This window comes from Hemicordylus capensis, chromosome 6, assembly GCF_027244095.1.
Source record: "Hemicordylus capensis ecotype Gifberg chromosome 6, rHemCap1.1.pri, whole genome shotgun sequence".
Taxonomy (NCBI): Eukaryota; Metazoa; Chordata; class Lepidosauria; order Squamata; family Cordylidae; genus Hemicordylus; species Hemicordylus capensis.
Window position 1 is genome coordinate 33,023,450 of NC_069662.1, and position 108,791 is coordinate 33,132,240.

Sequence of the window (108,791 nt, forward strand, 5' to 3'; positions counted from 1 at the left end):
CGCTGTCTTACCCAGCTCTTCCTCCTACCTTCTCCTTCATCCTACCTAGTTGTTTGCTCATGCACAACCAAAAATTGGGAGCACACCCAGCTCCCAAAACTGGGTTGGACACTTGTCCTACCCAGTTTTCGATTGTGTTAAGTGCCCTATCTATCTATCTATCTATCTATCTATTCGATTTATATACTGCCCTTCCAAAATGGCTCAGGGCAGTTTACAACAGAATAAAAACAATTAAAGCCAGTTAACAATTAAAATCAAAACTATAAACGCAGAATAAACCCAATTAAACATTCAAACAGCTAAAAACCCTGGAAAACCATGGCAAACTTTTAAAACAATTTAAACAGTTTACAGCAGTTTAAAAACCTTGGATGGCCAGGCCAAACAGGGCTCTCCTGAAAGACAGTAATGGACTCAAATTACGGATTTCTGCCAGGAGTGCATTCCATAGCCCAGGAGTAGTTACAGAGAAGGCCTGCCTCTGAGTCACCACCAGATGAACCGGTGGTAACTGGAGACGGACCTCCTCAGATGACCTTAACGTTACTCTTATCTAGACTTACAAAATATCAGTGCATCTGAAAGGTTCAACGAACTCTGCTCTACTGCTGGTTCAGCATTAAAGGCACATTTTGATAATCTCCCCTTCTTCAGGAAGCACTCTGCACTATTGAAAATACATCTCTGAGAGCCATTCAGCCTTCAGAGTCGTATTTTTGGGCAAGGTGCAAGAATTGTGCAAGTGCTATTATATAATAGTGATCCATTATTAGCACAACTGTGTTTAAATAATTTTTGCACCTTGTGCAAAAGCACTCATAGGAAGATAGGAAGCTGCCATATACTGAGTCAGACCATTGGTCCATCTGGCTCAGTATTGTCTTTACAGACTGGCAGTGGCTTCTCTAAGGTTTCAGGCATAAGTCTCTTTCAGCCATGTCTTTGAGATGCTGCCAGGGAGGGTACTTGGAATCTTCTGCTCTTCCCACAGTGGCTTCATCCCTTGGGGGGAATATCTTACAGTGCTCACACTTCTAGTCTCCCATTCATATGCAACCAGGGCAGACCCTGCTTAGCTAAGGGGACAAGTCATGCTTGCTACCACAAGACCAGCTCTCCTCTCCTTCTGCACAACTGCACAAATTCTCTGTTGAAAGGCTGACAGAACTATGCATGGAATTTCAGCCACAGAGGAATATAATTGCTATGTGCAGTGTGAAATAGGATTGTGTCCTATTTATCACCTAAGAGGTGTGTTTGTGCGCACATGTGAATGCATGGTTGCTTGCTCCTGGAGTCCTGCTCATATTTGGAGCCCTCCTTTTAAAAAAAAAAAAACCAGCTTGGATCCACTAGCTGGATTAATTTTTTCCAGTTTGGCTCCATTTTTCACTTTGGCTCATCTCTATTTGCTTGGGGACCTATTAATATATGTGTTTATTAACATTTCAGACTGTTATATGCTTTTCACATATGGGTTTCAAAGTGGTCTAGAATGAATAAAAATCATAAAAGAAGAATACATATAATCCAATGTAGAAAAATCAGCATGTATTGGGTTTCAATTAATTTTTATATCCCACTTGTTTGCAAGCTCGTTGTTTTTTAACAGGGGAAGAAGAAGAAGAAGAAGAAGAGGAGGAGGAGGAGGAGGAGGAGGAGGAGGCATCTTGAAAGAGCAGTTGCTACCAGTACCAGAAGTAAGTGTGCATATACTGGAGAAAAAGACAGGGAATGTTATCTAAGAGTTGCCTTAAAAGAGAGGCAAATATTGGGATTCATATACAGAAGTATGTCCTTCTGTAACTAAAAAGCATTTTATCTTTGGTTCCCTTTGTCATCTCATGAGCAGGATTTCATTGGGTATGAAAACCTTACAGAGCTAGGGTACAGCTATGGACAAGCTCACTATGGACAAGTTCAAAAGATACCAGCCCAGTACACCCATCAGGATATTCTCCTGGTGCATCTCTTGATTTCTTGTGGGAGCCATTAATTTGAATGCCCCCAAACATGTGCACATTTCATAGTGTCATATATATTATAAACCGTTTGAAACCCTTTTTCATAGCCCCCTTCACTTCCTTGTTTCTTAGGCTGTATATGAGAGGATTGACCATCGGGGTCAAAACAGTGTAGAAGAGAGAGAAAACCTTTTTCACATGTCTTAGGTTCTTGGACCGTGGTAGCATATAGACAAGCATCAGAGCTCCATAATACAAACCAACCACAATGAGGTGAGAAGAACATGTAGAGAAGGCCTTTTGTCTCCCAGTAATGGATGGGATTCTGAGGACTGAAAGTATGATGAAAACATAAGATGCCACAGTGAGGACAAAGGGAGGGAGGGTGAATACACAGGAAAATATGAAAGATGACCATTCCAGAAAATAGGTGTCACTGCAGGAAACATATCTTATGTCAGGAATAACATCACAAAAAAAGTGGTCAATTTCATTAGAGCCACAAAAGGATAACCATGACATTGTCAAAGTTAAGCTTGTGCTAACCAGAAGTCCACTTACCCAAGAGACAGCTGCTAATTGGAAACTCAGCCAGCCATTCATAAGAGTAGCATAATGGAGTGGCTTACATACTGCTAAATACCTGTCATAAGACATCATAGCTAGGAGATAGCATTCAGCACCTTCCAGGCAAGCAAACATGAAAAACTGGGTGAAACAGGCTTTTAGAGATATACTTTTTTCCCCAGTCAAGAGACTTGAGAGCATCTTTGGCAGAATGGTTGAGCTGCAGCAAGATTCCAAGAAGGATAGGTTCCCTAGGAAGAAGTACATGGGGGTGTGGAGGTGTCTATCAGCAGCAACTAGTACAATGATGAGTAGATTTCCAGCCATGGATAACAAGTAGATCACTAAGAACAGAAGAAAAAGAAAGATCTGCAGCTTAGGGAGATCTCCAAATCCCAAAAGGATGAATTCAGAGATAGTTTGATTTTGCCACATATTCTTTGCATAGTTCTGCATCTAGAGCGGGGGAAAGCACACAAACAGTGTAACTAATTAGTTTATATTTTGAAGTCAACAGCCAGAGTCCCATATGCAAATATACCTGATCAGTTTGAGGAGTATAGCTATCTGACGTGCTTCAGCTGGGAGCAGTTTTTGAGAGTATTTGTATGAGAATGTTCTATGGTACATCGGCCAGACACAGTACAAAGGCTACAAATATGTCTCATGAGTGAGAGGTGGGGGAAGTGGAACTGGATCTCCTCATGGTGAGAAAAGCCTGTGTGTGATCCACTATATATAGTTAAGCCCCAAATATGTGGGTGGAGGGACAGGTATAACAGGTGCATCCAAATTACCCCTCCATAAATTTGCTGTATAAATGGAGAGTAAACATGTACATACAAATGGCGAGTAACTATGTACACTGCTAGAGAGGTAAGATTAGATAGTCTGCAAATGTGATAAACAAACAAATAACTAAAAAAATAAAATGGGACTAAAGTTTGTTAAGTGTCCCAGACAAAATACACCAAAACCATTTAGAACCCAAACTCAAATTGTTCAGAAAAGGTTAGCTTTTCATGACAATGGAAAACCAGTACCATAATCCAATTATTCCTATCTAGAGGAGGCATGATTATTGCTGCTATTAGACCTTGTTAGTGCCAATCTGTTTATGGAATTTTCTTATTTCCAAATAGCATTCCACTGCTTTTCTACTGGAGTCACTGAAGCTGCTTCAACATACTGAGTTTTGCCAATACTCACCAGTGTGGCACAGTGGAAATTGACTCTATGTTGTACATTACAAGTGTTCTGTTATGTACCCAGATGTTATGTGTAAATGGAAATAGACTATTCCTTCAGCAAGAGCTGTGGTGTGTTACGAGATATGCGGGAGGCATGTCAGCTACCACCCTCCATGACTATGTTTTGGCTCAAGTGGAGGAAATGTTAGTCAAATGGGTGCAGACCCATGGACCTTGAGAGTTATGTGGGAGGTGGCTGTGATGTGGACACATTGGAAGGGGAAAGAAAGAGCATGGAGATGAGACTCTGAAAATAATGAGTTGCTTTATTGACAGGTAATAGTGGTACAGGAAATGGAAATAGTAGTTGGTTAGGTACATTACCAATACTGCTATACTAGGAAGGAGGATAGACATACGAGGGTGAAAGGGGAGAAAAGGGAAAGCTGTTTGTCATATCTACCTAGATCTCACTATGGAAATTCTTCTCTCTGGGGAGTTCAAGCACAGAGCCAGAAGTGTGGCGGGTACAGCATCCGATGTCAAGGTGCACAGGCAGAAAGTGTGGTGGATGCAATGGCAACAGTTTGAAGAGGGTTCTTATAGGCAAAAACATATCCTGCAGCTAGGGAGAGTTGATACCAACTCAACGACACACTTTACCTTTAGGGAGAGTCCAACAGATGGTCCCCTCCAAGAGTTTCCTGATGACTTCAGCAATTACTGCTCCTGATAATGCATAGAAATTAGTTGTGATTAGGATATGTCTGGGTATTGTTTTCTTGCATGCTCCATGACAAAGGGATATTCAAAAGGGGAATGAGAAGAAAGAAAGGAACACCACACCCTCAGGCACAGATGCACTCCTGATAACAACAGAGAGGAAGTATAATTGAGTATAGCTTGACTCATCCTTGGGAACACTTATTAAACTGAGAAGGAAGAGAGCTAGCATTACTTTTGTTCCTTTTTGCAACATTCAAGTGGGTCTGTTCTGTGCTTATGCCATAATGCAATCAGCGAGGGTATTTCTTTGGGCTTCTTGAAGTTGAAGAAGCATGTGAAGAAGGAAAAATATCATTGCCCAGCAAGCTTTACCTTTGACTGAGGGCATTGGAGAAAAGATAATATATCTCTCCCATAATATAATAATATTTCAAGCATCTGTGGTTAGACCAAGAATCAAATAATTTGTTGAAACATAATTTGTTTACCCTGTTGCTGAATCTGGGGGCCAAAATCCCAAATTCATTCCATCACCCAATTCCTGCCAGGAGCACATACTTACATCTTCCCTAGAAAGCAACACTGCATGGTTCTGCAAAAGAAGATCTGTTCTTCCTCTTCCTTTTTTGCTGAACTCCCCACCAGTATCTCAATCTATACATTGGCAAATTATTTATGATGAAGTCCACTGCCTCTCTATTTGCAAAAGTGTCCAAGATGAATAATGAACTGTATGTTCTATAAAAGACTGAATGCCCTCAGGAATGGTAATTTGTGCTCCACAGAGCAAGAAGGAATATCTCTCCTGACATTTCTATTAATTGGCATTTTAAATGATAGAAAACAAGCAACTGGGCACAAAGGCAAAATGGCAGGATGCTAAAGAGCAATGTGGGCTCTAAGTGGAGAGACCCATTGCTCTGGCAGCTCTCTCCCACTCTTCCTTCCAGGTATTAGAGTCTGGATTTGGGGGAGCATTTTGGATTTAAACAAATAAACAAGACTGTTTGGTGGGGCTGGTGCAGCCCCCTTGCTCTACAGGTGTCTTTTGGTACTGGAAGGACTGACCCATTTCCCTCTGTGCAACCTTGTTGCTCTTTCAGAAGTTGGTTTTTTCCCTTTAAAAGACATGGAATACAGGGCAAATACCCCTCTTGACCCCCACCATCACCCGGCCCCATTGATGCCCATGGTAGGCATGCCACTCCTTCTCATAGGTCTCCCATAGGAATGATGTGTAATTTCTTACTCATCTGGAATATTTTTTTAAATTGTCTGGAATATATATATATATAATGAGATCAAGGTATCTCAGTTATCAGACCCGCAGCTAGCATCTAGGTCTAAGACAACCTCATTTTAAAAAAAAAAATCATTCACCAATGCTGCTTTTCCATTTTCGAGGAGGAAAGTGCACAAGGAGACTTATACAATTAAAATAGACCATAAAAATAATTTAGCAATGAAATAATATTGATAAAAATAAAACAGACAATATAGATTAAGCAAGTAAGATTGAGAAAAATAAACCACACAATAATTCATCCATGTATGAATTCTTGTTGTTCCCGCCAGCGTCTTGGGGGATCATCAGAGATGCAGTCAATATGGTTGTTCACATGACCCAAGTGAGGAGGGCTGGAGTGGGAAGGCAGGATCCTACCTGCCTTCCCCCAGATAGTCCAAGCCTCTTCTGGGCTCCTCTGCTGCACAGCCATGTGACCAGTTCTGCAATGAAGTCCAGTGACAATCAGGAGTAGAAGTGGTGGGGGGAGAGAAAGCCAGAATGCCAGGTATCCCACAATGAGCTGAGTGAGCAGCATGGTGCACTGGGAAACCTCCCTGCTGCTGGGCCACTCCTTCTACTAGGCTCTATTGCCAAAATGGCTGCCAGCAGCCAAGGAGCAGCTTCTGGCAGCACGAGTACTCAGATGACCAGAGAGTAGAGTAGGAAGCATGCACTTGTGCTCCTACCTCATTTTTTGCCTAGGTTTAGGATCAGAGTTACCCGGTGGGAGGAGCCGTGTGATCAGGAGCAATCCCAGCACTTCTCATGACCAGACGTACCTGGGGTAACCCTGTTCTACCCATGGGGCTGGTTGTGAGATCAACCTCAATGAGTGACATGTAGCACAAAACCTCTTTATACCTCTATAATTGTAGACAGACTTAAGTCACAATTGTATTGATCTTTCAATACTCTGAAGTCATAGATCACTTACCACCTGCAGCTCTGAGGATCCCAAAGAGATAGCAGTAATATATATATATGGCATTCTCTACATGTGCATGAACTTTATCTGATAGGGTTGTTGAAGAAAACCTACAACAACTTTTCGGAATTCCATGAATCCAAGTTAGAACACACACATGCAGCCTCAACTCCAGTTTCATACAGTTCAGTGGCGTCTTTATTTGTTGTCACTGTTCTCTTTTCACTGAGGAGCTAAATATACATTGTTAGCAAACATGTAAAATAGCCCTGACACTTTATTATTCTTTATAAAGCAGCTTCAAATGGCAGTCTCTCTTAGAAGAGAAGGGGTAGAGGAGAGAATGCGTAACCCTTTCCCATTCTTCTGTTTCTCCATTTCAATACATGCTGTCTCAGACAACAGCTTTTATTGGACTTTGAATGAGGAAGAGGATGGGAGTCATGTCTGCCATTAAGCACCTTCCGCCAAAAGCCTTATAAACATCTTTTACAGAGAGAGAGAGAGAGAGAGAGAGAGTTTGGGCTGTGGCATATCTATGCATGCAGCCCTATACCTGTTCTCACACATTTAGAATGGAAATGACCTTGTGTCATGACTCATACTCTGGAGGAGGAGGAGGAGGAGGAGGGAGTTCACTAGGGTGAATCCTTAACTGCAAGAGATTCACAGTAGGCTGCCACTATCCACTTTATTTTAATGTGGGACAAACCACTCTTTCCACATAAGATTCCTGGGGGAGGTTAAAGTGGCAAAACCCTCCCTAGAAGAGCTGATCAGTCCTAAGCCTCCAAAGGCATGCGACTAAGGCAGACCCAAAATGAAGAGTAGCACACTTTAGCAACAAGGATTTATTATTAGATTAAAAGAAACAGGTATGCAATAAGAACAGTTGTCTTTTCATACAACAGATTGCAAGAGAGAGTTTTCATTAAGTTAGGCAACTGAGATTCCAAGTAATGCAGAAAAGAAAAATAATTTCCCTAACATATCTAACTGTACTGGTCCATATTACTCAGAGGCTGTGGACTTCTCATACCCCCAGGAGCTCAGCCTGCCGCTTCCTCACGGCCCTCCTAGGACGTACTGAACTCCCAGACCAAAGCCTTGAAATCTAAAAGAGAGTGAGGCTAAGGGTGATTTCCTTTGCAATAAAGCTTTGTCCACATGTTATGTGGACAAATGTGGCACACAGGTTTTTATGAATACTATTTTATTTGGGTGCGGTCAGAATCCCGGAATAGATATAAATATATATATAAATGAGTAGGATAAGAGAAAGAGATATCTGAAGTAGGGCTGGCATCATAACGAGGCAAATTGAAGCAGTCCCCTCAGGTTGTGCATTATCAGAGACTGGCTGCCACCACTTCCATTTGCTTCACCCGCTGCATATCCGTGACTTCCCTTACTTGTGTGAGAGGGAGTGCCCAAAGAGCCACTATGTCCTTCTTAGTGTACTTTATTTGAAAAGTAGGAGCAGGGGGCAGAAGAGCACCTGTGAAGGAGAGCAGAATAGTTGTCTATAGTCTACAGCAGGGCTACTCAGCTTTGACCCTGCTGCAGTTGTTGGCCTACAACTCCTATCATCCCTGACTATTGGCCACTGTGGCTGTATTCCAAAAATAGCAGGAGGGCCGCAGTTGAGTAGGCCTTGTCTAGAGCATCTCCCAGGAGGAGGAGGCACAGCTGGGCAATGATAAGGTGGCAGCAATAGAGGAACTTGCAAATAAATTGTAATAGAGTGCTGGACTAGGACCGGGGAGACCCGAGTTCAAATCTCCATTCAGCCATGATACTTGCTGGGTGACTCTGGGCCAGTCACTTCTCTCTCAGCCTAACCTACTTCACAGGGTCATTGTGAGGAGAAATTTAAGTATGTAGTACACTGCTCTGGGCTCCTTGGAGGAAGAGTGGGATATAAAATGTAATAATAATAATAAAAATAAATAACAGCAGTATGGATACTTCAGTACTGCACACATTACTCTGTGCAACATATCAGCCATTATTATCGGTGTTGTGGTTTCTGTGGTTATACTTCTTTTCAAGAAAACATTCTCAAGATGATTTACACAGAAAGAAAAAAGATGGTTCCCTATCCCCAAAGGGCTTGCAATCTAAAAAGAAACAGAAGGTAGAAACCTTTGATCATTCTGCCATGACAACCACATTTCCTAAAGAAAGGGATATTATGCAATGGTATTTAAAAAAGCATAGATGCTTTGGAACTTTGGTGCTGGAGAAGACTTTTGAGGATACCATGGACAGCCAGGAAAAAAAACCAAATGGATCATAGAACAAATTAATACAGAATACAGACACATTATACGAAGACCCAGCTCCCTTGAGAAGTCCATAATGCTGGGGAAAGTTGAAGGGAAGAGAAGAAGAGGACGACCAGCAGCAAGGTGGATGGACTCAATTACGACAGCAATGAGAGCACCACTGAGAGACCTTGAAGGCCAAGTTGAAGGCAGATCATCCTGGAAAGAATCTATCTATGTGGTCGCTAAGAGTCGACACCGACTTGAGGGCACTTAACCTTTCACGTCCAATTGAATGGCATCATCACGACATACGACAATCAGCACAAGGCTGCTGTGTTAAATGGTCGCAAGCTCAGGGGGACAAGTTGAAAACACTGTTGGACTCTGAACATTACAGACAAATAGCCACTGCTGTTGTTTCTGAGCCAGATCCTGAGAGGCTTCTAACTTACTATGAGGACCTGGTTGCAAATTTGCATTAATATCTTACTGTTAAGCCTTGTAGAAGGCCGCTGAGGATTAGGCCTTGGTCTAAGCCATGTTTGGTTCTGAGTGTATTAGGACTAACAGAAGTTTAACTGCTCAGTTCAGGGCCTATAAAGAATCCTGTACTCCGTCTTCGTTACAAGCCCTTTTAGAGGCAAAAAAGAATTATAAGCAGCTTTTAGCTAGGAAAAAAAAAATGAGGAAGCTAAGTCAACGTGGAGACGGCTTAGAGAGGCAATTGGAGGAAGGCATTTTACATTATTCTGGCATACTGTGGCTGGTCTCTCGTTAGAAAGGCCATTTTATCCTGAGTGCTGCATTTCACTTGAGACATGGGAAAGCCATTTTCAGTCTCTATATAGCGATATTGTTCCTTCTGTTTCTACAGAGATTAACTGGGATGAATTGCCACCCTGGCCACCAGTCTCGGAGGCTGAGATTAAAGATTTGATTGCCCAACTTAGGCCTGGCAAGGCCGCTGGAATTGATTGTATTCCTCCAGAGTTTATTAAAAATAATATTGATTGGTGGAGACCTGTTTTAGCCACTCTATTTATAGTGATAGATAGGACAGGGCACATCCCTCAGGATTGGGGGCTGGCAGTTATCGTGCCTATTTTTAAAAAAGGTCAGAGAGGTGATCCATCCAATTATAGGCCCATTAGTCTCCTTAGTGTTATTAGTAAGCTTTACACAAGACATCTCTACTGGAAGCTAAGGGACTGGATGGACAGGGAATCAATCTTGGCAGAGGAACAGGCTGGGTTCAGGGCAGGTAGATCTACCATGGATAATTGTCTAATTTTGCAACACCTCTGTGAGAAGTATCCCAATTCGCTTTATGCTGCTTTCATAGATCTAAGATTTGCCTTTGATTCCATCTCTCGATCTTGATTGTGGGAGAAACTGAGAGCTTCTTCGATAGATCGCCGCCTCTTGGCTTTGATCTCCACTGTACACGAGAACTCAGCCTTGAAGGTGTGCGGCTCTCCCTGGGGACATTTGTGCTCTGCAATCCCCACTCAGAAAGGGGTACGCCAAGGTTGTATATTGGCTCCACTTCTTTTTAATTTTTATATTAATGATTTGGTTACTCATTTGGCAGATCTGAATTTTCACCCTCCAAAGTTAGCAGAGAAGCACATTAACTCATTGTTGTATGCTGATAATACTCTTATCCTGGCAAGAACACCTGTGGGTCTCAGATGTGACCTGGGGGTATTGGCCTCCTATTGTAAAGGAAACCGTCTTGAAATTAATTATGCTAAAACAAAGATCATGGCCCTCGGTAAAAAACCTAAACATCACAATTGGAAAATTGATGACCACCCTATTCAGCAAGTTTCTACCTTCAATTATTTGGGGGTCCTCTTCCATGCCTCGGGCTCTAGGAAGCCACATGCTACCTATGTGTCCCAGAATGCTCAAAGGAGTGCGCCCGCTATTCTCAGGTTTTTTTGGAGTAAGGGGGAGGGCGTTTTACACCCTCTGCTATCAAACTTTTTCTTGCCAAATCTCTTGCTCAGCTTACATATGGTGCACAGCTAGGGACTTTATCTAGTTTTCAGCAGGTGGAAAGAATTCAATCTAAATTTCTTAGGGCTGTACTTTCGACCCCCCGTTGTATCTCTGATGCCAGATTGAGACTGGAGACGGGTCTACTGAAGGTGGAGGCTAGATATTGGATACTTACGGTTTTTTACTGGATTAAAATCCATCATTCCCATGGCAGTTTAGTATTTCTCACATTACAAGATTCATTTCATGCCTCCTGGGAATGCAGAATACTTACTAAACTGGCAACATTGGGCTTGCTTCCACTTACCCTGCTCAAAATGGAAGTATCACAAGCCCGTGCCTTGGTGAAACAGAAAATATTAGACACGGAGTGGCAGGAAGATTTATCTAAGTCTCCGGGTTTCTACTGTAACGATACCACAAGGTACCTTGTTGCTCCTTTATCTTATCTGCAACAATTAGACATCCCCAGATATAGGTTGGCTTTTACACAGGCCAGATGTAGATGCCTTCCCTCTGCTTTCCTTGAAGGTCACTACAGTGGGACTCCATAAGCGGAGCATCTATGCCCCTGTGGTGATGGGGAAGTTGAGACAATCGAACATGTTTTGCTTTATTGCTCCTTGTATAGGGACTTGCGTTTAGAACTAATATCTCCACTGTTGGCTCGTTTCCCAGGAAATTCGCCTAGCCAACAAGTGGCTTTCCTGCTTGAGGACAGCATACCTGCCATTACTAGGAAAGTGGCGGACATTTGTGCAGCAGCTCGAAGAGTGCGCCAGTTTTTAATTAACAGTCCTAGTGCTGCTGTATAACCTTTCAGTTATAACATTGCTGATGGGTTAGACTGTTGACTTTTTTTAAAAAAAAATTTATATTGTAATTGTATTTTTCCCCCTTTGTTGTGCTGGTCATAGACCGTAATAAACTTTGAATGCTGAATGCTCAATCAATCAATTAAACAAAAAAAACCCACACAGATGTAGGCAGGACCAAGAAATCCATGGATTCGCCAGCCATTATAACTAGTGTGTGCATCAGTCTGTGTGTGCGTGCACGTGTACAGATGTACACAAATGTTTGTGCGTGTGTACAAATGTGTGTGTGTGTTTGTGTTGGACAAAGTCATCATAGTGTTATAAACATGAAAAGCGATCTAAAACCTTTTTTCATGGCCCCCTTCACTTCCTTGTTTCTCAGGCTGTAGATGAGAGGATTGACCAGGGGGGTCAAAACTGTGTAGACAAGAGAGAAGACCTTTTTCATGTTTCTTAGTTTCTTGGAGCATGGTAACATATAGACAAGCATCAGACTTCCATAGAACAGACTAACCACAATGAGGTGAGAAGAACAAGTAGAGAAGGCCTTTTGTCTCCCAGTAGTGGATGGGATTTTGAGGACTGTATGTATGATGAAAACATAAGATGCCACAGTGAAGACAAATGGAGGCAGAGTAAATAAGCTAGTAGATATGAAGGCTGATAGTTCAAATAAGTGGGTATCACTGCAAGAAATATATCTTATGTTAGGACCAAAATCACAAAAATAATCATCAATTTCATTGGGGCCACAAAAGGATAACCATGAAACTGCCAAAGTTACGATTGTGCCAACTAGAACTCCACTGAACCAAGACACAGCTGCTAACTGGAAGCTCAGTCTGCCACTCATAAGAGCAGCATAATGGAGTGGCTTACATATTGCTAAGTACCTGTCGTAAGACATCACAGCTAGTAAGTAGCATTCAGTACCTCCTAAGCAAGAAAAAATGAAAAATTGCGTAAAGCAAGCTCTTATGTATATACGTTTTTCCCCAGTCAAGAAGCTGGACAACATCTTAGGCAGGATGGTTGTGCTGTAGCAGGATTCCAAGAAGGATAGGTTCCCCAGGAAGAAGTACATGGGGGTGTGCAGGTGTCTATCAGACACAACTAGCATCACAATGAGTAGATTTCCAGCCATGGTTAACGAGTAGATCACCAAGAACAGTAGGAAAAGAAAGATCTGTAGCTTAGGCAGATCTCCAAATCCCAAAAGGATGAATTCAGAAATTGCTGTTAGATTTCGCCCTGTTTCCTTGGCTGTAGGCACCATCTAGAGAAAATTGAAAACATTATGACAGTTTAAGGGTAAGTTGAGTCTCAGTGTAGCAACAGCAATATTCGGGCATCCACAATGCCATTTAAAGAGGGTATTCTCACAAGCACTCTAAACTAGGCTAAGAAGCCCAGGCCAGCCTGGGTTAGGCTTCACGTGAGAACCAGTGGGATCAGGCCCAATTCCAGCATGGCTGCTCCTCCTAACCTAAACCCAACTCTTAGCTGGGCTTAATGGCTATGTATTGGGTTTAACCAGATATCTGTAGGCTGGGTCGCAACTTCCCAACCTACAGAGCTCTGCGCTGTGGCATGCGACATGGATTTTCTGGAAGCGCAGTCTGCGCTTCCTGCAATAGACCAGCACTCCTCTGGGGGGAAGGTGAGTACAGTCAGCCCCGCCCACCCATTGTGTGAACGACTCCAAATGCTGCATCCATAGCAGTAACTAGGAGAAGTCAATGCACAGAGAGCCTGAACTGTACATGTGTTACCTGCGCTAACAGATCCCTTAGTATCAGCACCAAATTCACCTCCTCTCTGATTAATTTTTTAAAAATGGAATTAAATGTATTAATGTAATAAATTAAATAAATTGAAATAAAATTTCAATCCCTTTTTCAATTTCTTTGGGGGGAAAGAGACTGACAGTATATAAGTGATCCTTTTCAACTGGCCCTTTCTTTTTTTTAATATTGATGACAAGTACTGCTGATTATCTCAAACTTCTGATTTATACCAAATATCAGATATTACTTAGATACCAAGGTTTAAATTCCAAAAACCAATTGTTCAAGAAATCGATGGAGTGCCATTTAAAACGTGGATTTGGGATCAATAATATTGCCTAGGGATGTTTTTCATCTCTCATCTCTAGCTAGTAAATGTAAATCAACAGCACATTCCTAAAATTATTACTGAAACCAAATTTTCCAAAATCCCATTGAAGTGAATATGATGGGAAGCCTAATCCTGTGCATATCTGTACAGAAAAATCATACCAATGTTAATGAGTTTTGCTCTAAGCATACCCAGGATGGCATCTTTAAGCATATATTAGATAAGTGTTGCTATCCCTTGATGTCAACTGTCATTTTGTGCACTTAATGTTCCTCCTATGGATTTCCTGATGACCAAAAGCTCACACTCGTCCTTGTTAAGCCTCAAAATGACAATAGTAATAAAAATTACAACACATTTTCAGTGCTTTACATTCTCATGTATCCAAAGCTTAGTCGTTTACTTGCTTCTTTGGTTTGCCCACAATTTTTCCCAGAATCCTATAGCTTTTATCCAGATTTTCTTTATTTATTTCCTATTGCTTCATGACAAGATGATCCAAATTGTATCCCTCAATAAAGTAGGCATCTCTGCAGGAGCAGTCAATGAAAAACTGGTGGAAATAGTGGAACACATATTTCTTGACAGAACTATACCCCTAATTTCTGAGCAATGGGGGGGGGGGAGAGAGAAAGAAAGAAAGACAACACCTGATCTTGATCTTGGAGCAGTAATTTGTATTTATTTATTCAACATTTGCAGATGAAGTCCCTACTTCACCAGACAAATGACATATCTAATAAATATAAATAAAATAAATGAATGAATCAGTATCTGATCTTTACAGAATAGAGATTTATTTTGTCCTTCAATAGGATTACTGTTGAATACAGTAATATGTGAAGTTTTATGACATTTTACTCTCTGTTGTGGGATGAAACCTCTTCTCATGCCTTTTTAGGACCAGAGTAAAGGAGGGCGTCAATATGTGTGGATTTGTTATCTGCAGATTTGTCTATCTGTGGTTGGGTAAAAAGACATCAAACCTCAGCATACGTGAACATTTTTTGTTATAAACCACCCAGAGATGTAAGTTTCAGGTGGTATAAAAATATGTCAAATAAATAAATAAATAAATAAATAAATAAATAAATAAATAAAGGGGCGGAATACGTTGGCCTTACATATCTATGGGCTGGGGGTGTCTGGAAATGACCATGGGGGTAATTTCTGGCCACCATTTTGTGTTTGGGAGCCTTAAAATTGATCCATTTTTTTTAAAAGAAAAGAAAAAACTGGTGATTTTTGGCTGTTCGTGAGGAATTCTGGGCCACAGTGAGAATCAGAGGGAGCAGCAAAGCACTGCAGCCTGAAATCCCACCCACCAAATTTGGCCAACTTCCTTTATTTTTTATCATTTTCCGAGCAACCGGAAACCAAACCCCCACAATCATATAGCCCCCAATGACTCATATATATTTGCAGTTTCTGTATCCATGGTTACAGTCGGGAACAGAATGCCCACGAATATCAAGGTCCTCCTGTATGAAATAAAACATTTTAAAAATTGCTTTCATGTGCTAATAATATGCCAAATATGGAATCAGGCCTCAAGCAGAAAATGTTGAAAATCCATTTGCTTCCTCTTCCCCGCATGGAGCTATTATCCTCATTATATAGTGGGAATTATTTCCTAACTGGTTTTCTAAGTGGGTAGAAATTACTAGCAAGCAGGTTTAGGCTAGCAATGAAGAAGAATTTCTTTACTATTAAAGCTGTTCAGCAATGGAATAGTCTCCCCTGAGCAGTGTGGGCAGGTTTTCAGACACATCCTGGAACATAGGAGCATAGGAAACTGCCATATACTGAGTCAGACCATTGGTCTAGCTCAGTATTGTCTTCACAGACTGACAGCGGCTTCTCCAAGGTTGCAGGCAGGAATCTCTCTCAGCCCTATCTTGGAGAAGCCAGGGAGGGAACTTAAAACCTCCTGCTCTTCCCAGAGCGGCTTCAGCCCCTGAGGGGAATATCTTGCAGAGCTCACACATCAAGCCTCCCATTCATATGCAACCAGGGCAGACCCTGCTTAGCTATGGGGACAAGTCACGCTTGCAACCACAAGACCAGCTCTCCTCTCAGCTGCCAGTCCAGCTGCCAGTCCAGCACAGTGATGTTTTGGCAGTTTCCTGCACTGAGCAGAGGGTTGGACTACAATACAGTAAGGTCCTTCCAATTCTAACATTCTTGCTATGATCACTGGACAGCAACACTGCACAATTCTGCACAAAAGATTTAAATCACTTGTCCTCATTTTCTTTTCCTGTCACATTATTGACTGGCAGACAGACTAGCATTATTGACTGGCATTATAAGAGATCCTCTTACCTCTCTCTGCTTCTTCCATATACTTCTGATTTATCTGTATGAAGACCAATATGCTAGTCCACAATAAAGTGATGTTCTCAATGGAATCTATATTCTGCAGAAAGTTTGTCTTTTATTAAGGGGGGAAAAACAACACCAACCCTAAGCTCCCTTGACATTTCTGATAATAAGCTTTGCAGTTTGTGGAGAAGGGAAAATCATGTCGTGCAAATAAACTCTCCAAAGGGCATTTAGGCTATAGCCAACAGAACCCATTTATTGTAGAAGAGGCTTACTTACTTGAAAAGAGTAATTCTGCTGTTAATGAAGATGCAAACTAATAGAGCAATTCTGAGGTCAATGAAGAAGAAAACTAAAGATCTAGCATAACAACAATTTGACACTGAGCCCTTCAGCATAATTCTAGGTAGTATTAATTCACACAGCTGTGTACTGACAGGGAGGTGGGGATTAATCTTGTTGATGTACATGTGGTAAAAATGATTGTTGTTTTGTGTCACCATTAACTTTAATTAACTTTCCATAGAGGATTGTTTAAAGAAAGTTTTTCTAAGTAAGTGGCAACTCAATCATCATAACAAACTGCTGATCCCACACATTATAATATGTTATTTCCCCCATTATATTCTTATCTTGCCATTCCTCCAAGAACAGCATATATGGAGCCCCATTTTGTCCTCACAATGACCCTGTGAGATAGAATAGCGTGAGTGACTGACTCAATGCATGGGTTTGGAGAGCTAGCCAAAAATTGAATTGCTAATTGCGTGATGTGACAAGTGGCACCCTACTCGCCAACCTGAGACACTGTTAGTGAGGGGGATCTGTAACTAAACCTGGAGAAGTTAATAACTTTATGTGGGCCAATATCACTCAGAAATATGTATTTGTTTCAACTTCCCTTTATCCAGTCTTTGTTGCCACCACCAAGTTATTCCTGGTTTGGTTTTTAACCTGACAACCAATAGTAGAGTAGCTGAGGGCTGTGTGAGGAGAAGGTATAATGCAATGGACACAAGATGTATTTTAAATAAAACAAAATCAAGATTAAGTACAAGCAGCTTAAAAGTTTCTCTCTGCCCAGTCAAGGCTCTACACTTGTAATGGTTTCTATAACAACAGACTTGACTACTGTGTGTATAAGTTATGATGTAAGATTGGTTATGATGTAAGAGAGCCAGCGTGGTGTAGTGGTTAGAGTGCTGGACTAGGACCGGGGAGACCCGAGTTCAAATCCCCATTCAGCGCATGCCCAGAACAGAGCAAGAGAGGCACGAACGGCAGGACCCGGCGGCCATGTTGGGGCCGGGAGAAAGAGAAGTGGCCGCCGCCCACGCCGGGAGGAGAGTGCAGGTGAGGCGGCGGTGGCGGCGCAGCCGCGGCCACGGCCAGAGGTGGTGGTGGCCGCGGCGGGGCAACTGGTGGCGGGAGTGCAGGTGAGGCAGCGGCGGGGCCAGAAGCGGCCACCGCAAATAAAGGAGAGAGGCGCTGGGGGAAGAGGTGGCGGGGAAGCCGGCCGAGGTGGTGGCACCGCCAGTAAAGCCGGGCGGGGGGGAAACCTTGGGGCCCGATCCCACCATTCCCGTCCCCCCCCCAATTGCTAAGGGCCAAATTGGACCTAAAAAATGCCGCCGCGGACGCCGCCGCCAAACCGCCCTCCCAGCTGCCCGATCCCACCATTTGTACAGGAAAGAGGAGCTCGCTAGCAGAGCTCCTCTTTCTGCAAAGGCTCTTCTCAAACTGGCGCTTTGAGTGGAAAGGACGCCCTTTCCGCTCAAAGCGCCAGTTTGAAAAAAGCCTTTGCAGAGAGAGAAGCTTTGCTAGCGAGCTCCTCTTTCCTGTACAAATGGTGGGATCGGGCAGCTGGGAGGGCGGTTCGGCGGCGGGGGCCGAAAGCATTACTAGCGCCCGTTTTTCAACGGGCTAAAATTCACTTGTAGTACATAAAACACAAAGCCGCAGCAGTGAAAACAATACTTTATTTTTAAAAGCCTGGGTGAAGAGCCACATCTTTATTTTTCCCCTAAAAACTGTGAAGGAGACTGAAGAGAGGATGCCAGCCAGGAGAGCATTCCAATGCTTGGGGGAAATGAATGAGAAGACCCTGTCCTGCGTGCTCGACAGCCAAGCCTCTCTCACTGTTGGCATGTGGAGTAGAGCCCCCTCTGATGATCGTGTCAAGTAGGCAAAAACCCTTGGGAGCAGGCATTCCTTCAGATATCCGGGGCCCAGACATTAAGGGCCTTAAAGCACCAATACCAGCATGTTGAATTGGATCCGGAAACAAACTGGTAGGCAGTGCAGCACTTTCAGAATGGGTGTAATATGATTCCAATGGGTAGCTTGCGATACAATCCTATCTGCGGCATTTTGCACTAGCTGCAGTTTCAGAATATTTTTCAAGGGCAGCTCCATATAGAATGTGTTACAGTAATGGTATCCAGTAATGCTTGCACGGTGTCATTGCCTGTGCCTGCAGCGGAAGTGGGATCACAAATTGCAAACAACTTTCCCCACCTTGTTAATGAAAGGGCTGCCAGTATATTACTGTCAAATAAAGTGAAAGCGTTCCAAAGGTATTTCTTTCTAAAGAGAAGTGTAAATCTCCACTCTCACATGTTGCCAGTGGCGAGGAGGGCAACAAGCATTTTAGGGAGGTTGATTGGGAAGGGGAGTACATGGGATCCCCTTGGGCAGTGGTGGAAAGGGCAAGGAGTGGTTTAGAGGGTTGGGATGGGGCAGGGGCGGACATGGGATCCCCCATATCTCACCAACACTAACTGTGCACAGCACAGACTTACCTTGGGGTACATGGGGTGCAGAGGGTTTTCTGTTATTGAAGCTGGAGGTGTGTTGGCCCATGGGCCCCTAGGTTCAGAGAGCAGAGGGTGCAGAGTGAGGGAAACCTGAGTTCTTTTTCAACCATGGATAGGGCAATGGCAAGTAGCCCTCCCGTGGGGCTCCCACCACAACACCACCCGCATCCAGCAAAATGTATGGAGGTTCAAATAATACAGTGTCCTCATCTGGATGAGTGCCTTTCTACACACCCCAATTAGGATGGCCCCCTCTGCTGCCAAGTAATTAGCACGTGAACCATGTTCTGCTGCAGTTTTATTGAGGTGCCATAGCTGGGAGTACAGTTAGGATGGGGTTAAATTGTCATTGGCCCAAGGAAGCTAGCAGGCATTGGCCCAAGGAAGCTAGCAGGCTGAGCACAACTGTTACATCCCCTTTGGAATTGTGGCCAATTAGGGCTGCTGGGACAATGCGCTAATGCTTTGTCCTTAGTCTGGCAATGTGATCAGTGTGTGGCTGCCTGGTATAGGGCCTTGGTAGCTGAGGAGCTGGGAGAGGCCACCCTAACCTGGAACCAGAGGCTGCCAAACCACAAGTTAGGAATTATCAGAGGTAGTAAGTCACCTGCCCCCCATCTCCTCTCCAATGGCCTCGAGTGGGGGCATGACATAAGATGGCAATGGCAGTAGTGTCCAGGCAGCAGCAATGGAGGAAGCTGCAAAGAAATGGTAATTCTGCATGGCATTTAGCCACCCTTCAGCCTGTGGCTCAACTTATTTTTATTGGCTGACATGTTGCAAAGTGTGATGCAAGCAGTTCTGAACTACCTACAACTCTGCAAACACTAAATAAAATAAAATGGAATAAAATAAAATAAAATAAAGCATCACCTAGGCTCTTAAGTAAGAAGATATTTACACTGGAAATAATGCAAGCAGTGTAGCAAAAGTGTGATTTCACAACTTTAGGTATTAGAGCAAGAGCACTGGCAGGAGGTCTTTTTAGGTGCTCACAGTAGCATGGACACTTCAGTAACTCACACATTATACTCTCAGCCATAATGATTAGTGTTGTTATTATTAATACACTTCTTTTCAACAAAACATTTGCTAGATGATTTACACAGAAAGAGAAAAAAGATGGTTCCCTATCCCCAAAGGGCTCACAATATAAAAGGAACATAAGGTAGACACCTTTGATCATTCTGTCATGACAACCACATTTCCTAAAGAAGGGGACATGATGCAATGGGATTTTTAAAAAAACCCAACCACATAGATATAGACGGGTGCAAGGATGGAACCAATGGATTCACCAGCCATTGTAATCAGTGTGTGCGTCCATATGTGTGTGCATATGCACATGTGTGTGTTGGATGAAGTCATCATAATGTTATGAACACTGTACACTTTCTGAAACCCCTTTTCATGGCCCCCTTCACTTCCTTGTTTCTCAGGCTGTATATGAGGGGATTGACTAGGGGGGTCAAAACTGTGTAGAAGAGAGAGAAGACTTTTTTAATGTGCCTTAGGTTCTTGGTGCGTGGTAACATATATACAAACATCAGACTTCCATAAAAAAGACTAACCACAATGAGGTGAGAAGAACAAGTAGAGAAGGCCTTTTGTCTCCCAGTGGTGGATGGGATTCTGAGGACTGTATGTATGATGAAAACATAAGATGCCACAGTGAGGACCAAAGGAGGCATTGTAAATATGCTGGTAAATATGAAGCCTGATAATTCAAATAAATGAGTGTCACTGCAAGAAATATATCTTATGTCAGGAATAACATCACAAAAATAATGGTCAATTTCATTGGGGCCACAAAAGGATAACCATGAAACTGCCAAAGTTAAGCTTGTGCCAACCAGAACTCCACTGAACCAAGACACAGCTGCTAACTGGAAGCTCAGTCTGCCACTCATAAGAGCAGCATAATGGAGTGGCTTACATATTGCTAAGTACCTGTCGTAAGACATCACAGCTAGTAAGTAGCATTCAGTACCTCCTAAGCAAGAAAAAATGAAAAACTGCATAAAGCAAGCTCTTATGTATATACTTTTTTCCCCAGTCAAGAAGCTGGACAACATCTTAGGCAGGATGGTTGTGCTGTAGCAGGATTCCAGGAAGGATAGGTTCCCCAGGAAGAAGTACATGGGGGTGTGCAGGTGTCTATCAGACACAACTAGCATCACAATGAGTAGATTTCCAGCCATGGTTAACGAGTAGATCACCAAGAACAGTAGGAAAAGAAAGATCTGTAGCTTAGGCAGATCTCCAAATCCCAAAAGGATGAATTCAGAAATTGCTGTTAGATTTCGCCCTGTTTCCTTGGCTGTAGCCAGCATCTAGAGAAAATTGAAAACATTATGACAGTTTAAGGGTAAGTTGAGTCTCAGTGTAGCAACAGCAATATTCGGGCATCCACAATGCCATTTAAAGAGGGTATTCTCACAAGCACTCTAACCCAGGCTAAGAAGCCCAGGCCAGCGTGGGTTAGGATGCATGTGAGAACCAGTGGGATCAGGGCCAGTTCCAGCATGGCAGCTCCTCCTAACCTAAACCCAACTGTTAGCTGGGTTTAACAGCTATATATTGGGTTTAACGGGGTATCTGGAGTCCAGGTTTGCAATCTCCCAACTTACGGAGCTCTGCGCTGTGGCATGCAGCACGGATTGTCTGGAAGCATGGTCTGCACTCCTTGCAACAGACTGGCACTCCTCTGGATGGAAGGTGAGTTCAACCAGCCCCACCTGCCCATTGTGTGATGACGTCAAAGCTGCATCCATAGCAATAACGAGGAGGAGTCAATGAAAAGAGAGCCTGAACTGTACACGCGTTACCTGCACTAACAGATCCCTTTGTATCAGCACCAAAGTCATCTCCTCTTTAATTAATTTAAATGAATTGACTGAGTTCAATCCCTTTTTCAATTTCATTGCAAAAACATAACTGAGAATATGTGATACTTTTTAACTGGCCCCTTTTTTAATATTGATGACAAGTACTGCTGATTATCTCAGACTTCTGCTTTATACCAAATATCAGATATTACTTATATACCAAGGTCTAAATTCCAAAAACCAATTGTTCATGAAATAGATGGAGTGCCATTTAAAACATGGATTTGGGATCAATAATATTGCCTAGGGATGTTTTTCTTCTCTCATCTCTAGCTAGTAAATGTAAATCAACAGCACATTCCTAAAATCATTACTGAAACCAAAGTTTCCAAAATCCCATTGAAATGAATTTGATGGAAAGCCTAATCCTGTGCATATCTCTACAGAAAAATCATACCAGTGTTAATGAGTTTTGCTCTAAGCATACCCAGGATGGCATCTTTAAGCATATAAGATAAGTGTTTCTATCCCTTGATGTCAACTGTCATTTTGTGCACTTAATGTTCCTCCTATGGATTTCCTGATGACCAAAAGCTCACACTTGTTAAGTGTGAGCTCATCCTTGTTAAGCCTCAAAATGACAGTAATAAAAAAAATTACAACACATTTTCAGTACTTTACAGTCTCATGTATCCAAAGCTTAGTCGTTTACTTGCTTCTTTGGTTTGCCCACAACTTTCTCCTGAATCCCGTATCTTTTATCCAGATTTTCTCTCTTTGTTTCCTATTGCTTCATAACAAGATGATCCAAATTTTATCCCTCAATAAAGCAGGCATCTCTGCAGGAGCAGTCAATGAAAAACCAGTGGATATGGTTTTCTAAGTTGGTAGAAATTGCAAGCAAGCAGGTTTAGGCTAGCAATGAAGAAGAATTTTCTAACTATAAAAGCTGTTAAGAAATGAAATACTCTGCCCTGAGCAGGGTGGGCAGTGCACTGGTTTTCAGTCCAGCACAGTGATGCTATGGCAGTTTTCTGCACTGAGCAGAGGGTTGGACTACAGTACTCTAAAGTCCTTCGAACTCCAACATACTTGCTATGATCATTGGACAGCAACACTGCACAATTCTGCTCAAAAGATTTAAATCACTTGTTCTCATTTTCTTTTCCTGTTACATTATTGACAGGCAGACAGACTAGCATTATTGACTGGCATTATAAGAGACCCTCTTACCTCTCTCTGCTTCTTCCATATACTTCTGATTTATCTGTATGAAGACCGATATGCTAGTCTACAATAAAGTGATGTTCTCAATGGAATCTATATTCTGCAGAAAGGTTTTTTTTTAAAACACCAACCCTTAGCTCCCTTGACATTTCTGATAATAAGCTTTGCAGTTTGTGGAGAAGGGAAAATCATGTCGTGCAAATAAACTCTCCAAAGGGCATTTAGGCCATAGCCAACAGAACCCATTTATTGTAGAAGAGGCTTACTTACTTGAAAAGAGTAATTCTGCTGTTAATGAAGATGCAAACTAATAGAGCAATTCTGAGGTTAATGAAGAAGAAAACTAAAGATCTAGCATAACAACAATTTGACACTGAGCCCTTCAGCATAATTCTAGGTAGTATTAATTCACACAGCTGTGTACTGACGGGGAGGTGGGGATTAATCTTGTTGATGTACATGTGGTAAAAATGATTGTTGTTTTGTGTCACCATTAACTTTAATTAACTTTCCATAGAGGATTGTTTAAAGAAAGTTTTTTCTAAGTAAGTGGCAGCTCTATCAGGCATAACATACTGCAGATCCCACATATTGCCCTATGTTATTTTCCCCATTATATTCTTATCTTCCCATTCCGCCGACCCCATTTTGTCCTCACAATGACCCTGTGAGATAGAATAGCCTGAGTGATTGATTCAATGAGTGGGTTCAGAGAACAAGTAAAAAGTTGAATTGCGATTGCCTGATGTGAAAAGCAGCACCCTACTGGCTTATCAGGGACACTGCTAGTGAGAGGGGTCTGTAACAAAAACTGGAGAAGTTAATGACCTTATGTGGGCCAATATCACTCAGAAATACGTATTTGTTTCAACATCCCTTTATCCAGTCTTTGCTGCCACCACCAAGTTATTCCTGGTTTGGTTTTTAACTTGACAACTGATAGTAGTGTAGCTGAGGGCTGTGTGAGGAGAAGGTATAATGCAATGGACACAAGATGTACTTTTAAATAAAACAAAATCAAGTTTATTTAAGTACAAGCAGCTTAAAGGTTTTCTCTGCCCAGTCAGGGCTCCACACTCATAATGGTTTCTATAACAACAAGAAGACTTGACTACAGTGTGTATAAGTTATGATGTAAGATTTGTGATGACATATTTCACCCACTGAAAAATATTCTGTAGATAGACAGATAATCTGACTAATGTAGCAACAGTTGGATCGCCTTTGATCTTTAGACACAGATCCTGTCCTACCCAGTTCCTCGCTGGAACCCCACCAGTCCCAGAACATACCCTATCTTTCTAGAGATTTTCTCTCTATCCCTGTCTATCCCTATCTCCTGGCTTCTCTGAACTCTCTGAGGCTCTGTTCTTACCATTAGCTACCTTAACTGCCACTCTCTGCTCCATTCTAAAGCCCCTCTCTTAGGAATCCTACCTGGGATTCCTAAGAGAGTGGGTTCCCCCTGGGCTTTGAAAGGTGATTGATAGGACTGGAGCTGATTCCAACCATCACACCAGAGTTCAGAAGTGAGCCTGGCTTCCATTGGCAGGAAGCAATATGCCAACCTTTGTCACGTTGTACAAACCCGCCAATGTCACATATTCCACTCAACTTTCAATTCTCAACCCAAAATTTGTAACCTACTTTAGTCCTTGACTGAAGGGGCTTAATCCATGCACTTTTTATAATTTACTAGCTGGGCCTGGCTCAGAGCATCTGTACCTCTAGTTCTCGGCCCCTTGTTCTCAGCCCTCCCCCCTCCAATGTTATTTTTCTCTTGCCGGCCGCCTGTCCAACCATTTTTTCCAGCCATTGGTTGCACCACTGCTGCTTTCTTCCCCCGCCAGCAACTGCCGCCTTCTTCACCAACCCAGCAACTGCTTTCCCAGGTGCCACTTTTTTCACACACACACACACACACACACACCCGCTGCCAGTTTAGTTACCTCTGCAAAGTGGGAAAAGGGACACCTTTATAACATGGTGAATCTCTCTACTGAGCAGGGGGAGAGCAACTGGCCCTTTCCAGCTACAGCCCAGTACTGCCAGTGACTGTTGCTGGCTTCCAATGATTAGCTTGGGATACAATCCTAGCTGCTGCATTTTGCACTAGCTGCAGTTTCCGAATATTCTTCAAGGGCAGCTCCACGTAGAATGTGTTACAGTAATGGTATCCAGTAATGCTTGCACGGTGTCATTGCCTGCGTCTGCAGCAGAAGTGGGGTCAGAAATTGCAAACAACTTTCCCCACCTTGCTAATGAAAGGGCTGCCAGTATATTACTGTCAAATAAAGTGAAAGCGTTCCAAAGGTATTTCTTTCTAAAGGGAAGTGTAAAACTCCACTCTCACACCTTGCCAGTGGTGAGGAGGGCAATAAGCATTTTAGGGAGGTTGATTGGGAAGGGGAGTACATGGGATCCCCTTGTGCAGTGGTGGAAAGGGCAAGGAGTGGTTTGGGGGGTTGCGATGGGGCAGGGGAGGACACGGGATCCTCCATACCTTCCCAACACTAATTGTGCACAGTAGAGACATATCTTGGGGTACATGGTATGCAGAGGGCTTTCTGTTATTGAAGCTGGAGGTGTGTTGGCCCATGGGCTCCTAGGTTCAGAGAGCAGAGGGTGCAGAGGGAGGTAAACCTTTTTCAACCATGGATAGGGCAATGGCAAGTAGCCCTCCTGTGGGGCCCCCAACACAACACCACCCACATCCAGCAAAATGTATGTAGGTTCAAATAATACATCTGGATGCTTTCCATTCTCACACACTCCAATTAAGATGGCCCCCTCTGCTGCCAAGTAATTAGCACGTGAACCATGTTCTGCTGCAGTTTTATTGAGGTGCCATAGCTGGGAGTACAGTTAGGAAGAGGTTTAATTGTCATTGGCCAGAGGAAGCCAGCAGGCAAAGCCAGAGTGAGCTGAACCTGATCGATATGCCCCCTTTGGAATTGTGCCCAATTATGGCTGCTGGGACAACATGCTGATGCCTTGTCTTCAGTCTGGCAACGTGAGTGACATGTGGCTGCCTGGTATGGGGCCTTGGTAGCTGAGGAGCTGAGAGGGGCCACCCTAACCTGGAACCAGAGGCTGACAAACCACAGGTTATGCATTATCAGAGGTTGGCTACCACCACCTACATTTACTTCACCAGCCACCTATCCTTGACTTCACTTACTTGTGTTAGAGGGAAGACAAATAACTGGACAGCTGCAGTTGAGTGGCTTCTGGCTAGAGCATCTCCCAGGAAGAGGAGGAGGAGGAGGAGGAAGAGGAGGAGGAGGAGGAGGAGGAGCTCACTCGATGCAAGACGTTGGTCAGAAATATATGATGCAATAGCCAGTAGCTCAAGTTTCAGTTTTACTGCTAAATAATCAGCTTAAACAGTCTCACCAGGAATACAGAAGTGAGGAATGAGAAGTCCAAATTCCAAAGTCACAATCTCTCTTACAAAAGCTAAAATCTGATTTGATGTTTTGTTTCCAGCAGTTTGTTCAAGGCACAGACTACGAAATTTATAGTCAGCAGAGGTCTTTTAGGTCGTCACAGAAGCATGGACACTTCAGTAACTCACAAATTATACTGTGCAACATCTCAGCCATAATGATTAGTGTTGTTATTATTAATACACTTCTTTTCAACAAACTATTTTCTAGATGATTTACATAGAAAGAGAAAATCCCTATCCCCAAAGGGCTCACAATATAAAAGGAACATAAGGTAGAAAACCTTTGATCCTTCTGTCATGACAACCACATTTCCTAAAGAAGGGGACATGATGCAATGGGATTAAAAAAACAACAACACAAAGATATAGGCGGGTGCAAGGAACCAACGGATTCACCAGCCATTGTAATCAGTGTGTGCATCCATATGTGTGTGCATATGCACATGTGAGTGTTGGATGAAGTCATCATAATGTTATGAACACTGTACACTTTCTGAAACCCTTTTTCATGGCCCCCTTCACTTCCTTGTTTCTCAGGCTGTATATGAGGGGATTGACTAGGGGGGTCAAAACTGTGTAGAAGAGAGAGAAGACTTTTTTAATGTGCCTTAGGTTCTTGGTGCGTGGTAACATATATACAAACATCAGACTTCCATAAAAAAGACTAACCACAATGAGGTGAGAAGAACAAGTAGAGAAGGCCTTTTGTCTCCCAGTGGTGGATGGGATTCTGAGGACTGTATGTATGATGAAAACATAAGATGCCACAGTGAGGACCAAGGGAGGCATGGTAAATATGCTAGTAAATATGAAGCCTGATAATTCAAATAAATGAGTGTCACTGCAAGAAATATATCTTATGTTAGAACTAACATCACAAAAATAATCATCAATTTCATTGGGGCCACAAAAGGATAACCATGAAACTGCCAAAGTTAAGCTTGTGCCAACCAGAACTCCACTGAACCAAGACACAGCTGCTAACTGGAAGCTCAGTCTGCCACTCATAAGAGCAGCATAATGGAGTGGCTTACATATTGCTAAGTACCTGTCGTAAGACATCACAGCTAGTAAGTAGCATTCAGTACCTCCTAAGCAAGAAAAAATGAAAAATTGCACAAAGCAAGCTCTTATGTATATACTTTTTTCCCCAGTCAAGAAGCTGGACAACATCTTAGGCAGGATGGTTGTGCTGTAACAGGATTCCAGGAAGGATAGGTTCCCTAGGAAAAAGTACATGGGGGTGTGCAGGTGTTTATCAGACACAACTAGCATCACAATGAGTAGATTTCCAGCCATGGTTAACAAGTAGATCACCAGGAACAGTAGGAAAAGAAAGATCTGTAGCTTAGGCAGATCTCCAAATCCCAAAAGGATGAATTCAGAAATTGTGGTTAGATTTTGCCCTACTTCCTTTTCTCTTGACAGCATCTAGAGAAAATACAAAATGTTATAACATTTGGCGAGTAGGTTGAATGAATCTCAGTGCAGCAACAGCAAGATACCAGTGTCTACTCATTTAAAGAGGCTGTTCTGATAAGGACCCTAACAAGGCTAGGGAATCCCAGACTGTGTTAGGATGTGCATTAGAACCACTGGGATCAGGCCCAATTCCAGCACAGCACCCCCTCCTAGCCCCACTTTTAAACCCAGCTCATAGCCAGGATAAAGTGCTAGAGTGATCGTGTGTTCACTAGGGCTATGTTCAGACCTAGCGGGATTGAGTTTTCACTGGGGCTGTGTTCAGCCCCAGCAGACACAAAGGTGGGCTCCTAGAGCACCCATCCCCTGTCGGAACCCCCCAATATAGCACTCATGTTGCACGGTGCATTGTGGGAAATCCGCCCTCCCAACCTCCATAGCTCTGCACTTACGCACTCAGCATGGATTATCTGGGTGAGGGCTCTGGGCTCATGGATTTTCTGGGTGAGTGCTCTGTCCAGCACTCTTCTGGGGGGAAGGTGAGCTCAATCAGCACCCCCACCCACCCAGCCAGTCATGTAAACAATCTCAGAGGCTATAGTGGGAATTATTTTCAAATTTGTATTCTAATAAGTGGGTTGAAATTACCAGCACACAGATTTAGGCTAGAAATTAAGAGGAATCTCCTACCTGTAAGAACTGCTCAGCAATGGAATAGTCTGTCCTTTGCATTGGTGGGCAGTGCACAGGTTTTCAGACAGATCGTGGACAGATGACAGTCCAGCACAGTGATTCTATGGCAGTTTCCTGCACTGAGCAGAGAGTTGGACTACAATACTCTAAGGTCCTTCCAACTCTAATACTCTTGCTATGATCACTGGACAGCAACACTGCACAATTCTGCTCAAAAGATTTAAATCACTTGTTCTCATTTTTCTTTTTCTTTCTGTTGCATTATGGACTCTCTCTGCCTCTTCCATATACTTCTGTGCTATTTCAGAATAAAGTGATGTTCTCTATGGAATCTTTATATTCTGTGCAAAGGTAAATTAAAAAAAAAAAACTAAGCTCCCTTGGCATTTCTGATAATGAGCTTTGCAATTTAAATTTACATAGAACAAATAAAATTTCCAAAGGGAATTTAGGCCACAATCAACAGAACCCATTTGTTGTAGAAGAGGCTTACTTACTTGAAAAGAGCGATTCTGAGGTTAATGAGGATGCAAACTAAAGCATAACACAGCATAACAACAATTTGATCTAGAGCTCTTGGATATAATCCTAGGTAGTGAAATGGAGGTGAGGATTAATCTTGCTGACAGATATGTGGTAAAAAGGATTCTTGAATTGTAGGGGGACTCCATTTTGTCCTCACCATGACCCTGTGAGGCAGGATAGACTGAGTGACTGACTCAATGAGTGGGTTCAGAGCCAAAAGTTGAATTGCCAGTTGCCAGAGTTTGGCAATGCACCTGGTTCCATTGGTGGGAAGCAATATGCCAACATTGGTCATGTTCTGTGAACCTGACAATGTTGCATATTCTGCCCAATTTTCAGTTCTTGACACGTTTGTGACTGACTTCAGCCCTTGATTGAAGGGACTTAATTCCTGCACTTTTTGGAATTTATAAATAAAGCAAGTTTATCTTAAGTTAGTGTGAAGCTCTAGAGTTCCATAAAACGGATGAACTACTGTAAGATTAGATGAACAGGTGAAGAAGGATTTTCACCTCCCAGTAGTGAATGGGATTCCAAGGATTGTAGGTATGATGAAAACATAAGATGCCTCAGTGAGGACAAAGGGAGGCCGATCAATTATACAGGTAAATATGACAAGAGTTCAAGAAAATGGGTGTCACTGCAGAGGATTTACCTCATCTCAGAAATAAAAATAATAATGTTCAATTACATTGGGGCCACAAAAGGAAGGCCATGACAGTTTCAAAATTAAGATTGTACCAGCCAGAACTCCACTTATCCAAGCCACATTTGCTAACTGGAAGCTCAGCCTGCCATTCAGAAGAGCAACACATCTGAGTGGTCTGCATGTTGCTAAGTACTTGTTATAAGTCATAGAAGGAAAGAGATAGTATTCATTGGATCCCACATAAGCAAAGATGAAAACTGTGTGAAACAGGCTTTTAAAGATATACTTTCCCCCCCAACCTGGAGGCTGGACAACATCTCTGGCAGGATCACTGAGCGGTAGCAGGATTCCAGGAAAGACAGGTTTCCTAGAAAGCAGGGAAACTAATGATGAAATGTGGAGCACAAGGGGAGGGCTGCTCAAAAACATGTGACCTGATTTCATGCCCAACATGTCCTGCCTCGCATGAGGCTGGCTGCAACCAGCTCAGCCTGGCATAAGAACAGCCTTGCTGGATCAGGTTCAAGGCCTATCTAGTCCAGCAACCTGTTTCACACAGTGGTCCACCTCTGAGAAGCCCACAGGCAAGAGATGCTCTTGCTCTCTCTTGCAACTGGTATTTAGAGGCATCTTGCCTCACGCTGGAAGTGGAGCATTGTGCTGGGAGCCAGTTTAAGAATCACAGTACATCAAAGCAGGGATTAGGAGCAAGCAAAATGATGTACGCTTTACCTAAAATGAGTGTAAGATATCATTGAGATAATCTGAGAGAAATTTATTTATTTGATTATTTATTCGATTTATATCCCACTCTATTGCTATCTCAGATGCTTAAAGTGGCTTACGACATTTTAAACATTAATTCAGCAATACATTTATACACACACTAGTAAAAGTCTTATATTTTCTTAGCTATATGAGGTATCATTCCTGATGCTTTCCAAGGCGAAAGTGTTTCCGCATTTTCCAAAACAGTGATTATTTTTTCTGGGTTTGCGGTGATTTTTTTGGTGTAGTCTGGGCAAGGTCTGGACCCTGTCTGAAAAAAAAGCATGTTTCTCTCTTGTGTGGTTTGGTCTGTGTGTTTCATGTCAGGGAATGCCTCAGTGAGGGCTTGGAGTTTGCAAACATATTAACATCTTAACTGTCTGTGACCATCATCCTTTGCTATCTCTGTATGGTATCATTCACAATGCTTTCCAATGGGAGAGGTTCTCCCCCCGCCCCGCCAGGTTTTTGGGGAAAGTAATGCATTTTTCTGGAATTGGGGGTTTTTTGGTACCCAAGGGAAGTCTGGAACCTACCTACAGAAATTGAATGTTTCTATCTTTTGTGATTTAGTCTGGGAGCTTCATGTCAGTCAGTCAGTCAGTGAGAGCCCAGAAGCTTTATATTTTAGATGTTGCAATCCCCATATGTAGGCGGGGAGTTGAGTTTGAGAAAGAGTATCTTGCCTAAGTGGCTTTCTAGTAAATTCATGGTGGAGGTGAGACTTAAACTGAGGGGGTTCCTAATACATAACTCAGTCTCTTAGGCACTGTGTTATATCAAACTCATCTCATTCAGCAGCTGGCATTGCCTCAGTAGGACTCATTTTTGGGCCTACTTTGACTTTGTCCCAATGCCCTGAGTCAAAACCTATTCCCTCAATTGCTTGTGGAGCTTTCTCATTCTTATGGGAAAGAGACATAATTAACCCTTTTGGGGATCAGTGAAATGATAAGTAGAGCCATGGAAAACAAACTGGGGATTAGAACACAGTCAAGACATTACCTTAGAAGTCCACAATAATACTTCTTTACTGAAACAGATGATATTTGAGAAGCAGATGAAATGGCAAGACAAATGGCATCATATCCTGAATCTTTTTTACATGGGTGATAAATATACCCAGAGAGTGCCTTCACTATAAGGTAAAGAAATTTCCTATTTCATCAAAGGTGCAAATGATCGAGAGCATTAATAGAAGTCTTCATATCTTCGAATAGTAACAGAGTCCATGATTGTCATAGCATCTTAGATGTGCTGGTTTATGGACAAGGGTGTAGACCCACTATTTATTATCTTAGCTACACTGAGCAATACCTGAAAAAACAAGGGGAGATATGGGGCTTGTGCATGCTTGTTAACAACTAATTATGTTCCTTGGCTTCTTTTCATCAACATTTTGTCCATTTACATGTACCTAGTCTTCTGTTCAGGTAAATATAGTATATAATGTACAATGACAACCTTACAAAAGTCATTCTAGAGTGTGAGTGCCGGCCATTTTTTTACTTATGTGTATTATTCTGTTGAAAATATTGTCAGCTATAGAATGTATCTTTATTTCTGAGAAACATTTGCTTAGAAAAATGAGTTTCTTCATATTTTATTTTTGCAAATACTAAAAGAAGAAACTTTCCTTTGCTGAATAAAATTCAGAAATAATAAACAGTGGTGAAAATAAGACATTTGGGCCAAATGTATTACACATGGAGAACTATTGTAGCTAATTATTTAAAACCAAACCCACAAAGAATTAAACTTTGGAAATTTTTCTCCTAATCATTCCATAACTGCACATGTGAGTGCTGAGCATGTGACATGGCATGCAGAGTCAAAATCTGGGGAGGAGAGAGTAATCATGCCCTCGGCACCTGCCCCTAATCACCATGCATACATGTAGGCTCTAATACAGGTTACAAACAGAAAAAGAACTCAAAGCTTGTGCCTAACACCCATATTATAAACACCGTTCAGTTCATGAAGGCTGAGAGTTATTGGGACCAATGGGCACAATCCAACTCTTCTTCTACATCTTCATTCTCAATTTTAGATATTGCCCAGGGCAAAGATATTTCATGTTTCATATGAATGAATCAAGACCCATGAAGGAATGGATGAATTGAACCTCATCTCACCCTCCAACATAATGGGGTGTTTTGAATTATCCCCCCACCCCTTGGTGTTTATTTATTTATGAAGCAGAAACAGACAGATTTCAGGAATATTTTCTGGTTCCCTGTCCACTTTGCACCCAGTTAAACTTTGAACGATCCTTTACAATGCATGCTTATGTTCAAATCCTGTTTTTTGCACATACTATTTCCCTAGATAACATGATGGTGAACGTGAACACAAAAAATGAAACTCTGATTGCAGAATTCATCCTTCTGGGATTTGGAGATTTCCAGGATCTACAGGTTCATCTCTTCCTGCTCTTCCTCTTAATCTACATTATGACCATGGCTGGCAATATTCTAATAGTCATACTAATTGTAGCTGATCGGCATCTCCACACTCCTATGTATTTCTTCTTAGGCAATTTGTCTTTCCTGGAAGTTTGCTACAGCTCAACCATCCTGCCTAGGATGCTGGCCAGTTTCTTATCCGGTGATAAGGCAATTTTCACTAGAGTCTGCATCATGCAATACTTTTTCTTTGGTGGCTTGGCTGGCACAGAATGTTATCTTTTATCTGTGATGTCTTATGACCGATATGTAGCAATCTGCAAGCCCCTGCATTATGCAGCACTGATGAACAGCAGGCTCTGCAGACACCTAGTATGTGGTTCATGGCTAAATGGCTTTCTTGCCAGTGCCATTGTAACATCATTTATGTCACAGCTAAGTTTTTGTGGTCCAAATGTGATCAACCATTTCTTCTGTGATGCTTACCCAATTCTAAAACTATCCTGTACTGACACCCAGCTTACTTATAGAGTGATAGTCCTTCTGTGTTCCGCATTTACTCTTCCTCCATTTATCCTAACATTGACTTCTTATTTTTGTATCATTTCTAAAATCTTGAGAATTTCATCTGTAGCAGGAAGGCAAAAGACCTTCTCTACCTGATCCTCTCATCTCACTGTTGTCACCATTTTCTATGGAACCCTTATGATTGTATACATGTTGCCACAAACCAATACGTTGATAGACCTGAACAAAATCTTCTCTGTTGGCTACACTATTATGACACCTTTGGTGAACCCACTCATCTATAGCCTGAGAAACAGAGAGGTTAAGGAGGCCCTGAAAAGGTCTCTTCATAAATGTTGCAAATTACTGGAAGAGGGTGACAAAAAATAAGGTGGTCTGATGTGAAAAGCTCATTATTTGTGAAAGTTTACGTAGTGGAGTGCTAAGCAACTGATTCAAATCATACTTCTCTCATTAATTTAGTAAGTTAGCCCAGCTAACTATGCAAAGAGACACCTTTTAAAGTGACAATTCTCTTATATTTAGCAGGAGATCAACTGACCCTATCCAACCCCAGCATAGCGTCCCTCCAGTGGCTGTTGCTGGTATCTGCCTTTTGTTTTTAGAATGTGAGCCCTTTGGGGACAGGGGGCCATATTATTTATGTATTATTTATTGTTCTATGTAAACCACTTTGAGAACTTTGGTTGAACAGCGTTTTATAAATATCCATAGTAATAGTGGCCTTAGGCAAGCTACTAATTGTCATCCTCAGCACTAGTGATGGGTATCTCCATGAGTTCAACTGAGATTTGACATAGTGAGTTTATTTGCCAAAAAAGAAAAGAAAAGAAAAGAAAAGAAAAGAAAAGAAAAGAAAAGAAAAGGGATATAGTTTACTTCTGAGACCGGTTCATGATAACGTAAGTAGTGAAATAAGTTCCAAATCCTTTCTTACTCCAACCAGGAGTGACCTTAGGATAAATAGCACCCTGGGAAGGAATGCCTTTTGCAGCCTTTCTTGATAATATAGTATACTCAACAAACGGCATGCCACCAAGCTGAACTTGATACCACGTTCAGGTAGGTGCCCTGGGCAACTGCCCAGCTTGTCCACCCTTAACGCCAACCCTGACTCCAAGGGCTGAACTCGATCCCCTTTTGCCTGGCTGTAGGGCTGGTATCAATGGATGCTGTTCCTTCTTTGGCAGGAAGAGTGATGCTGTTTTTAAAACTGGGGAAAAGTGCAATTATATTTAAACACTTATTCCTCCTTGAAGCACAGGTCATATGGTCATATGGTTATGAAAGAGCAGGTTGTTAGATGGCTGGCCATTCTTCTGTAATGTGTTAAATAAAATCAATAAATTTAATAACTGTTAGCAACTCTGACCTATCTTGAATTACTTCCATCCTCTAGAAGGATGCCATTGGTAAACTTATGAGAGTCACATACTTTCTGCCCTTGTACTGTAGGTATGTGCAAGTCAATGAAGGAAACAGCAATCAGATACCAGGTGGGGGCCTTAAGAAAGAATTTTTGAGAGAGCCTGGAATGGGGCAACCAAGCCAGAAAGCTACACTATCTCTGGAGGCAAAGTTTGGTCTCCCTAATATAATCTGCAGTTGACTTCTATGAATGATCTGTTATCTTCCCAACTTCATCCAATGCTCATTCTGTATATTTCTGTAAGTAACCAAATATTACAAAGACACTATCAGTCTGCAGTGACACTCCTTCCAAAGGAAATCAGAATCCAAGGCATGCTGGGACTTCTGGGTAACAGTATTAACATTCCCTCCAGTGAAAGCAATTTTTAAGTTGACTCTTCTTACTCCACCTATGTCATATAATTCATGTACTACTGCTGTTAATCTAATGTTAATCTAATTGATTTCCATCTGCATTTTTTCCTAAATCTGTTAAAATCCCATTGCATGCACCTCATTAACTTGTCAAATGGGAGCTTGAAATGTTTTGGGGTTACTTGAAGAATCCTAGAATGCACAGAATCTCTGTGATAACAAATTGTTTAATCCAGGCTTACAAATAAGCATATAAAAGTGTGTATCAAGTATAACTCAAAAGTTTGGTTCATATCCCTAATGGAATATAGAGCCAGCAGGTTATTCAGAGTTGAGAAGCCTCTCGGTAACAGAGGCCAAAGTCAAGAGCGGGAGGCCCCCTCTCAAGAATGTGGGTTTAGAAGCCCACCAGAGATAACAGGTATCAGGAGTGGTCAAACACAGGCCATTAGCTAAATTCCTCAGTCAGCAGAAAGAGGGTCTTGCTGGTACGAAGAGATACCATAGGGATTAAAGTGGTCATAAAAGCCATGTAGTAACTCATCTTCTCAGGCTCTAGATGGCACCTCTGGAATATGTAAGTTTAATAACTAATAACATGTATTAATCGCTTTGTTGATATGCTTGTATGTTTGAGACCAATAAAAACTAGCCAACTGTATGGCTTGGGCACGCAGTATCAGCCAGATGCTCTCTGATGATACTCGTGCCTTTCATGACATGAAAAAAAAGCTTTTTTGAGCAACGCACCCTGTTTGACTCCATTCAGTTAGACAGCAAGTATATCGGCGAGAATTGAGCCTAATCCTCTTTGGTTCTGGCAAGACGCCCCATTCCCTATCCACGATAGGAGGATGAAAGCCAGTGGCTGAATCAAACAGGAAGGCTAGATTCTAGAGGTTTTTCCCGCAACAACTGCACTACATTATCTTGTGGGTGGTCAGCAGGTTAAGCAGTTGCCATTATTGTGGTTCTTCCTACCACTTCTGAAATGGCAAGGAGACTCAGGAGTAAGCTGCATTCAGACCTATTTGAATTTTTTTTCCCCCAGCCCAGTATTCATCACTAGGCTTAGCTAGATCAGACATGAGCTTTCTCTACAATTTCTATTTCCAGACTTAGAGGAAAATCTTCTACACAAAGAAATACTCAATCTTTTGGTTCACATGTTCACTTCATCATATGGTTAGCAGAATACCAGTCCAATACTCATATATTCTTTCGGAACATAGGAAGCTACCTTATACCAGTCAGACCATTGGTCCATCTAGCTCAGTATTAGGGATGTGCAAACCAGTTCAATGTCTAGCCAGCTCTAGGAGGTTTGGGTCAGCTTCATGGGGTTTGGGTAGAACTAAACCGGGCCCAGTTCAGCACAAATTCAAGGTGAACTGAGCCCAGTTTGGCTTGAACCAGCTCAGAACATAGTGATTAAGGTGGATCTAGTAATGATTCCTCTTTACCAATAAAGGGGGTACCAAGGGGCTTAGGTAATGAGAGTTGGGGCAGGAAGGGAGTTACATTTTACCTTAAAGTTGTTGCTGTAGCTACTGGTAGCAGTGGCTGCAGAGGCCACAGTGGCTGCAGCAGCTGCAAGTGTGGGCAGGGGTGGCAGTGGGAGCTCCCCCAATCCCTGCCAGAGTGGGCAGGTCTGGTTCGGGCCATTTTGGGCCTGGTTTAGGCTTCAGCACATGTGTAGAATTAAAAAAAAAATTGGCCTCTGCACATGCATGAAGGCCATTTTCTTTACCTCCACGAATGCACAGAGGCCCCAATTGGGCCCAACGTGCTCCGACAGGAGTGGGCAGAGCCCCCGCCACCACCACCCTACCCCCCCCCAGCCTCCACAGCCACTGCTACCACCACTGGCAACTTTAAGGTAAAATGTAACTCCCCTTCCACTCCAACTCTCTTTACATAAGCCCCTGGCTCTTCCTTCCCCTTTACTGGTAAAGATTCCCCTTCACCAGTATGAATTCGAAACTGCACCACCACCACCCCGACGAACCAGGCCCAGTTCAAACAGGAACTGGACTGGACTGGACCCAGTTCTACTCGAGTCCAGTTCAATCTGAGCCAAACCGGGTTTTCCAGTTTTGTGCACATCCCTTCTCGTTATTCTGTACACAGATTGGCAGAGGCTCCTCATGGTTGCAGGCAGGAGTCTCTCTCAGTCCTATCCTGGAGATGCCAGGGAGGGAACTTGGAACCTCCCATTCAAATGCAACAATGGCAGGCCCTGCTTAGCAAAGAGGACACCCATCCAAATGCAAACCAAGGTGAACCCTGCTTAGCGAAGGGGACAATTCATACTTGCTACCACAAGACCAGCTCTCTGTAAGACCTGTACTTTGGATGGACTTTGGCCCTTCTGTGCCTCACTTCCAATATTTTTTGTAGGGATGTGCAAAACGTTTCGGGCACAGAACGATCTGTGTCTGAAATGACCAATTTCGGGTGATTCAGAGCCGAACTGAATCACCCATGATGAGACCTGATAATTTTCGGACCCGAAACAAATCACCCCTGTTTCAGGTCCGAATTTTTTGGGTGTTTCGGGTCTCCCTTTTGTGCCCTAGAAAAGTGCCAGCCTTGTCTTCTTCTTCCCCCTCCGTTTTCAGTTTGACGTCTCTTTGAATTTCCCGCCTTTTTGCCTCCATTGATTTCAATGCAGAAATTGCTTTCCTTTTACTTTAATTGAGTAGGTCCTGGGGCCAAAAGAGTGGGGTGGGGTGGTAGTGCCTAATGGGTGGAGGTTACCACCCCAATTGCAGAGGGATTGGGCAAAGGGCTGATTTTTGGTGAATTTCTGAAGTTTTGGTGTCTTTGGGGCAGATAGGGGGCATAACGTGGGATCTGGGCCAAAAGAGTGGGGTGGGGTGGTAGTTCCTAATGGTTGGAGGCTACAACCCCAGTTTCCGAGTGATTGGGCAGAGGGTTGATTTTTGGTGAATTTCTGAAGTTTACGCATCCTTAAGGTTTTCCCCCATTAAGTATAATGGAGGGTGTATTGCTTTACGTTGGGGGGAAAGGGGTGTCCTAGGATTTGGGCAGAGGGCTGATTTTTGGTTAATTGTTGAAGTTTACGCGTCTTTAAGGTTTTTCCTCATAAGTTATAATAGAATGGAGCTTTCAGCAGCCCCATAAGTGCACTTGGGGGGTGCTGGGGTGGCCCAGAGCGAGTGGTGGTGTAGTGCACATAGGGTGCCAACCACCCCCATGGGTTTCTAACCCATGGCATACAGGGTTCTGTTGTTTCTGCGGTATTCTGAGTGTGGATTCTATGATAGCAAATGAGATTTTCAATGACACCATGAATCCACTCTAATTTGCTATCATAGAATCTAAACCTTAAAGACATGAACTTCAACAATTAACCAAAAATCAGCCCTCTGCCCAAATCCTTTGATAAAATTCAGGTAGCTTCCTTGCCCGTACCCGGCACTACCACCAACCCCACACCGCTCTAGCCACCCCTTTCCCCCCAACATGAAGTGATACACCCCCCATTCTACCTAATGGGGGAAAACCTTAAAAACGCGTAAACTTCAGAAATTCACCAAAAATCAGCCCTCTGCCCAATCACTTGGAAATTGGGGTGGTAGCCTCCACCCATTAGGCACTACCACCCCACCCCACTCTTCTGGGCGGGGGACCAGGTCTCCTGGAATCCTCCAATCAAGCAGCACAGTGCATTGGGGAAGTTTCCACTGTCAGGCCGCTCCTTCCCCCCCAGGCTCTACAGTACATAGAACCATAGAACCCAAGAGCCCATATGATCCAGTGTGAGGTAGGAGGCATGTGTGTTGCCTCCTCACTTTTTGTAAGGGTACAAAAGCTGGGCTACTATCCCACTTTTTGCCTGGGTAGAAAAGCTGGGCTACCCAGAAGAGAAGCAGCACTTCTCATTACCAGCCCTACCCAGGTTATCACATACCGGCCTACATGTCCCTATTTTCCCATTCAATTGAATGGAAAATAGGGACATGTTGGCAAGTATGCTATCACTGTCCTACCCAGGTACGGCTGGTCATGAGAACGACCTCATGCATTATCAGTACATAGAAAGAGAAGTTTGTACAGATTCACTTCCATCTGTTTGTGAGTGATAGAACTGGCATGGGGAAATGAACTTCGGAGCTGGAATTTTTAGCCAATGGGCTCCTTCAAATTGGGTTGATTTGATTTGAATTAGAAAAGAATTACCCTTTTTAGGGGTGATTTTACTCGAATTTGAATTGCCTAGATTCGAGTCAAACTGATTCAAATTTGATTTGATTCGCATATCCCTAATACAGAGTCAGATCATTGGCCCATCAATTTATTGTGGCTGGGGAAGATGGGAGTTGTAGTTCAACAACTGCTGGAGGGCCAAGTTTGCCCCTCTCTGATTTAGCTCAGTATTGTCTACAATGACTGGCAGCTGCTCTCCAAGGTTTCAGGCAGGAGGATTTCCCAGTTCTAGCTGCAGATGCCAGGGATTGAACCTGGGACTTTCTGCATGCAAGCTACCACTGAGCTATAGCCCCATCTCCTAAGAGGAATCTTACAGCAAACAGTGCTCACATACAGTCACCCATCCAAATGCAAACCAAGGTGAACCCTGCTTAGCAAATGGGACAATTCATACTTGCTACCACAAGACCAGCTCTCGGTAAGACCTGTACTTTGGATGGACTTTGGCCCTTCTGTGCCTCACTTCCAATTTTTTTTTAGCACTGGCAGTACACCCAGCAGGTCAGAATACATGGCTAGTAGATTGCTCTTGGTTTGGTGCCTCAGAAATCATGCAGGCTTGCTCTATATGTAATCTGCACTTTGGAAACGGTTGGTAAACAAAAATATTTTATGAGGTACCCCCTGAAACTCCTGTAGAGCCCGACTTTGCAAAACAAATGACAAATACAGAGATTCATAGAATTCATGGATCACTGGATTCTTATTAACTTGTACAAGCACAAATGCTGATTCAGCAGCAGCTCTTTACAAATATCCAGAGCTTGGAGCTGCTAGAATGTTTGTACAAGAATATGATGATATTCTGGACATGGGAAGACCTTGAGTTCAAGTACATATGGGTCAGAAAATGTACCATGGCATTTCTTACAGTAAATAGATACATGATTCCGCTGATAAAGTATTATGAATTTCATTACATAACCAGTGAATGCCTTTTATTCATGTACTATGGTTTGAATAACTGAAGTAATTAATTAGTTCACCATTTTATTAGAACAGTAGTCATACTTCACAGGGAAAATATTTTATATCATATTAAAAGGGGGAAAATGGGTTGTATCCTATGAAAGTTACTTACATGACTAAGTAACACTGAAATCACTGAAGCAAGTTATGGCTAACTCTCATTAATGTCAATGGGATTAATTGTTACTGCCTGACATGATGAAGGAAATTAATGAATGTAGTCCAATTGGGATTAAAAGGACAAGTTAGGCAATGTATTAATTCCAATGGGGCTACTTTGAGTGATTTCCTCATCATGTCAGTCACTAGTTTTCTTAGGGTGCAACCCAGTCTAACTTTCCCTTCCAAAGCGAATAAGTAAATTAAAAGGTATAAAGTGAAACATCACATTGATGACATCAGCCATTTTTAGCTGCTTATTATTTTAATATTTGCTTTCAAATGTCTTTTAAAAAATCAGAATGGTGTGAATTAAGCAAAACTTTGTGATAAAACCCCTTACAGTGGCTGTCATGATGAGGAAAATTACTCAAAGTAGTCCCACTGAAATTAAAATGACAAGTTATTGTATAATTCAATGGCCTTCACTATTTTTAAAGTGGGGGGGGGCACTTTGGCAAGAACCTTTCAATGTAAGAGTGGTTCCCTACCTCACTGTGCTTTTCTCATAAATGGGGATGGGCCCTTTAAGAGAAACAGAGCCCTAATGACCCCCAGCTGCATCCTGGAAGGTATCCATGGAGTGCTGGACAATATCAAGCTTCCCAGATCATTTCCCCATAGGACTATGGGGAAAATGTTGCATATGTACCTTCCAAGATGGTGCCCGGGTTTGAGAGGACTCCTTCCCTTATAGGAGCCCCCAGATGCTGGGCAAAGTGCAGCACTGCATGCTGGGAATAGTCACCTTTGCATAGTACCAAGGGGGCTGTGCAGAGTATTTGGCTTTGGCCAAAGCTTTTCATGGGCCTTGTGAATAATTAGGGAGCTGCAGCTGCACCTGGGGTTGGTGGGAGCTGCCACTGGCTCCTGACCTTGCAATGAAGAACACTGGCATAATTTGTCCTTAATTTTAATGAGACAGCGTTGAATAATTTCCTCAACGTGTCAACCATTTAAAAGAAAGGAAATAAAAAAATAGCTTTGGGACTTATTTCCTTCACAAAATGTTTCCCATTAAGTTGAGTAGACACAGCAGGGCCTACTTTTTCTGGAAATTTTGGGGCCTACTGCAAAATTAGGTTTTGGGGAGGGGGCTTAGGCACATTTTATTTCTTTGGGGCTAAAGAGTGGGGAGGTTGTCGGCACCTTGATCCCTCAGCAGCTCCTCTGCCTCAGTTAAGTTGGCAACAATCTAGAACAAAAGAAAGAGAACTAACACAAGCCTCCAAGCAACTTCTCCTTTCCTCATTTTTGTTTGCCTCATTTTCAATGTAGTGGTCAACCAGTGAAGCTGATTGGCAGGAAATTCAGAATAGAGAAAAGGATGGACTTCTTCACACTACGTATCATTAATCTAAGGAATTCAGAGTGCAGAACATACACTTTGCATTCAGAAGGTCTTTGGTTCAATTTCTAGCTGCAAGGTTCTCGAGTAGCAGAGCTGAGGATCAACTTCAAGAGCTGCTGCCAGTCAGGCTAGACAATACTGGGCTAGGTGGACCAAAGTCCTAACTCAGTGCAAGGCAGATTTCTATATCCAGGGGAAATGTATGGGATAGAGCCCTTGCTTTGCACACAGAAAGTGCCAGGTCCTACAGCTCTCCGGCTAACATCATCCTCAGCTGCCTTGTGGCTCCTGCCTCTTCTTCTCCTTCAGTATCCATGGAGGGCCAGCCTGTCTGAAATCCCATCTTTGAGAGTACGGTTTCTGAGACTGCACCCATTGCTGTTCTTCTGCACAGAACCCAAACCACAAGGTGCACCAGAATGCTGTGGCCCCTGCAGCTGCAGTAGTTTCAGTAGGCTTAAACCAGCCCTGAGTCAGAGAACCAGATTAGACAGTACTTTAAGCATGTGGCTGGCATTGCATGTTCTCCGCCCCCCCCCCACACTTTTTTTTGCTAAATAGTAGAAAACACTGTCCGTACAACCTGGTCTGAGAAATCCACTTTGGAGCGGTCTCCTTTACTGCAGTCCACCTTGATCTGGAAACTGCCCCCCTCCCCAGCAATTTTTAAAAAAACAAGCACTCAACTGTGAAATACTTTTTTAGAATAACGTGTAATTTGGCCTTCATTAAACTGAAGAACTTCCCAGGATTTGGGGCTATGAGGCAACACCTTTCTTGTGGTATGGCTCAGAAACAGCATTTCTGTGAATGGAAGGGTTTTTCTGTTAGGGAAAGATTTGGATCCAATCCATTTTATTTTATTTTTTTTATCCTTGGTTTTTATGACAACTCCAAAAGATCCAGTTATGGGATGCTTAGGAACTGAGGGTGCACAAAATTCATGAGAAATGTTTCTAGTCTTATTGAAGTGCTTTTAACTTTTCTTGAAATTTCTCATACATTTTGTCTGCCATCTAAATTCTTGTCAGTTTTGAGTGAAATTTGGTGGTGGTCTAAAAACATGTGGAACTCCTCTAATAAATTTTGCTATTATATAAGTTATTTCCACTTCCTTTAAAATATCTCTGATTTTCTGCCTCAGTTTCCTTGCTCTGAAGGATTCCTTCATATACAGTATTCAAAACCTCACCAAAGTCACCATCAGATTATTGCCCTGCTGGGAAGCTATTTTTTGACTCACTTTGCCTTTGTAATACTTCATCCATTGTGCTGCCAAAACCTATTCCCTGAACAGAGCTTTCTCATTCTCATATGAAGGATATAATTAATTCTAATGGGGATATGCACAGTTATAAGTGAAATGATGAGGAATAAGGATGAGAACAGAATCAGGATATCAGAATCAGTAAAGAGGAACAACACTCTTTACTGGAAGAGATGATATTTAAACGAAAATACAGTTGGCATTGCTTTCTATATCCCTTTTCTTGGTATGATAAATCCCTTCAGGAAGTAACTTCTTTATAAGGTAAAGTCATATTTTCTATTTTAGAGGACACTTAAGTGACCCTAAGCAAAGAAGTTAAAATATGAAGCTCTTCTCATCATGATCCGTGAAAAAGAGCTTATGTCGGGTCAGCGAGGAGAGTGGCTTAGCCCGCTCTCCCTGCAGACAATAAATAAAAAGGCAGACCTGGGGTGGCCAAATCGGCCACCCACACAACTGCCAGCTGGCAGGGGCTGCAGGGATTGGGGACCACGTAACCCCCAGAAGTCCCAGGATGCCGCGCGCAGGTGTGCAGGGCATCCTGGAGAGACCTCCAAGCCCGGGAGCTTGGCTGCAGCCTCCTGGTCAGGGGTCTGCTCATGTGTCGCCACATGCTGCAGTCACACACAAGCAAAGAAATGAAGTAAACAGAGCACTTGCTCCGTTAACCTCATTTAAGGGGAGGGTGCTCTAGGGTGTTCTAGGTGGGCTAGCCACTTTGGGAGTACCGGGCTTGCCCACAAGCCCAGTGGTTCCCATGATCGACGGACAGCAGACTAAGCTTCCTTAGCCCGCTTTCTGTTGATTGTGGGAATAACTTCTAGGTCTTTTCTTGATGTAGAGAAAAGCTTCAGATCTTCAAATAAGAAAGGAGTCTCTCAAGATGTTTCTATCTTAGATGTTTATGTTTATGGAGAGGAGAGCTGCACTGCTTCTCATTCACAGGTACTTTCTTCAGCTTGTTTTTTCTAACCTTTTGCCTGTCTCACAGACATCATTTGCTGCATGTTTGTTCTATTGCCACTAATTATGTTACATTGATGTAAGGGTGACTAAATGCTCTACTCTATTGTAAAATTGAAATCTATTTATCTATTTAGTAAATCTGTTACTAAACTATTAATCTTACTTGCATGCATCTACTCTGTAAATCATGCCTGAAGAACAAGTTATGATCAAGGAAGCTGAACATAACCTTCTCGTCACATACCAACACACAAGGGACTTGATATATCTCTTTTTGTAACTTGCCTGAGAGTACAAAAAACAAGTATTCCTCAATTACCTGGCAGGCTTTAGTGGTTGGCCAGTGAATGGAATTCAGCTTGGTAGGTCAAAGTTTGTATTTCTTAGTAGCTGCCTTATACTGTACCTAGTCAACTATTGATCCATCCAGCTCAGTATTGTCTACACTGACTGGCAGTGGTTCTCCATGCTTTCAGATGGGTCTTTCCCAGCCCTAGCTAGAGAGACACCAGGGATTGGACCTGGAACACGTGCAAAGCATATGCCCTTCCACTGAACTATGGTCCTTCTTCCTTCTGCTGTTATCAAATATTCTAGAAATGCTGGGGATTGGACCACTAAATACATTTCAAATATATTCACTCTTGATTATTTAAGTTTATGAAGTATTCCTTCTCTGATATTCTCAATACCTGTGGTTCCCCCACCCCCACCGCCCCCATTTGTGTTAACTGGAGCTATTCTGGAGTAGTAGATTTGAAAATGATAGCTCATTAACCTCATAGACTATAACCATTTAAATTGCTGGAAGTAACAGGGATTTTAAGTGAATGAAACAAAAGCAGCAAAGCTTAAAGGATATCAGGTGCTCTATCTACTTTGTATGGACCCTCTAAGTTTTGAATGCCTCCTTATCATGCATAATTATTATTAAGTGTGTTCTCTACACTTAAAATTGTTTTTCTGAATAACATCAGGGTGCATGCAGAAATGGAAAATCAAACAATTATCACAGAATTCATCCTTCTTGGATTTGGAAATCTTCAGGATCTACAGATTCCTCTCTTCCTGCTCTTCCTCTTAATTTGCATTGCGATCATGACTGGGAACCTTCTAATAGTTGTACTGATTGTAGCTGATCGGCATCTCCACACTCCTATGTACTTCTTTTTAGGGAATTTGTCTTTCCTGGAAGTTTGCTACGGCTCAACCATCCTGCCCAGGATATTGGCCAGTCTCCTGTCTGGGAATGAGGCCATTTTGATTAGGTTCTGCATCATGCAGTACTTTTTCTTTGGTGGCTTGGCTGGCACAGAATGTTATCTTTTATCTGTGATGTCTTATGACCGATATTTAGCAATCTGCAAGCCCCTGCATTATGCAGCACTGATGAACAGCAGGCTCTGGCGACACCTAGCATGTGGTTCATGGCTAAATGGCTTTCTTGCCAGTGCCACAGTAACATCATTTATGTCTCAGCTAAAATTTTGTGGTCCAAATGTAATCAACCATTTCTTCTGTGACTCTTCCCCAATTCTAAAACTCTCCTGCAGTGACACTCAGCTTATTTCTGTATTGATCTTCCTCCTGTCATCTGCATTTACTCTTCCTCCATTTATCCTAACATTGACTTCATATGTTTGTATCATTTCTAAAATTCTGAGAATTTCATCTGTAGCAGGAAGGCGGAAGACCTTCTCTACCTGCTCCTCTCATCTCACTGTTGTCACCATTTTCTATGGGACTCTCATGATTGTGTACATGTTACCTCAGACCAATGAACTGATATATTTGAACAAAATCTTCTCTGTCTTCTACACTGTTGTAACACCACTGGTGAACCCTCTTATCTATAGCTTGAGAAACCGAGAGGTCAAAGAGGCCCTGAAAAGGGTTCTTCACAAATGTGGTAATTAAGTTATAAATGTGGGAGTTAAATGTGGAACTGATTAGTCAACTGGGAAGTTCCTGGTTCAAATCTTGCTTCTATCATGAATTCAATAGTTAGCCTTAGGAAACCTATTGAGGTTATTCACACAATCAAAAACTGTGTTCTACCTGGGTTTGGGAGCTGTGTGTGCTACCAATTTCTGTTGTGTGGAAGCAGGGTAGGAGGAAAATTTGGGTAGAAGTGATTGCATAGAAGCAAGGTAGGAGGAAAACCTGGGTGGTTTCCAGACTGCAAGCTCTACAGCAGTTGGAGGTGGTGTAAAAGTGGAGGTGGTTAGAGTGCTGGACTAGGACTGGGGAGACCCGTGTTCAAATCCCCATTCAGCCATGAAACTAGCTGGGTGACTCTGGGCCAGTCACTTCTCTCTCAGCCTAACCTACTTCACAGGGTTGTTGTGAAAGAGAAACTCAAGTATGTAGTACACGACTCTGGGCTCCTTGGAGGAAGAGCGGGATATAAATGTAATAATAATAATAATAATAATAATGATGATGATGATGATGATGATGCAGTTCCAAAAGACCTTGAAGAGCACCTCAACACCATAGGGGCCACAGAAATCACCATCAGCCAATTACAAAAAGCAGCTTTAGCAATAGTAATAGCAATAACATTTATATACCGCTCTATAGCCGGAGCTCTCTAAGCGGTTTACAATGATTTAGCATATTGCCTCCAACATTCTGGGTACTCATTTTACCGACCTCGGAAGGATGGAAGGCTGAGTCAACCCTGAGCCCCTGGTCAGGATCGAACTTGTAACCTTCTGGTTACAGGGCGGTAGTTTTACCACTGTGCTACCAGGGGCTCTTTACTGGGAACAGGCTATATTCTGTGATGATATCTATAACAACTGACAATAAAATTCTGGCATCCCAGGTCCTTGGGAAGGACTCGATGTCTGGATAAAACAAACCAGTCAATAACACCTGTCTGACTGTGTAAACAAGAAATAATAATATTTTTTTTAAAAAAAAATGTTTCGGCTTGGCTTCAGCTTGGCAGGATCATATTCAAAATGTAAATAAAGGGTGGAAGCCATTTGCTGCATAGTTCATATTGTCACCCATAACGACATGTTTTCCCAGGCAGGGACTGTTCATATTGATAGTAAGATGTGCTCTCTGTGCCCACCTAAAGCCGCATTTGGGCCAATGAGGTCACAGAAGAGGCAAGGGATGATGACATGATGAAGTTTTTGTTGTTGTTTTTTAAAAGTAAAATCTTGGTGGCTTTGTGCTAAGCCACCAGCAGGGGGAAGCAGCCTTTTCTAGCTTCTGCAAACTTAACTATTCCTTGCCATGACTGACAATTAGTTTTTAAATTTATTTTAAAAACTTGCTGGCAGAGGCTGAAGGAGGAAAGGAAGAACATAAATAAATATAAAAAGAAATATAAGCAAAATGGGTTTGACATTAACAGAGAAGGGAGCAAAAAGCAAATAAAAAGGAAATTGCACTGATGCACCATTGCTGCTTTGCACAAGAGTACCCAGGATTTATTTATTTTTAAGGATCGTTTCAAAAGCTGAGAGGAGATTGAGATATTGAAACATCAAATTGCTGAATGAGCCCTCCACATTACACCACATTACACTGCTGAAACAGCGGGACAGCCCTCCTAAAACGGCAAAATACAGCTTGTTTTGTTTTGTTTTTGCAACGCACATGCTACTTTGTAGCACTGAAACCCAAAGATAAAACCCCAAAGAAGGCATCAGATATGTGAACAGCACCCTACTGTCAGCTCAGGTACTGCGGTGTCACCACACAGGAAATACAGAAGCACACTTAGCAGATACGTAGTGAAACAGTTGCAGCATGTAATCTGGAAAGTGCCCTGGGTAGCTTTTTTCCTCTTTTGCTTCCACACAACTGAAAATTGAAAGCACACACAGCTCCCAAACCCATGCAGCACATAGTCTTTGAACATAGCCTTCTACCACCTCCTTTCTAGGATCAATATCCAGTTTGTGTTATCCCTCAATATCAACATAAAGTGTAGGTTTCTACACAGACTCCAACTTCCTAACTCACATAAGAGTCTTATTACAGTACTATCTCTACAGGTTGAAGGACCATGTACATATGGCTGAGGAACCATAGGAACAGATGGGCAGCGGCTTCTCCAAGGTTGCAGGCAGGAATCTCTCTCAGCCCTATCTTGGAGACACCAGGGAGGGAACTTGGAACCTTCTGCTCTTCCCAGAGCTGTGCCATCCCCTAAGGGGAATATCTTCCAGTGCTCACACATCAAGTCTCCCATTCATATGCAACCAGGGCGGACCCTACTTAGCTAAGGGGACAAGTCATGCTTGCTACCATAAGACCAGCTCTCCTCTCCACCATAGGAATGGAGATGGATAATGATGAGGATATGGTTCAATGGAATTGGAATGAAGGAGTATTTTATTAGTATTCTCTGTTTCTATTAGAGAATTGTATGAGTGACTTATTTGTGCTAAACTTGATGGCATATCATAAGTAGCTCTTATGGAGGTTAAGCTTTGAAAGGGTTTGAGAGATATAATTTAAATATTTCTTCACATCCATAGAACCATCTCTCGCTATCTGTTTGTATTTTCCATGTTCACACTACTTAAATGATCTCTCAGCCTTTAGCAATACTGCCAACATCAGCCTCTTTTAAAAAAATTGGGATGCATTCACTAGCTCTCTAGCACTGGTAGCTGTAGGAATTCAAATCTGGGTACACAGGGAAACACTTCTACACAAAACTAAGAAATGTTTCAAGTGTTACAAAATTCCTTCTTGGGAAGGTACATCCATATAAATTCCACAAATACTGGGTTTTTATATGGGAAAGTTGTTTATTGGAAATGAGGAGCTATAATCTGGGCATATGTTTTTAATATTTTCTACTGGTTGTATTTATTGATTTCTTCTATCAACCATGTTCCCAAAGTTTTATTAAATAAACAGATGTCATCATGTCATATGCAAAAATTAGGAGATAATTCAAACTGTCTTGGCTCTGACTACTTTTACTAGCAGCAAAACAGAAATACTTTTAGCTTTCATGTAAGCTGAATGCTTATTTTTTGAGGAGTATTTTATGATGGGCTAAATTACTGAAATGCTTGTTTTAAGGATATATGTACTCTTAGGCTGGGCTGTGCTTCTGCCACAGATGGTGTGACTTAATTTATATTGTCTAGTTTTATTAAAATAGTTTTTGTTCATGTTCTGGCCTCTTCCTTTTTGTTGTGACCATAGAAAGAGGTAGGCCTGTGCACCACCAGAAATGTTGGATCCCAACTGTTGTGAGGGTCCATGTCAGCCTTTCTGAACTGTTGTGTTGCATCAGATCAGAGATCTGGGAGCTCTGTTGGACCCTTCCCACTTGCTGCTCTCTCCTCTTTCTCCTTTACCTGTGACCAGGTGGGGTCAGGGGATAGGCAAGGCTGTGTTGCTCACAGAGGCTGTTCTCACAACCAGCCTAACTCTGCCCAGAATGCCCCCAGCAGGGTTAGGCTTGTCTTGAGAAGTGGCAGGATCCTCATGGACCCCTCCGCTCCCCACCCGCCAAAACCCTTTAATGAACCCAGCTCTTAGCCAAGGTCTCGCACCCTTTATCTGGCTACCAGGTATTGAATGATTCCTCAGGTTGTGTGCAGGCCAAGGAGCCACAGAGATGGGTGCAGAGAGCACCCGTCTGAGGGGGAAATCCGTAATGCAACAGATGTGCTGCACGTTGCATTCAGGGATGCTCGGAGGGCAGAATAACAAGCTCCAGCACCAGATCCCTCCATCCTGCACCATACTTCACAGAGTTGCACAGAGTAGGGCTGCCCTTGCACTTTTTGCACTTAGATTGTAAGCCCCATGGGGAATTCTCCTCTCATTCTTTGTAAAGCATCATATACTGCACATGGTGGCACTATATGAATAATTATGTCTTACCTATATTGACTCAGCAACAGATTATGCCAGGTATGGTCATGTAATTGCCTTCCCACCTGTGACCAACATCAGCAGTCAGCATTGTTGGGCTGCTGCTGGCGCCATATGAAGGACCACAATTGATTCCTGAGACCAGACCACCTGGTTAGATCAATCCAGGAGCGGAGAGGAACAATTCCAGGTGAGTCCAAGGGCAGATCCAGGAGCAGACCCCAGGAGTGGTGAGATGTTCCAAGGGCAGCACTACTCCGGTTTTTATTTCCTTTAGAGAAGTGAACACTGGATAATTGTGCTTTATTTACAGATATATAGGTGGGATAGAGCATAAGTGGACGCAAACAGCATGTACCACCACTGCCTCAAACTGAATGAACAGAAAGAGCTATCTGACCCACAGGTTTCCCTTTACGAATACGATGACATTATTTATATACCGCTTTCCCACAAAAGTACCCAAAGTGGTTTACACAGAGAAATAAAAATGAATAAAGCTGGATCCTTGTCCCCAAAGGGGGCTCACGAGCAGACTAAAAAGAAACATAAGGCAGATACCAGCAACAGCCACTGGAGGGATGCTGTGCTGGGGCTGGGTAGGGCTAGTTGCTCTCCCCCTACTAAATATAAGAGAATCACCACTTTTAAAAGGTGCCTCTTTGCTCAGTTAGTATTGTCTTGGAGGGGTTCTCTCTCTGCTTCTGACTCTGTCTCTGACCCACACTGCCAAATGCTGTTTCTTCACATGGACACACACATGCTCCAGTGGCTTCTCCATTAAGCTGAAGGCTGTGTGATATGACACCTTTCTAAGCTTGAATGGCTCTTCCATTCAAAGTGCATCTGGACAGCTGAAAGCTTCAAAGAGAACTGCAAAAACAACAACAACAACAAAAACCAACAACACCTTGTTAAACAAAATCAGTTCTTGAATTATCACAATTGTCCCCAGACCAGGAAATAAAGGGACCAGATAACATTACTGGTTGAACAAGGGCCACAACTTTATCAACAGAATTAAAGGCTTTGCAATGGAATAGGCTCTGTTTGTTTTTGCTTCTTACTTTAATCTGCCACTTCCCAGTGGGGTCCACTCTCTAGGCTGAGATTGCTCGAGTCAATTGCCCGCTCACTTCAAATACCACTTCTGGACAAGCTTCACTGGACAAGCCTAGAAGCAATGGTGCTAACTGCTCTCAGCTATTCACTTCCACATGTCTATGGCTGCATCATAAGTTGGAACCAAAATTTCTCCCAAGTGAAATTTGAAAGAAAATTTCAGGGTTCATCCCTAGAGGAACATGCCCAGGGGGAATGAGAAAGTATAGCAGCCCTAAACCTCCCTTTCCCCCTCCCTTTATGGAAAGTATGGAGCAGGCTTGTACAGGGAGGCTAAGGGGTAAAAGGTGAGAAGGCCAGGTTGTGAAACAGCCTCAGTCAATATTTAAGTTAAGTAAACAATGTCACACCACGTTCTACTGTATGCGGGGTTACATGGACTTTCTGGCCTTCATGAGCTACACTGTAGATTTCCAGACTTCATCAGCTTTGCAGTGGATTAGCACAGCTTAACCAAGCAACAGGGAGGCTACATTAAACGGGGCAGAGTTTGGAACTTTGTGACATCCAAATGCGTGCAATCACAGTTTCGCAGCAAAAGCAACTTGAGGTTTGCCTCTCCAAACTCCAGTTCTTTCGTTTGGAGTGAGTTTCACCACCGTAACCTGGAGTTTCTCGGTAGCAGTGGTTTCGTTCATTGTTTGGAACTGCGGTCATAGAGACGGTGGCACAGATTGCAGGTGCAAACCCATCCCACTGTTTCCCCAGTCTGCCCCCCTCCGACACATGGAGCGGCAAATTCTCCTTTGTTGCATGAAAGGCTTCCCTGGAGAGGAGGAGGTCACTGTGCAAAAGTTCTATCACTAAGCAAAGAGAGTGGGGGAGCTGTGTTAATGGGGCCCACTTTGTGAACACATTTTATTTATTTATTTATTTATTTATTTAACATTTTTCTATACCAGCCAAACTTGCATCTCTGGGCAGTTTACAACAGAAAGGTTAAAACATTAGTTAAAACAGAATAAATGGCAGAAAAGTTAAAACAGTAATTAAAACAAAATAAATGATAACAGAAAAGATCGACACAGTACAATTTAAAATTTAAAAATATTTTAAAAACAATGTTAAAACTATGTAAACACTATTTTACTAAAAGCCTGGGTGAACAGATGCATCTTTAAAATTTTTTTAAAAATTGTCAGAGATGGGGAGGCTCTTATTTCAGTAGGGAGCACATTCCAAAGTTTCGGGGCAGTAGCAGAGAAGGCCCGTCCCCAAGTGGACACCAGAGGAGCTGGTGGCAACTGCAGACGGACCTCTCTTGATGATCTCAATGGGCAGTGAGGTTCATAATGCAGAAGACATTATCTTAAATACCCAGGGCCCAAGCCATTTAGGGCTTTATAGGTTATAACCAGCACCTTGTACTTTGCCCGGAAACTTTTCGTCAGCCAGTGTAGCTCTTTCAATACAGGTGTAATATGATCTCTCCGAAATGATCCAGAGACCAACCTGGCAGCCGCATTCTGGACCAACTGTAGTTTCCGGACTACATACAAGGGCAGCCCTACATAGACCACATTACAGTAATGCGTCTGGAGTCTGGAGGTTACCAGCATATGTACCACTGTTCTGAGGTAGCTTATCTCAAGAAATGGACGCAGCTGGCGTATCAGCCAAAGCTGATAGAAGGCACTTCTGGCCACTGCCTCAACCTGGGACACCAAGGAGATGCTTGGATCCAGAAGAACCCCCAGACTGCATACCTGTTCCTTCTGGGGAAGTGTGACCCCATCCAGAATAGGCAGATCAAACTCATCTCCCAAGTTTCTCACATGTGTGTGCAGTCCAACAGAAGGCTGAAAGTTTTGGCAAGCCTAAGGTCCGGTCTGGCCCTAGCGTGTGGTGGCAGCAATGTGGTTTCATCTCCATGGACTGCTTTGCCAGGGTCAACCCTTGCAAGAGCATCTTTGGTCACGGTGGGTCAGACCCCAGGATCCTTTGCCCTCCCTCATATGCATATCCCCTCCTAGGAAGTCATCATGTTTCCTTTGTCAGGACCTGAATGGCATGGCATTTAAAGGGATTTAAATGCCCTTCCCCTGCTGAGTGTGGGCAGACTATTCAAAAAAGATACAATCGCACTCGGCATGTCGCACTGAAGATCGTGGCCAATGGCTGCCACCCTGGAAATGTGCTGACACCTTGCTCACAGTCGTGGAAAAGCGAGCACCATGGAGCTTGCTAGGATGTGACCTTGGCCAGAAAGAGGGAGGAGCTCCCCTTCCCTGAAAATTGAGGTTGCCAGACTGTTGTTGGATGAATGTCTGTGATGTGATTCATGGTTGGAAAAATTAACCAAGGGTCCGGCAACCTTCGTTTTCATGTTACATGTGAATGTGGCTAGAGTTTCCAAGAGGTATCATTTCCATGGAGAATCCCATCACTACTGCATTTATGCTTTTCTTAGTAGACACACAGCAGCCCTTCCGTCAGAAGCAATGTGAGTGAGCTTTATTGTGCCTCAGAAGCAGCAAGCACACCTGCCGCTTGGACTGTTGTCTTACTGCTACATATAATCCTTCCCAGCCACAAAGGGCTTTATCCTGTAGAATGCAGGTCCTAGAATTAAATCCCCGGTGTGTTAAGCGATGTTTAACACATATGTTTAAGCTGGTTCAGATGATACATTGTCCACTACTCCTAGCAAAAATGAAAAGGATATTTCCATGACATAGGAATGTAGGAAGCAGCCTTCTGCCAATTTAGACCATAGATCCATCTAGTTCAGTATTGTCTGCACAGACTGGCAGTGGCTTCTCCAAGGTTACAGACAGGAGTCTCTCTCAGCCCTATCTGGAGATGCCAGCGAAGGAATCTGTCCACTTTTCCATCTGGCAGGCCTACCTCTACGTAGAAAACTGGCACGTCAGGATGGGGAGTTATTCCTGACATGCCAGTTTTCTATGTGCAAGAAATATTTTTGTATGGAGGAGCATTCAAGCATATGAACTCCCCGCTGCAGTTTGAAGTGATGCAGCCCAGACACTGGTTCAATACCTCAACGAGAACTAAGCCCAGAAGAAGCTTTGTGAAATAAAAATATGTGCCTGATGGTACACTTACCAGAGCTTTCCCTTTCCCTTCTACCACTGCCATCTTCAAATCCCCATAAAACCACTCATGCTAATTAGGTCTCACAAACCATGCATTGATTTTAATATTTATTGTGCAAGAGGAGATTGAGGGACCTGGGGAAGTAGGGGGGGATAAGAGAGAAAAAGCAAACAATTTTTTGCCAAATGACTTTTCCTGCTGGGAATTTTCTGCAGGTTTGAGTTGCACCAAGCTGAGCTGTACACTTGTTTATAGGAAAGGAAACCAGAAGAACTCTGGTTATGTCTGCAGAGATGACTCCAAGGGGCTGGAAGGGGTAGTTTCCTACTCCTTCCATTTTGCTCCCAGAAAATGTGTTTCCCACTCCCCCATCCACAAGGCTGGAATTTTACAGCAAAGTTTCAGGAACCTTATAGTGTCTCAGTCAATACAAACATTAGTATAATATGGTCCTATAGCTTGAATTAATTATTTCAAAAGGCCTCCATTGTTTCAAGAAGCTTTATTCACTCACTTCTTTACCCCAGAACCAGCAGCACCAGTTAGTGAAGCCAGGTAGGTCTGAGATTCCGCCAGTCTCTGAGGAGCCAAATGAACTTCTTAGCTTCCTTCCTGGCCATCAACGTGTCTGAGTGAGACCATGTGTACAGAGATGTGCAGGGTTATGTCCCCTGCAGATCTCTTTCTTCCCACCCTAGTCATGGTCTTGGACAGGAAGAGAAAGCTAGCCTGGAAAGTGGACTTTGGCCTAATCCTAATCCAAATAGACACTAAGATAATTAACACAACCTTTTTCACTGGGCAGGGAGAGCTTTGGGGGAAGGGAGGAGTGTTCCTACCTCCTCCTGCATCTCCTTTTCTTCGTGGGCCATGTGGCCTGCATGCCCACATAATCTGTGCTGCTGCTGGCAGCGCAGTGTTCTGAAGGATGTGAAAATGCAGCCTGGCCTCCAAATATCCCGTAATGAACCATGCAAGCAGTGGCACATTGAAAGATTCCCCCTTAGCTGGGTGCTCTAGGCACCAGCTCTGTGTCTGCTCAGGCTCTTGGTGTATGCTCCAGTCCCCTTGGGCAAAGGAGTTCCAGTGCCAGCCAATCCAGAGCACTGGGATGTGGACCCTCAGAACATCATAAAATGGTGCAAACTTCAATGATTTAGGGGGAAAGTAACGGTAGGGAAAAGGTACAGCCAAATGTCATAGGCTGACACATCTGATTTCTTTTAGCAAACATCTAACATACTGAACAAATAGAACAAGTATTAAGGACTGAATGGGAGTCTAAATTAGTCAACATTATGTTGTTAGCTTGATCTAAAACTGTTTTAATGCTTTTCAATCCAAGCCAAACTTTTTTCTCCACAGGCATCTCACAGAAATCCAGTTATCTGTCCTAAAATTCACAGTGGGGGTGAAGGTGAAATAGAGAGCGAAATAGAAAGATCACTAGTCCTTGGACTCACTCAGACTACAGTTTGTAAATAATTTATTCCAAGGTATTTTTTTTAGAGGATGGTGATCTGTAACTTTCAGCCAAGATCACTACTGAGAAATTTTGTTCTACTGAGGTTGGATTTCCAGGGTTCCTCTCAAAGGCAGAAATTTGCTGATGGATTTTCTGAGGGCCTCCTTAAACTCTCTGTTTCTCAGGCTGTAGATAAAGGGATTGATCATGGGAGTCAAGATCGTGTAGAAAACAGAGAAGACTTTGTTCAGATCCCTCAAGGTGTCGGTCTTGGGTAATAAGTACACAATGATTAGCGTTCCATAGAAAATTGTGACCACCATAAGATGAGAGGAGCAGGTGGAAAATGCTTTGCTCCGGCCAGTGTTTGAAGGGACTCTCAGAATGGTGGTGATGATACAAACATAGGAGACCAGGGTCAGCAACAGTGGTGGCAATGTGCATGCAGAGCCCAAGACTGTCATCACCATTTCTGTCTGCTGGGTTTCACTGCAGGAGAGCATTAACAATGGTGTGTAATCACAGAAGAAATGGTCAATTTCATTAGGGCCACAGAAAACCAACTGTGAGGCAAAAAATGTGGTAAATGCACTAGCCACAATGCCTGTGATCCAAGAAGCAACAGACAATTGAGCACACAACTTGCCGTTCATGATAGTTACATAATGCAGTGGTTTACATATGGCTACATATCTGTCATAAGACATTGCAGATAAGAGATAACTCTCAGCTCCAGCCAAAAAGGCAAAGAAATAGAATTGGAGAAAACAACCAGTAAAAGAAATTCTGTGGTAGTCACTTATGAAACTGGCCAACATCCTAGGCAGGATTGTTGAAGTGTAACAGGTCTCCAAAACAGACAAGTTCTCCAGAAAGTAGTACATGGGCTTGTGAAGGTGATGATTAGACATAATTACTGCAACTATAAGGATGTTTCCAGTCATTGTCACAATGTAAACTACTAAAAAGACAACAAAGAGGATAATCTGAAAATCAGGAAGCGTCTTGAATCCTAGGAGGACAAATTCTGTGACTGTCGTTTGATTATCCCTCTCTCTTTTTGCCATGGATATTTTAATCCAATTATTAAATAGTTGCTGACAAGAAGAAGAAGAAGAAACATTCAACAAATGCTATCTATTCAACAACATGAATATTCACATTTTATTAGCACCCAAAATCATTATGTCCACAATCACCAGATAACTTTTGAGCTGGATGAACTCTTTCTGATTTATTTATAAAAACTGATCAAAACCATTGTAAACATGCTTTGGCTTGGACAGCCATTGACAAATTGACTGTGCAGTATAATCAGAATGATGTGTTATACTCTTACTTAGAAAGAGAAAAAGCTTGAAACAACTGTGCCAAAAAACATTTTGAGTGGTTAAAATTCACTTCTTCCTAGCACATGTGTGAGATAAGAAATTTGAAGTCTGACGGCTCATATAATAATTCTTTAATTTCAATTTTCCATACCATTTTCCATTAGCTCAACTTCACTCCCATTAAATGAAAGATGTTTTGTATCTTTCCAGACAGGCAAGGATTCTGTTCTGCAAAACATAGATAGGAGAGTTCAGTGTTGGGTTTTCCATAGCTGAACATGGATGCACTGATGCATCTGGCGTAGTTCTAAGAACAATTGGATACATCTCTTCAGAACAGCTGTTGCTTCATATGGATTTTGCCCCATTATAAAACATCACTGGAAACACCTCCCAGCATCAATTGGGATTTTCTAATGGAAACTTTGGGCATGTCTATGGAACTTGAGTAAAGTCCATGTCTGCACACTCAAAATATAACCTTTGGGCTTTTAAAAAGAGACTTTTTATATTTATTCATGTTTTATGTATGCTTTAAACATGTAAATATTTGATAGGATTGTTAGTATTTGGGATCAACATTTTGGTATTAATGAAGTGATATTATCCAACACTTATATTTGATTAAATTGTGGTATCTTATGATCTAAGCTATTTATATATTTGAACTGAGATTTCTATTCAATTCAGATGTGAATTTATGACTACTACTATGAATATTTATATACCACTCTTCCACCAAGGTTCACAAAGCAGTTTACATAGAAAAATAAATAATACATAAATAAGATGGTCCCCTGTCCCCAAAGGGGGCTCATGATCACAATCTAAAAAGAAACATAAGGCAGATACCAGCAACAGCCACTAGAGGGATGCTGTGCTGCGGCTGGATAGGGCCGATTGCTCTCCCCCTACTAAATATAAGAGAATCATGACTTTAAAAGATGTCTCTTTGCTCAGTTAGCAACAATATTCCTTTAATTATTTGTGTTCTGGGGTCAACTAAACATAGTATATTGTCTGAGGAGTCTCATTAAATGTCATGTTGAGCTGGAGAAATAAATTGTAATGGGGAAACAGAAGTGAGATGTAGAAAAATATCAGCATGTATCAGTAAATGACACAAGTTCTTATGTGCTGAGCTCATTCTCGTGAAAAAAGACACAGAACAATTTTACAAAACATGGAGGGGAACCCTTTCATATCCTGCAGATCAACAAATTTGGGAACCTAATGAGGAAAATAGCTTATGAGGAAATATAGTCAGTTGTCCCTGACCTATCCCACTATCCCACCCTCGATAGTACTGATCTCAGGCAGCGCCCTTTCTCAGGTTTTCCACCTAACTGTTTTTTTAAAAAACCTGGAGATGACAGGGAGGCATATACAAACCCCTGCTAACTAAGCAAAGATGCAGCTTTTAAAGTAGTAAAGTAAAGGTAAAGTTGTGCCCTTGAGTCCGGAGCCCTGTGGTTGTCTTTGGTAGAATACAGGAGGGGTTTACCATTGCCTCCTCCTGCGCAGTATGAGATGATGCCTTTCAGCATCTTCCTATATCGCCACTGCCCGATATAGATGTTTCCCATATTCTGGGAGACAAACCAGCAGGGATTCAAACCAGCAACCTCTTGCTCGCTAGGCAAGGCATTTTCCCATGGTGCCATCAGGTGGCTCTCTTATATTTAGCAGAGAAAAGAAACGGTTTCTATTCAACTCAATATAGTGTCCCTCCAGTGGCTGTTGCTGATGCCTCCCTCCCACTTCTTTCCAGAATTACCATTTTCTTATCTCTTGCACTATGCAAACTGCTTTAGGGACATTATTGTTGAAAAAGAGATATGCACAGTAACTATTATTCAGTAATTGTTATAAAATGGCCCACACACTGCTCAGCAGTAGGTAAACAGAAGGAGGGCTGCATGGTCACAGGGAGCCTTCAGCATCCTTGCAGCTAAGGCTTTTTGCACAGCTGAGTGAGCACAAAAGGGGAGGGAGAAGTGAATTTCGAGTCTCTCCCCTTGCTGCAGAGGAGCTTTCTGCTTGCAGGAATATGTCCCTGAGGGTTGCACAGCCCTTAGGGACAGTGTGGCCCCAGGCATTGCCATGCCTGAGGTGAGCCGCCAAATGTTGCCTTGCCCCGTGATCCTGGTGGGATCCAGTTCACTTTCAAAGCTGACCTTTGCAAGCTCTGAAAATGGGAAGGAGAAAGGAAGTTTGCCTCTTCTCATCTTGTGTTTCTCGCAAGCTTTGCGAGGAATGCGAGGGGAGGTGTCCTTGCAAAATTTGCAAGGATCATATCAGTCCTGAAGAGCAGCTCCAATGGCAGAAGTGTGTGTGCATGTAGGGGGCAGCTTCCTGCCTTGCTGGTGCCCCAATAATATGCTGACAGAGGTGACTGCCTCACTTACCTCATGGAATGGCCTCTCCTATTCAGGAACATATCCCTGCAAATGTAACTTTTTTTGTCGTGCGGGGAAACCAAAATCACTCTCCCTCCCTCTGGAAACTCACTCCGCTGTGCAAAAAACCTTCATTGCAGGGGTGCTTCTGCCTCCCCCTCCCCACACACACCTGCTGAATTATAGCAGGTGGGCTACTGTTAATTAATTAATACATTAATTAATTAAGAATACACACACAATAAATCTCAGCAAATGACATGAGCTCTGAGGCATGAATCCAAGTGCAAATTTTAAAAAGAGGTAAGGAAAGGCAGAGTGGACGCCTAATAAGTAGACAATAGGCAGGAATTTGTCTAAACAAGGAGGCAGATATGAGAGCTGAGGTTCTTTTACCTGGAGATGCTAGGGACTGGACATGGGGACTTCTGCATACCACAGGGACCCTCTCCTAGTGAGAGACCACCCTGATAGTGAACATATTTTGTGTAATCTAAACATCCCCCTAAAGGTTCTTCCTATTAGCACTCTCACTAAGAAGACTTTTAGTATCCATTACTGTGATAATACCAGCAGATTTTCAGAAGGTGAGGAGGGAGGCCAAATCTCCTAACACAATAATGTTGCAATACCTCTAGAAATATATCTTTCCCTCTCCCACGCAAAAAACTTTGTACCTTCAAACAAGCTCCCTCCATCACTCCTTTCTTTGACCTCTTTCCTTATCATATCAGGAGCCATAGATATGGATCCACTTCCATTCCCTCAACAAAATCTGCCTCTGCGAAAAATATATAATGCCTGTTCCTCCTGCCTGCCTGCATTCTCTAATTATATCAGGTGGTTATATAGCCTGTAAAGTAATAATCTCTCTGGACACTTCTGCCAGAGGGAATTCTAGGTTAAACATTCGCGATACTCATTTCAGATAATAAAAGGATAAAGGAAAACATTTGATTGAATAAATACCTTTATTCTTAAAAGACACACACCTTGAGAATGTAGACACACAGATACGCTACATGCACAGAAGTTCCTGTATATTTAAGGTGAGGTGTAAAAAATGTATTTCATCATTCAAACTCCTGAATCTTATCTTGAATATAAAATCTAAGCCATCCATCCATCCTGTCCATAATTTGACATAGAGAAACTAAGTGACAAGGGGCATAATCTATTCAAATTTTACTCACATCTGTTAAGAATTTGCCACATACAGTAGTTTGAAAACTGAGCCTAAAGAAGTCAGTTTCATTTATCAGATGCTTAGGTTCAGCCAACAGCAAGGTTGGCTGAGTTTGTTTTTCTTGTCCTTTAAATTTCATCTGGATTTGGGGTAGATTTCATTCTACCCCCAGTTGTGTGAAGATGTGTAAATAAACAAACCACTGCATTCCAAGTTACACACTTGTTGTCAAACACTTACCTGCACTCTGGTACACAATCTATTCACAAATATGGCCACTTACCAGTTATGATATTTATGTTATGAATTTTAAAAAATGACACAGGGTAGAAAACCACCGCAAAATTAACGGACTCTATATGGTGAGGTTTCTATCCTATCCCCATGTTAATCCATTTGTAATAGGAGCGAACACTCTGTTTCTCTTTGGAAACTTTTTTGTTTTCCCGTGCAAGCTCAACTGACCATGAAAGATGATACTGTCAGAAAAATAGTATTAGGCACTGCATAGTTCTGTTCTCCCAAGTTAGGATAGATGAAACCAGCCCCTCCCACAACATCACATCTAGTGTTGGAAGAAGTGACTAGAGTTGTGCAAACCAGCTAAACATCAAGCCAGTTAGATGTCGAGCCAGTTCAGTTCGATGGCTCATGGTCAAACCAAACCACCCCCTGTTGGGTCTGACCCCGGACCTAACACCCCCGAATGTTCAGAGGGTTCACAGACCTGTTCTTTTTAAAAATAATTACCTATACTCCCCTCTGGGGAGTTGCTTGAGGCAGAGACGGTGGTGGGTGGGTCCGTAGAGCTTCCCCCTCCCCCCACCGGCCTTTGATAAGCCCCCCTCCTGCTGGTTCGGGTGCTCTTCAGCTGGTTTTCAGCCTTCTCCTGCCCTACGTGCCTTCTCCTGCCCTATGTGCCTCTGCATGGGCAAAGAGCAGGCCGGAGGGGGGCATATTAAAGCCGGCAGCGGGAGGGGAAACCTCCATGAACCCCCCCTACTCCTTTCGGTTTTTTAATGAACAAAGATCCACAAACCCACTCACCCCGGACCAAACTGAGCCAGGGGGGTTCAAAGGGGGTGCCAGACCGAACTGTCCTGGCTGGGTTCAAGTCCGGTCCGGACTCAAACCCAACCGGGCCAGCCAGATCCATGCACATCCCTAGAAGTGACTCATTCAGAAGCATCTGACTTTGTAGAAGCAGGATTTTAGCCACCAGAACAAAGTCAAAATAATCACAAGTAATTTAAGGTTTGATGACATAGCCAAATGACAGGAAAGAAAAGTGATTGCCAAGGTGGCATTATTAGATGTACAGTATCTGGACCTTGTTTGTTATAAGTGCTACAATCCTGGGTCTGATCTAAAAGATGATGAGCATCTCATAATCTCTTAATTAGGCCTCGGAGGCACTGTTCATTCTGACAACACAATCTATGCAAGCCAAAGTAGTATGGTTTGAAAATATGGTGGTGCTGTGATGCAGAAACTTCCCACCCACTGACAGGAGATATTTCCTTCGGGAAGCAAGCTGGAGGACTGCAAAAAAGACAGGTAGGCCTGAAAGTTGTGCAGTAATGTGTACAGGCATGGAACAATCCTTTGGACTGCTTCCGGTGAATCGCTCCTCTACATGCACTCCAAAAAATCCTTAGAGGGCTGATTCAAATGAACACCCCACTCATTTAATTAAAGGATGTGACAAGAGCATATCAGCACATCCAGCAAAATTTTTTAAAAGTAAATTAAGTACATGCAGCCCTTCGGGGGGCTTGCTGAAGACGTGGGTGTGTGTGCGCGTGGGTTCCCTCTCCCCCCACCGACATTCGTCAACACCACCGTGGCCGGGTAAGTAATGCCTTTTCGTCTCTTTGGGGCCTCCTTAAGATCGAACGGCCACCTTTTTGGTGGCCGCTGTGCATATGCAAATGCCCTCTGCGAGGCAACGGCATTGCGCTCCTGAATGAGCACATTGAAGAAGGTGGTTGTGGTTCCTTCTGAGGGAGCGCTTTGAGGAAGGGACATGGCACAGGCCAGTCATGGTTGCAGAAGCCAGCACTCCTCAGCAGCAGGGCAGGAGGAGACTGAGCTGGAAGAAACCAGCAAAAAAGAGAGTCCATAGTCCCTGCTCTGCTGCTGTCGCTGCCCCTGCACTGGCGGGGAGTCGCAGCACAGGTCACACCCGGGCCCCCTGCACTGCTGCTTCCGGCTGGGTTTAGGGCTGGGGATGAGCCGCTGTGGCCATTTGGTGCCAGCAAGGCCCCCCATGGTGGCCGTGATCTTGCTTGCCTTTCTCTTGGCCTCCCGCAATTTTGGCGGGAAGAGCTGGCAGTAATCGGCGTGCTCCCTCAGGGCCAGTAGGCCGAATGAGCTCTTAGAGGCAATCCCACTGGGGGAAAAAGACAGGCCAGGCAGAGGAAGAGCGAAGGAGAGGTGGTGGAGGTAAGGAAGAGGATTGGGTTGGAAGCTGGTGTAAAGCGCGGGAAGGAGAGAGAGAGAGAGAGAGAGAGAGAGAGAGAGAGAGATATTTTTTTTTTTAAGCTAATATTGAGGCAGAAAGCGGTGAAGAGGGGTAGAAAAATCAGTAAGGGAGAACACAGAGTCAAGGGGTTGCCGTTTATTGGAGTTATCAGCTTGCCCTTCTATCCATCCCCATCCGTAATGTATTCAGCCTTTCCCCAAACCTGCAAACACTCCTGCCATGTTTGGTGGTGCTGGAAAGGGTGACATGCGTGTGATCTTAGCAGATCTGCATGTTCAGAGAGACTTAAAATGTAGAGCTGGGTTTGCTAACCTGTGTGAACCAGCAGAAGCCTTAGCACTACACCCTTTGATTCCTGCTTCAGAATCCTTCAGTTAGACTCCTGGTAAGGCAGCCACCCTGCTGCCTGTCATATCTGCGAATGGCCATTCAGTTTTGTGCTGAAGGCCTCTTAATATACCTACTCAAAGTTCCATATTTTTGAGTTCCAGTTTCTTAGCCTTTATTTCCTTAGCTGTAGTATTGCTGCCGACACTTTTAGGGTAGTGTTTTTAAAAGGAGCCAAGGTTGGTACTGTCATTTGTGCTGCTAGGTGAGACCTAGCAGCCACCTTACTACTATCTAAAACTGCCAGAATAAAACATGTAGATTCAAAACATAACTCTTCTCTCTCCTTTATTCAATAATGTCTCTGCTTAGGAAAAGATTATCAGTGTATTGTTGGGTTTTTCCACTGTGGCTTTTGGATAGCAGATGTTGCGCCATCTCTGTGCATACACAGAAGTTGCCTTCAATTACAAGAGTAATTGTAAGAGTGAACGAACAGTGGGGAGGGGGCAGCTGAGAGTGGGCGGCTAACACTGAGCAATAAAGTGAAGTATAAGTTTGCAACATATTTTTAAAAGATGGTCATGCTAAATCTAGACTTGACAAATCTCAGGTGCCAGGGAGCCATAATGCCTCATCCTTTCCCCCTCTCCCTTCTGATCAAAGCATAATCTTCTTATCCAAAATTATGAGATGTATAGTTTTAAAATTTAATGTTTTCTTTTAAATGATTCTAATTTTAATGATTTTAATGCTTATGATATTATTTTAATTGTAAACTGCCAAGAGATGCAAGTTTAGGGCAGGTATAAAAGTCTGTTAAATAAATAAACAGATAAACTTAAACCTGAAACCCCTTTACTAACTGCTGGTCTGAGAAACTGCACACAAAGAATGTACAGAAATGGCGCATGAAGAATTTACCGGTCCTTGGCTCCAAAAAGGTTGAGAAACACTGCCCTAAGGGGAATATCTTACAGTGCTCACATCGTCTCCCATTCATATGCAATCAGGGCAGACCCTGCTTAGCTAAGGGGACAACTCATACTTGCTACCAGAAGACCAGCTCTCCTCTCCATTTGTTAACCTCTAGTTTCAGTTTTACATGCTAATGAGGCCCCTTTGTGCCTCACCTCTGCATTCATGAGAACTGTGTTGCCTTCAGGCTGGTCATCCAACAGGTAAATCTGCATGACTGGTCAAAAATTAACCAGCTTTTAGTTTTCCATGAATTTCTCAAATGGATTAGTCTTCATTTTCTAAAACATTATTGTCAATTCTGGTATAATTCTGCCAGACAACACCCTGATAAACTTTTTTTTTTTTTTTTTGCTACATAACATCATCCTGTGCATATTTAACAAGATAATGCCAGTAAAATAAATTAAATGTCTTGATGTGGTATAAAATTATTGAGTTAAAATTTTAACATACACATGCACACATATGATGCTCACATAATTTAGTGCTTCTAAAAAAAGAAATAAAAATTTAAAAAAATCTTCCCCGATAACTTACTAGAGATATGCACCTTGTGAATTTCTGCTGGGTACATCTCTCAAGACACACTGCTTCCCCATCTATTATAGTAAATGTCTAGGCAGAAATTCAACAGGTCCAAAATCACTTACTAAGATGCATCTGATGGATTTATGTTGAGTGCATTGTAATGTTATACACAACATTCCATGAAGAGGCTACTCTGAAGATGTGCCACCAGCGTCATGCATCCTCACAGCATCCAGCTATGTCCTCCGATAATCCGCACTGAATTCTAGAGGCTCTTTCAACCCTAGAAAGTTGTTCAATCTGACACCAATTCCTCAGCCAAAAGTGGAATCAGCAGTTGGAGAAATTGTAGAGAGCTCAATAAAGGATTTGATTCCTCCCAAGCATTTACGAGGAACTTATTTGAGTCCTGAATAATATTAATAGTATGTATGTCTGCAAATTGAATAGATATCACAACCTGTACTGCAAGGCAAGGAAATGTAATGAAATTCAGCACATGAAACCAGGAAGAGTTGTAACCTGGCAACCCTTCATAAATCCTTCTTCCATCCAATCCAAGGGCTTTAAAAAAACACAAAAAAACCCCGCCTTTGCTTTGCCATCATGCCAAATGGAGAAAAGAAAAGGATTAGCTGGGGGCGGGGGGGGATAGGTAAAGCTGCTGCACTTGTTGAGTTACTATCTGGTTGCATCCCTCCCCAGCTCAATGTTAAGCTGGCAGACCAAGGCAAAGCCAATGTAACAGTCCTTACTGCTTACATGGTGTGGACGTTCATGGGTACACTTTATGCTGCAGTTTCCAAGGATTTTGCAGCACAAATGAAAACTGTAAGCATCTGAATGCTAATCTTACACTGAAAGTGTTTTGACAGTTGAATTGTCTAAAAATAGCAAAATGCCCCAATGTGTATGTGAACATGCTGCAGTGTTACAGTCATCTTAAGCCGAGGTGTTTTTTTCATTATTGAAAAAATACATGCATGTTTTTGTGAGTCTTTTCATTCATTCATTCATTCATTCAGAGAGAGAGAGAGAGGTGTGTGTGTGTGTGTGTGTGTGTGTGTGTGTGTGTGTGTGTGTGTGTGAAGTTACAACAGATGTGGAATACATTACAGTAAATACAAAGCTCCTCAAAGAGAAAATGACAATTGAATAGGGCTCTGGCAAGCATTCTTATTCTCATATTACAGCTGGGAGTTGAGGCTGAGAGGGAATGGTTTGCCTCACACCACCCAGTGAGTTCATTCATGGCAGCAGCAAATCCCAAGTAGAAATTTCCTGCTTTGTAGCCCAGTCTGTTAGTGACTGTGCTATATCCGCTCTTTTGATTGCTTTTAAAATGGGATTCAACAAATTCATGCAGGAGGATAATAGCAGTAGTTATTAGCTATATCAGCTAAATTGAGCCTCCATGTTCAGAGGCAATATACCTCTCAGGGCCAGATATTTGGGACAATAAAGGGGAGGGGCTCTTTCCTTCATGTCTGGCTTTTAGGGTGCTTTGAGGCATTTAGTTGGTCTCTGTTGCAAGCCGGATTTCTGTCTAGATGGACCTTTGGTCTGATCTGATCCAGCAGAGTTCTGCTTATGTTCTTAAAAGGTTATGCCAAATACATAGTGTTGGACTGGAAAATATAGATGAAATCCAGGCCTGTTCAATAATTAACTGGTTTGCTGATAGCAAAGGGTCATCAGTTCTAGTAGCATTATCTGTAGTTAGTTTCTCCCACACAGTGTTCTGCTTGGACAATATTATTGCAGACGTGGCGCTAACTTGTGAAGGCTACCATGGTGAATGAGTAGAAACATGTCTGCATGCCTCCCCTCCCCACAATTTGCTTGCCATGTTTTCTAGAAAGACAGGGGAGATTTTGGAGACTCCGAGGAGTCTACCAATGGCCAGTATGACGTATGGCTCTTGACCAGGCTTGCATAGAGCACAGAGCCTCAAATATCTCCTTGATGACAAGAGCCATCTTAATCCTAGGGAGCTGTGTAGCAAAAGGCCTCAGAACAGAGGCTGAGTTATTGCATTGGTATCTCCTTCCTGAACTGAACAAAGGTTTGGGAGCAACAGTTTATACCCCACTCAACCTAGAAGGATAACATGGTTCGTGGCCATCTCAAAGTCTTTGGGTGCCTGAAGCAAGGTACTAAATGGCTGCTGCCTTGCTTTAAAGGAGCAATTTCACTCCTCACCTTGTGTTGCTTTGGAAACATGCAAGTGTGGGATAAGAGGAGGCTGCTGGCAATTCATGCACACTCACTTCCTTCAGATGCACCTGATGCATTTCTGATTGATGCATTGTGTCACTATCCACAGCATCCTATACATGAGACTGCAAAGAAAATATGTCATTAATATATGTAGATAATATATTCCTTGAAGAGAACGATCTCAAAACAGTGATGCATCAGCTGGTAACCTCCAGGCTGGACTATTACAATGTGCTCTATGTGGGGCTGCCTTTGTACGTAGTTCAGAAACTTCAGTTCATTCAAAATGCAGCAGCCAGACTGGTCTCTTGGATAACCCAGAGAAACCATATTATGCTTGTTTTAAAACAGTTGCACTGGCTGCTGATATATTTCCAGGCGAAATACAAAGTGCTGGTTATTATCTTTAAAGCTCTGAATGGCTTGGATCCGGGCTACCTTAGAGTGCGCCTTCCTCGATATGATCCCCTTCGCTCGTTGAGGTCATCTGGAGAGGTCCGTCTCCAGTTACCACTGGTAAATCTGGTGGCGACTCAGAACTGGGCCTTTTCTGCAGCTGCTCCTGGCCTAGGGAATGCACTCCCAGCAGATATCTGCAGTTTAGGCTCGCTGTCGGCCTTTAAGAGAGCCCTACAGACTTGCATGTTTGGCCTGGCCTTCCAAGGTCTTAAAATTGTTTTTTTAAGTATTTAAATTAGTTTTAAATGGTTTTTAATTGTTTTTGAAATGTTTTTATATTGTTCTTGGCATTGTGTCTTAAATGGTGTGTGTTTTTATGTCTTTTTAAATTTGTTGTACACTGCCCAGAGCCTTTGGATAGGGGTGTTTATGAATGTAATGTAATGTAATAATGAATAAATGAAGAGACAGATAGATAGACAGATAAACAAACAGATAGATAGATAGATAGATAGATAGATAGATAGATAGATAGATAGATAGATAAGCACTCTGTAGAACTTGCTTGTGGATGAGACCCACATGGCTCCCCTTGCTCCCAGCTTTCAGGAAGTGAGTGCCATTTTATTCAGGCTTTTGGCCAATGAGCTGTCCCTGCTCTTTTTAAACATTTAGCTATGTTTTGTTCAGTTCTTATATCTTCTATTGAATTTAATTGTTATCTTGTTGTTCACCACCCTGGGATCTTAGGACGAAGGAAAGCATATAAATATAAATATAAACTGTGGTGGCTCACTAATGAGGTGAGGTGAGGGCTACAGAAAGTACTTGCACCTCAAGGTGGCAATGTGGGTATTGCCTCATCCTCTTTCTGCCTATCACTTTTCCCTTCTCCTTTTCCCTTCTGGGTGCACAGGGATAGGATTTAAAATCCCCGTCCCCACATGCTCAAAGGGTAATTGGAGGGAGAAAGGGAAGGCATTACTCCTAATATGTGCTGTTACAGGCTCAAATCATGCATGCTTCATTAGTCAGGATGTCAGCCAGTGAGGCTGTTCTCATGAGTAGCCTAGCACAGGCTAGCACAGCTAGGCTAGGCTGGGCTAGACTGCTCATATGGAGCTCTGGGATCTGCACGGATACCAGCACTCCTCCCCAGCCAAACTTTACTTTTAGGCCTGGCTCTTAGCTGAGGTTAAGGGAACCGGGCTTCCCTTAAACCAGCTGCCAGGATCATGTGTCTCCTCGGGCTGCATGCAGCCCAAAGAGAAACAGAGACAGGTGCCTAAAGTGGCTGTCTGATGGGGGAATCACCCCATGTACCATGCTCGGTGTGTGGTGCATTGTGGGATACCTGGAGTCCGGGACACATCATCCTGGCCTCCGAAGCTCTGTGCTGCCTGGTGCACCACTGCTCATCTGGGAGCATGGTCCATGCTCCAAACAAGGTTCAAAGAATTGTCGGGGGAGGGGAGTAATGTTTCATAGCCTTCCCCCCACCCACCCTCCCACCCTCCTGAACGGTCATGTGAATAGCTCCAGTGTCTAATTCAGGGCTTCACAACTTCAGAAGAGAGATTCATCTTAGAGACCGCCTTCTTCTACATGATCCCCACCACACGTTAAGGTCATCCCAAGAGGTCCATCTCCAGTTACCACCAGTTCATCTGTTGGCGACTCAGAGGCGGGTCTTCTCTGTAGCTTCCCCGGGGCTGTGGAATGCACTCCCAGCAGAAATCCGTAATATGAATTCATTCCTGGCCTTCAGGAGAGTCCTTAAATCCTATTTGTTTGGCCTGGCCTTCCAGGGTTTTAAATTTGTTGTAAATTGTTTTTAACTGCTGTAAGTGTTCGGCCTGGTTCTCCAGGGTTTTTAACTGTTTAAATGTTTTAACTGCAAATTAGTTTTATGCTGTTTTGATCATTTTTATTTTAACTGTTCATTGATTTTAATTGTTTTTATTTTGATGTAAACCACCCTGAGCCTTTTCTGGAAGGGTGGCATATAAATAAAATAAATAAAATAAATAAAATAAATCACTCCAGCTGTTGTTGGATCACACCTCCCATAATCCTCAGCCACAGTGGCCGATAGTCAGGTATGATGGAGTATGGTCAACATTGTACGGCCCTGGTGTAGGTTAGTGCATTGAAATACATGTATCTTGTGTAACTATAACTGAGCTGAATAAATGAAGAGTAAAACGACAAGGACCTCTTAAAACACACCTGCCAGACATTAGTAGTCGATTGGGCAGAAGTTCATAACCAAGTAACATAAAGTACTTATCTTCTGCTCATTGCTCATCAAGGCCCAAGTTCTTCATTTATCTCTCTTACATAGCTGAACTCCTGCAGTGCATCATGAGAGCTTTAATCTGTGAGGAAGAAGGTCCAGGAGGTAAAAATATTATGGAGCTCTGTGCAACACAGTGCAAAGCCCCATAAGGTACCAAAGTGGAATTTTCCTTCTGCCAACAGTGGCATTTTTCTCCTTCTTGTGATGTTTGCCTTGCTTTCTTTCTAAATTTGGGTTAGTAGAATGTGAATAATTTCTTCAAAAAGTCAATTGCTTTTCTTCAACACAACCAGTTGGAAAATGTGATTAATTAGAACCTTTTCTTTCAATCTGAGGGAATTCATCTTTAGATGTACATAAAGTAGCAGGTAGATACTTAACAGCATCCTAATTATTTCTGACTCAAGTCTAACTTTTCAGAACCTGTTGCAACAGAACAAATGTTTACTCATCAACAGCCTTTGAAACCAACGTCAAAGACCTCCTTGCTGAACTTGAGCTCTTTCACTTGTCAAAGAACCACTATCCCAACCAATCACAGCAATTCAATTCACCTTTGGACAACATATTGAGTGGGGGAAACGTTGACATATAAGTTATAGGGTAACAAAGAAAGCAGTTTGCTTAACTTCTCTGTTTGTGGTCTGATAAGATAACTTATCAGTGTCTATATGTCCTGTTTCTGAAATAATGCCTTTGGCAGTACTTTTTGTGACAAGATTTCCCCCTTAACAAACAGAAAGAACAAATATTTTATCAATTTAATTATTAGCAGGAGTATCTCTCCAGTCTTCAGACTAACATCCGCGTACTAAAGTATAAAAGCTCCGTTTCCCCCTTTGCTCTTTCTACCTTGTGCATTCCAGCCACCAAACAATTTGGAACCATGAAGTGGCTAACATTCATTTCTTGCCTTGCCTTGGTAAGCTTTGCTCAGTCTAAATACCTGCCCAGAAGAGCCCGGGATGCAGGTAAGAAGGTGTCCGAACATATTCATGCTCTCTCGCATATGGTTTGCACACAAGTGTCATCAATCCATTTGTGTGGACTATTCTGTTACTGGGTTTGCAATGCTGGTGGGCTCAACCCCTGGGAAGTGTTCCTGTACAAAACACATTTATTTCAATGTAGTGTGCTCAGGAGAAGTTGCAAGTGAAGGGTACCTTTGTACTAGATATGATTCAAATACAATTTCTATCAAAAATTGCAGCCATCGGTCTAGTTGACTTCCTTGGGAATGTCTAGGATAATATATCCATCTCCTGATTTTTGGCTTTTGCTGGCAAGGAGCAGGGAAATGCAAAATGCTGTGATGTGAGGATAGTTTTATTAGGTATTATCCCTGCTAATTGAGCAAAGAGCCACCTTTTAAAGGGGTGATTCTCTTATATTTAGCAAGGAGAGAGTAACTGGCCCTACCCAACCCCAGCACAGCATCTGTCTAGTGGCTGTTGCTGGTTCTGCCTTATGTTTCTCTTTAGATTGTGAACCCTTTGGGGGACAGGGGGCCATCTTATTTATGTGCTATTTAATTTTCTATGTAAATTTCTTTGAGAACTTTGGTTGAAGACTGGTATATAAATATCTGTAGTAGTATTACAAAGTGGAAAGGAGGGAACATGTGTCTCTTAACCTCTCATTCCAGACCAAGACAAATAAAGTATTAAAATATAGGAATATTGTACACAGAAACTATATACCATGCCATATAGTGGTTATTGTTGCTTATATGCTCTCTGTCCCATTGCTTATCTCCTGGGATTTTTTTCCAGTCATGAAACCTCCAATGAGCTCACAGAGCTCCTCAACATGTAAAGAGTTTCTTGTTCACTTTGACAGAAGGAACAATTGTGTATGCTGAGTTGCCCTCCATCTCCATGGACAGGAGCTTCTTGGGGAAGGCAGGGTCACTTTGAGTTCTGGGTCAAGGACAGTATATCTTCAATAGAATTGCATAGAGAACATTTGAATGGTTGCATCCCAAGTTTTGCTTCCTCCAGAGGAAGGACTTCTTGCTCTGGAGACTCCTTCCTCTGAAGGAAGCATCTTCCACTGGAAGAAGAGAACTTTTGGGAGCAACCCTTGATCTTTTAACCATTTCCCTTTAGTTATACAATGCATTGTGAAACCTATTTGTCATGATTTTTCTCTTAACCCTAGGGTGTTTTTTTAAAGTGCTCTGCCCAATTACTTTATTCTAAAATCTTAGTGCCAAATTAATGCACAACTCCCTACAGTTCATGTTACCTGAATTAAATGTCTATACTTTTATTTGTGGGTGATACTATTAACCTAAATTTTATGTTTCTCATGGCTGGTTTACACAAGCATTGCTTTGACTATGGGATCAACTCTGTGTGTTCCCAATTAAACATTATGGACAAACGTTAGCATTTTGTTAATGGTCATCTGAATTCACTTGCTATGTAGTGTATCTTCTCATATGAAACATGGTGTGAAATGCAATGGGCTTGATATTTGATTGCCACACTCCTCTGTCTCTCAGGCATGAGGTACTCAGTGCTTGAAGGCTCTCCTACATTAGCTTCTGTTTATTGCAGTTCTGCCCATGGCCCCTCTTCAACATGGGAACCTCTTGACCATCGGCAAACATACAACACTGTACCAAAAGTGAAGGCTTTCTCACAATGAAAAATATGCAGTATGCCTATTCCTTGGGTCACCCTTTAAACTTTGTGATAAAATTAGCATAAGTGAAAAGTGTAACATGTAAAACCTTGGCACAGTCTGTTAAAATAACACTATGAGATGGTTGAGGTTCAATGCAGGCTATGAGGAATGCTCTTTTGGCACACAGATCTTCCTTTTCACATCACAGTAAATAGCAAATATTGCTAGAACACAGAACCAGTTATGGAGCGATCCCTGTCATACATCTCTGAGTTAATTTTCATCAACAGCTGTGATTCGCCAACCCATTTCCCTCTATCCACCTGCTCCATAGTGTCCTATTTTTAATTAGCTAAGAAAACTTCAATGTACATATATGTTATTCTAAAAAAATGTGGTTCAATAATTGATGGTTGTCTTATTTACAGGGCATCATGAGACCCTCAAACACTATGCAGTTATACCACAAAGAGATTTTGCAGCCGTGTAAGTGTTGTTGAAAAGCTTTGCTATGTTGGGCTGAAGGTGTGTGTATGTGTTTGTGTGTGTGAAAGCACAGTAAATACGGAGGTTCAGAACTTCCATTAAAGTAATAGTTAATATTGGCAACAATAGAATAGTGCGAAGTTGATATCAAGAGAAGTTAGAAACAGTGGTAAACATTAGGACCATAATGTCTAGTTGATTAGTTGATCAATGAAAAACATTAGTCAGCACATTAATTGATCAATGAAAAACATTAGTCAGGAATCATATTTTAAAGTTAATTGTTTTTAATATGTAATCATAAAGCATGTCCAAATGACTGCCACCAGTTTAGAAGAGGCATTCCCATTGAATGAGAGGATGCTTCTTCCAAATAGAACCTGGTGCTAGGGTTGGAACCAACATTTCTCCAAAGTGAAACATGAGAAGGAATGTCAGAGTTCCTCCCAAGGAGCAAAAATAAATAAAATGGCTAAAATGGCTCCCTGTCCTCAAAGGGCTCACAATCCAAAAATGTCTACTCTTGCATCCTTTTTCACACAGTGGCTCACCAGATGCCTCTGAGAAGCCCACAGGCAAGAGATGAGGGCATATCCTTTCTCCTGCTGTTGCTCCCCAGCAACAGATATTTAGAGGCATTTTGCCTCTTATGCTGAAGGTGGACGATAGCCACCAGACTAGTACCCATTGATAGAACTGTCCTCCATGAATTTGTCTAAGCCCCTTTAAAAGCCATCCAAGCTCGTGGCCATCACCATATCCTGTGGCAAAGAATTCCATAGATCAATGATGTGTTATGTGAAAAAAATACTTCCTTTTGTTCGTCCTGAATTTCTTGGCCTGGTTCTAGTGTTGCAAGAGAGGGAGAAACATTTCTCTCTGTCCACTCTCTCTAATCTGTGCATAATCTTATAGACTTCTATCTAGCACCTTTTAATGTGGTGATTCTCTTTATTTAGCAGGGGGAGAGTAACTGGCCCTATCCACCCCCAGCACAGTACCTCCAGTGACTGTTGCTGGTGTCTATCTTATATTTCTTTTAGATTGTGAGCCCTTTGGGGACAGGGATCCATCTTATTTATTTATTATTTATCTGTGTAAACCACCCTGAGCCATTTTTGGACAGGCAGTATAGAAACTGAAATAATAATAATAATAATAATAATAATAATAATAATAATAATAATAATAATACACCAGATATAACTGTAGTCGAGAAGAAAGAAAAACAAGTCAAAATAATCAACATAGCAATACCAGGGGATAGCAGAATAGAAGAAAAGGAAATGGAAAAAATCACAAAATACAAAGATCTACAAATTGAAATTGAAAGGCTGTGGCAGAAAAAGACCAAAATAATTCCAGTGGTAATTGGCGCCCTGGGTGCAGTTCCAAAAGACCTTGAAGAGCACCTCAACACCATAGGGGCCACAGAAATCACCATCAGCCAATTACAAAAAGCAGCTTTACTGGGAACAGCCTATATTCTGTGACGATATCTATAACAAGAGCAACAACATTGACAATAAAATTCTGGCATCCCAGGTCCTTGGGAAGGACTCGATGTCTGGATAAAACAAACCAGTCAATAACACCTGTCTGACTGTGTAAAATAATAATAATAATATAATAATAAATTAATAATAATGTTTCCCTGTAACCTTTTTTCCAAACAAAAAAGCCCCAGGTGCTGTAGCCTGCCTCATAAGGAAGGTGCTCCAGGCCCCTGATCACCTTGGGTGCTCCCTTCTGTAGCTTTTCCAGTTCTACAATGTTCTCCTTAAGATACGATGACCGGAACTGTACACAGTACTCCAAATGTAGTCAAATCATTGATTTGTATAAAGGCATTATAATATTAGCATTCTTATTTTCAATCCCTTCCTAATGATCCCTAGTATGGAATTTGCCTTTTTCACATTTGCTGCGCACTGAGTCGATACTTTTAACGAGCTGTCTACCATGACCCCAAGATCTCTCTCCTGGACAGTCTCTGACAGCTCAGACCCCATAAGTGTATATGTGTGTGTGCGGGGGGCGGTGGTGTGTGGTTCCCAATATGCATAACTTTACAATTGCTAGCATTGAACCACATCAGCCATTCTGTTGCCAACTCGCCCAGTTTGGAAAGATCCTTTTGGAGCTCCTCACAATTGGTTTATTTTCATTATAGTTTAGGGTTATCTGCAAATTTGGCCACTTCCCTGTTATCCCAACTTCTAGATTATTTATGAATAAGTTAAGCACTGGTCCCAGTACAGATCGCTGAGGGACCCCACTTCTTACTTCCCACAATTGTGAAAACTGTCTATTTGCTTCTACACTCTGCTGTCTATCCTTCAACTAATCACCAGTTCACACATGAAACTGTCCCCTTATCCCATGACTGCTACATTTACTCAAGAACCTTTGGTGGATAACTTTGTAAAAAGCTTTTTGGAAGTCTAAGAATACTATGTCAGCTGGCTCAGCTTTATCCACATGCCTGTTGACACTCTCAAAGAACTCAAAAAAGTTAGTGAGGCAAGACTTTCCCTTGCAGAAGCCATGCTGATGATAACTTCATCGAGGCCTGTTCTTCTGTATGTCTAACCATTTTGTCCTTAAGTGTCCTTTCCATCAATTTACCCAGCACAGATGTTAAGCTAACCAACCTGTAATTTCCCTGATCCTCCCCTGAATCCTCTTTTGAAAATCAGAGTTCCATTAGCTTCTTTCCTGTCCTCTGGTCCAGAGCCCAATTGTATTGTTATATATTTTTGCTTGGAGATCAGCAATTTCACATTTGACTTCCTTCAGAACTCTTGGGTGAATGCCAACCAAGAAACAACTCCAAGAGAATCTCCAGGTCATATACCACCCAGAGATTTTGGGTGGTATATAAATGTGCTAAATAAATACATAAATAAATGTATAAAATATACGACAAGAAAAATCAATAAGCACAATCAGAATGTTAAATAGATGTAGGATGGAAGAGCATCTACTTTGCATGCTGAAGATCCCAGGTTCAGTCTCTGGCTTTTCCAGCTAAGGTCTGTGGAGACTCCTGTTGGAAACCCTGGAGAAGTCATCCCTGCCTATTGGCTACTATAGCTGGGAATGATGGGAGTTGTTGCAGTCCAACATCTGCAGGAGGACCAATGTTGTGCAGCCTGATGTAGACAATAGTGAGCTAGTTTGACCAATAATCTGACTCGGTATAAGGCAGCTTCCTAAATTCCAGTGACTATGACATTCTAAATATGACCACATCTACACATATAGCCATTGCAGTTCATAGGCCTTTATGCCAAACCCTCACATTCTTGAGGCATTAAGCTCATACTCCCTGCTTGAAACTTGAACACCATTCTTTAAAATGCCCTTGTCCTAAGCATTCAGATAGCATATAGCTATGTTGGAAGTAACCATATTCTTATATTCTTTTCCAGACTCCTTGCCCTTTATTCTCAATATGCACAGCAGGCCACCTTTCAGGAAGTGAGAAAACTAGTGGACGATTCCCTGGAGCTTAGAAGAAAATGTGCTGCTGATGAACATTCTGACCCCGAATGTACAAAACATTTGGTAAGCTTTAGAGAGGGAGATGAGCAAAACATGCTTAGAATTGTTGCTATATTGCACTGACTGGTATTGTGGTCCATCATGAGCTTACTTAATGTCTAACTAAAAGCAAGCAAAATTGCCAAAATGGCCTCCTCCCTCACTCCAGCTGCTAGTGGCTGCGTGGGCTGTCCTTCAAGAAAGAAGGAAGCCCACACAGCCAGCTCACCTGCCTCGCTGCAGTCTCGCTGACTGCAGAGAGGCAGCTCATATTTAACAGACCATGGTTCCGTGTTACATATTACCTGGGCTGTAGTATAAGCCACCCCAGTGTCAACTAAAGGTTGATACAGTGTGAATAAAAGAGGTAATGTATAGGGATGTGCTCGAATCATTTCGGTGCCTCTTTGAGGATGCACCAAAATGATTCGGCTCCATGTTGCTGAAATGTTTTGGTATCGGCCATTTGCATGCCAATGTCCCGCAAGGGATGCTGGGGGAAGCATCTCATCACCGCAGCACAGCGCTTTAAAGGGACAAGTGGCACAGGCTGTCACTTCCATGAGGAAACTTGGGTAAGAACAGTGCCATGATGGGGCAGCGTGGGGCAGTGGAGGCTTGGGGAACAGGCAGGTAGGACCTGCCCACCTCCTCTTAAAGGAACCCCTCGCTGTCCTTAGGATGGCACCGAAGCAATTTGGTGCACATCCCTAGCAATGAATCAAGGTCAGTGCTTAGGATTACATGAAACACACAGCCAGATGAATAATGCCCAATACATTGGTTCCAAGAGTTCCAATTGAAAAATCCAGTGGAAACTCTGGCTGAGTTCAGATGTACAGGATAACCACAGTTATAAGTGGCCAAGGTTGTAACTGCAATATACCTGAATGCACAATACTATGGTTACGGGCCAAAACTCTGGTTTCCCTCGCCAAACTCCAATTGGAACCTTTGTTATCTCTACATTTCACTGCTGAAAACTGAGGTTTTGCCACCGAAGTGCCTGAATGCTGAGTCAGCTATAACTGCTGTTTCATGTCTATTCCAAATTCCAATCATAGAGGCAGCAGGGATGTGCCTTGGCAGCCAGGCAGCAGGGAGGGGCTCCCCTCTCCTTCAGCTGGAGGTTGGCTAGCCATGGTTTGGTGAATGTCTGTGGTGCGATTTGGAATTAAGAACTGAAACCCTGCCCATGCTTAACACCAGTTAACTTGTAGATCTGATCTGGACCCATATTTCAAATGGATGCCCAATTACGTCTGAAATCCAGATATCTTCTTCTAACCTGGGTTTAAAATCCAGTGAAACTAGAATGTTCTGTCAGTCTGCAATGCTGCACAACTGAAGAATTACAGCAACGTTTTGCTTCTTGCCTTTAGCATGAAGTTTTCCTGGATGAAATTTGCCATGAAGAAGGTTTTGCTGCAAAGTATGGATTTACTGACTGTTGTGCTAAAGCTGGTGAAGAGAGAAATGCTTGTATTCAGGGCCATAAAAATGATACTCCAGAATTCATTGCTCCATTTATAAAACCAGAACCAGAGGAGGCCTGCAAGAACTTTCAAGAACACAGAAACGCCACTTTAGGCCAGTAAGTAAATTGATTCAGTGCTACGGGGCTGGTTCTGCTCTTGGGGATGAATAAAATTACTGCCAAATTACTGCTACTGTCTATTGCAAATCATCTCAGATACTGACTGCTGCTACTTATCTGCTACCAAATACTGACAACTTAGACTGCTACATGGCAAGTAACCATGCTAGCTGTGATTGAAATGAAAGCAGTGCGATACAGGCAGCCTAATTGTAAGCACAACTGCAGCTCCCGAATAGGAGAGCAGTCCCTTGTTTGGGAGTCTGAATCTATTTGCTTCTTGTCCCTCTTTTCAGTAGTGCCAGCCAAATGATTGGCCTCCCTAAACTGTATAGTGGATTTCTTTCTGAAGTATGACAGTGTGTGATCCTTTGTTCTAAGGCCCAAAGTAAATGGAACATTAAACACTAGGCCTGTGCAAATTCATACTCAAAAATTCCGATTTTATCCTAAATTGTGTATTTGCAACCCACCCAAATGGCAGGGGGTTCGGTCTAATGTTGAGCCAAATTGTGGGGGGGGGGGTAGGCTTGACATCGAGCCATCGAACCGAACCTGTTCACACCTCCCTAGTGCTTTGTTCTTCAGAGTTCTAGCACTTCTCAGCCAGCAAGCCTTTCCTACGATGTTGAAGGTTGCACTGAAAAGTTGGGTGGTGCTCTATCTGCTGTCTGTTTTTGGCATCTTTTTCTTCAACAGTTTTCAATATTATTTCAAATAATCTCTTAATGGCATGACTGGTTTCATTGGAGAAAGAGCCCCAGAGTCCTGCCATCAAGCTTTGTGACCAATTTCAGGGCTCTGTGTTGAGCCAGTTCAGAAATATAAAACTTGGCATAACTGAGGGTGTTGTCATCTTTCTTTATGAAGGCACATTTCCTAATAGTCCAAATGTGGGTGGAAAGAATGACTGGGGGGCTTCCAATTCCAGAATTTTTTGTAGTTCACTGCCTTGAAACAGGCCAGTTTTGGGAATTCATAGTTGTTGTTTTTTAAATTGAAGTTTGTGAAAAATCACAGGATTGCCTGATCTACTTCCAATTGCATACATTGCCTCCTGTCATCCAGCCTCACATGTGTGCCCAGTTTATAATCCCTAGGGCCATCCCCTGATTTTTTACCCCCACCCCCGATTTTCCCCATTGATCACTTTTGGGGGAAAATCTGAATTTAAGTCAAAATTTGGATTCTAATTCCAAATCCGATCCAATACATGACATTGCCAGAGCCCATAGAATCCAAATCCGACATTGTTGAAGTCAGATCTAGACATATCCGAATCAGAATTTTCTGAATATGCACAGGCCTGTTAAATGCATCATCATCCCCTTGAGGGCTCATTTAAAATAAAATAACAACTGCATGAAGGCCAAAACTGATTGAGAATTATAACATATAAGGAGGATGTGTTTAAACCTTTACTTCCATGCCACCTTCTAAGTGAAAGTTTGCTCCATGGGTGATGAGCCCTGTGAGCCCTTTGGGGACAGGGATCCATCTTATTTATGTATTATTTCTCTATGTAAACCGCCTTGAGCCATTTTTTGAAGGGCGGAATAGAAATTGAATTATTATTATTATTATTATTATTATTATTATTATTATTATTATTATTATTATTAATATGATGATGATGATGCATTCAAGGGCGTATTTGGAGTCACATAGCTGCTTTGGAGGGGGAAAGGAAAGCTTCTTGGCAGGAAAATATGTATATGATTAGGTTCATGCTACATATGATTAGATTCATTAGATTTATATGATTAGATTCATGCTACTTGTGCATCATGGTTCTGATTTAGACTGGGCCCTTGAGGAGAGCTGGTCTTGTAGTAGCAAGCATCAATTATCCCGTTTGCTAATCAAGGTCCACCTTGATGTTCATTTGGATGGGAGACTACATGTGAGCACTGTATGATATTCCCCCTTAGGGGATGAGAGCAGGGAGTTCCATGTTCACTCCTTTCCATCTCCAGGTAGGACTGAGAGAGACTCCTGCCTATAGCCTAGGAGAGCCACTGTGAATCAGTGTAGATAGAACTGAGCTAGATGGATCAATGGTCTGACTCGGTATAAGGCACCTTCCTGTGTACCTAATGCTGCTTTTTTAGCTTAAAGAAAACCCCAAGATGACAATCTTGCATTTCTTCACATCTACTTGATCTCTAAGAAACGACATTTCAGATTAACTCAAGCTACTTTTTTTGTCATAGATACATCTATGAGGTTGCCAGAAGGAATCCTTATTCGAATGTTATTACAGTCGTCAGTGCAGCACCGAAATATGGGGAGGTGATAGAAATCTGCTGCGCTGCAGAAGACAGAGCTGCATGCTTCGGCGAAAAGGTACATCACTATCATCCAAATCATGATGTGAGGCTTTTGAGTGACACTCAACCTACAACTAATTGGTATGTGTAGAAAGAATTGACCAACACTTTACACTATCTATGAAAATAATGAGGTCATTCACAAAAACTGTGTTCTACCCGGGTTTGGGAGCTGTGTGCGCTCCCAATTTTTGGTTGTGCGGAACCAAGGTAGGAGAAAAACTGGGTAACTATTCCACACAAATGAAAATTGGGAGCACACACAGCTCCCAAACCCGGTCAGAACACAGTTTTTGATTGTGTGAATGACCTCACGGTTTCATCTGAGGTAGTCCTCCTGAGCATTCTTTTTTTAAAAAAAAAAATCAAGCCAGGGCAGGTATTTATGATTCATATTATTGGGCACTATAAGGAAAAGCCTGTTTTGCTTTCCCCCCTCCTTTTCCCCACTCACCCTTTTTGCCAGAAAACTGAGACAATATTATTTCCCTCTTGCTGACCCTCTTCTTGTTTTGTCACAGGCAAGGGCTGTCTCAAAGGAGCTGAAGGAAGAGTTTCGTGTGCAGAAGATCAAATGTTCAATCCTGAAGAAACTTGGAACATTACCTGTAACAGCTGCGTAAGTCTGGGGAGAGAGAAACCTGAGGCACATATTGCTGATCTTGTGGTAACAAGCATGAATTATGCCCTTTGCTAAGCAGGGTCTATCCTGATTTACATGTGAATGGGAGACCACATGTGTGAACACTGTAAGATATTCCCCTCAGGGGATGAAGCTGCTCTGGGAAGAGCATCTGAAGGTTCCATGTTCCCTCTCTGGCATCTCCAGATAAGGCCAAGAGAGACTGCTGCCTGTAACTTTGGAGAGGCCGCTGCCAGTCTGTGTAGACAGTACTGAGCTAGAGGGACCAATGGTCTGACTTAGTATAAGGCAGCTTCCTAGATGTTTTTCACACAGGGCCTTTAGCTCGCACCTCCTCTGGAATGGGGGGGTGTAATTAACATACTGGGCAGATTTACCCCAAAGTACCTGCAAGCTATGAGGGAGCGCTTCATACACAATTTGGGTTTTTCACTGTGTTTTAGAGTGCAGCCCGATTTATATCTGGGGTTAAAAAAAAATCCACCTTTTGCATCAGGTTTTTGGGATATCTTTGAGTTTGCAGAAAAGCCTCCCAGAAAATTCATGGTAAAGCCTGCTGTGTGGAGAATTCCCTAATGATATTAGTATCAAGTATCATATCCTATGATATTAGTATCAAGCCAAACCTCATTGTTTTGGGAATAACAGAGTTTTTTGGCTACAAGGCGTGAATGAGCCAGTAAGAAAGAGCCTTGTATTCCTCCAAACCACATTGCACAGTCAGCCTCTGCAAATTAGACTGCAGTATGCTGCCAATAGAGAGCCAATGCACCGCAGAAGATGCTTGAAGATTAACCCTCAGCTGAGAGGAGAGCTGGTCTTCTGGTAGCAAGCATGACTTATCCCATTAGCTAAGCAGGGTCTGCCCTGGTTGCATTTGAATGGAAGACCAGATGTGAACACTGTAAGATATTCCCCTTAGGCGATGGGGTCACTCTAGGAAGAGCCTTGCATGCATGCATGAAGAGGGTTCCAAGTTCCCTCCCTGGAATCTCCAAGATAGGGCTGAGAGAGACACCTGCCTGAAACCTTGGAGAAGCTCCTGCCAGTCTGTGTAGACAATACTGAGCTAGATAGACCAATGGTCTTACTCAGTATATGGCAGCTTCCTATGTTCCTATGAAACTGGGATCAATCAAACGCCATTTGAGGAGGAAAAATAATAATTAAGCCTTGAGCCCATTCTCACAACCAGCCCTTCCTGGTAGGACAAGACTAGCCCAGGTAGAACTGGTTGTCTGTGGCCCTAGGGTCCCCAGACAATAAATACAAGTGTGTTTAGAGAAGAGTTTCTGGTCTAAGCATTTATGGACATGAAGTGTGCACAGTATTACAACAGGACAGCATTTTTGTGTTCGCTTTGACCCCATAGTGCCATTAGTACACAGTACTTTCAATTTTGCATGCAATGCAGTAGGGGTTGCTGATACCCCAATGTCTGTATTAGTAGGGCACTTTAGGACAAAATTATGAGGGTGGATGATTCTTCCTACAGAGCTTATTAAGGCTGATCCTGACTTGGAGCTTTCCCAGACAGCAGGCTTTACTGTGGGTTTATTGAGAGTCTTTACTGCATGTTCAAATTTGTCCAAAAACCCCAATGCAAAAAGTGAATTTTCTTTTTAACCTCAGATGTAAATCAGACTGGGCTCTAACGTACAGTGAAAAACCTGAATAGTGTATGAAGTGCTCCCGAATATCTCACACAGATTTTGGGGTGAATCCAGTCGATGTGCAAACACACATCCTCCATTCTGAGCTAAAAGCCCCATCTGGAAGTGCTCCTGGAAGATGGAGTAGTAGAATACTAAACATACTGTAAAGGGTTTTTTAAAAAAATCCTTCTCAAATGCGGTATATGATCCACTATGATTTTGACAGAGGGTTGCGTACAGATATTTCCAGCCCTGCTAATGGAGAAGTCCCCAAAACAGGACCTGGAATTTAATGGCGTGTCAGTCATGAGCCCTACCAGAGAGAGATGGCTCTTCCCCTTAAACAACCAATCGGAGGAAGAGAGCAACCCAAATGAGAAATGTTTCCAGGCCTGCTGAAATTCTTTTGGCTTCTTTGAAATGCCTCTGAGATTTTACCTGATGGGAAACTTTGCTACTCAATTCCAGTTACACTAGCAATTCCCACTGACCTCCCAATTTGTTAGGTCATGACTACAACCATTTGCCAATGCCAACCCCATTGGGAATACATTCTAGATGTCATATAGAATCTGTATTTGAACAATTTTAATGTATTTGTGTGCATTTTCTTTCCAGCAAAGTTGCTCACATAAGCCAGAAATTCCCCAAGGCTAACTTTGCTACTGTTTCCAAGATTGCACAGGATGTTACACATGTGTATGAAGAGGCTTGCAATGGAGATACACTGGAGAGTTTGCTTGATAAGGTAAATTTAATTTAATTTAATGTAATTTAATTTAATCTCATAATCCAGCTATGTGTTCATGCTTGGGAAAGTAAGCCCTTGGAATTTGATTTTCTATGACACTTACTTCCTATTACTGGTTTGCATGCTTTTCATTTCCTTACTTTCTGAAAAACAAAGAGTTCAGCAACAGATATATTTTTAAAAATGCAAGTCCTTTTCTTCATGCTGGTGGCTGTTTCAGTGGAATTTATACCTTAAGAGAACTAATGCATTGCACAGCACCCAGACTAAGTTAATCATGAGGAACTCTTATTTAAATTAAGACTTAAGTTAGTCATGAGTAGTGGTTCTCATTTATTTCAATGGTGGTGAGTCATGCCTAACTAATCCAGATGCTCCTCAGTGATGATTTTGGCCAAGGCACATGGCAAGGTGTCAGGAGAGGGAGGAACATAGGTTTCCTGCCCTTGGACACTAGAAGGTTTAAGCCAAGGAATTTGGTAGTTGACCTGAAGTGCCTTAATCCATGCCACAGTAGAGGCTTGCTAAAAGAGGGCACTCCTGACTTGGCCTCTATTGCATTTCAGTGGCACCATTGTGGAGAGGATAGAGTATTCATAGCTAACACCTCTGCAGGTATCAGGTGACTCAATGGTCCAATAGGATTCCATCTGCTCATATAAAACATTGATTCTAGCCTGGCCTCTTAGTGTGAGCAACTCATAGCCAGGGGCTCACCTAGGTGATTTTCGGGCCTGGACCAGTGCTTCCATGAGGCCTCCCCAATGCGAGGCCTCCCAAACCAACTTTTAGGGGCCTCCTGCGGTGATTGGCAAACCTATGTGGGTTTTTTGAAAAATCAAAGCCACTGGGTGGATGCTGGGGGGTTAGCTGAGCAGTTGACCTCCTCCTCCCCCACCCCACCGGTGGCAGTGGCAGCAAGGAGAGCAACTCCTCTCAGTCCAGTAGCTGTAGTGAACTGCGCAGGCGCACCTTGCAGTTCACTACAGCCGCTGGGCTGAGCAGACGTGCCCAGCGTTTGCTCTCTCTGCTGTGGCAGCTGCGGGAGAGAGGAGGAGGTTGATTGCTCAGCTAACACACACACACACACACTCCACCCTGGCAGCCACCCCTCTGGAGGGCCACCCGGACCTTAGAGGCCACAGACTGGGGCCCCAAGGCCTAGGGGTTTGAGGGCCTCTACTTGTAGCTCAGGTAGATGTAAGATTTCTGGAAATTTTGAAGTCATGGCGGGGGGACCCTTTTTCTTCCATTTTTTTCCAGGGAGAAATGGAAATTTTGACAAAAATTGAAATATATGCATTCCTTTTTTTAGCACCCTTAATAGACCTAAAGTCACATTGTTTGTTTAGGAGCATTTATTGTGTATAATCTGCTGTGCTCATAACATTGGTCATGTTTGGTATATTACATTTAGAAGTACAGTTTATTCGATTAGTCCAAATGTAGTAATTTGCTTTCACATGTTATTCACTTTGTTACAAATGGGCTGCAACCTGCTGAACTCCGAAGAATCCAGCATCTCTGTAAATCAGGATCTTGTATTTTCAACATCAACTTTTTGCCTGCATCTCAAAAAGGGGAAAGAATTGCAATGGGGTCCAGGGAACAGTGGTCTCTACTGTGGATGAAATTGTACTTTTTAAAAAGTTCAAATAATTTCCCATTAGGCTCAGAATATGACACAAGGAATAGCTGGAGAAACTCTTGACCAAGTCATTTCTTCTAAGAACAATTTAAAGAATTAAATGTGGGAGGGAGGGAGAGAGGGGAGTTGTATCGTAAGCATTCTTTGTAACTCCAGATGCAGGGGTAAGACGTCTAGGAGAAGTGGTGTACCACACAGATCAAATGTTGGTGGTTTAAAATAATTGGTTTTTTCTTTGCTTACAGTATGAACTGGCAGACTATGTCTGTAGCCACAAGGAAACTATATCATCTAAAATTGATGCCTGCTGCAGTGGACGCAAGTTACATCGATCAGAATGCCTTACACATGTAGAACATGATGACAAGCCTGCTGATTTGTCTGAAAGAGTTCCAGAGTTCATTGAGAAAGAAGCCTGCCAGCACTATCATGAAAACAAAACTATTCATTTAGCAAGGTATGGCCTATAAATTTCAGTCTCTCCTCAATACTATTGCAGTGGCAGTGCTGGACCATCAATGCAGTAGGCAGAAATGAGCATGCAAAGATCTGAAGCTTGACCCCTAGGAGGATTAGAACCAGAAATGGGATGGAGCACTGGGGTGGTCAGATCCATAGGAACGTCAAACTGGAGCCAAGCTAGGGTCTTAAGTAAGAGAACCAGCCATCACAATCATTTAGACTGTAAGCCTCTTAGGGACAGGAAAGCCTTTTATTTTATTTTATTTTATTTTATTTTATTTCTATGTAAACTGCTTTGGAAACTTGTGTTGAAAAGCAATACATAAATATTTGTTGTATGGTATTCGTATCCAAAGCAGAGCTGGAACAGGCAAAAGGGAGACCAGCCAGCAAGACAAAGAAACTGACAAATGGGCAGAGAACTAAGTAGTCAGGGAGAGCAAAGAGAATCAGGCTGAGGCACTAAAACTAGGAAGTTGTCTACGGAAACTGGTTCTTACTTTAGGAGTACACCCAGGCTTGATGTTGGATGAGTGATAGCCAGACCGCACCATTGAGCTGTCAGAGGAGTAGACCTGTTGGAATGTCAGAGAGTGATACTGATCTTCCTTCCTGCATGCTGCGTCTTCCTGTGGCTCACTCCATGGAAACATCAGAGCTTAAATTAACAATTCTGGCTGATTCCTACACCTTTAAAAAAATGATCTGGATTATTTAGTATTGATATTGTTGTCCCTGTTGTGAACATGTCTTACGAGCCATCTTTCTAAAACTGGCATAGGACAATGTGTGGAAGTTACATAGAAAAAGATCAATAATGTAAAAGTGGACATATAGAAATGTCTATTGATATTAATAGACATATGGGCATGTCTAATAAAGGCAAATGGTTGCAAAAAATAAAATTAGAATTTAATGGAGGAGTAAGCAAAGGGAAAACATTAAACCATGAATAAAGAAATTATGGGAGGAGGAAGGTAGGTAGGTAGTGGGGGGAAGTAGGAGGAAAAGCTACCCAAGTTTTCCTCCTACCTTGTTTCCAGTGGTGGAGGGAGCCAAGCAGTGGACTGTGTCCATGCAGCCCCATTCAGGCGCTAAACCACTCCCCCCGCATTTGACATCAGACATGGGGGGTGTGTGTCGAGGCCACGAGGCATGGCCCCTGAGGGGCAGCGGCCGGGTTCCTTTGATCCCGGTCACCCAATTGTGGCTCCGTTCCTGCTTGTTTCCACAAAATCCCTTCTAGCCAGCTTTTCTTGCTTCCATGCAACCGAAAATTGGGAGCACAAACAGCTCCCAAACCTGGGAAGATCACAGTTGCGGATTGTATGAACAGCTTCACTATCTAGCCTGCACTTTCAGCGTTTTGTTGCCTACTCCAAGATTACCAGGTCAGAATTGGGTGAGCCTTCCAGTTCCTCCAGGCAGATTTCCTCCTTTTTTCAGTTAGATTTCCCTGAGCCTCAGCAGACAGTCCTGGGCAGAGTTCAGACGATCATTGCAAAGCTGCGCAAGGCAACCAAGGCTTTGCTTGCCATTTTCTTACTGAATCCAATTTTCTTGTGTTGTAGGTTTTTGCATGAGTATGCGAGGAGGCACCCTGAATATTCTCATCTTCTGCTTCTGCGACTTGCCAGAGGGTATGAAGGTTTGCTGGAGAAGTGCTGTGCAGCTGAGCATCCCGAAGAGTGCCTCCCTCAAGGGGTGGGTTGCATTTCTCTTTCTTGCAATGAAGGGTGGTATTTTTGCCACAGCGATGAATCATATTGGGGATGATTTATCACAGAGTACAAAAAGAAACTGAAAGAAAAACCTGTGTTGCTGCCCGAAATTGAAATTGCAAGTTGAATGCTCCCCGCAATCCAATGCTTCGTTCAAGTTATTTGTATTGTGACCTTCCCATCCTGAGCATTTCCACACCCCCACCGAGGCAGCTGATAGTGTGGAGCTGGGATGGCGAAGTGCTTGTGTCAGCTTAAGTTGCTCAGGAGAACATGAGACAAGATGAGCTGCACATTCCAAAGGGGAAAAGGGAGGAGGAATTTGGGATTACTTTTTATGTGGCAGCTGGTGCCATTCTTTTTAAAGTATGCTTTCATATATGGACATAGGATATAGGAAGCTGCATTATACCAAGTCAGACCATTGGTCCATCTAGCTCAGTCTTGTCTATACAGACTGGGAGTGGCTTCTCCAAGGTTACAGGCAGGAGTCTCTCTCAAATCCCTAAGGGGAATATCTTACTGTGCTCACTCACATATGCAGTCTCCCATTCAAATGCAAACCAGGGCAGAACCTGCTTAGCAAAGGGGACAATTCATGCTTGCTCCCACAAGAACAGCTCTCCCATGACCTCCCTGTCCTACTCTGAGAATACAGGGAGGAAAGTAAGAGCCCTCCCCACTCACTTATACTGGCTCAGAGTAATCCAGTGAAGTTTCATGGCTGAACAGATATTTGAACTCAGGTCTCCCCAAGCCTAGTCTCTCACCGCTGCCCCACCAGCTGGCCACTCTGGTCTGACTAATATCCAGGGAAGTCAACAGAAGGACTCACTCATCCTGGATAATGTCCCTAGAGGTGATTACGTTTTTCAGAAAGACACAGGAAGAGGAAAATCTGGGTAGAAGTGATTGTGTGGAAGCAAGTTTTCCTCCTATCTTGCTTCCACACAACCAAAACTTGGGAGCACACACAGCTCCCAAACCCGGGAAGAACACAGTTTTTGATTGTGTGAATGACATCAGTGTTTTGTAGTACTTCAGGAGCTTCAGAGAGGACAAAGAGACAAATGAAAGTAATGTACAGAGCATGTGAACCAATGCTCTGACATTCCATATGATTATCTCCAACCTCAGTTAATATTGCATTCAAGAAACAAGGTGAAATTGAAAATAAGTGAAATAAAGTGAAATAAACTGAAATGATACACAAGTGAAATGCAAGACTATGGAGCTATTCTGACGATTGGGGAAAATCTGCCTAGCCCGATTTTTCCCGATCGTCAGAACTACCAGGCTCGGCTGTGAGCCCAGTGGTTCTAGAGCGGGTAACCCGCTCAAGAACCCCTGCCACCCAACCTGGTTTTCTGGATTGTGAGTAGCTGTGGCGTGGCTTCGCGCTACGCCTACTCATGAGTAGACCCCTGGAGGGGAGGCAAAAAGTCACCTCCCGGCTCCGGGGGTCTCCCCAGTATGCCCCGCGTGCTCGCACAGGGCATACTGGGGCTTCCAGGGGCCACATGGCCCCCAAACTCCCCAGCCCCCACTGGCTCCGTCACAGAGCCGGCAATCATGTGGGCGGCTGATCCAGCCACCCAGGGCTCCCTCCCCGCTCACCCGAAGAAACCGGGTCTCACAGATCATGAAACCCGGCTCACTGTGTACAAATACTCCTTTAGGACAGTTCAGTCTTCACTCTAGGGCTGCATACATCTCTTCCTGAAGCTGTACTCATCGTCCAGTTTTGACAGAAATGCTACCTTTCCCCCACCAGGAAGAACAACTCAAAAAGCACATTGGAGAAACCATAGCAATTGTAAAGGGCAACTGTGATCAACATGAGAAACTGGGAGACGAAAAGTTCCACAATGAGTATGTAAATCTCATTACTTTCTAGCTTGTGGACAGAGAACAGCTGCTTTGTGAGCTCTTTGAGAAGGACTGTCTAAACTAAGTTATAGAATAGTCCACCAGTTGTGATGCAGACTCAGGGTAATGACTGAAATGCATGTGCGTGAGTGGGGAGAGAAATTAAACTGTGGGATCATGGGGGGAAACTCCTGAACTGACATCAAATGTTGCTGGGCCCTGTGACTTTAGCCTTGCCAAAGCACATCTAGAAGAGGCTGCATTTTTTTCTACATGTGAGCTGAGCCCTTGTCTAATGGAAGTTGATGCCATTGTTTTTCCAAAGCCTTAAGCAATACTGCCGTCTCAGGTGAGCAGGGGTTCTTGTACCCTAATTCCTCTCTGATTACTCTCTAATTCCTCTCTGATTACCATTGCTGTTGCAGGATCCTTTACCGCTATACCAGGAAAGCTCCTCAGCTGTCCTTTGAACATCTGTACACGTACACCAGCGCTCTTGAAAATATTGCAGACAGGTGCTGCAGCAAGGATGAAAACCAAAGATTTGCGTGTGCTGAGGAAGAGGTGAGTATTTTCCCTTTCCGGTTTATTTCTGTTTCTTCTTCATCTTTTACAAACATCTGTCTGGTTCCCCCTCGACAATTGCACTGAGGTCATTCACACTTCACACAATCAAAAACTGGAGCTCTTCTCACAATCACGGAGGAGAGCTCCTTCGAGGTCTGTGGAGAGAGATGGTTGCCCTACCCTCCCTGCAGATGATCACTCATCTTCCCTGGGCAGGTGGATCACTCAGCGGTGGCTCGCCTGTGACTCTCCTGCACCTCGCCCTGCCACTCCAGGGGTCGGGTGCAGGGAAGTTCCACTGTACGGCACCCCACCCCCGGAGCCCAAATAATGCTGCATGAGTGTGTAGTGCATTACTGGGATCCCCCTGAGTGTGCCCGCCGTAGCTGCAAGCAGCTGGAGTGGAGCATGATCAATCAAATGAGGTTTAGGGAGCACTCACTCCTTTAACCTCATTTAACTAGCAGGCTACTTAGGCAGGTTTACTGCTGTGTAGCCACCAGGATCAGGCACAAGCCCAGTGGTTCACACAAGCGTGCAAAACTGGGCCGGGCTCCCTTAGCCCACTTTTGAACGCTCACGTGAATAGCCTCACTGTGTTCTGACCGGGTTTGGGAGCTGTGTGTGCTCCCAGTTATCAGTTGTGTGGAAGCAAGCTAGGAGGGAAACCTGGATAGGAGTGATTGTGTGGAAGCAAGCTAGGAGGAAAGCCTGGGTAGCTTTTCCTCCTACCGTGCTTTCACACAACTAAAAATCTGGGAGCACACACAGCTCCCAAACCCAGGTAGGACACCATTTTTGATTGTGTGAATGACCTCCATGAGTAACAGCTGTCTTCAGAAAGAAAAGGCCACTTCCAATGACACTTTTCGCTGCTTGGAGGCTAAGGCTTCACTTCTGCATCTGCCACATGTCAGTTTGACACATGGGTTCCACAGCATGGTGTAAGGGCACATGTTATAGCTACCTTGCTGAGGCTACACAGGTCTTGGTGTGGTCAGTGCCTGAATGGGAGACTGATGTGTGCCACCTTGGACGGTAGCTCAGTGGTGGAGCATCTGCTTTGAATGCAGGAGATCCCTATTTTAATCCCTGGCATCTCCAGGTAAGGCTAGGAACGAATCTTTACTGATATAAAAGAGAAAAGAGCTTGGAGAAGCTGCTTTCAGTCGGTGTAATCCAGGCCTGCTCAACTTGCCCCCCCCAGCTGTTCATGGACCACAACTCCCATAATCCCCAGCCACAGTGGCCAAAAGCCAGGGATTATGGGAGTTGTACCCCAACATCTGCAGGAGGGCTGAAGTTGAGCAGCCCTGGTATAGACAATACTGAGCTAGAAGACCAATGGTCTGACTCAGTACAAGGCACCTTCCTATGTTGTCCTCTAAGCAGATGCTGATATTTTGTAGCTACGATATGTCTTGGTCAACTGACTCCCCATTTTTGCACTGGTTTTTTTCAGATACACATCAAGTAAAATCAATGTGTATGAGCCCTTTTTAAAATGAAAAATGCCACTGACACGCACCTGAAGATATGGAACATGATGTTTCCTAACATCCAAAGGTGTCTTGTGGATCTGGCACATTCCTTAGCCAAAGCACTGGCTGGAAGGACAAACTTTTCTTCAGCTGTCCTAGCAAAAGATTTGACTTCATAAATATATATTAATACTGCACATTCATTTTCATATAAGATCATAGGAAGCTGCCATATACCAAGTCAGGCCATTGATCCATCTAACTCTGCATGGTCTACACTGACTGGCAGTGCTCTCCAAGGTTTCAGGCAGGAACCTTTCCCAGCCCTACCTGGAGATGCTGGCAGGAATTGAACCTGGGGGCTTCAGCATGCAAAGTAGATGCTCTACCACTGAGCTACATGCAATATTTGCAAAAATGCTTTCCATGTGTACATTTTTCCTGGCCCCTCAAAAGTGGAACTTATTTATGGGCAGACAAAATGTGGAGGATCAGGAAGGTGGTGGAAGTGACAAAGCTCATGCACCTTTTCAGAATCGGAAACACCACAATTGTATCAATAATTTTGAGTTGAATCAAGGCATGTTCACTCACCATTAGATTTGAGAATGCCCAAAATATTTCCATTGGATGTTTTTCATTTGGGGCAGCATCAAGACCAAGTTAATTGTGACTAAGTTCCACTGAAATTAAATGGACTTAAGTTAATCATGACTAATCTCATGGATTTCAGTGGTGCTTAGTAGTGACTAAACTAGCCTAGATGCTATCTTTGATAATAGTTCATTTGAAATGTCAACATATTCTCCCCTTCTCTGTTTCCTGCCATAAAGACATCCATGGTGATAGGAGCAATATGTGAACAACATCAACATAGTCCCATCAACGCCCAAATCTGCAAATGCTGTAGTGACAGCTATTCGTTCCGGGTGCAATGCTTTGTTGGCTTAGGAGCAGATCCAAGCTATGTTCCAGCCCCATTCGCTCCTGAGTTCCATGATGATTTGTGCACGGCCATACCAGGAGAACTGTTAAAAAAGAAGCAAAAGTAAGAACCTTAAAGCCTGAAGCCCAAGATTTGACCTGTTATTTCAAATAATTTCATTAATATTCTGTATTTTCCTCTCCTCTGCAGCTCCTGGCCATGTACCTCTGCCTCTTCCCCAGTTTTCTGCCCCATCTCAGACTTCTTCCTCTGACCTTCTCTTGTTTCTCAACAAGCCCTCTTTGTGGAGCCTCTGCTGCTTCTCTTGTACTGCTACCTTCTCAGTCTCCTCCTTCCTGCTTTCCTGGACTCCTATTTCCATTGGCTTTCCTTTAACCCCTGCTAACTTGGCAAAGAGGCGCCTTTTAACGTGGTGATTCTCTTTATTTAGCAGCGGGGGAGTAACTGGCCCTATCCACCCCCAGCACAGTACCTCCAGTGACTGTTGCTGGTGTTTATCTGATGTTTCTTTTTAGATTGTGAGCCCTTTGGAGACAGGGTTCCATTTTATTTGTTTGTTATTTCTCTGTGTAAACTGCCCTGAGCCATTTTTGGAAGGGCGGTATAGAAATTGAATAAATTAATTAATAACAACAACAACAACAATATGGGACTTCCAACTACAAACAGACAAACATCTGCCACACAATACACCAGATATAACTGTAGTCGAGAAGAAAGAAAAACAAGTTAAAATAATCAACATAGCAATACCAGGGGATAGCAGAATAGAAGAAAAAGAAATAGGAAAAAATAACAAAATACAAAGATCTACAAACTGAAATTGAAAGGCTGTGGCAGAAAAAGACCAAAATAATTCCAGTGGTAATTGGCGCCCTAGGTGCAATTCCAAAACAACTTGAAGAGCACCTCAACACCATAGAGGCCGCAGAAATCACCATCAGCCAATTACAAAAAGCAACTTTACTGGGAACAGCCTATATTCTGTGACGATATCTATAACAACAGCAACAACATTGACAATAAAATTCAGGCATCCCAGGTCCTTGGGAAGGACTTGATGTCTGGATAAAACAAACCAGTCAATAACACCTGTCTGACTGTGTAAATAAATTAATAATAATAATAATAATTTCCTTCTGTCTGCAATTCAAGGACCAGAGCAGATAAGCCAAAGGCAATCTGCCCCAACCCTTGTTGCATTAGCTAGCTCAGTAACTCCCTGTCAGAGGATCACCATATAGAATCTCTTATAGAACATCATAAAGTAGATGAGTGGCCTAAGGGAACAAGAGCAGCCCTATTCAAACATTGGCTTGTACATCATAGTGATGTATATGAACCGGTTTGGTGTTCTATTCCTACTGGTGTTTGAACCGGTTCGAATGAGAGCCCTTTAAGGAGCCCCTTTATACAAGTCACCCTTGTTATTTAGCGGTGCCCCTTGTTATTCACAGGGGTTCTGTTCCCACCAATTTCAGCAGATAATGAAACCACAAAGAGACCTTAACCCTTTGGGGATTGGGAAGTTAGGTTCCTTTAACTTAAAAAGCCACTAAAAAAGCAGGGAAGGGCAGAAGTAAGAGTAGCAAAGATAGTACCTTGTTCACCAGGTCTCCAGGAATGCCCTCCAAACCCACTTATTTTTCATTTTAATCTCTTTTTGAGAGAGAGAGAGAGAGAGAGAGAGAGAGAGAGAGAGAGAGAGAGAGAGAGAGAGAGAGAGGAGCCACAAAATGGCTATGTGCTTCAAAATGGTAGCCGGAAATGACATCAGAAGTTATTTCTGGCCACCCTGGAACTGCAAATAGGTGAAACTTGCCTATATTTCATGCCGTGGATAAAGAAATTGGGTCTCAAAGACCCATCTGTGGATACATGAAACCACAATCCATGAAACTGTGGATAATGAAGGTCTCCTATATTTAAATTATTTGATTTCTAAATTTGCATCTGTACAATATATGAAAATTTTTATGTGTCCTCTTTTTTTCTGATGAGGAATGCCCTCTCTGTCCTCTTTTCTAGTGATTCATGGCTGCTTTGGGGCAATGTGGACCTGGCTACTAACTAAGCCTTTACATTCCTTCCCATTACTTTCAACTGGAATGCCCATCAGAGCTTTCTAAAAGAAAGAAAGCTGACACTGCTGTGGTGCGGGTAGTGGGGAGAAATGAAGCCTGGCATGTCAGAAAATGCTGCCATCGCAGCCTTCTCAGGACCCTCCTAACTGGTGGACCTTGAAATTTTTTTTTTTCAAATTCAATTTTTATTGATTTTAACAATAGTAATATTATCATTAACAAATAAACAAACATGGACTTCCCGCACACATCTCTTCGTGAATCATCAGCTATAAAATTTACCCTTGCTATAATAATAATTCAAAACATAAATTTAAACCCTTACAAACACAGTTAATCTACCCAACCTGCAATTTTTACTAAATTTCAAACCCTGCTGTAAAGTCCATAGTAGGAAAATAGTTCTTTAGATACAACAAAAATGGTTTCCAATCTTCTTTAAAGCATTCCAAATTTTGGTCTCTTATCAATGTTGTAAGTTTTGCCATCTCCGCGTATTCCATAATTTTTATCAGCCAAACTTCTTTTGAAGGCAGTTCATTACTCTTCCATTTCTGTGCATATATGATTCTGACCGCCATAAAAGCATACATAAAAATTGTTAAATTAGTTGTAGAAATTACACCTTGTGTTATTCCCAGCAGGAAGGATTCTGGCTTCTTAGGAAATGTCATTTAAAATATTTTCTTTAACTCATTATATATCATATCCCAATAGGCCTTAGCCTTCCCGCAGGTCCACCACATAAGAAAAAAGTACCTTCAGAATGTCCACACTTCCAACATTTGTTTGAAACATTTTTAAACATTAATGCCAATTTTTTTGGTGGCAAATACCATCTATACATCATTTTATAATAATTTTCTTTTAAAGCATAACATGCAGTAAATTTTACATCATTTTTCCATAATTTTTCCCAGGCTGCCATTTCTATATTACACCCCACATCTTGAGCCCACTTTATCATGGTCGTTTTAACCACTTCCTCTCTTGTCTCCTCCAGAAGTAAAAGTTTATACATTTTAGAAACTAATTTTTCATCATTTTCACATAATTCCTTCCCAAAGCTCGAAATCTGATCTTCCTCTGATTTCCTGGGTCTCTTCCCTACCAACTTGCTTGCTGCCATCACCTCACTGTCCCTCAGCCACAGTTTCTCCTTAGTCTCTTCTCTTCTCCATGGGACTGCCTCCTTTGGCCTCTGCTTTTCAGCATGCACTGCCTTTGCCACCTCGTTTCTCTGCCATTAGCCATCCTGACTCTCAACCAGCCTTTCTGTCTGCTCAGCAGCCTGGTCTATCTGTTTGTCATTCCTGCCAACAATACACACATCCTTCTCCTGTGAGGCTTTGGCACCCTTTCTTTGACCTTTCCTTCTGTACCATTTTGTATTGAACCGGTACTAAGAATCTGCTTGTAACAGGCAGCTTCTCTGGATACAGATTCATTTACTAACAACATTTTTTAGAAAATCTCCATCTTGCTGAAGCCCAGAAGGAAGTCACCATTAATTTCAATAGAGTTATAGAGACACCTAATGTTTTCTCTCGTAGCTAACTATTGATCTCATTGCAGGCTCCTTGTCAACTTGGTTAAGCACAAGCCCGACATTACACCGGAGCAATTACAGGCAATTGGTGCAGATTTTCTTGGCGTGTTGGAGAGGTGCTGCCAAGCTGAAGACCATGAGGCATGCTTTCATGATGAGGTACATATTTTGAACAGGACATATTCCCAGGGCAGTTTTTCCTTAATGGGCAGCCAGACTCAGAGTTGTAGCATTGGGCTGAGTTGGCGCTGCAGGAGTCAGACACACATTGTGATATCCTGTACCCCTTTCCTGAACATTCAGCTTTCACTTGTGAAAGAAAATAAAGGGAAATGGGCAGACCATGTGCTATCCAGTTGCTACATTAGCAAGTAGTACACCTGCTCCCATCCACGGTGATGTGGCCAAGGAGTGCCAAGACTTCGCAATGATTACAATGATTGAGTGGTGCTTGGCACCTATTTAAAATTGGTATTGCAGGGGGAGGTCAACCCCCTTAATTATCTTGGACCCCTCAGCAGCTTTCAATACTATTGGCTACATATTTCACTGGCAGAAGGTTCCAGTTTTACAGATCCATGTTTCATTGAATTTCTGTGGGTGGCCTTAGTCGTGACAGCTTCTCCCTTGGGGAAAATAGCAGTTAAGAGGTGTGTGTGTGTGATCTGGATTGGGACCACAGGCCAAATGTCATATTTACAGTCCTGTCTAATTTGACCCTAAGAGACTTGCTTTAGTTGGGCATATGCATTTGGTCAAAACCAAACAGGGTATGGCCCTGACCATGAATAACAGCTCAACTAACAAGGTTAGAGCAACATCATACCAAAGTAATGCCCATGCACACATCCCAACCCCCAACCCTGCACACTGCCTGCAGTAGCCAGCAATCATCTGGGCTGGTGATCCGTCTGCCAGGAAGAAGCCCTCAATCATCTACTGGGGAGGTAAGCATTTTAAGGCTCTCTCCCCTGAAGATCAGTGATCATGAAAAAGGGCTCAGTGTGTCACATACTGAGGCTATTCACACGATCAAGGAAGGGAGCCCAGCCTGGTTTCCCTCCATCATGAGAAGCACTGGGCTTGCGGGTGAGCCCGGTGGTTCAACAGCGGTTAGCCCGCCAAAGTAGCCCTCCCCTTAAACAAAACTGGTGGCACAAAGCCCTGTTTTTAGCCCAGTGCCTTCCTGGGGTCCCCCTCCCCTTCCCCCCCACCAAGGCAACCGCGGATGACACATGATCAAAAGGATGAGGTTAGCGCATTTACTCCATTAACCTCATTTAGGGGTAGGGGTTTCTAGGCATGCTAGCCGCCAGAGAACTACCGGGCTTGCCTGCGAGCCCGGTGGTTCTCATGACCATGCGAAGGCAGGGTAATGCAGCCCAGCCCACTTTTGCATGATTGTGTGAATAGCTTGTCTGTGTTGCTAGTAATCATTTTCTTAATTAATTAAGTGTTTTTGTCTTGATCTTGTTTATGGAGCATATACATGATACCTCATCAGTTTTTTCCTTGGATAACAAGGAACAAATTCCTAGTGGTGGCACCAGAGGAAAAAAAGGCTGAGGCAGAGGCAGAAGGAGTAAAGTGCATTTCTGGGTGGGTGAGCCATGGTCCACATATTAGATTTCTGAAACAGACTTGGGTGGCAAGTGGGGGCAACTACTTTTCTGAGGGGTGCTTGCCCAAGGACCTGCCAGAGCTACCTTTGCAAATTCCACCACAGATTCAAGGGATCACTTGAACCATATGCAACTTCTTGAATAAAGATAAATTGGCACATTTGTATGGGAAATTCTTGAATAAAGATAAATTGGCACATTTGTATGGGAAATATATCCCACTAACAAGGATATAGTATAGTATGACCAGTGCAGGTTCCCAAACCATGGTTTTCAGGAAGGAGGTAGAGGCAAGAGGGCTAAGAAAGAAAGAATGTCATGATCCAAAAATCCAAAAGGAAGTCGTGATCCAAAAACATAAGTGCAATGAATATTTTTGCTCAAGAATAAGTGAGGGTTGGGGCATTGTGTTAAATCTTCCAAGAGTCAAAATTCTAAGAGATCTATTTATGACCTCCTATTGAAGTATGAAATAAAGGCTACTTGAAGTAACATGACTAAATTATTCAGCCAAATAGATCTGTCACAGCAGGAACCCTTTCCCCAATAATGTTTATTATTATGTATCTTTTCAGGGTCCAAAACTGATAGAGCAGGCTAAAGCTACCTTGGGAGAGCATTAGACATCTCAGGTGAGCTGATATGGAGATGTATTTTTGAGTAAAGAGTCTGCCTTGTTCTGACACTGATAAATACTTTTGGAGGTATATTAGCAGCTGCTACCTGCTCTGAAGGTACAATGGGTAGAGGACAGAGTTGTCCTGCTTTCTGTATGAGGCACACACTCCCAAACATCATTTCTCTGGGTCTAATACAAATGCAGGAATATGGATCTCACTTCCCCTACAATCCTTTCCCTGTTTGGAATCATTGACAAGAAGAGTCTTGTCTGTTTAGTATAAGCAAAGGGTTGATTGGCGTCCTTGACCGTTGGCAAAAGAAGGCATGCAGTAGTGTGCTATGGCTTCTTTTAGTTATTTTTGTTTGTGCTTTGTGGCTGCCTGTTTTGTATTTATAGTCAGTCATGTTAGCGTGGCAAGTGTGTATCCACACCACAGTGGGGATTTGAGCTACAAAGATTGAAACTTACTCTTCCAACTGATGTTTTCTATTATCACTTACATATGACTTTTACCCTTCAGTACTAAAGACATGCCATACCAGGAGAGAGATTTTCTGAATACTTTGCACTAACACTAGCATTAGTTATTATGGTTTTCATTATACAGGAGGGTAAATGTCATTAGCCTGAGCATCCAGTGAGATCCTAGCTACTGTGAGATTTGTCCTCAGGCCTCCCCAGTTCACACCCTTAACACTCTGACATGGAGACTCTCATTGACTGGAGACCAATAAATATTTTTCAGAGTCAACTTGAAAGAGGGAACACAAACACGTGGTTGTCTCCTAATGTCAGGTTTGACACTACAAACCGAAGTCATTCACAAAATCCCAATTTTTTGTTGTGTAGAAGCAAAGTAGGATGAAAACCTGGGTAGAAGTGATTGGGTGGAAGCAAGGTAGGGGGGAAAGCTACCCAGGTTTCCCTCCTATCTTGCTTCCAAGCAGTATAAGGTGGTGGGCAGGGACAGATTTCAATCTCTTTTCCCATGCTCTAATCTTTTTATAAAAGAAAAAGCCACCTCTTGTAAAAGTGAAGGTAGTCACCACATGTTTAATGAACACATGATTTCCCCTCAAAGTTCTAGTTTGGCCGTTATATTAATTCCACATGGGGGAAACATTTTCCTAGTTATTGTTTCATTTATTTCCTATGTAATATTTTCAAGTGAACAATTGGAACATCTTAGCTATCCTTTTATAAAGGGAATGCTTTACTTTCCTCTTAGCAGTTCTCATCAAAGGCATCTCCTCCAAAACATTTTGAAGGTTCGCCTGTCATTATTGTGTTCCTCCTTAGATCTTCAAGTCATTATTTGTCCTTTTCTCCTCCTAGGTCTGAAATGGAAAAATATCAACATATGCCCTTGCGCCCTTGATTGCTTGCTTTCCTGTTACATGTCAACTTTTTGATGCCGAGGAAACATTTGATTCTTCTGTAACCTTCATCTCTCATGATGGTCTTACAGTTGACAATTAATAAAGTCTAAACAAAACACTCTCCTGTTGAAGCCCACTGATTTAACACAGCTAAAAGAAAAAGGTACCATGTTCCCCATGAGGTGGGGAAGAGACAGAGAGAGAGATGGGAGTTCAGAACCATCTTATTTTTGTATTATTATTCTCTTCCTGTGTAAACAGTTTTGAGAACTTTTGTTGAAAAGGGGCATATAAATATCCATAGGAGTATGTATGTATGTATGTATTTTATTTGTATACCGCCCCTCCAAAATGGCTCAGGGCAGTTAGTAGTAGTAGCAGCAGCAGCAGTATGTAACTACTGCTAACAACAACAACAACAAATATTTATATACCACTTTTCAACAAAAGTTTCAAAGCGGTTTCCATAGAGAAATAACAAATAAATAAGATGGATGGAGTCAGAAGTCTAGTCTAGTGATTGTTTCCTCCTGTCTTTTACACTCCCTGTTCCTCCATTTAGGACCTCTGCTCCTCCCAACCCACAATTCAGGATAGACACTTGGTCCTGGTAGGTGTAAGAAGAGCAAAATACAATTATTGGAAGAGGCAACTATGAGCCAGAGAAGTCTGCAGGTAGCACTTAAAGGAAGGAGTTCTCAATTTCTCTCTTCACGTCAATGCCAGGAGCAACTCAGCAGGCCAGATTAAGTCTTCTCCCGCCCTTCCAGACCACCTACCTATCTAGACTTCACATGTCCTTCTCCCTTCTAACCTCCAGTTCTGTTTGACATACCTAACCCTGTTCTTGGCAAAAATGCCAGCTTCATTGGTCTACTTCTTCCTGAGATGGGCACCATGATGGAATAAATTGAAATGCAGCAGGGCTCATTCTATTCATTACAAGAGGGAAGTAATGGAATGTACCACATACCACATGAAAAGCTTTTCCAAGATGTCAACCAGCATATTAGGGGAACAACTATGCAAAATCTTTCTCCCAAACATGTTTGTTTGTTTGTTTGTTTGTTAATTTAGAGAATTTATGGTGTGTGTGTGTGTGTGTATAAATGCAATTCTCTACCTTCAGTCTGAAAAGGAGAAACTCAACAACTCTGCCATCCAATTGTACCATCTTATTTTATGTAAAGCAGGCCCAGTTTAACGGATTTAATCATAATTTGAGAGCCTCTGCTCCTGTGGCTTATTCCCATGTGACTAAAGCATGGGAAGGAGTGCATTTCAAAACTATGCAAGCCACCAGACCCATGAGGGCAAATTTTAACTTATTTATTTATTTGGGATATTTGTATACTGCCCCAAACATATGCATGATCCTAAGAACATGTCATGATGCCAGCTTTTAAAATGGGCCTTACACACACACTCTCTCTCTCTCTCTCTCCCTCACGAGAGAGCGTGCACCACCTAATGGCACAGCAGGGAAATGACTTGACTAGCAAGCCAGAGGTTGCTGGTTCCAATCCCCCCTGGTATGTTTCCCAGACTATGGAAAACACCTATATTGGGAAGCAGCAATATAGAAAGATGCTGAAAGTCATCATTTCATACTGCACAGGAGGAGGCAATGGTAAACCTCTCCTGTATTCTACGAAAGACAACTACAAGGCTCTGTGATCTCCAGGAGTTGACACCAACGAGAAACCGTCTCCTGCTAAATAGTATATATTTGGTGTGTGTATGTGTGTGTGTGTGTGTGTAGTATATATTGAGGAGAGCTGGTCTTGTGGTAGCAAGCATGACTTGTCCCCTCAGCTAACCAGGGTACGCCCTGGTTGTATATGAATGGGAGACTAGAAGTGTGAGCACTGTAAGATATTCCCCTTAGGGGATGGAGCTGCTGCTCAGGAGAGCAGAAGGTTCCAAGTTCCCTCCCTGGCATCTCCAAGATAAGACAAGATATTTTTTTTTATTGAACCAACAAACTACCAAACCATACAGTACATTGCCAAAGTACAATTATATACAAAGTGGTTGTTTGTACATGATATATCTACAAAGATTTACACACAAGGATTTGGAAACCCACAAGGTTATAAAGTATATGCAGGCAGTACTGTAACTTGGGGGTGGGGGATTACAAGGCACATCAGGTAATCGGGGGGGGGGGTTACGTCCAATGTCCACTTCCATAATTTGTCCCATTGCTGTTTAGAAGAGATACCCTTGTCTTTTTGCACATAACCATACAAACTTTTCCAGAAGAGATTTACTGTCTCATCTGCGTGAACCTCTTGGTCGCATCTTCCCTCCCTATTCCTATGCAGGAGCATTGCATAAATGACATTCAGGTTTACATACAGGACATACAGGTATGAGGGCACCCGTTCCGTCCCGTTTCCTTGAAGGTTTCTTTCTGGGACCTCGAAAAGAGGTTATATCGCTCAAACCCTAGGTTAGTTCTTCCCAAGTCTGTTTTTTCAAATCAGGCCACTCTAACAGCTTGCTTACTCCCTACCACACACTTTTGGCTAAGATAGGGCAGGGAGAGATTCCTGCCTGCAACCTTGGAGAGGCCACTGCCAGTCTGCGAAGACAATTCTGAGCTAGATAGACCAACAGTCTGACTCAGTATGTGGCAGCTTCCTATGTTCCTATATTCCGTCACCCAAATCCCTGGATCTTCATGCACACAAGCATTTGTGCAGAGGATGATCTTGGAGCACACACCCTCCTAAAATGGAATGCTGAGGCTGTGTTGGGAGCAGAGGTGTACCTGACATACCGAGGCAGCCCTACATAGAACACATTGCAGTAGTCCAACCTGGAGGTTACCAGCTGGAGTACCACTGTTTTCACATTACACTCTTCAAAACCATTTTGAAATCTAACCAGTTCAAAAGCATTCAGGGAATTATAGTTCAGTTAGAGTAGGTTAGGAATTTTCAGTGCCAGCACTGCAGGTTCCCAGAATTCTTTCTGGCTGGTCTTCTAAACTTTACATTGTGTAAACTTCTAAACTTTAATTAAACTTCTAAAGTTTAATTGCACAGTCAGAGGCATGTGTAATAAATGAAGAAACTATCAGATAAAAGAGGACTAAATAAAATAAATAATCATTGTCATGGTGATGGTTAACTTTTCAAGATTAAGCCCACTCTCCAGGCTTCCTGGGCCTTGGTCACACTTTCAGCAAGCTATCCACCATGTCCTGGCATCTGGAGAGCCTTTGATGAGGAAAGACCCGAGCCTGGCCCAGGAAGTACCCCAGGTTGAGAAAGACCTTGACAGGGCCCTTAAGAATGCAAAGCAGCAAAGCAAGAGGTCTTGAGACAGTTCTTTAGTATTGAAGAACTACAAGGATTTTTTCAAAGAAAAGGTTACAAACAAATGTGAAAGAGCCTGCACCTTATTTCAGCTGTAGCTCATGGAGAGATAAAGAGAGAGAGACCAAAACAAACAAATCTCTGGAGAGATAAAATGGAGACTAACACTGAAAGAACAAAGAGGCGAGGAGTCCAGCAATTTTGTCCATGACCCCCAAACCCCGAGTGGTCACTATGAGATATTGCGACAGGCGCATGCACATGCAGTACTTCCAACCCAGCCGAGGAGGGCAACGGGGTGGCAGGGAGTTACACTGCCACCCCAAATGCTTTTAACAGCAATGAGCGCTGGCGGGGAGGGGGAAGCAGTGGGAGGGGTAAGTGCTCCCTCCCCCACCCTAAAAGCAGCACCCCTGCCGCCTTCGAACCCCCCAGCCACAGTTCCGTGCACATCCCTAACAGTGATACTGAGGCTATTATCACAATCAGCCTACCCCAGGCTAAGGCAGCCCAGCCTGGGTTAGGCTGGTCGTGTGAAGCCTCAGGATCCTTGAGGATCCTGGCGCTCCCATTCAGTCTGATCTCCTTACTAAACCTGGCTGTTAGCCGAGGTTAAGAATGTGAATGCACCCTTAACACATCTGCTGGGTATTGTCTCCCCTTGGGCTGTGTGCAAACCAAGGAGACATAGAGATGGGGAAATCCCCCAATGCACTGAGCATGGTGCATTGGGGGATATGAAACAATGAATTAGGAATATAGGAAGCTGCCATATACTGAGTCAGACCATTGGTCTATCTAGCTCACTATTGTCTTCACAGACTGGCAGTGGCTTCTCCAAGGTTGCAGGTAGGAATCTCTCTGAGCCCTATTTTGGATATGCCGGAGGCGGGGGGGGGACGACTTGGAACCTTCTGCTCTTCCCAGAGCAGCTCCATCCTCTGAGGAGAAGATCTAACAGTGCTCACACTTCTAGTCTCCCATTCATATGCAACCAGGGTGGACCCTGCTTAGCTAAGGGGACAACTCATGCTTGCTACCACAAGACAAGTTCTGCTCTCCTGTTGCATATCACCCCATGCTCCAGCATGGTGCGCTGCTCATCTGGGTGTGTGGAAAGACCCAGCGGTTGGTCGTCTGGGGGGATGGTGAACTAAAAGCAGCCCCCCCTGCCCCACCCACTCTGTGATTGAGAGAATTGCCTCAATTTGTCCCACTTCCACCACAGCAAGGTAACCTGGAATGCCAGCTAAGCACTCTACATGCCTTCCAGCAATCTGAACACAAAAGTTCTCTAAAGGTAAATTTCAGACAGAGAATATGCTGATGCTTTGTTTCACCCAGATAGGAAAGAAATGGAAATTTGTTACCATTAGTCAGCCACAGTATACAATAGGGGACACAGGCAGATATTTTTGAAACAACTCTGAAAAGCAATGTACCTAAGGTTAGTTTTCAGCTGTCATGCATCCCACAAAACAACCTGCCTAAGGAACTGCCTTAGGCAAGTTACATATTTACACAGAGATTAGACAGAAAGAACCTCAGGCCTTTCAGGTCAGGTCTGGTTTCTAGTTACAGTATTGCAGCTAGAGGGACAGCAGGGCCCACTTAAGGCAGTGGCCAAAATGGCCAGGGGTGCAGTCAGTTTAGGGACAGGGGGTGGGCCTGAGAGGAGGAGTTGGAGGAGCAGCCCGAGTCACTCCCCTGTCTGGCCACAGCAAGCAGTGTGTCTGCCCAGTGAGAGCAAGTGAGTGACGTCGCTTGACACTCACATATGTTGGCATCACATCATGGCCAGCCAGGCAGCAATGAAGGAGAAGGCGTGAAGGAGCAGAACAGGAGGACGAACAATACTCTCTTACGTTTTTCGGGGGGGGAGGGAGAGAGAGGGGGGGCTTGCTTTGTTTTAATTGCTTGGGTTGGGAAAAGAAACTGTTCTAGTCATGTGCCCAGTCCTGTTATATCCAGAGGCATCCAGAGGTGGAGGTATGCCTTCCTCGGATTGAGGCCCCTGGATTGCCTCCTCAGGTTTCTAGTTGCGGAGTTGCAGCTAGAGGGACAGAGAAACTTTAAAGCAAGTGAGCTGTGAGGTTGGGAGTTCTCTTCATCCAAAATCCAGGCGGGGAGAGGGAGCTGCTCCCTCCATGCCACCCTCCCCCTGCATTTCCCATTTTATTCACAGGGACAGTCTGTTCAGACTCTTTTTATGCAAGCCATCTATTATTTGATCAGAATTATGAAACTTCAATTAAAGTAGCCAAGTTTTGTTTGACAACAAGTAGAATTCGTCAAGAGGTAACTGCTTTTATGTGACTAGTCTGAAGGTTTTATTAACAGAGCCAGCAGAGAGTGGTGGTTAGTGTGTTGGATGAGGACTGCAAAGACCCAATTTTGAATCCCCATTCAAACACGAAACTCACTGGGTGACTCTGGGCCAGTCATGTATCTCCCAGCCTAACCTACCTCATGGGGTTGTTGTGAGGAGAAACATTACCATGTACACTGCTCTGAGCTCCTCAGAGGAAAAGCAGGAGATAAATGTAAAAATAAATAAAACAAAACAAAATAAAATAATAGGGTAGTAGGAAACATTGTTAATGCTAACTAGTTTTATTTGTAAATATTATAAAATAATGGGGAAGTTAATTCTGTATTTAGTTAGTTGATAAGGGTAGTAGATGAATTATCTGTAATGTATGTAAATTTGTCACCACTGGTAAAACTTCTATCTATTTTATCATATTGTGTGATATATATGGAAGTTTTATATATCCTCCATCCTCTCCCATTGGAAAGCATGAGTAATGAGGAATGAGACCTCATTGAGTTACACAAAGTCTACAGTCACAGACACCTCCTGGAGGCTGGCTTGCAAACTATAAGACCTTTACTGTATAAATGTAAAAACCTGCTTTGGCCTCACTGACTGACATGAAACTCCCAGACCACACGTGAAAGATAGAGACGTGCCATTTTTGCAAGTAGATTGCAGACCTGACCCAGACTTTAAAAAACAAACCATTTCATTAATGTTCCAGAATTTGTGGGCACATTGTTCCATTGGAAAGCATGGGGAATGAGATCTGATAGAGGAAGGAAAAGCTTTCAATCACAGAGAGATAAGATATTTACTAGGGATGTGCACAAATTGATTTTTAAAATTTGTTTTGTGCCCAAATTGAATCAACCCTAATGTGTTTTGTGTCCAAATCTGTCCCCCCTCCCCGCCGAATCACCCCAGATTCAATTTGGATTTCATTCAATTTGATTTGGATCCAGATAGATTCGAACCACCTATAAAGACCCTAGGGGCACCAATTTGGGTGGTGGGTAGGTCCCCATGGATGCCACCTACCACCCAAATTTCAAGGCAGTGGAGCACTTGGTTTATTTTTAATGACTTTTTAAAGTTTTTACTGATTTTGTGTATTTCCACCATAGGAATTTATGGGGATTCGAAGTCACCCTATCCTAACCCTAACATGGATCCCCAGCTTTCATTTTTTTAAAAAAGCTAAGCTCTAGCCCTTGTAGAGAGGGTGTTATAGAGTTATAGGGCCTTGGAGTTATAGAGCAAAATGTGGGGTCACCATTGGCGATGCCTTGCAGATCGCGACTAGCTCAGATGGACACTTATTTTCTTATGGCTGTCTTGACCTGCATGTATGTATGTATGTATGTATGTATGTATGTATGTAACGTCCCGCCTCAGGAACATAATCTATAACATATCTGCATGCTAAACGAACCATGCCAGCACAGTGGCTGACCACGCCAGGAACTCCTGCTGACAACAACCCTGGAGGACCCCCTGGACCTGGAGAAGACCCTCCACCATCAAGGACCCATGCCCAGAGGCTGCAATTGGCAGAAGAAGACTGGCACGGCCCTGTCGGCCACATGCAAGGTGAGGCTGGGATCTGTCCCTCCTTTGGACCTTTTGGACATTCCTCTCACTGAACTCTTTTAACCGGACTCTACCCAAACCCATAGGAACTTGCGTACAGTGCTATATTCTCTCTACCTTTGCAACCACACATTCGTTAGTACGTGGCCTTGTTTTATCGGGAAATTCTATTCACTATTGCTCTTGTAAACCATATGTTAAACATTCTCTAATAAAAGTCAAACTTTCCCTCATAATGAATCCCTCTGAGAATTCATTGCACACCTTCATTTCAAGTTCAATTGAACTTTTTGGACACTTTCACAAACATTTTGTTGGTGAAAACCAAATGCTACCTTCCAAAGTAAGAACCTCATCCTGACTGTCAGACATATTGGTAGAGGCATCATTCATGGTGTGGGGCTGATTTGCTGCATCGGGACCTGGACAACTTGCCATTGTTAATGGAAACACAAATTCAGCTGCATATCTGAAAATTCTAGAGGTCAGTGTCAGGCCTTCTGTCTGTGAGCTGAAGCTGAGCTGGAAGTGGGTCAAGCAGCAAGACAATAACCCTAAATATTTGAGTAAGTGTACCACAGAATGGCTGAAGAACAACTGATACTGTATTTCATATGGGGTGGCTAGAGTGCTTGGAGTTCAGAAGGAATCTGTAACTACTGTTACCAGAAGACAAGCAATGACTAGTGATGATTTCCTCCTCAATCTCTCCTCCCTACTTTTCTTCCCTTTGGAAACTTTATTTTTTATTTATTTATTAACATTTTATATCGTGCTCTTCCTCCAAGGAGCCCAGAGCGGTGTACTACATACTTAGGTTTCTCCTCACAACAACCCTGTGAAGTAGGTTAGGATGAGAGAGAAGTGACTGGCCCAGAGTCACTCAGCCAGTTTCATGGCTGAATGGGGATTTGAACTTGGGTCTCCCCAGTCCTAGTCCAGGTATGGGCCAGAGAACTCTGCAGGTAACAGTTGGGGGAAGGAGCTGTACCAGGTCAGTCAGCAGCAAGGATGGTGGTGCTTCCAACTGACTGAAAATCTGAACTCTCTCCCTCTGATATGCTGCTAATTCCTCACAGGGGAAAAGGCCCCAATGACTCTTGTGGAATATTTTTTGAGGAGTAGACCCTTTGGCAAAGCTACATTCCCCAGGTCATTTCTTCCTCTAGTGTGCTAGCACTAAAGAGGAGAGAAGAGAAAGGGAAAGATCTCCCAAATTGTTCCTTGCATCATGACTGATGGTATTCAAAGCTGCTGAGAAGGCCAGAAGAATGCACAAACCCTGCCTCACCTCCACCATTCCATCAGCTGAGTCAGTGCAGGACTAGACACTGACAGCTCCGTTGCAGGATTTGTATTTCTTAATTCAGATCGCCCTGATTGGTTTTGGGAGTAGGGCATTTTTGGTTGCCTTATTTGCATTGCTAGGGATTCTGGATCATAGAGATTTGGCTGAATTAATGTAACTTGATAGTTTAGGTCCAAACTAGATGCCACAACTTGAATTCATAGTATATGTAAGTATATGTAAGGCAGGGAACAATTAGGTTACGCTGTAGCAGTGAGCCATCACACCTTATAGCTAAGGTCCTACAGTGTTTTTAAATAAACAGGGACATAGGAAGCTGCCATATACTGAGTCAGACCATTGGTCCATCTCGCTCAGTATTATCTACACAGACTGGCAGCCATTTCTCCAAGGTTGCAGGCAAGAATCTCTCTCAGCGAACTTGATCTGCTGAGATAAAGGCAAAGGAATTAAAAGTATTAGAAAGCTACATTGTCCACACACTACACAATCCTACGAGGAACCCAAATCAGAATTTTCCTTCAGCTAATAAAACGGTTTGCTTTGCTTTGCATCTGAAAGTGGGATTAGCAGAAATAGAATAATTTCTGATGGAATAAAAAGATTGTTGAGAAAACCCTCAAATCCCCCCCCCACTAAACTTGGGGAATTTTTTTTCTAATGTTAGTTTATTGTTACCATCTTACCTTTTACCTGATTCTAGCCCAGATTTTCAAACACTGCTACGAAAAATATATTTATTCAGCA

General features: G+C 42.9%; 7 protein-coding genes and 1 pseudogene across 8 annotated transcripts; 3 read left to right on the forward strand and 5 right to left on the reverse strand.

The window, feature by feature from the left end:
- Positions 1-2,027: 2,027 nt before the first annotated feature.
- On the reverse strand, positions 2,028-2,969 carry LOC128331282 (olfactory receptor 10A7-like). The gene has a single exon (XM_053264633.1). It carries the CDS (start codon positions 2,967-2,969, stop codon positions 2,028-2,030), a length of 942 nt encoding a protein of 313 aa, XP_053120608.1.
- A 9,096-nt stretch (positions 2,970-12,065) lies between these two features.
- LOC128331283 (olfactory receptor 10A7-like) lies at positions 12,066-13,031 on the reverse strand. The gene has a single exon (XM_053264634.1). It carries the CDS (start codon positions 13,029-13,031, stop codon positions 12,066-12,068), a length of 966 nt encoding a protein of 321 aa, XP_053120609.1.
- A 7,080-nt stretch (positions 13,032-20,111) lies between these two features.
- On the reverse strand, positions 20,112-21,788 carry LOC128331284 (olfactory receptor 1440-like). The gene is made up of 2 exons (XM_053264635.1): positions 21,645-21,788; positions 20,112-21,347 (listed from the first exon to the last, which is right to left on the reverse strand). The coding sequence occupies exons 1-2, from the start codon at positions 21,786-21,788 to the stop codon at positions 20,382-20,384; spliced, it is 1,110 nt and encodes a 369-aa protein (XP_053120610.1). The 3' UTR covers positions 20,112-20,381.
- Positions 21,789-26,985: 5,197 nt separating this feature from the next.
- Positions 26,986-27,951, reverse strand: LOC128331285 (olfactory receptor 2AP1-like). The gene has a single exon (XM_053264637.1). The coding sequence runs from the start codon at positions 27,949-27,951 to the stop codon at positions 26,986-26,988; it is 966 nt and encodes a 321-aa protein (XP_053120612.1).
- Positions 27,952-32,913: 4,962 nt separating this feature from the next.
- On the forward strand, positions 32,914-33,879 carry LOC128331286 (olfactory receptor 1020-like; annotated as a pseudogene).
- An 11,357-nt stretch (positions 33,880-45,236) lies between these two features.
- On the forward strand, positions 45,237-46,163 carry LOC128331287 (olfactory receptor 11L1-like). Its single transcript, XM_053264638.1, has one exon. The coding sequence runs from the start codon at positions 45,237-45,239 to the stop codon at positions 46,161-46,163; it is 927 nt and encodes a 308-aa protein (XP_053120613.1).
- A 9,596-nt stretch (positions 46,164-55,759) lies between these two features.
- On the reverse strand, positions 55,760-81,006 carry LOC128330217 (olfactory receptor 6B1-like). Of its 2 annotated transcripts, XM_053262688.1 has the most exons (3): positions 80,955-81,006; positions 57,238-57,314; positions 55,760-56,852 (listed from the first exon to the last, which is right to left on the reverse strand). In XM_053262688.1, the coding sequence occupies exons 2-3, from the start codon at positions 57,238-57,240 to the stop codon at positions 55,851-55,853; spliced, it is 1,005 nt and encodes a 334-aa protein (XP_053118663.1). In that variant the 5' UTR covers positions 57,241-57,314; positions 80,955-81,006; the 3' UTR covers positions 55,760-55,850. The 2 variants fall into 2 exon arrangements, 1 of the variants encoding a protein (XP_053118663.1); XR_008310012.1 differs by lacking the exons at positions 55,760-56,852; positions 80,955-81,006 and adding an exon at positions 65,115-65,483 and having other exon boundaries at positions 56,898-57,314.
- On the forward strand, positions 70,735-99,617 carry LOC128330216 (albumin-like). The gene is made up of 15 exons (XM_053262687.1): positions 70,735-70,881; positions 72,970-73,027; positions 76,462-76,597; positions 77,956-78,167; positions 80,384-80,516; positions 81,022-81,119; positions 83,417-83,546; positions 85,443-85,654; positions 87,231-87,363; positions 89,155-89,252; positions 89,675-89,813; positions 92,131-92,345; positions 95,903-96,035; positions 98,074-98,130; positions 99,456-99,617. Exons 1-14 carry the CDS (start codon positions 70,797-70,799, stop codon positions 98,119-98,121), a joined length of 1,830 nt encoding a protein of 609 aa, XP_053118662.1. The 5' UTR covers positions 70,735-70,796; the 3' UTR covers positions 98,122-98,130; positions 99,456-99,617.
- Positions 99,618-108,791: the final 9,174 nt, after the last annotated feature.

Coding starts and splice junctions, on each gene's coding strand:
- LOC128331282 (XM_053264633.1), bottom strand. CDS start 2,969: ATGTGGCAAAATCAAACTATCTCTGAATTCATCCTTTTGGGATTTGGA.
- LOC128331283 (XM_053264634.1), bottom strand. CDS start 13,031: ATGGTGCCTACAGCCAAGGAAACAGGGCGAAATCTAACAGCAATTTCT.
- LOC128331284 (XM_053264635.1), bottom strand. CDS start 21,788: ATGGATGCAGCTTTGACGTCATCACACAATGGGCAGGTGGGGCTGGTT. Junction 21,348..21,644: donor ATGCCACAGCGCAGAGCTCC/GTAAGTTGGGAG, acceptor AATTTTCTCTAG/ATGCTGGCTACAGCCAAGGA.
- LOC128331285 (XM_053264637.1), bottom strand. CDS start 27,951: ATGCTGTCAAGAGAAAAGGAAGTAGGGCAAAATCTAACCACAATTTCT.
- LOC128331287 (XM_053264638.1), top strand. CDS start 45,237: ATGGAAAATCAAACAATTATCACAGAATTCATCCTTCTTGGATTTGGA.
- LOC128330216 (XM_053262687.1), top strand. CDS start 70,797: ATGAAGTGGCTAACATTCATTTCTTGCCTTGCCTTGGTAAGCTTTGCT. Junction 87,364..89,154: donor AAGAGTGCCTCCCTCAAGGG/GTGGGTTGCATT, acceptor TTCCCCCACCAG/GAAGAACAACTCAAAAAGCA. Junction 96,036..98,073: donor AGGCATGCTTTCATGATGAG/GTACATATTTTG, acceptor GTATCTTTTCAG/GGTCCAAAACTGATAGAGCA.